This window comes from Sorex fumeus, unplaced genomic scaffold (genome assembly GCF_029834395.1).
Source record: "Sorex fumeus unplaced genomic scaffold, SorFum_2.1 ptg000098l, whole genome shotgun sequence".
NCBI lineage: Eukaryota > Metazoa > Chordata > Mammalia > Eulipotyphla > Soricidae > Sorex > Sorex fumeus.
The window spans coordinates 25,880,783-25,999,143 of NW_026606155.1; the positions used below are offsets into that span (position 1 = coordinate 25,880,783).

At 48.2% G+C, this 118,361-nt stretch overlaps 1 protein-coding gene and 1 pseudogene across 1 annotated transcript; one reads left to right on the top strand and one right to left on the bottom strand.

The window, feature by feature from the left end:
• Positions 1 to 9,130: 9,130 nt before the first annotated feature.
• On the bottom strand, positions 9,131 to 100,306 carry SUSD6 (sushi domain containing 6). The gene is made up of 6 exons (XM_056133637.1): positions 100,128 to 100,306; positions 52,521 to 52,732; positions 15,630 to 15,827; positions 14,123 to 14,261; positions 11,526 to 11,953; positions 9,131 to 9,613 (listed from the first exon to the last, which is right to left on the bottom strand). The coding sequence occupies exons 2-6, from the start codon at positions 52,639 to 52,641 to the stop codon at positions 9,588 to 9,590; spliced, it is 912 nt and encodes a 303-aa protein (XP_055989612.1). The 5' UTR covers positions 52,642 to 52,732; positions 100,128 to 100,306; the 3' UTR covers positions 9,131 to 9,587.
• Positions 68,570 to 72,065, top strand: LOC130041296 (AP-2 complex subunit sigma-like; annotated as a pseudogene).
• Positions 100,307 to 118,361: the final 18,055 nt, after the last annotated feature.

Consider the following 118,361-nt stretch of genomic DNA (forward strand, 5'->3'; position numbering starts at 1 on the left):
GCACTTGCAAAGCAAACGACCCCTCCCTTCCCCCCTCCCCCACTGTACTATAGCTCCAGTCCCTGCAAGGTCTTTAAGGACAAAGAAGGACTTGTTTGTTCCCTGCTGGACACAAGAATGACTTGGGCAAAGAATGGCTTGTCCTAGGACAACTTCCTGGCAAGCTTTGTATATCAAAGAGAAATTCTCAAAAACCCAAATATCAATAGCTTTGTAAATCACAGGGTTTTTGTTTTGTTTTGTTTTGTTTTCTTTTTTATTTTTTTTTTTACTTTTTGGTAAAAATAGCGATGCTCAGGGGTTACTCCTGGCTCTGCACTCAGCAATCATTCTTGGCAGTGCTCAGGGGACCATATGGGATGCTGGAGATTGAACCCAGGTCGACTATGTGCAAGGCAAACGCCCTACCTGAGTACTTTTGCTCTGGTCCCAATCACAGTTCTTTAAAACAAAACATTTTGAAATCCTTAGTTTGTTGAATGAATTAGTAAATGGATGAATAAACGACTGCAGAAGCCCAAGAGGCAACACACAGTGTGCGGGACACCCCTGGACGCAGCTGCTCCCAGGCCCATTCCAGCACCACAGGGCTCCCCAAGCATCACAGGACGTGGCCCTGAAGGCTCCTGAGCACAGCTGGGATGCCCCTGACCCCCAGCATCGCAGGACCTGAGCAGCACTGCCCCCATTGCCCCAGGCACTAATCTACCAGCCCAAGAATCTCCACGTGGTCAACTTGATCATTGCTGGGAGTGACCCCTGAGCACCAAACCAGAAGCACCGCCACAGGCTGTGCCTCCCCTTAACAAAAGTGTAGATGAGTAAGACAGTGCAAGGTTACAAAAAAGCATAAAATATTAGTTAAAATTATCTGTTGAGACACGAAATCAGTGGGGAGGGGACTTGCCTTGTGTGCAGCTAAATCAGGTTCAGTCTTCAATCCCCAGATGCTTCCCTGAGTCTCTCTAAGAGTGATCCCTGAGTACAGAGGCAGGAGTAAGCCCTGAACAATGCCGGCTGTGGCCCCCTTCCCAAGCCACACACATGAAAGAACGAATAAAAAGTGGGCAGTGGGTGTAGAAATAAAACAACAGTACAAACAGGAGTCGATTGCCTCGAGCAGGCTCCAGTAACTCCTCCTTTGTCCTAGCCCTGAGATTTTTTAAAAAGTGCCATATTCAAGGCTCCTTCAGAGTTAGGAGAATGAGACCCATCATTGTTACTGGTATTTGGCATATTGGGTACGCCACAGGGAGTTTGCCAGACTCTGCCGTGAGGGCAGGTTACATTCGGTAGCCTGCCAGTTTGTCCAAAGTAGGAATGAGATAATAAGATATTGTGCGGCCGCAAATGCAGCTGCGCGCTTCTAGGAGCTGGGTTTTATAGTCTCTGGGTCTTGGCCGTTGATGGGATTACATGGCGCCAGGGGGCCAGTTGATGGGTGTGACCCCCGCCTACTGGAATTTGGAGGATTTGGGTGGAGGATTCTCAGCCCCAATCGGAGTAGGCTTGGAGATCTCAGTCCCGGGACCCGCATGCCTTTGTTCCTCTGCTGGTACCTTCATGTGTGCGGAGATGGGTCTCAGCATGGTGGTGGCTGGAGTATTGATGATTTAGACAGGAGTATTGATGATTTAAATTTTCTAAGTTTCCTGGCATGTATTTTACTTTGGTCGACCTGTATAAGTTTTTTTTTTTTATCTTTTTTTTGTTCTTTTTGGGTCACACCTGGCAATGCTCAGGCGTTACTCCTGGCTCTGCACTCAGAAATTATTCCTGGCGGTGCTCAGGGGACCATATGGGATGCTGGGAACCGAACCCAGATCGCCCTGTGTGCAAAGCAAATGCCCTACCCACTGTGCCATCGCTCCAGCCCCTATAGAAGTGTTTTTAGGGGGCCCTGAGGTGACTCAGTGGCTCGGAGCACCTGCCTTGCGGTCCAGTTCCAAGCCTGCACTGCCTGAGTGTCCTCACAGCTGTTGGCGCCTTGCAGCTTGGCTGTGATCCCCAGCGCCCAAGGTTGGTGATTCCAGATGAGCACAGCTGGAAGATGTGCTAGCCCCACCCAGAAAGTGAGGGCCCCGGGTCTCTGAGGAGCATCCCTACCACTGCTACAAGCAAGGGGAGTGAAAAGGATCATTTTCCTACACCCAGCATCCCCACCCGTGCAGGAACCTGGTTGCTGTGGTCTGGAGCAGGGGGTCCTCAGGTTCCTGAAAGGGGGGGCGATCTGGGCCTGTCTGCTCCCGCCGCCCCTCTCCCCTGCAGCACTCAGCCGTAGGCTCACTGCCTTTGTCACCCCTCACCACCGTCCTGCAGCTGACCCTGTGTTGGTGTCTCCCCTCTGTTGCATTCTTTGCCCAACGGGACACGTTTCTGCTCGTTTTCCAGTGACAAAGACGTTCCTGGCAGTGAAAGAAGCCTCTTTCCTTTTCAGTCCCCGCCCCCCCAGCTGCCCCCCGGCTTATGGAGAACCAGTTTGCTGTGTTGTGAACATGAGACAGCCCAGGTTGCCTCCCGCCTTCCTCAACCACAAGGCAGGGCTGCCTCAGAACCGTGCCCCAGACAGATGCCAGAGCATGCCTGGTTTTCCCTCTATGCCCCAAGGTCCCCGGTGCACCACTCCCCTCACCCCCTCACTACTGGTTTGTAAGGGCGAAACTGATGCCATGACAGGCGTCAGAAATGAGCAAAATCAGGTAGGCCTCAGGTTCAGTTCCTAGAACTGAAACAGATTCCTTTTCCCAGCAGTAAAACAATGTGTAACTAGCCAACCTGAACCAACCTGGGAAACTTCGTAGGCTCAGCAAGTGGGTTCAATTAATGCCCCAGAAGTTGCTTTTTTTGTTAACCCTAAAGGAACAAGAAGTCTATGTAATCATAAAATTGGTACTGCTACTGGAAATTACTGTTTAATGCTGCCTAGCCATGGTTACCCTAGACACTTGCCAAAACACCTTTGGTAACTAAGATTTCTTTCTGAAACAGTAAGGCATGCACTGCTTACATAATCAAACCCTATATAAACTGTTGGGGTCGAGATCAAGAGACCACTGTGTGGGTAAGATAACTGACCTCAGTATACTGGAATAAAACTCCTACTGCTTTTGCATTATCGTGTTCACGTCTGTCCGTCTTGCCGCTTGGGAACCCAGAATCCTGGGCTTCACAGGTTGAAACTGCTCTTCTCTCTGGCAGCTCCTTTGGTCTTTGGACCCTCCTTACCTCCTCTCCTCGGGGCCAGGCTGATATTCACCCGGCTGCCACAGGGCTGCCTTCCCTCTCACATTTTTTTTTTGAGGGGGTTTGGGGTTTGGGCCACACCTGGTAGTTCTCAGGGGTCACTCCTGACAGGGTTCGGGGACCATATATGGTGCCAGGGATCAAACGGGTTGGCCACATGCAAGGCCTCAATCCTCGTAGGATCTCTCCAATCCTGAGATGAGCAACTTGTTTTTCTGAGCCACACCCAGCGATGCTCAGGGCTTACTCGTGGCTTTGCACTCAGAAATCCCTCCTGGCAGGATTTGGTGGATGATACGGGATGCTGGGGATTGAACCCTGGTACGTCGTGTACAAGATAAACACCCTACCCACTGTACTATCTCTCTGGCCCTAAGACTTACAACTTTTTTTTTTTTTTTTTGCTTTTTGGATCACACCCGGCGATGCACAGGGGTTACTCCTGGCTCTGCACTCAGGAATCACTCCTGGCGGTGCTCAGGGGACCATATGGGATGCTGGGAATCGAACTTGGGTTGGCCGTGTGCAAGGCAAACACCCCATCCGCTGTGCTATCGCTCCAGCCCCCAACTTACAACTTCTTACATGGTCCACAGTTACAGTAAATTTTATGGTCCTAAATTCATTCTTCCTGAGATGGGAAGCCAAAATGTAAGCATACAAAATCATTGTCGCCTAGAACTGTGAGGACAGCCCTCTCCCTGCCCTCCTCAGCTCTGCAGGGCGAGGTGCCCGTTTGCTGCTGTTACTACCCACACACTGTGTTCTGTCCTTTAGCCTCCATGGCACTGGTCCTTGATCTGTGACTAAAAAGGATGAACGGATGAAGGATCAAGGACTTTGTATGTCAGCACAGGTGTTGTTTCCTCACCACATCTTATGCTTCCCAGTCAAAACCATCACAGTTACTGTTGGAATAATCCACCTGCCCAGCACAATAGTAAAAGACACAGCAAGCAGCTCCCCCAACACAACTCTGCCTGGCTGAATCTGAACTTCACACAGAATCTTAAGAGAAGCCCTAATCGTGCGGGATGGGAGGAGTGTGTCAACAGTAGACCGAGGACCAAACATGGTGGCCTCTTAGGATCTGTATTGCAAATCATAGTGCCCCAAATTAGAGAGTAAGGAGGATTGTACCTGCCACGGAGGCAAGGAGTGGGATGGGGTGAGGGTGGCGAGTGGGACACTGGAAACAATGGTGGTGGGAAATGTGCACTGGTGGAGGGATGGGTGCTTGAGCATTGTACAACTGAAAATAACCATGCAAGTTTGTAACTGTATCTCACGGTGTTCCAATAAAATTTATTGAAAAAAGGGATTGGAGCGATAGCACAGTGGGTAGGGCATTTGCCTTACACGTGGCTGTTCTGTCACTGTCCTCCCGTTGTTCATCAATTTGCTCGAGCGTTCCCAGTAACATCTCCATTGGGAGACTTTGTTGTTACTGTGTTTGGCATATCGAATACGTCACGGGGAGCTTGCCAGGCTCTGCCGTGCGGGCGAGATACTCTCGGTAGCTTGCCGGGCTCTCCGAGAGGGGCAGAGGAATAGAACTCGGGTCGGCCATGTTGGCTGCGTGCAAGGCAAACGCCCTACCACTGTGCTATCGCTCCAATCCCTTTTTTCAATAAATTTTATTGGAACACCGTGAGATACAGTTACAAACTTGCATGATTATTGCCTTGCACAGGGCTGACCTAGGTTCAATTCCCAGCATCCCATATGGTCTCCCCTGAATACCGCCAGGAGTAACCCCTGAGCATCGCTGGGTGTGGCCCAAAAAGCAAAAAAAAAAAAAAAAAAAAAAAAAAGCCCTAGTACATAGTACAGTGGTGCTTGCCTTGCACAGTTCTGTCCCTGGCACCCTATATGGTACCTCCAGCCTGAATGCAGAACGAGGAAGCCCTGAGCACAGCCAGGTGTTGTCCCAAAACCAAGGAGGGGGTTGCGAAGGGGGGATGGGGGTGGCAGGTTGGTTGTCAGCGTTTTAGAGGAAAAACTATGATAAAGTTTAAGGGTTTTTTTTTTTAATCTTTTTGTGTTACTTTTGTTTCTGATCAAGGAACTAATTAATCCAGTCTTAGTTCAAAGAGTCGCTGGTCCATTTTAATACCAAAAGCTGTAGTTGGTGCATGTTACGAAGCTGCTAATAAAGTCATTTAAAAAAAGAGGCAGCTCAGGATGGGTTAGCACCCAAGTGTTGGTCCTGAAAGCACAAAATCTCAGGCTTAACCCCTGATGTGAACCACCCACTGACGGGGTCTGTCCCTGGGACTCTGTGTCCCCCTGCCAGCAAGGTCAGGTGTGTGGACACCATGGCCAGGAGGCAATCTCCGGCAGGATGTGGGGTGCGAACACTGCCGCCGCCAGGGTGCGTGCCCCCACCGAACACCAGGATCCAGGGTGTGTGCAAGTCCCGGTCAGCAGAGCAGAGGGAGAGAAGCTGGCAGGTCCACTGTGGCCGGCGAGTCCACTGTGGAGCGCTCACCCGCCTGCACCGCAGCACACCTCCTGTCCTGCAGGCACCCCTCTCCCCGGAACAAGGGTTTCACCCACCCCTTCCTAGTTCGTGTTTTGGGGTCACACCTTGGCCAGTGCTGGGGAGTCCCTCTTGGTGACATGACGCTTTGGGGGCCCTGTGGCACCCAGGGTGGAACTGGGGCCCACTGAGCTTTCCCCCCCAGCACCTCTTCCACACCCGCTCATGAAGGGCATCTGCAGAGACCTTATGGTACAATCACGTATTATTTACTGCCTTTGTAAGAATTTTTTTTTATTATTTAGAAATGCAGTTATATACATAGAACAATTAAAATTAAATTAAACTTTGTACAAATATTAAAATACTATCTTCACACCCACTGCAATGTACAGGATACCAAAAAAAAATACATATATAAAATAAAATAAAGCAAACCCAAACTGATCGAGTGACATCCTGCACAGTCGAGGCCGCATGTGTCGTTTCCATGACGCGAGTACCATTCCGCCAAGGATTCCAAGGTGGCGGGGAAGCAGCCAGGGCAGGGTGGGGCGCACTGCCACGGAAAACCTCGTCCATCGCTCCCTCCTCCCTCCTCGGCAAGCTTTGCCACTGCATCCCCTCCAGCAGCTGTTGCTGCCTGGAGGGAGGGGGTGGGGGGCGACCTTGGCATTTCCCTTTACGTTCTGACTTGGTTTTCAACTGGACATGTAGAGCAAAGCCAAGCCTGCTGCCATTCTCTGGGAAACCAGCGGCTGTCCTGTCCACCTGAACCTCTGTCCACCCCACCAAGCAAAACCCCTCTCTCAGCTCTCCCCACCCCCCGGCCCCCCCAACTTCCCGGCACCGGGTACCAGCTACTCTGCCGAGGGCCAGGAGCCCCAGCAGGCAGCTCTCAGCCTCAGCATCCCAGCATCTTCACATCTGCTGGAACCAAGCCGCAAGGCCGGTCCGTGTAACCACTCCCCTTCTGCCCCCGTCGTTCTTTCTGAGGAGGAAATCAAAGGCAAGGATGGAGACGTATCTGCAGCATTTTCCATTCTCTTGGTAAGGACATTCCCTGGGAATGGAAGTGGCATGGTTATGTGGGAAGCAAGTGGTCTGAGAGCGCAGCTGGGTGTGGTTGGGAGGGCAAGAGCGGAGGGTTATCCGTCCGCGACTAATGAAGCAGGAAGAGTATACCTTTGTCTTGCCACTGGCTTTGCCACAGAACTGTAAAGCTGGGGCTGGGAGAGAGGGGAAGGGCGCGAGGTACGGGGGAAGACATTAGTTTTCAGTCGGCTGCAAATGGAGTGTTAAGTAGGACGCGAGCTTGAAATGCCTTATAAAACTGAGAGGACTCTAAGTGCCAGCACTCGGTCCATTTCACGGTTCACACCCGGTGAAATGGGAATGTAACACACAATTCGAGAGGGAGCAAAAGCGAGAGCCTAAACAAAGTAAGGCATTGGGAGGGATGGAGATTCCAAGTGATTTTCACCATAGGCTGGCCCTTGGAAGCTGCTGGAATGGGACTCCAAGGGGCCAGGGTAGAACACGTCGCCGAGTCGGCTCCTGTGTGCAAATACCTTGCCAGTCCTTTGGTGCCGACCAGGATGAGCTGACTGCTGGGCTGTGCAGTGAGCCTGGCCCCACCTGCCACCACACTGTCCCTCCACCAGGCCGGACCTCAAGGCGGCTGTGTGGCTCCTAATCCCCTGCCAGGGAAGCCAGAAGCCCTAGAAACAGTAGCACATGGCCGATGGCTAAGAAACTGCCTCAGAGCAAAGGGCCGTAAGAGCCAGCGAGCCGCCAACCATCACAGGAGGCTGGGGGGTGGGGGTGGGGGGCAGGGACCTCATCAAAGCCAGTGAAGGGGTGGGGTTTGGAGGCTCTTCCCTTCCTTCCAAGCAGGCGAGCTGGGCCTGTGCCCCAGGGGGCTGGGGGACTGGTGGGAGGGAGGGATGGCTTCCGAAGGAAGATTTTTTTAAAAAAATTTTTTAAAATTTCTTCCCGGGCCAAGCCTATGTGGCTGAGGGAGCCCAAAGCAAAAAGTGCAATCTCTTCAGGGGGAAAAAAAATAAACAAAACAAACCCAAACCAAACTAACAACAAAATCCAGAGTAGTGAAGGGAAATAAAGGCAAGCGCTTCCCGAATGAAAAGTACTCTAGAATGGAGCCGGGACTCAGAAGGTCAGAAGCCGAAAGCCGTAGGGGGTTGGTGGTGGGACACGCTGGACTGCCCTCTCCCGGGCTTTTGTCCCCGCTTTCTTGGTTCAGAAAAACCAACCAGGGTCCCCGCGGGGGGGAACGGGAGCTCATGTCCGGGGGTCAGCGACTGCAGGGACGTCTCAGAAAAGGGCCTCCCCTGGGTCAAGGGCAGGGCCCCCTCCTGGCTGGGGCACGGTGCCCCTCTCGGCAGGGCCTCCACTGACCTGATCCCTGTGGAAGTACACTGCTCTGGTCTTTGGGCACAGCACGTGAGGGCCCCTGGGGGCACCGGCCCTACTTACCCTGAGAGGAAGACCAACGCGCATGACAGCAAGAGGCCTGGGGACAGCGGGGATTAAAGTGCGAGAGTCAGGGCAGGGAGCGGAGGGGGAAGCTGCCCTCGCCCGGGGCCCCACACTCCGGCACGCCCCATCCTTGGGAGATCCTGGCTGGGTGCCCCTCAGTCCCGGGGAGCCCTCTGCTGGGGCAGGAGCCTTGGGGGCGCCAAGTCTGCTCCTCCACCCCCTGCTGCTCGGGGGTGGGCAGGGAGACTCGGGAGTCATGTGACTGGCAGTAGCGCCATGCACAGCGGGCGGGCGGGGCGAGCAGAAATGGTGGTGGTGGCGGCGGCGGCAGCAGCAGCTGGGCAAGCAGGCGCCTCCTGGGCACAGGGACTAAGGCACAGACTGTGAGCGGGGGCCCTCGTGGGGGGCTGGAGCTGCCTGCAGCTGTCTGTCGTGGGCCTCGGGATGTACCTCTCGGGTCCCCACCCTCCCCGACCATCCCTCTTGCTGTGATCGCCAGGGCACCCCGGGCATTCTGTGGCATCTCAGCAGCTCCCCCGACCCCACGGGCAGCCTTCTGCAGAGACACCCCCCCCACCCCCCCGTGTTGCAGGGAAGCGGAAAATAACCCAGGCTGGAAGAAGTGAGGAAGACAGTCATGGTCAGCATCCGCCGCGGGGCCACCTGCGCCCCCTCCCTCAGGAGTTTCTATTTGTCTCGGAAATTGAACAGAGCCGGGAGCCAGCATCCCTGAGCCGGGGAGCGGGTGCCTGCGGGGCTCCAACGGAACCTTTCACAGATGCCCCCTCGGCCGAGGCGGGACCCCAGGCCGAGGACCCTGGTGCGGGACCCAGGCGTGTGGACCCTGGTGCCGGACATTCCTGGACCTGCTCCTGCCGCCTGGCAGGTGCCAGATCGCCACAGAACATGGCCCGACTGACAGAGGGGGCAGGGGGCAGAGAGGCAGCCACAAGCCTGCGTGACGGGGACGTGGGGCGGGGCTGGGGGGAAAGGCACAAGTAAACACAGCGGCTCTCAGGCCCGCGTGGGCTGGGGGGCGGGGGGCGCTGCCGAGAGCTGGCCGGAGGGGACCCGGAGGGTGCGGGGACAGGGAGGCTTCAATCCAGCACGTTCAGGCGTATCCCCAACACAGACGGGAAGGCTGGGCCAGGCAGAGCGCCACCTCCTCCAGCTGTCCGGCGGGCGGATGGCGAGAATCTTCCTTGAGTTTCCAGCGAGGCGGGCCTGCAGGCCCTCTGCGATACACAGATAGACAGATACGGAGGCGGCAGCTCAGGTATCCAGAGAAGGTGGCCAGAGGTCGGGGCGCTCAGCCCCGCAGGGAGAGGGAGGAGGGGCGGAGCGGAGGGGCCCGCCACCACCCTCACGCTTCTTTCAACAGCGGGATGTCTGCAGAGGAAGAAAGAAAGCACCGCTGTTAGGTCCGGGGGGCGGGGGGGGGGGGGCACTGGCCAACGCCAACAACGCCCCACTCTGACTCGTCTTCATGTCTACACAGTCTCGTGTTGAGCTTCTCTGCGAATGCCTTCCTGGTCCCTCTCAGCTCCAATCCCAGAGTTCAGTCTGAGAACCCAACGCCTCCCGGTCCAGGCAACCCACACCAGCCTCTCTGCCCTGATTCAGTGGGTCTGCTGGCTCTCTCTCCAGGATTCCTGCCACCCGACACAGCTGCGGGAGCTGCCAAGTCCTGCATACACTCTCTCCTCCTGACAGCCACCCTCACGCTGGGGGTTCACTTCCCCCTCTAGGTCAGAGTCTCCTGGAGTGTCGGTGGGGGTAAACTGAAGCGTGCAAGGTTTTGAACTCTACTGCCACGCCAGAGAGCTCAGGCATGGCCGGCAACACACCTACTGACCTGTGTCATAGCTGGAACCCCTGTTCTGACATGGACCCTGCAACTGGACATGCATCAGTGTGTGTGTGTGGACAGTACTCGACTACTGGCACCAACCACACTGGAAACTGCGTTAACCACTGAGTGCCTCCTTCCAGTTCTATTTCCCACCAAGAAAGAAGTCAGTGTGAGGCTGGCAATCAGAAAACTCCTTGAGCAGCATCCAAATCAAGGATTCAAACCTGAAGGCATTCACTACTCCTGGGCTTCTCAGGAAGCAATTTGCTGGAAGATTCCTTTAGGGGGTAGGTTAACTGAGTGAAGCCCTCCCTACCTAAAATGAAACACTGAGGTTCCATTTGCAACCTGAACCACCCTGGCATTTCATATGATCTTAAAGTTATTTTGGGGGCAACATCTGACAATATTTAAGAATTATTCCCACCTCCCCTCCATGCTTGGGGGAGGGTGTCACTCCCTGGCGGTGCTCGGGGGACCGTGACAAAGGGGTGTGTGCTTTGGCTTTTGGGGCCAGATCCAGAGGTGCTCAGGGCTACTCCTAGCTCAGTGCTTGGGGAGCACGTGGAGCCAGGGATTGAACCCTGGCCCCAAACATGCCAAGCCTGGAAACTGGCCCTAAAGACATTTTTTTTCTTTTTGGGTTACACCCAGCCATGCACAAGGGTTACTCCTGGCTCTGCACTCAGGAATTACTCCTGGCAGTGCTCAGGGGACCATACGGGATGCTGGGAATCGAACCCGGGTCAGCCACTTGCAAGGCAAATGCCCTACCCCATATGGTATCGCTCCAGCCCCCTAAAGACTTTTTTTTTTTTAGTGAGCGCCTCTGACCCAACCTTCACCTTCCTGGGCTCTGGCAAAGGTAGGAGTCAGGGGATGTGAGATTCATTCTGATTTTTTTTTTTTTTTGCCACAAAGACCGACAGTGCCCAGGGAGGCTGCATGGCCCTGGTGCTGGAGTCAGTCCCAGCTCAGCTGCTTACAGAGGGCATGCATTAACACCGACCTCGGGGGCCTGAGACGGGGCAAGAAAACCAACGGGAACAGGGACTGGCCTCCCTCTGAATGCGCAGCAAGAGAAACAGTTCTCCCTGCTCTGTGACATGGTCCCGTGACCCTCCGGTCCCTCCTGTCCCTTACAGAACACAGGGACTGTGGTGAGAGGGCAAGCCCAACTCTACCTACTCTCTGAGAAGCCCCCCCCAACCCCCCCCCCTCCCCCCCCCCCGCCTGAGACTGAATGAGGAAGAGTCTCCCAGTAACACAGGCCACACGGCCCAGTTGTGAAGCCTGAATGGGAAATCTCCCTTTACAAGCTAGTCGCCCTGGGACCCTCCCCCACTCCTACCCCCCCACCCCAACACAGCCCTCGTTAGGGAGGTCCACCCACCTTCCTCCCTCCCTCCCAGAGCTGCTCGTGATTCACGATCAGCCCAGACCACCTACCATCTGTGTAGTCCTCTGACGTGAGGGATAAAAGGCTTTGTATGTCGCTATTCTCTGAATCTGGGACTTCTTTGTGTGCCGGTCGGCTGTTCCCTGAGCCGGCCACCCAAGAAGAGGTGGCCGCCTGGTGCACCATCACAGTCTCTGAGCCCCGCGAGCCCCAGGCTTCACAGAGTCCGGACTGGCCCGGGGCCTCCTCTTCGCCGCCCACTGAGGAACAGGCCCCCGGCTCCTGCAGCGGCTGCTCCCGGGGCACATGCCTCCCGCTGGGCCCGGACCCTTCCGACAGCACAATCTGCACGCGAGGGTCAGCGGGCGGCACGCAGTGGCCCGAGCTGCCGTACACGGCTTCCTCGTAGGACGGCAGTGCGACCTGGACTCCATCCACCATGATTGAGACCTGGTCCCCGGACACTCCCTGGTCACGCCTGGGTTGGGGGGAGGAAAACCAGAGAAGCGTTCAAGAGAGATGAGCAAATACTGTTGCATCAACAAGCTGCTGTTTTTGACCAGAGCACCCAGAGCTTTAGACACTTGACCCCACTGACTCCCCTGTCACCTGAACCTTCTCACATCCTGATGAACCAGAACTAGGGACGAGACTCAGAGAAGCCAAGTGACTGGTCTGGACATACAGTTGCAGGAAGCGGAGGCTGGGCATGAACGCAGCCCTGCCTGCTCCCAGCGATTCTGGAAGGCTATCACTGCCCTCTGGGAACACGGGAGCCTAAGCCCTCAGCCTTCTGCAGGAAAGAGGAACTGAGAGCCTTGGAAATAAAGCAGCGAGAGGATGATGGTTGCACTCAGCAGTCAATGAGCTATGATCACTGACGGAACATTTTAGGGAAGTATACTGTAAGGTGTGTGGACTGGAGTTCTAGAAAGCTGCTTAACAAGAAGGCGAAGGGGGGACGGAGCGACAGAACAGTGGCTTGGGCATTTGTCTTGTGCCTGGTCGAACCAGATTCTATCCCTGGCATCCCATATGGTCCCTCGAGCACCTCCAGGCATGATCCCGGAGTGCAGAGCCAGGAGTAAGTCCTGAGCATCACTGGGTGTGCCCCCACCCCTACCGCCCAGCCAAAGAAGGTGAGGAGCTGGAGAGATGGCCTGGCAGGTAAGGCTCTTGCCTTGCAACTGCCCAACTTGGCCTCAATTCCTGGCGCCACATAAGGTAGTCCAAACTCTGCTAGGAGTAGGCCCTGTGCACAGAGCCAGGAGTAAGCCCTGAGCACTGCCAGGCGTGGCCCCCAAACCATAAACATTAAAATAAGAACACTAAAAGAAGGTGAGGGGGAAAAGCAGCACTACAGTGTTGTAACTGGTAGAAGGAGCAAAAAGAATTTGCGATTTCTAGGTAGCCACAAGGGGAGAAAACTCCCTAATTCAGAACAAATTTCTAATACGTAGCGTGGCGCTACGTGAAAACAGCTGTTCGCTATCAATCTATTATTTTTATTGTGCTCACACCTGAGGGTACTCCGGAGCTTGGTGCTCTAGGTTCACTGGTGGCAGGAGCTCAGAGGAGCATGTGTAAATAGTCCCCTCCCCCTCCTTTCAAATCCTTTTTATTCAACTAAGTATTTAACCATCTGAAAAATGCTGCTACCCTCTCCTTCAAACAAAATGAGAAGGGAAAATCACATATGATACAGTGTGATTAAATGTGGCCAGATCCTTATAAATTCCAAGTCAGGGAGACTGTTTCATTAGTTCTTTTGTGTCTATGAAAACAGTGATGATGAAGGGTCGTGGGTAAACTTTTATCCTCAAAGCTAGTAAGACAACCTGGTCAGCTGTAGAAACCAGGAGAGACAGCCTGGAGAGAACATTCTGGGGAGCCTCTCAGGGCCCTACGAGGCTGAAACATGCCTCCCTTCTCCTCCCCCACTTCACCCACCGAGTCTGAGATGAACTGTTGTTGTTTTGTTCTAAAGAGATGATCTGTTATTACTGCACTCGGCTGGAAAGAGGAAAGCGAACCACGGGCGTCTCTGGTGTGGTGCGGAGAGTCCCGTGGCTGCCAAGCCTGGCTGCACATGAGAGGCATCTGGGGAGCTTTGCCTCCAACACCAACGCCAGGGTCCCACTTCAAAGCAAAGACACCAGAATGTCTCGGGATGAAGGGCCAAGTGCTGCTATTTAATGTTCCACAGATGCCTGACTTGCAGCTGGCACACGAGGCAGCAGAGCCCACACCTGAATCTGTATTAGAATCACCTGGCGGGCTCAGAACAGCCAAATCACGGGGCCTCAGCCCAGAGTCTCTCTCCAGTGGGTGGGGAATGCGACCGGGGATCCCCAGGTGGTGTGGCTACCGCTGCTGGAACTATACTCCGAGAACCACCCAGCAGGGGAAATGACAGGCCTAACGTGGGGCAGAGTTAGTCGACTCTCAGCGCTATGTCATCATCTTGTGAGATTCCCTTGAAGGATGTAACTTCTCTGAGCTTCTGCTTTCTGCAACTATTAAGATAAAGTAGACAAAGCAACAAGGAAGAAGTGCCAGGTATGAGAGCGGAAGCATGACAAGTGCCAGGGGGCGCCTCGTTCCCTTGGGCCCTCGGCGAGAGTCCAGCCCCCCTCACTGGACTCACCTGCTGTGATGAAAGGACTTCAGCTTGGGCTGCAGCAGCACGAAGAGCACCACGAGCAGGAGGATGAGCGCCACGGAGCTTGCGGTGGAAGCCACAATGGACAGTGTGGGGACCCCGAGAGACGTGTGCGCATCTTTGGCTGCAGGACAAGTCATCACCAGAAGGGTTTGTGCGCCCAGACCCGCTGAAACACGAACCCCACCGCAGGTTCTGTCCAAGGTCCCCTGCCTGCGGCCACAGTGAGCACATGGTGGTGGCCTGGACCCTTCCGGGAGTGACTATGCAGGAGTGACTGTGGTTGTTAGGCAGAGCCAAGAGTCATTTCCTGTTCTTGCTCCTGAACCAACATCCCCTCCCCCACTTTTGCTGAGGGTCTTTTTTTTTTTTTTTTTTTTTGCTTTTTGGGTCACACCCAGCGATGCACAGGGGTCACTCCTGGCTCTACACTCAGGAGTTACTCCCGGCAGTGCTCAGGGGACCATATGGGATGCTGGGAATCGAACCTGGGTCGGCCGCGTGCAAGGCAAACGCCCTACCCGCTGTGCTATTTCTCCAGCCCCAGCTGAGGGTCTTACAAGACCATCGGGCGTCTATACTGGAGATCTTACCTTTCTAAACCCCTCCTGACCCTGTCCTTAGTAACAGGCTGGGGAGACAGTAACCATTTAAATGAACACACCATTCTTCCACCATCTCTAGTCCCACTCATGTTTTTCCCATGTGGCAGGGAAAAAAAAATTGAAGGTAGAGTTGGGGGAGGCATGGCCAGTGGTACTCAGGGCTTACTCTTGGCTCTGTGCTCAGGAATCACTCCTGATGGGCTTGGGGCACTGTATGGGGTTGGTCACATGCATGGCAAGTACCCTACCTGCTGTGCAATGGCTCCCCCGGTGGGAGGAAAATTTATAAGAACAGGACTAGCCCCAGTTGCTTTGATGGGAAACCTCAAGCTAGTCCCCACACTCATCTGGGGGGTCATGCGTAAAGCTCTAGTGCGTGGCACAAAGATGGTTTTCGTGCGACACATATGTTCCTGTAGGCAGCTGGTTTTTCCTATCATATGTGACAAAAAAAGGAGGTCTGAGGGGGAGATGCAGCGCTGGCTGGACTCTAGCTCCTTAACAGAGGGTGTCCACTTAAGGAGAAATAGCAGAGCTACTAGGGAAGGTGTTGGCATTGTTCTCCTATGTTAGGAGAACAACATCAAAGGTCAATAGCATCTGCCAACGCAGAGCACAGACCCCCAGCATCAAAGGGACGTTACACAACAGAACAGATGCCTAAGTGAAGCCTCCCAGCCCCTTGTGGCTCTGGACACAGAGGGACATGCATCAGGACCCTTGAATGTCATTCACAAAAATGTGACATCCTGAAGAAAGAGAGGTTTCAGGGCAATCATAGGGGCTAGAGTGTCCCCACCAGGGGTGGGGAGAGGCTGGCCCCATGAGTTCAAAGTTAGCGGAACCCCACCAGCGCCCCACCCCCCTTTCTCCTCTGCCAGACTGACCCTCATTGAGACGGCAGCTGATCTCCATGGCCGGTTTCCATTCACCATTCTTACAGGTCAGGTACTTGTAATCGCCCTTCAACATGTAGCCTTCAGCACACAGGTACTCGATGACGCTGCCCGAGTTCAGGGGGTCTCGGCACGGCCGGGGGTGGCAGATGTACCCGCCATTCTCCGGCTCCGGGGGCAGGGAACACACTGCGAAGACAGAAACAGGGGAGGGAGGTGAGGGTTTGCAGTAGGAGTCCTTTCAGCGACACACAGGACCGGGCTGGAGGCCTCAACAGGAAATGTGGATGAGCCAGGCCCCGGGAAAGGCTGCTGGCCAAACCTGGGGAACTCAGGTTGTCACTGACAGAAGGGGAAGCGGGCCGTTGAGAGCAGAAGTGTGATGCTTGTGACATTTTCCCTTTCCCTTCCTGAGGAACCTGAGGAGAACTCCATCTACAATTGAGCAGAAGCCTCTGACAAACTCCCAACTACACAAAGGCCATCTCACATATAAAAGTGCCTTAATGAAACCGACGGAAGCACACCATGAGTCAGAGCGAAAGGCAGAAGGAGGCGATCAGTCTGTAATGTGATTAGGGGCGATGCCAGCCTCCGTTCCCGAATCAACAACAAAAAGGACGACATCCATGACGACGGCGAACCACCTGGGCCTCCGGCTTTCTGCTGTGTTTTCTGGAGGCCTCTTGCGACCCTGTGCAGCTGGTATGCCCTAAAGCAGTGAGAGAAGAGGGGAGCCCTGTATTTTTCAGGCAGGTACAACTATCTAGGTTGTTTGTTCATTCAAGGCCACACCCAGTGATGCTCAGGGGTTACTCCTGGCTCTTCACTCAGGGACCACTCCTAGCGCTGCCCAGGGTGCTGGGGATCGAACCCGGGTCAGAAGCGTGCAAGTCAAGTGTCCTGCCCGTGGTACAGTCTCTCTCGCCCCATGACTACCTTGTCTGGAAATATTTTCTCACCAAGCTGGCGGCAGCCCTGCAAGCAGAGTCAGGCCTTTTGATTCTAAGCCCGTCCTCCTGCCGCAGCAGCCCCGGCTTCTCCTCCAGTGGCGGGCCGAGACAGAGTCTGAGCTACCCTGGCTTTTTCACTTCCCCTAACAATGTGGAATGCCTGGGAGTCCGACCAAAGTTCTGACTGCCAAGGAGAGGATGCTGTCCTGCGCGTGAGAGAACCACCTTGCTCTCACGCAGACGCGCCTCGCACCTAATACAAACACTGCCCCGATCAACCTCTAACGGCCTGCTAGGGTGCTGGGTGGAGACCAGATCTAAAAAAAGAGGTGATGGTCCCTGCCCTCCTGCTGGACGTGGTCTCTGAGTCTAATAAATGGGCGAGAAGGTAGCATTTTCAAAGGGCCTTAGTGAAACCAGGCTGGAGCAGGTGCCACCATGATCCAGAAGGCTGGGCAGCTCTGCTGAAACCAGCAGGATGAGCTCCGCAGTGCCCTCAGAGACACATCTCCTCTACACTGCCTCCAAGCCCCCACCAGGCTAAGGATTTGAACCGGGGGTGGGGGGAGCACAACACAAACACTTCTGAGCTCTTGCTTTGGTTTGCAAGAAACAAAGTGCTTCCGCCCTGACACTCTGTTCTGTTTGGGGGAGCAAGCGCGTAAGGACAGACCCCTTGGGCTCCAGGACCTGGTTCTTTCCCTCAGTGTAAATCATGCAGAAGCCAGGGCTGGAGTGATAACACAGCGGGTAGGGCGTTTGCCTTGCACGCGGCCGACCCGGGTTCGATTCCCAGCATCCCATATAGTTCCCTGAACACCGCCAGGAGTAATTCCTGAGTGCAGCACCAGGAGTAAGCCCTGTGCATCACTGGGTGTGACCCAAAAGGAAAAAAGAAAGAAAGAAAGAAAGAAAGAAAGAAAGAAAGAAAGAAAGAAAGGTGAACCCTTAAGGCAGGAACAACGTAGGAATCAGGGGGCTGCATCTGCTCACAGGGACAAAAACACATCAAAAGATGGTCTCGGGGTGGGGGGGGGAGAGCTGCTAATTCTAAAACTACTCCATGTTTTGTCTGTGAATTTCTGCTCAGGAAGCCTATCTCTTCTTTGCGGAAGCAGGGGACCAGCACCCAATTCATATGTGAGAAATGCTGAGGCCTGCCAAGATCCGATACTACCCCAGAGCCCAATGACGATGAGTATCCGGATAAACAAGTATGGTGCCTCCATATAGTGGAGAAGTATTCACCTCTAAGAAATGAAATCTTGGGGGCTGGAGCAATAGCACAGCGGATAGGGTGTTTGCCTTGTACGCGGCCAACCCAGGTTCGAATCCCAGCATCCCACAAGGCCCTCTAAGCACCGCCAGGAGTAATTCCTGAGTGCAGAGCCAGGAGTAACCCTTGTGCATCGCCAGGTGTGACCCAAAAAGCAAAGAAAGAAAGGAAGGAAGGAAGGAAGGAAGGAAGGAAGGAAGGAAGGAAGGAAATCTTGCCTTTTGCTACAGCGTGGTACAACTAGAGAATGTCAAGTAAATGAAGTCAGTCAGAAGGAAAAGGACAAATGTTGGGTGATCTTATTTGCAGTATAAAAAGAAATAAGATGAACAAGGACCAGGAGGATTGGTCCATGGTTGGAAGCCTGCCTCAGGAGCTGGGGGAGAAGGCAGATGGGATAGAGAAGGGATCACTATGGCAAAGACAGTTGGAAATGATCACTCTGCGTAAGAACTGTGAGCTGAAAGTAGGTAAAGGAACTAACATGATAACCTCTCAGTACCTGTACTGCAAACCATAGTGCTGGGAGGGAGGAGGGAGGAGGGAGGAGGGAGGAGAGGGAAAGAGAGAGAGAGAGAGAGAGAGAGAGAGAGAGAGAGAGAGAGAGAGAGAGAGAACGAGCGAGCAAGCACACCATAGAGACAGGCTGTGGGTGGGGGGGAAGACTGGAGGAAACTGGGGTCGGTGGTGGTGGGAAATGTAACACTGGTGGAAAGACAGGTGTTGGAACATTGTATGACTGAAAGCCCATCACTAACGGCTTTGTAACTGTGCATCTCATGGTGATTCAATTTGAAAGAAGAAAGAGGAAGGAACAGTGGCCAATGTAAAGAAATTCTTGGGCTCTGACAGCAGAAAGGAGACACAAAGGGGCTTGGCGGCCCCGGGAAGAGGCTATGACATTAAATTCCAAGTGGACACCACCAAAACTCAACAGATGTGTCACCTTATCACCTTATTGTGACTTAATACACTTTTTTTTTATTAAGGAGTTTTTGGGGGACACACCCAGCTGCACTCCGTGCTCAAGGATCACTCCTGACAGGCTCAGGTTACCATACGGGGTGCTGGGCATTGAACCTGGGCTGGCCCCGTGCAAGGCAAGCGCCCTACCTGCTATACTAGGGCTCTTAACACATATAATTCAAAAGATGTTTCCTTATGTATTCTAAGGACATTCCCTTATGACTCAGCAGTTACAAATATACTCTTCAATGTTTTCCTCTACTTTTTCACAGAGAGAATAACACTTTTACAGGGAAAAACAGCCCTGAGAAATAAAAAAAACACTGCATAAGGTTAAGAGCGGTACATAGTGACAAGCCCTTCTCCCAACTCCTGGTCACTAAGTTCCTCCTCTCAATGGTACAGTACCATCCTGTTTTCTTCCAAAGACAGTCTACACTCGTGTCAATGCTAACACATGTGATCAAGTGTCAAGGTGGCCTGAGAGAGAGAGAGAGCTCAAGGCAGGAGAGACTGGGTGCTATATGGCGAGATTCAACTCATAGCAGGCCCTGAATACAAGAAGTACTTCTTCAGAGAGGGGGTGGGGGCTCTTAAGTGATGCTTAGGCAGCCCAGGGGCAACTCAGAGGTTCCTGGCCAAGCAGGCAGGCGGTTCACTGTGAAAAATCCAAGGATACTATGCAGCCTGGGTCTAGGAGAGCCAGGAATCAGCCAGTCATGCTGACAGTGCTAGGGGCCTGAAAAGCTACCCCAGTGATGCTGAAGCACCACGGGAAACCAGGGATGCAACTGGGGCAGGTACCCGCAAGGCAAGTGCCTAAATTCTTCTACCACCTCTCCATTCCCAGGGGCACTTACAGCATCTTCAAAATGGGGAGGGGGTAGCACAGAGAAGCAGTCCAAGGGTTAAGGCACTCACCTCACATACAACCCACCACTGTTCAATCTCCACCACCACATCTGGTCCCCAGAACACCACCAGGAGCAACCCCTGAGCACAAGCCAGCAGCAGCCCCTGAGCTCCCCTCAGGGTGTGAGGTGTGGCCCCAAAGCAAGCAAACACACCCATCTATATTCAAAGGAACAAAGGAGTCTTCAAGGGTATTTTCAAGGGCAGCTTCTGAAAAAAGAGAGAGAGGTAGAGAGCCTTTGGGGCCTAGCTTCCTTTCCTGGTGTGTGGGGGCCAAGAGGGGCAGGTGAAGGCATACACTGGCTGTGCCCGGGGATCACTTCTGGTGGTGCCTGGGGGGTAATCCCATATGGGGTGCCAGGGACCAAATCTGGGTGGGCTGTGTGCAAGGCCATGTCCCACTTGCTGTATTATCTCTCAGGCCCAGTCTGGCTTCTCCAACCGTGGTTTTCAAGTCCAGGTGGAGTCACTTAAAAGAACAGGGGGGGGGGGGGCGCGAGGGTCATAAAAATGTTGTTTTTTAAATTCTAAAGAGGGGTCACTAATAGAAACGTTTAAGAAGCCCTGCATTAAGAATATGTCAAAATATTCGGCTTTGGAGGTTCACTCCATGGCTTGGAGGCCACCCGCACATGCTAGGGGGAAAGGCAGCTCAGATAGAGAAGGGAGCACCAAATAAAGGGTGTTGGGAGGATCCTCCCAGGATGGGAGAAGCATGCTGAAAGTAGACTAGAGACCAAACATGATTGCCACTCAATGCCTGTCTTGCAAACCACAGCACCCAAAAGGAGAGAGAGAACAAAAGGGAATGCTGTGCCACAGAGGCAGGGTGGGATGGGAGGGATGGGGGGTGGGAGGGATACTGGGATCCGTGGTGGTGGGAAATGGGCACTGGTGGAGGGATGGGTATTTGGTCATTGTATAAACTGAAACCCAAGCACAAAAACTTGTAAGTCTACAACTGTACCTCATGGTGTTTCACTAATAAAAATAAAAAAAATAAATTCTGTTTTGGAGCCCGAGAGTGTACAGGGGGCACCACATCTATGGTCCCCCAAAGCCCTGTCCAGAGTAAGCCCCAAGAACCACTGGGTGTGGTTCCAAAATAAAATGAATCTAAACAAAATACAGAACAAGTTATCTGAGACTTGCTCAGCGGGCCAGCAGAGCGCCTGCTTTCCAGCGTGGGAGTCCTGGGCTTAATCTCCAGCACAGGGCCTCCCCATCCCCACACCACTGCAACAACCCTCCAGCAGAGACTTGGGAATAGCCCCCGGGGACCAGTCGGGTGTGGCTCAGAAACCAGCAAAAAATATAGCACCCCCACTGTAGTGACATAAGCTGCACAAAAGCGCTTTTATCTCTAGCCAGGAAGGTCACACAAAGGAAACAAGCTGGAGAACACTGGTGTAACATAGCAATGAGACAGCTCCAGGTCCTAAGAAGGAAGTAAGGCCGAGGAGACCAGGGGAGGGGAGGGAAGAGGAGGGGAGAGGGGGAGAGAGAGAAAGTGGAGAGGAGGAAAGGGAGGGGATAAGGGAAAGGGGCAAAGGAAGGGGGGGTGTGGTTCACTTTTAAAGACTAAGAGCATTAGAATCAAGTGCAGCCCTCCTGCCCCAGGGGCAGCCTCTTGGCAAAGGGCAGGGACCCTCTTGGTGACACCTCAGAGTAACAGGAAAGGGAAGCACGTCAGGAAAGGCTAATAAATTATTCAGGGTCTTCCTGAAGCCACTGTTCCGGGCAAGAGGCTGCCTGATGTGCTTCAGGCTCTGACAACCCCAGGTCCGCAGAGGGAGTTTCAAGCTCTGTTCTTAACCCCTAGAAGACAATGAACTCATCTGATTTGGCAAAGCTGCTTAATTTTTTTTTTAAGACAAAAACCAGAAGATAGAAATTTCACAGAAAAAAAAAAATTAACTCTCTGGCATTTCTTTCTCTGCTTTCCATGATCTCTCTCAGCCAATTAGGTGTCGGAGAGCACAGGAAGCAGAGAGGCCATTCTGCAGGGGGAGGCAGAGGCGGGCACACCCTGTCACTTAGTGAAAGGTCAGCACGCAGCTGGGGAGGGTGCGGGGAGAGGAAAAAGCCCCTGGACCTGGCAGCTCCACCTTCGAGTCAGGACATAGCGGGGACACTCCACTGCAGACCCTGTCCTGCTGTGGCCACAGAGGGCAGCTGCTCGTGCAGAGCTGCGACTAGTTCCAGGGCACTGCTTCTGAACCCTGATCTCTGGGAGAGGCTGAGATCTAGTCCCCGGAAGGCATGCCTCCTGAGGCCTCTTCTGACAGCTGCAAATGCCTTTGGAGCAGGCTGGGGGCGGGCCTCACAGCCTCCACAGTCCAGGGCCCTGGGGTCGAACTGAGCCCAGGGTGTGCAATCCTGTGGGTGTAGCTTCTACAGAGGTTGGGAGGTAGGGGTGGGGAGCTGACACCTGCTGGGTGTGTGGTGGGTATGTGGGGTGGGGTGGGATGGAGTGGGGGGAACGGCAGGGCGAGTTTGATTACTCAAGAGAGAACCTAAAGGCTGCTTTCCATGCATGGCTTCCCAGACTTTCTGCCAATAACCAAAAAAAAAAAAAAAAAACCCTTTCGGGGAGGCTGCAGGGAAAGGGAAGAGATACTTTCTCATGCCATTCGCAACCTTCCTCTCTGCTAAGAGAACCTTCCCCACAGTCAGACAGGAAGCCCATTGTCCAGGCAGGATCCCTTTTCTCATGAGAACTTCCCACACATTGGAGGAGGGCCAGGCTGCAGCAGCTCAGGCCTTTCCCAGGGTGTGGCCCTGGAGGAGGGCTGGAGCGGGGAGCAGGCCCCCTGGGCTTGGGCTTTCCCCTACGGCTCATCTCAGCTGCTACCCACCCGGGGCCACAGTCCCCAGGAGCCGAAAGAAGCACCACTGTGCAGGTGGCTCTGGCTTCAGAACCTGATGGGCTTGTTTTCAGGTCTGAGTAGCTCCCTCCCTTCACTCCGAGCGAGCGGTCTCGGAGTCAACTATAAATGTATTCTCTACTGCGCCCTTCCCAGATGTGAAAACTCCAGCCACTGGAAGAAGCCAACCCAGTTCTTAGTCATTCACAAAGAAGAACTGCGGTTTCCCTTGTCTGCCTGGAAACCCTGGCCTGAAAGCACCAGTGGTTAGTGGGAACCCCACCCGTCTTTCAAGACACATTCCCAAGCTTGTCCACTCCAGGAAAAGGGCCAGGGGCAGTTGTCGGAGGAAATGAGGCCGCAATGGCTTGCCTAGTGAGGGGCTTAAAGTCTGACCCACAGGTGGGTTTGGAGTGATCTTCCTATTCCCTAGTTTCCTTCATTGATGTAGGATTCATAGGGCCGTGGTGCAGAAAAATGACAATTGGGTAGGTAAAGTACCTAGTCACAGTAGCTTTGTAAGTCCTCTGTGTTCTCATTGCGTTGGCACCCTTCCCTCCCTCCTGCTGGCTCTGAGATTGCTGTTTCACAGATCAGTCCTTCCCCAATCTCCACTCAAGTCAGCCACCCCGTAACCCCCAATGCCCCACTCACTCAAGTTGCTGGGCAAACATTGGTCCTGTTCACTTTTGTATTCTAGTTCTTGGCTTGCAACCTGGCAGACAGTAGGCACTTTGTTGAAAACCGACTACAAAAATTCACCTGTATTCCAAGGCACCGTCTTGCAAAGAAAGGGTCAGGGGCTGGAGCGTTAGTACAGTGGGTTCAATCCCCACCATCCCAGATGGTCCCCAGAGCACTGCCAGGAGGAATTCCTGAGTGCAGCGCCAGAATTAAGACCTGAGCATTGCTATATGTGGCCCAAAACCCAAAATAAATAGAAATCAGTAGATAAAATTGCAAAAGGTCACACGGTTTCCGATTTCGGCCGAGCCAAGAACAGATATTCCTCCGTGTTCTCAAAACTGGTATCTAATTATGGAAGTATAATGGGAGGAGTCTGAGTTGGGCCCAGGGGTCTGCTCTGCAACCCTGCTCACTGCCTGACCCCCTGTACGTCCTGCTCCTTTACAGCCACACCCTCTTCCACGGTGTCTGAGAGGGCAAAGGCTGCTGAGTCAAAGGTGCCTTGCATCATTCCTGGCACAGGTCAGGCACGGAGAAACTCCTCACATAGCAAACTACACCCTTACTCTGGTTTTTGGAATGGGCCATGGCAAATTACCTCATTGACAGGTCTGGGAAGTAAAGAAAATAAACTATTTCAGAAATGTCCAGGTATCTGGAGCGGGACTCAGGTAGATAACTAAGAGAGCAAGTACTAGGGGAGATCTTGCCCAGGTTCAGAAGCACGCCACCCCTTCCCCGTCACAGAACAGCATGAGCTATTCTGGGTCGACAAATGGCCTCCGTATGTTCTGTTACCCTTTCACTTCCTCTTGTTCCACTCAGAACCCCAGGACAGCAGACTGCTGGTGCCTCCTTCTGCCCCCGCTCCCCACATACTGTTATGTCTACTAAAACAAGGGCGGGCAGGAGGACCCAGTTTACCACATCCTACCGCTTCAGTTCTGAGCTACTGAATCCCAAGGTGCCCTCCACCCAGTGCACTGACCGACAGCACTAGGCAGCCAGGCTATTCCATGCCCCGTAATACATACTAGCTAATGTTACAGGAATATGACTCAAGTGGTGGAGCATAGGCCTGGCATGTGTGAGCCCCAGAGTTGCATTCCTGTGCCAGAGTCCCCAGCCGCACCTGGTGTGGAAATGGTGGCCCCCAAGCACCACCACATGTCCTGTAGAAAACAAACAGGAGCCCTGAGATGGCTTGTTGGCCTCAAGTGCATGCCTGGTGGCTGCTTCAAACCACAACACCACGGGTAAAAAAGGAAGCAAACCAGACAGCTCCGCAGTGCGGGGTGGTATTATTTGTATGCCTGCTTGCTTGCTTGTTTGGGTTTGGTTTGGGGGCCGCACCTGGTGGTGCTTAGAGCTTACTCCTGGCTCTTACGCTCAGGGATCACTCTGAGCCAAGAGGGCTCGGGGAACCACAGGGATACCAGGGATTGAACACACGTTGGCCCCCTACCCGCTGTACCCTCTCCGCTGTACTATCACAGCCCCAGCTCTGCAGTTTGGAATCCCCAATGCGAAAGAACTCAGAGGAGGGTGCAGGTGAGGGCAAGGCCATGAGGTAAATCCCTGGTGCTGTGTGAATCTGAGGAGATCCATACAGAAGACAGACAGACAGACACATACACACGCGCGCGCGCACACACACACACACACACACACGCACACACACACACACACACACACACAAGTTAGAAGGCTGAAGAGTTAAAAAATGTTTACTTTTTCCCATCTCAGCTATTGCTACATCTTGGTCTCATGTCCCCCACCCTATCCACCAAGTAGGGCACACGTGGGTTTTTTCTTCACCCCACTCCAGAATTTCCCAGTTTAAGCAGGACGCAGGCTGGTCCTCTGGAGGAAGGCCCCAGTGCAACCTCAGCAGGGTAATAATTAACACAGAAGTCTGACTTGAAAGTCTGAAACAGGGTTAGACTGTTGGGTACAAAGGTCAGAGCTGTACCTCAATTCCAACTAGACTGTCTAACGATAAGGCCTAATGCCAAGTCTAGTGCCATGCAAACAATAAACCTTCAAGAAACACAGAAAACAAATTAACGATCTCTGTTGTCCAAAGGGCTTAAGTGAAAAAGAGAATTAACATGAATTATCAGGTACCACAGGGACACAAAACACTGTCTTCCTATTGAGTGCTCTTGCCACTATGAGGTAGGTTGCAAACTATAGTTTGTTCAGATGAAAGAACCCGAGTTCTGAAAATTTCTAGTATAGCCTGTGGTGACACAGCTAGTAAAGACACTGAGTTGCATTCAAGCGCTAGCTTGCCCTATTTTAGGGAAGTTCTTTGATTATAGATGTCACTGGAAAAATTTGCCCTAAAAACAAAACAGAAAAAAGGGTAACATGGGGTGGGGGTTATATCTGGACAAAAGCTGCAGTAATTCCAGTTTGGAGAAGAATGTGGACTGGTGAGTTTATTTGTGCCTGAGGATTCAGCTCCTATCTCAAGTGGGGCCACATTTTTTCCAGAGAAGTGGGGGAAAAGGCAAGACAGAAAGTTTCCTTCACTAATCTTAGAACGCTATAAACAATGGGGCTATTTAAGAATCAGAGACACCACTTCTGCAAGCAGGAGAAAGTAAGGGGGTAAAGTGTGTGTGTGTGTGTGTGTGTTTTCAGCTAAGAAGCCAGGTCTTCCAAGACAGTGATGTGAAAGGGAGACCACCGCGAGATACAGAACGGGGCTGAGGTCTTCGCTGAGCTGAGCCCTTCTTCGTGTTGTCCAGACAGACAGGGAATAACAGGGCTGAGAATGAACCAGCTCTGCCAGCAACCGCCCTAGGGTGCTGCAGACTCTTTTCTGGATGCTCTGGGGGTTACAGCCACTCATCAAGGTATGCAAAACCATGAAGACCACAAGAAAGGGGGCTGGCAGAGATCTCGCACAGTGGGTAGGGCACTTGCCTTGCGCGGAGCCAACCTGGGTTCGATCCCCAGCACCACAGATGGTCCCACCGAGCCCTGTCTGGAGCGATCCCTGAGTAGAGGAGAGCCCCTCACCTCCAGGAGCCCTGCCTACCTACAGGCGTCTCGCGAGGACACCAACTTAAGGCTTGTTAGGGATATTTATTTATTTGTGGAACAAGATAGCTTTTTATTGAAAACTTACTTAGAAAGATGAGATGGGGGAGAAAGAGAGGAAACACACTCAAGCGAGAACAGGGAATTCTCCAGAGTGGAAATAAGCAGCAGGCAAAGGAAAACGGAAGCAAGCAAGGGAGATCCGTGTTCTGAAAGAGCAAGCCTATTGAGGGACATTTCAAAAGCACTCAGAACCTACTCTCTCAGAACCTGCTGGGAGGTCCAAAGAAAGACATCAGGCCCTCAGGGTACTTCGCCACACATCTGGGACACATCATTCCTTTCTGGCCTATCTATGGACCAGCCTGGTTTGAACCCAGGGTCTTCACATATGCAAAGCCAACATCTACCACCGAGCCACATTCCTGGCCCCTCACTGTCCCTTTGACTATTAAACAATACACAGATTCATGAGGCTTGACCTGGACGGGTCAGGATGCCGGGAAGACACTCAAGCATGCTTTAGTTTACCTCTGCTCCTGCTGTCTCCCCAGGCTGTTCTTGGTCTTCTGATCTTTGACTCTGAGAAGACTTTTTGCTGACCAGAGTCTGACATTCCTGTTGCAGCCTCACTCTGTGGGTTACTAGATAACCTTGTCCAAATATCACAAGTGTAAACAAAAAACGCCCTTTAATCTATCTCAAAGACTGGATTTATTTCTTCATTTTTCTGGGTCTCCTTTTCCTTTTTCTCTTCCCCGCTTTTTTTGGGTGGTGATGGTGTATGTGTGTGGGGAGGGGATTGGGCCACATCTGGCAATGCTTGGGGTCACTCCTGCCTCTGCACTCAGGAATTACTCCTGGCAGTGCTCGGGGACTGAATGGGATGCTGGGATTCTGATCTGGGTCTGCCTTTTGCAAGGCAAGCACTTGACCCACTGTACAATCTCCCCAGCCCTGGGATTCTCAAATTTTGTAATCCAGGGCAAAGGGCTTTTATCACTTGATCTGACCTATCCCCTTGTATTGCCTCTCTACATACCACAAATGAGTGGGATCATCCGGTATTTGTCCTTCTCGCTCTGATTTTTTTTATCATTTATGTAAATAAAAAATGATTTTTTGGGACTGGAGTAATAGCACAGCAGGTAGGGCGCTTGCCTTGCACGCGGCCGACCCGGGTTCTATTCCCAGCATCCCATATGGTCCCCTGAGCACCACCAGGGGTAATTCCTGAGTGCAGAGCCAGGAGTAACCCCTGTGCATCACCAGGTGTGACCCAAAAAGAATAAATAAATAAATAAATAAATAAAATAAATTAAAGGAGGGGTCCAAGGATTTAAAAAAAAAAGATTTTTTAATTATTTACTTAAAATGATACACTCTAATTTCAGCCAAGTTGCAGCAAACTGCAAGATGCTATCTTTCCTTATGGCTGCATAGTATTCCTTTGGGTGCATATACCACAACTTCTTTAACCAGTCATCTGTCTTGGACATTTGAGCTATTTCCATATCCTGGTTAGTATACAAATGCAAATTTGGGGGCATTATATAAGTATAATAGAAAAGAAGTTATACTGTTGCTTCTTATTTTTATCCTGTATAACCTCTACTTTTATGCTTAAGGAAGTCATTTCAACACTGGGATGTCTGACTTCAGGAAAGTAATGAACACAACTGGATACTTGTGTTTCTTTCTTATTTATGAAAAGAGGGAGCTTTCCTACAACCTAGAGCAATGAACCATTATCAACTGTGCTTTCCAATGTGTGTCTGTTTTCTGTATAGAAAGTCTCTGTCACTGCATCAGTCTCGAGTCTGTCTTTAGTGAGAACGATATAGTAATGCTAGCAATCCATGAATAATCCATGATTCTGAAATAGCAATACCACATCCATGTGACCTGACACTGAAAAGAATCTAGTAAAGAACTTGTTTCCTACTACTGTTCTATCTGATTTTAAGAGAAATGCGTTTTTGAGACACACCTGGCGATACTCAGGGGTTACTTCTGGCTCTGCATGCAAGTTACTCCTTGCCGTGCCTGGGGGAACCATATGGGATGCTGGGATTGAACATGGGTTTGCCTTGTGCAAAGGCAAGTGCCCTACCCACTATACTATCACTCTGACATCAAAGAGAAGAAAATTTTAATTTAACTTAAACACAAACTTAACCCTATTCTACATCTTTTGTTTGTTTGGGATACACCTGGTGGTGCCCAGGGATTACTCCTGGCACCATATGGGATGCTGGAGATTGAACCTGGGTTCACTGCGTATAGGCAAGTCCGCTACCCACTGTACTGTCTCTCCAGCCCCAGTAGCCTGTGTCAGAAAAGCAACAAATATTTCCAGGTTTAGCAGGAGATAGTAAAAAAAAAAAAAAAAGAAAGAAAGAAAAGAAAAACCAGGCTGGTTATCAGAATAAGGGGGCCCCTGAATACAAAGAACGAGAACACTTGGCATCCTCTTCCATAAACTGGGATTTTACGGGATTCTCCCAGCCATAAAATGAAAAACCGGGTTATTCATGACAAAACAAACACTGCTCTCTAATACTCATTCAGTTAAAGAAGCGAGCTACAAAAAGATCTGCCTGCCTACTCTGGAAACTATTTTGCAGTGGAACTGGGTGTGCTGATGTGGCGGAAGGACAAGGGGGGGGGGGAGAGGGAAGAGCCATGCACATTTTCCAGAGCACACACACTGGTCATACTCCGTAAGGCTGCCTGGACAAAAGACCCAAGAAAGCACCGGAAAGACTGGGACAGAGAAGAGGTATACAAAGCGATGGGCGTGTGCGTGTGTGTGTGTGTGTGTGTGAGAGAGAGAGAGAGAGAGAGAGAGAGAGAGAGAGAGAGAGAGAGAGAAAGAGAGAGAATTTCTTTCACAGAGCTGTCTCATATGGCAGCAGATGGCCTGGCCCCGGAGGACCGGGTCTCAAGAGAACAGCTGCTCCAGGTTCTGTTCTTACAGCCAGGGTCACAGGACCTTTCTGCACAAGCCGAGTGCCAGAAATCAATGGATTCCATTGTGCCTGCATGTGTGAGCCTCATGTCCAGGCTCACACTCCCTGCCAGGAAAGGACAGACTGAGGGGAAAAAAAAATAGTATCTCGCATTTTTTAAGACTGTACTTGCAAATTGCTGCAGAGACACACTATGATACAGTGCAATTTTATTTAAATGACCTTGACTCGGGTTAAGAAACAATTGTGAAGTTAATTATTTGCAAGATAAAATAGAGTGAAGCGGGGAAGGGGGCTCAGGGGTAGATTAAGAAGCCCAGGAAAATCGTTGCCTCTGGTGCGACGCTTCCTGCCCAATGCCTGGAGGAGTCTGGCTCCATCACAGTATCTGGAAAGCTGCAGAACTGTTTCGTGTATCAGAAAAAGGGGCTAAAAACCCATAAAACGATGTGTGTGTACACAGAAGAGTTTAAGTGTATGATTACATAATTAGGCACATTAAAGTATTTATACTGCTGAGACTAAAAGCCCCTACTCAAAGGCATTCCACCAAAGTTGAAAGGGGGAAAAGAAAATAGAAAATAAAGCATCTAATTGCAATCTTTCACAAAGCCAGACGTCCCCAGCTGGTGCCACAGCTGAATTCTCATAATTAACATGCTGTAATGGCAAGTATGAGAGACACTTTATGCTTAACTCCGGGCCGTGTCCAGCCAGGCATGGGAGAAGCCTGCAACGCTGCTATAATTAGAGGTTTATCTCTATTATCATGGTACCCTATTGTGGGAGGCTGGTTATTTTTTTTTCTTATAAATTCATAGCTTAAAGTACATACACAGAAAAATTCCTAACCCATAAAAAAGAACCAAGATTGGGAAATAGGAAAAAGTTCAGTGTAAAAGTGTTTGAGTTCTTGTTTGTCTTGGGGTCATGCATGACAGTGCTCAGGAGATCATATGGAGTGCTGGGGATCAAACACAGGACTGCCACGTGCAAGGCAAGTGTCCTGCCCACTGTACTATCTCCCCAGGCCGTTATCTATTTTTTGGTGATTATTTTTCTCTGACTTCCCCAAACTTTACCAGTTACAAAAAGCTAGTGATGCGCCCAGAGTCCCTGGCAGCAGCTTGCTCCCGCGATCCAGAATTGACACTATGTCCCGGCCGGACTCCACCATTTCGGGATGGACCTCACCAAGATAATCTTACGCTGCTGGAAATTCAGGTGTGCGGGTTTTTTGATTGAAATCTCCAGGCTCTGTGGGGGTTGGGATGGGCTACCTCACGCCCCCCCCCTCCCTGCACCTCCAGAAGTCCTGGAAGTCACATTGGCAACCCAAAGCTGCCATCCAGTTGCAAACTATAATGCACAAAAAGGAGAGAGAGACAGAGAGAGACAGAGAGAGAGAGAGAGAGAGAGAGAGAAGGTGCCAGAGTATTTAATAGACACTAATGATTCCCCATTTCTTCTACATGTACTGAATTTCAAAATATTTTCCTCAATGATGGCAACTTCAGAAGAACTATCCTTCTTTTATTGCTATCAGTATTGTAATTTTTAATTTTCAACCCATCCTTACAAAATGCAGCTCAAGAAATTCCTGTTACTAAGGCCTGAGGAGAGACAGTACAGGAATAAATGTGCTGGCCTTGTACGCTGCTAACCCTGGTCTGATCCTGGCAATGCATGGTCCCCTGAGCCCCACCGGGAGTGGCCCCCAATAGAGCCAGGAGGGAGAAGTCCCTGGGATACTCTCGGTATGACCAATTTTCCCTCAACAAGAGGAGGAAGGGGAGGAAAAAAAGAGGAAAAGAAAGATATTCAAGTTACTGCTACAGTTTCTGGTCATATAGTTGTAGCCAGCAATGCGACCCCAGACTGGCTGCAGGCTGGTGGCAGCTACACATCACAACCATTTACCACACAAAAGTCCAAGGCCTTTGGCGTGCTGATTCACACTTTGCCAGACATGGGTTGCTCCTGAGACAAACGCTTAGAATCTGACCACTAGGCCCTGCTTCAGAACTACCTCACAACACAAGGCAGTGAATTTGCATTCTTCTTGCTAGCTCCAAAGGCCCACAATTACCTGGCAAACCCAGAGAGAAATACAGTCTTAGCTGGGTCCAGATACAAATAAGGAACACGGCCAGGACCAAGGATCCCTGGCACCCGGCACCAGACACACACCTGCATTTTGCAAAGAAGTCAGGCCTGCAGCCAGAGTGCAGGTATCTGCACTGTTCAGAGAGTGAAACCAGTTGGCACCTGCCACCGGCCTGTTACTCAGGATGACAAGTCATTCTGGGTTTCCCCAGCCTCTAAGCTGTATGGATGGAAAAGGTTCGTCTCTCACACACACACTCAGGATCAAGCATTCGCAGAGGTCTGGTCAGCCCTTATAGTGGAATCATGCTAATCGTTCCCTCCCCAGTCAGGAAACTGAATCAGAGTGTCCCATGCACTTTGCTCAGGTGGACAGTGTCAGCTGGAGTTAAGTCCATTTGTACATGAGGCCCTTCTGCAAAGCTAGATGAAACCACAAACCTCGGAAACTAAAGAAGGAACTGATTGTGAGCTCAGGCCTACTGCTTTCTCTCCAAACCGGCCCCTGGATCTTCCCCTGGACCTTCCCATCCAGGCTCCGCTCCCCAGGGGCTGAGCCACTGCAAAGGGAGCTCCGCTCCGCGCACCATCCTATCACTCAACTAGAACAATGTATATTGCACAGAACAGTTTTAGAAGCTTAGTTAGCAGCATTCTCGATCAGAGTTATCTGGGGCCTCAGAGCTTTCCAGAAATAGGCAAGAAAGCTTTGTTACCTAAAGGCAGTAACATCAATCAAAAGCTAAGGGCTCCAAGCTCCAAGCATTGGTGCTCCCTCTTGCACCTCTCCTGCAGCCTTCACACCACATCCCTCTGTGATCAGGCATGGTGGGTGATGGAACATCTGCTGGGCCTACGCCCCCTCCGGCATCACAAGGAGAAGCTGCTCACTTCTCAAGCCTGCAAATCCCACCTTTCCACTCTCCTTATGTCTTGGGACTGTGCCAGGGAGCTTGGGATAGGTCAACTGAGAGTGGCAGACTAGTCAAAACACAGCAGCTGCTATTAAAATTGTCACTCCGGGGCTGGAGAGAGCACACCACTTGTCGTGCACATGGCTGACCCTGATTCGATAAATATGGTGCCCCAAGCTCCACCAGGAGTCACCCCTGAGCACTGCTGTGTTCAACCCTCCCGTAATCTGCCCCCCCATCTCCCAAAAAGGAATTGTCATTCATTTTCTGGCTTCAGAGAACTGTGAATCTTACTTAATCATTTAGTTTTCCCTCCTCCTGAAAACTGATGGCACCTGTAATAGGCATAACTTGTTTATGCCTGTTTTCACTGACAAAAATATCAACAAGTTTATCTTAAGAGAATCTGTTATGAGTTGGAGACATAGTAGAGAGGTGAAGGCACTTGCCTTGCATGTGGCTGTGGTAGCGATAATGGTTCAAATTCCGGCGCTGCTTAAGCTCCCTCAACAAAGCCACGGCATGGCTCCTGTCCACAGAGCCAGGAGAGGCCCAGCATGGAGCCAGACGTCGCCCCCAAACAGCCCCCAAGAAGTGAAAGAGAGAGAGAATCTATAAAGAGCAGTTGTTGGCGGGTTCTCCTTAATTTTATTTATGATACAAAGTTCTCTTCGTATAGACCTGCTAAAGGGGTACCGTGCAAGGTAAGATCACTGGGAACTGACAGGAGTTTGGTACATAGCCATCTGTTACTGATGATCTGGCAAGAGCAGGATGGTGTCTCTTGGCTCCACGCAGTACTCCATGGCCATTCACATTCAGAAATACCCAACCAGAGGAGGTCTCATGCCACACATGAGGCAGGACGCCCCGCCAGGGCCACCTGGGGAGCTCATCTCCAGAGAGCAAGTCCTGCAGCTGCTTGATGGCCCCAGCTGCTGTGTCAGGCTGCAGGAGGCCACGGACACAGGCACCACGAACCCACACTCCCACAGACAGAAGCAGCCTTCTTCTCTTCACTCCCCATACATACAGCACGACTTTCTCCCAAGAATATGGACGAACGTGGGGCCCCTCTTCTTACTGACCTCAAGGCCTATGTCCTATTTACTCTGGTGAGCTAATCTCCCCACCAAGTCATCCCCCACTTTCCCTAAAGATATGCTCTCTTAAGAATTTTCAAAAGGACTGCCAGTATCTTTCAGCAAGTTTGTTTCTGCTGAGCATGCTAGACTCCACAAATTGGCTTCTCCCATTTCTCCAACATCAAATCCCACTGGCCTTCCTCAGTCACAATCGTGGCCTCAGAACTGGCCCCATAACTCTTCTGACTTCCCCTTTCCTTAACCCTTCACTTCCTCCCTTAACTCAAACCCAACTCCTAATGCACAGCCAGGGTGGACAATCCTCCTGTACACAGTGACATACTTTTTCCTACTCCCCCATCCTCCATGTGAGCAGCTGCATGAGCTCAAGTGGGAACGCCACCTTTTGGACAGGGAATGTCACATTTGTGACAGGAGCCCCATTTGAGTCACTGGACTCAGGCTTTGGAGCCTGTCTCTGAAGGGCTAACACTCCTCACAACGTGGACCGACTAGAGGCCTAAACAGATCCCAGTTCTGGCTTCCCGGAGAATCTCTCTTCCCTCCTACACGCTCCCACCCCCTGAATCCAGTCCTGGCAAACTCAGACTTCTGCCTGGAGACAGAGAACATTTCAGCTTGCATCAAAGCACGAAGGGAAGGATTTCACAATACCCACACCCCTCCTTCAGGCTCCGAAGCCCTTCAAGGGCACTCTGTTTAAACAAGAGATGTGTATTTTTGGGAAATGATGAAGCAACTTCCCATAAAAGAAAAGTAAAAAATCCCCCCAGTACAGAAAGGCTTCTTGGAAAACAAAGCTGCTTCCCTGCCAGGGCAGAAAAGATTTAACATCCCGACTCTTCACTCTTGGCGAAGGAGCCGGCAGAGTGGGACGAGGAGGCCAGCGCTGCGGGGGGAGGAACATGTTACCGCATGGTCAGATTAGAACTCTGTGTTTTGCAGAGATGGAGCTCCCACCACATGCTTCATTCTGCACTGCCCAAGTGCTGCTTGGCACCCCATAGCCCTTCTCTTATACGCCCTAAACCAGCAGCTTTTCACCCCATCTTCTGCCTGCAAGCCGGCACCAGTTCATATACTGGTCTGAGAACTGGTAGTTGAAGCACACTGCCTTAAACAACAGATGTGATCCTAAAAAAGCCGAGCCGAGAATGTGCTCGTATTTCACATATACCAGCAACAGATACAACACATATATTGTGCTATTTAAAAATAAGTGCACAAAGCAACTCCATTAGGAATGTTAAAAAAAAACACTTATGCAAAACTGACCCCGAAATATTGGTGGTGGCAATGATTCTGTATTCCTACATTTGGTTTGGAATTCTTTACCTCGGATACTCCAGAGTTCTGAGTTTCAGAGGAGAGACTATGTAGACAAACTGAGGTAGGAAGAAAATTCCTATCATTTGGTTCATCTGCAAGATTTCTTTTTACTTTTTCATTAAAAAAAAAACTACTAATTAAATATTATGGCAACATCAGTTGTATTCTCAAAGTAAAATAAGAAAGTATTATACATAGAAAGAAATCCCTCCTATCCATGAACATCAGGTTTGATGCTTTCACAGAGAGTATCAATGGCACTGATCAATGTCCAATCTTACTTCACTCTGGCCTAAGGCTCTTCTCCTGAATGAGAGTATTTGTTTGCCCTTGACAGTTTACACAAATTGGGATGAAGATCTGCAACAGATCTCCAACAACAATCCTAGTTTTGCCCACACCTGTGACAGGAGCTTCTTCCCCCTTACTTTTCCCCCCCAGTTTCTGGACCACACTCAGGGATCATCAGAGGTCACTCCCAACTCTGCACCCAGGGAATTATTCCTGGAGGTGCTCTGGAGACCATCTGTGGTGCCAGGGATTAATCCTGGGTCAGCTGTGTGCAAGGCAAGTACCCTAACTGGCCGAACTACAGCTCTGGCCCCCAGAGCTTCTTCCCTTTCTGCTGTTTTACTCTTTTTTCCCCACCTCTGCCTTCTGGTGACCATTCTCAAGATCTAGTAAAAAGGATATAAACCAGCTGCCAAAGAAAATGAACTCTTGCTTGGGCGGGAGCAACAGCAGCGGAGGGAGGGCGCTTGCTTTATATGCAGACAATCCTAGCACTCCATATGGTACCCTGAGCCCTGCCAGGAGTGACCCCTAAGAAGGAGGGAGGCAGGAGGGGAAGGAGGGAGGTAGGAAGAGAGGGAGGGAAAAACAGGGAAGAATAGGAAGAGGGAGGGAGGGAGGGAGGGAGGGAGGGAACACTAAGCTAGAGCATGATATGCAGAATGTCCCTGGCTCTCACTTCCATGGCCTCCCCCCATCAGCTCCCTACCCCAGCTCTTACTGCACCACTCAGTGGACCATTTTACAAGCAGGAGGCCTTCTCCTCAGCACCTATTTGAGTTCCTGATAATATAATTCTTTCCGGGGGGGGGGGGGGGGAATTAATCTGCTTACGGAGCAATAGCACAGCGGTAGGGCGTTTGCCTTGCACGCAGCAAACATGGCCGACCCGAGCTTGATTCCTCCGCCCCTCTCGGAGAGCCCGGCAAGCTACCGAGAGTATCTCGCCCGCACGGCAGAGCCTGGCAAGCTCCCCGTGACACATTCGATATGCCAAACACAGTAACAACAAAGTCTCCGATGGAGACGTTACTGGGCCCACTCGAGCAAATCAACGAACAACGGGAGGGCCTTTACTTTACCTCTCTTAACAGACTCCTCTATTTCTTATATTTTTTAGGCCACAGGAGGGGAGGGCAGGAGAGAATGACTAAATGGGAGAAATAGCCCCATCCGCCAGGCAGAATTCTCAGCCCAAGTCAGACCTTACTGCTGGAAGCACTGACGTGTAAATGTAATTCATGCCCACTATTAAAATGCGTCAATTAAAACTAAATGTCAATTTATTGTTTTTCAAAGTGAGCAATAAATGGATTGGTGGTAGGGAAATGAATGAGTAGGTTTTTCCATCTGTCGGTTCAGCGTATTCCTTCTGTAGGGAAGGTATGAAGACAATTTGTTACGGTGTTCACATCAATCCTTAAAGGCAAAAAACCTCAAATATCCTCTTTTTTGGAACTACTAAAGAACTAGCTGTAACACCACAGAGGCCAATCCTGTAAATACACTTTATGAGGGAGGATCCTGTGGCCAAAGGGTGGAGACGCAGCAGCTGTCCCTGAAAACCACAAGTAGAACAAAGACTAGTAGAAATGAATGCTGAGTCCTCACTTTTCATTTTTGTCGGCCACACCCATCAGTGCTCAGGGCTGACTCCTGACTCTGTTCAGGGCTCACTCCTGGCAGGCTCAGGGGACCAGATGGGGTCAGCGGCGTGCAAGCCAAGTGCCCTGCCTGCTGTACTAGTCACTCCAGCACAGCCATCACTCTGGGAAGGTTGAGGAGAGTAAAAGCCTCCTCTTAGAATTCATACTTGAGTTCCATGGGGGTTGAGAATAAACACATTTTCCAACAAATGAAGAACAACATTTGAGATGGAAAGCGCAGCATAAGCAAGGCCTGGAAAAGCTATTAGAAGGACAGATGTGGAAAATATTCCATTCAGGCTATATATATGTTTGGCTGGGCTTTTTTTTTTTTTTTTTTGAGGAGAGCGGAGGATATGGCTACACTTAATAGTACTCAGAGTTTACTACGGAGCTTCAGGGGACCAAAAGCAGTTCTGGGATCAAACCAGAATCAGCAATATGCAAGGTAAGCCACTTAACCCCTGTACTATCTCTCCAGTCTCTAAATACATGTTTTTTTAGAAGGAATAAAATTTGGAAAAATGATTTCTAATGGCTCAAATGGTCTGGAAATTGAAACCTACAGAAATACATTTGAAAACTTCTAGAAGGAAATATAAATGCCCATTTTATATAAATATAAATGCCAGAAGACAGTTCAAGGGCTACTGTACATGTTTCACATGTCGTGGGCCTTGGTTCAATCCCCAGAACCGCCTGGTCCCCAAGCGGGGGGGGTGGGGGGGACCATAAATACCAAATCAGAAGTAGCTCCAAACTCTTAGAAACAAACAAAACACCTATTTTTCCTAAGTTTACCCAGGAAAGAATTTAAGAAAAATAAAACTTCTTTCAGAAAGAAAAAGCTTGATGAACGTGATATCAGAAAATAGCAGTGGTTATTACTGTTTTTATTTGCAGGAGCAAATTTACTAATCTACATCTTGCATCAGTATTTACCAGTGTTGGCTTGGAAAAGATAACACAGCAGTTAAGGTACTTGGCCTTGCACACAGCTTTCCTGGGTTTGATCCCCAGTACCCCAAATGGTCCCCACCCCATTCCACACCCCGCCAGGAGCGATCACTGAGCACAGAGGCAGGAGTAAGCCCTGAGCACAGTCAGATGTGACCCAAGTTTCCCAAAATGGGTGTCATTCAACTGCCCTTGTCCACACCCAGCACCAAACAAGGCCAGAGGTGGCAGTAGCCTCAGGTCTAACTTTGTTTCTGGTTGTTCCATTAAAGAAGATAATTCCCAGGAAACACAGTGATTCTTATTTTTTCTTCCTGACAAGGGGAGTGAGCCAAATGAATCTGGGGACTCTGTTTTCAAGGAACTCAGGCACAAGAGTCCCATCACTGGTCTTCATCAAGGTACTCACCAGTCTTCATCAAGGTACTGCCAGAACGAACTACCTGCGATCCATCAACATTCACTGTGAGCAATTGCTCCTCCCATTCCTCTCCAGTTTCTCCTAAACACTAAATAACTGCACAGGACAGGGGCCTCTGGTGGCCCTGGGGTCAAGTGGTTCCTTGCAAAACTGAAGGACCAAACTTCTCTACAGTCAGAGAGTTTCTCAAAGTGTGGGTGGCCAGCACCTGCGGGAGGTGAGGGTCCCTGAAAGAAAACACCTGAAACCGCTTCCCTTGTTCTCGCGTTCCTTGTTCCCCTGTTCTCTTTGGGAAGGAGAACAAACTTTTAAAGAATGCAGATTTTGGGACTGTACCCCAGGCTGACTGAATGGGTCTTTGTGGGCCCAGGATATATGAAGCTCATTTTAAGAGCTCGGCAAAGGTGGGGCAGCATCACCCCACAAGAGGCTGCCTTCTGAGTCTCAAGAAGGAACCAGACCTCACCACACCTTCTGTCTACTCCTAGAGTTGCAGGCCAATAGTAAATACTGACCCAAAAGTCCCTTTCCAACTCTCCCTTGACTGGGATTCGGCCCAGTGTAAAACTGCCACTTTATCCCAAGCGTCAGCTCCTCTGGAAGCCTTCCTGGATGATATCGGGATTGATTATCTTCTAAGAGCATTCAGAATCGAACCACTCAAAGAGAACAAAGATGTCCTCTGTCTTTTTTTTTTACCCCAAACAGACTACGAGGACCCCAGCATGTGGCAGAGGGCCCAGTGCATACATAAGTCAGGAGTTCACACACACACATACATACACACACACACACACACGGGGGGGGAGGGGCCCTCTGGAGAGACAGTACAGTGGGCAGGGCACAGCACTGCAGGTGGCTGACCTGGGCTGGATACCTGGCATCCCATATAGTCTTGCACTGCTACGAGTAATTCCTGAGTGTAGAGCTAGGAGTAAGCCCCAAGCATCAAGGGGTGTAGCCAAAACAAACAAACAAACAAAACAAAAATAACACACAAACAGCCTCAGTTTCTGAAAGCACTGTCAAAGTGTCATTAAAATCTCCTTCAATAAGCACTTCCAATAAAGGAAAAAGAATACAATATTCAGTCACTTCAGACTGAAACCAGGTAGTGTCAGGGGAGGAGGAGGAGGAGGAAGAGAAACTGTAAGGATTTCCAATTATTGCTAAGAGGAGGATGTTCAGAAGGGAGGAAATTAATAAAATCATCAAAAAGTCTGGTGATTTCACTTGAAAGTGAATTTTATCAAACTTAATCTTTCCCTGTTTCAGTGAACACCTTAGGCTAGCCTGTGCTTAAGCTGCCTGACAGCAGCCCCGGCAGGATGAGAGGGGATAAGTAACAATTAACCGGGCAGGGAAATCTTCTGTTGGCCCCTCCAGACAGGTTGGAGACAAGGCCAGACATAGGTTCTGAGGCAGGAAGTGCTAAGGCAGAACTTGCTAATTCTCTCCAAGCCAGGAGATCTTGTGCCTGCCAATATAAACAGCAGGAAATAAAAGATGAAAACAGGGTCATATTCAATCTGAAGAACAGCAAACTCCTCTACATCAGTGAAAACATTCTGTAACTCATAGTTACTCTAAACAAAGTGGGAAGAAGAGGAAAAAGACTGAAGAGCTCCCACACAGATTCACTAGGGTCTTTTCAAAACCATCTTCCGGCAAATCCTGTGGCTGGCCCAGAGACATCGGGAGCTGAATTCAATATGAGAAAACAGAAAACCTGCCTGCTGGCCAGGGATGGTTGGAAATGTGGTGAATGGTTCCGTTATCGTGTCCTAAAGGAGCTGAGGCCAGAAACCTTCATTAGAAGCCTCAGTCTGCAGTCACACAGGAAGTGGGCTCCAGGGAATCCGCCCTGAATGAATTTATTGATCATCGTGGCGCCCGCCAGCTTGTAACCCACCCTTCTGTCAAGTGTGCTTCCCTGGTCTCTCTCTCCATAAAACTTATTGAGCCAAGAAGAAGAGATGGTTACTTTGAGGACAAGAGTCTGCCATCTACAAACCTGTCAGCTGATGGTGCTTTCTCACGTGTTCTCTCTCTCTCTCTCTCTGTCTTAGACACACACGCAGAAGGCAAGAGGTGAACCAACCAACACCTGCCTTTTAACCTTTTCCATCTTCTCAAATTACACTGGAGCAGTCTATTTCTGCAGGATCCTGTTTCTGCATTAACTCTCTCCCCACTGTTGAGTTACAAAATTTGCCCTGGAAAGGGTGTGATGGGCTTATTCACACCAAAGTGTGCGGCCCCCACTCCAGCAACTTAAACTCTTAAAAGGAAAGCAAATTCTCAGCCCTCACGTTAGATCTCCCAGACCACAAGCTCTGGATCTTGTGATGGGGCCGTGCCATCTGTTTCACGAATCCCCCTAGAGGAGTCTTCCACACGTTCAAATATGAAGCCCAGCAGAGCACAAAACCAAAAGAAGGTTCAGCCTGTTAGTTCTCCCCACAAGTATGTGACTCTTAACTAGCACTCCTGAATGCCTTCAAAACTTTCAAGCCAGGGGGCCCACACAAATGCTACTCAGGGGAAGGGGATCTTCCTAACTTTGGACATCCTTCTTCTGAGCCCAGGGAAAACCTAGTGCAAAGCGGGACACAGTGAGGATGGCACTATCCGGGAACCAGCCCAGAGACTTTGGGAGCCTCGATTGAAAGTCCACCTCGCTGGGGACAGACACAATGGAAGTTCCTGAAGCCCACTCCCTGCTTCTGTCCCCTCAGCCCCACCAGCTCTGAAATGCAACAAAGAACCTAGACAGCTCCCTCCCTCTCTGCTTCTCTGTGCTCCAAACCTCCAACTGGCCTTCTGCTTCTCTCGCTAACGCCAAGCCCTCATCCCCAAGGGAAACTCTGCAGCTGCTCACAGGAAAATGCACACCAGATTTCTAGGTCTCAAAATCCTGATCTGTCCAATGTGGCCATGATCTGTGGGGGGTAATTCTCTTGACGCCCCGTCTCTTTCTCTTGGCACCTTCTTCAGTGTCAGGAATGCGGCGATCTGACACTAGGAAATCCAAGCTCTAGATTTAGGTTCCACAGATTTACACTTAATCAAGATCTGGGGGCCTGGTGGGAACTCTGGTTTTATCTTGTATACAAAGGGGGCCACTGAATGCCAGTCTCCTGCCCAGGGATGAAGTAAGTTCTGATCAAGTGCTTGAACAAAAGAGAAGAGATGCTGACTTTTTTTTTTAAAGGAGGCACTTCATAGCAATACTATCCACTGAAACACTTCTGTGCTTACCCACTACTTGGACATGTATCACCTCACTGAATCCACTCACCATCTTCCTCCCCCACCCCCACTCCGATCCCTGTCCCTATTTTTGGACCACAGCCAGCTGTGCTTGGAAATCACTCATGGCGATGTTCAGGGGACTCTAACTGGTGCCAGGGAGCAAACCCGGGCTGGCGGTGAGCAAGGCAAGAACCCTGCCTGCTTAATTCCTGAGAGGCCACGCTCAGTCACTACTGGAGACTGAATTTCTGAATGTCACGGAGAGGCACCACCAAGTTTCCAAGCGGCCTCACAAAGCACTAAGAGCAAGAGGGAGAGGTCTGGACTCCTCTGCTGAAAGCCGCTCTAGAGAAAACCGAGCCAGTCCCTGCTGGAAGTGCACCCCCACACCAACCACAGCTCCCACCCCAACAGCTCCAAACCCCACCTCACTCCCCCAGGACCCAAGGCAGCCAAGCCAAGTCCTGGAATTCAGTCACAGGCCTGAATGCCAATAGTTCCTTCAGGCCCTCCCTTCCCCAACTAAAGAGGAGAAGCCTCCCACCGCCCCCTCTCCAGCCTCCCCATGCCAAGTGTGGGAGGCCTAAGAGCCACGGCGGGATGGGGGGGAGGGGGAAAGGGCGAGGCAGACTGGCGGTGACAAGGACGCCTTGTCAGAAGTTCTCGGGAAGGCTGAGGCAAGGATGAAGGGCACGAAGAGAGGATTCTGGGAGCCTGTCCTCAGTGACCCTCTTCTCAAGCCTCGGGGGTGGATATCACCTGTTCCCACTGCCATTCTTCTCTCACAACACCCTCCCACCAGCATCTCCAAGTCCCTTATTCCAGTAACTGGGGGCTTCAGCCATGCCCCCTCCTCCCGTTCTGACAAGCCAGCAAAGAAAGGCACCTAGCTCCACCGGCAGCCCCTCATCCCCGACTCTAGTGACTCCCCAGCTAACAGTGCTTTGGAGATGTTCAGCTAGAGCTGCTGAAGTCTCAGCTAAGGCAAGCCTTCAAACTTAACTTTTCTTTTCTGCATCTATTTTTAATTGAATCACCATGAGATACATAGTTGCAAAGCTGTTCATGATTGAATTTCAGTCATACAATGTGGTTTTGTTTTGCTTTTTGGGTCACACCCAGAGATGCTCAGGGGTTACTCCTGCCTCTGCACTCAGGAATTACTCCTGGCGGTGCTGGGGGGAATATATGGGATGCCGGGGATTGAACCGGGGTCTGCCACGTGCAAGGCAAACACCCTACCCACTGTGCTATTGCTCTGGCCCCAACTTTTCTTTTTGAGCCCCATTCCCGCCTCCAGTTGCAAACATTATGTGGCACCAGGGTAAGATGGCAAGCCAATGTGGCAGACTCAGTATCCCGGAGTCCTCAAGTTTCAACAGAAGCAACAAGATGCACAGCAAAGGCAGGAAGTACCAGAGTGAGCAGAGAAGCCTCGTGGCTCCCTTTCCTTCCCGAGGCTGCCCTCTGTGTGATGCGCATATGCACAGTAACCACCATGGTGGCACCACAATCCTGCATGTCATCACCCCAGTGTCACTTATGTGAGAACTGCTTAAAAGCATACAACCTGGAAGACTCCCATCAGCCAACCGGTTGTCTGGCCAACTAGAATTCTTTTATGTATTATTTATTGGGGGAGGGGGGCTGGTTGGACCACACCCGACAGTGCTCAGGGCATACTCCTCACTCTGTGCTCAGGGATCACTCCTGGAGAAGCTCAGGGGACCGTATGGGATGCCAGGGATCGAGCCTCGGTGGACAGCATGCAAGGCCATGTGCCCTGCCTGCTGTACGATGACTCCGGCCTGAAACAGACTTCATTCTCCACCTGCCTGTGCCATCTGATCCCCAGTGCTTGCGAGCTCCTACTTGCTGTAGACATCTCTGCCTCTGAGAAGCCTTCCATGATAAGCCCCCCTGAATCAGAAGCCCGTGCAAAGGGAATTCCAGCAGAGAGTTATGGCTTCCTGAGGCACAGCATGTTTTCATAACACAATTAATGTATTTCAGTTGCTGGCACGGACTTGGCATTCGGCTAGAATCACACACACACACACACACACACATACTTACACAATAAATCAGAGTTCTAGGCCAGTGGCTCTGCATTTCTCCTGGCCTATAACACTGCCCATGGCTGCAGCCACCCTCCTCTCTCAGGCTCTCAGGCTTGACATGAGGATCAAAGTACGTGTAGTGATCCCCACCAGGATCCAGGATCCTATACCTGGTCTCAGAAAGCCCTGGAAGGCTCTGCACAAGCATTATCTTCAGCTGCTCTCTACGCCCAACTAATATCAACATATACTCGCTAAATAAGTTAGTGCCACTAGTGGAAACATTAAACCCAATCTCTCCTTAGAGCAAGTATATTGGATTGTGTGTCATGATCTGCAGAACAAAGGGTTCAGCTTCTCCTCTGCTGCAATTCCCAAAGTCTTAATGAGTTAACCAATCTCTTCACATCAAAGACAAGACTTTTAGGAATCGAAATCCTGCTCACAGGAAAACTTTTCTGACAGTCTCCAAAGAGAACAGGATTAACACTGGGAGCGCCTGCCAACTGCATTCAAGAAATAACACACAAAGCCTCCTCCTTCAGTCAATATTAAATCCATGGCCAGGGGATGGGCTCTATCCTACAGAGGAGACATCTATGAAATGGGCTCTTGAAGGATTAGAGAAGTACAGGGGGCAGGATTCCAGTCACAGAAACAGGAAGTTGAGAAAAGGCTTGACAAAGGCGTCCTCTTAAGAGACAGAGAGAGCGGGAGCTGTGGCGACAAAGCTAGTGGGAAAGCAAGAGAAATCAAACCCATCTGGGCGCCCTGCCCCACCTCCGCTCTCACTCACTATGGTTTTATGGTTTTCACATGCATTTTCCCGTATCACTGTCAATCAGGTCATTCTTCCCCTCCTCATCACCTAAGGAAATACTGAGAGTGGTCCAAGATCCTCAGTAGGTTGAGTGTTGGCATGACTCTGCCGAAAACATTTAACCATCTGCTCAGTCTGTTCCCCCGCAAAAAAAGGCCTACCGGGGGCCTCAGCAACAGCACAGTAGGCAAGGCGGTTTGCCTTGCACGCTGCCGACCCGGGTTCAATCTCTGGCTTCCCATATAGGATCCCCAAGCCTGCCAGGAGGGATTCCTGAGTGCAGAACCAAGGGTAACCCCTGATCATCACCAGCTGTGGCCCTAAACCCTTGAACAAACAAGCCCTATCAGCTGTCTCTGAAGCAGGAAGACACTTTTACATAATTCTCAATTCCCTTGAACACTGGGGCTGGGGTTCCATCCCCAGCATTGCACAGTATCTGAGCACTGAGCTTGGTGTAGTCCCTGAACACCATCAGATAGAGCTGGCTCCAAAACCAAAACCCACAAACTGTAAAGCAGCAGGGGGGCTTCACGGGACTGAGGTCTACAGAACTGACCATATCCCTACACAATATTCTCCCATCCCTCAAAATGCCCCTTTCCCAGGATGTGCTCCTCGGGGCCACCTGGGACGATGATGGCTGGCCTGCTTAGAGCAAAGCATAAAAAAGGACTTTATTACTGTTCCAAGGAAAGTCTGTGCAAATTATCAATGAAATCAAGAATGAAAACTGACAGACATGTGGATAGGAGATCTCAAAGATTGGAGGCTGAAGTCTATTGTAGGAGGGTATAAAGCAGAGAACCACACAGTCCAAAAAGTCAGCCCAGGGGCACTGATCAGCAACTGTGAGCAATCACACAAATGACCAGGCACTTCAGTGAGGATGCACTGGTTCAAGGCAGTCCTGGGTCCTTTACAGTTGGTCTTTCATTAAGATTATGGGCTGGAGAAATAGTATAGAGGGTGGGACCAATGTGAGTTGCCTTGCACATGCCCACCTGGCTCTGACCCCCAGCACCCCCAAGGCCTCTTGAGTCCTGCTAAGAGGGATTTTTGGGAGAGGAGGCAGAAATAAGCCCCGAGCATTGCCAGTGTGGACCCTGAACAAAAATTATTATTATTATTTTTTAAAGAAGATCAAGTGGGGCTGGAGAGAGAATACAGCAGGTAGGGCACTTGTCTTGCATTCAGCTAACCTGCGTTCAATCTCCGGGATTCCACAAGGTCCCCTGAACCCTCAAGGAGTGATTTCTGAGTGCAAAGCAGGAGTAACCCCTCTGAGCATGGCCAGGTGTGGTCCAAAAACCAAAACCAAACTAAACCAAAACCCACCAAAAAGGAGAGATCAACTGAGGAAATAGAAACATCCAAAGCATCCCCACACCTCCCTCTGCCAAGACCAGTGCTTAGCAAACAATGACAGGCAGTTCCTTGTACTCCCTCTGTTCTTCCCTGGTATGTGACAATCTCACTGCCATTCTCTTATGCACCTAAAAGAAAGTGCCAGTGTCAACAAGGCTGAACTCAGGACTAGAGCCAGTGACAACAAACACTGGTCACTTCGACTTCCTCTTCCCAGAGGACATGTTTGGTACTCATGAAGACATGTTTGTCTCTATCCTACAGAAGGACTGAAACCAGGCCTCCTCCATGAAGAACTCTGTATTTCATCCACTGTCTCTTACTACTCATAAAACGTAGACTATGGATTTTTTAAAAATACCTACTTGCATTTGGTCATACTGCTGAAACACATTTCCCCTTTTGGCCTGAGACATCTGAAATACTTTTGTAAATTTACTTTTGATGGGAGAGGGGTCTCCCCGTGGTGGCTCAGGAGACTCAGGGCCTCTCTCAGAAATTCTTGGTCAACCATGGTGATGGTAAAATGCAAGGGCCTGAGAAGTGGTGCCACTTGGGTCCTGCGTAAGTGCCAGGTATCACCTGACTCAAACGGGGTCCACACCCAGCAGTGCTTAGGGACCTCCAGAGCTATATACAGTGAAGCCTGGGGACCAGGTGGTGCTGGGGACAGAATCAGGGTCTGCCACATGCAAACCAAGCCCTTTAATCCCTATATATACCATTCTCTCTGGCTCCAATTTGCAAATTAAAAAAAAAAAGGTAAGTGATGTAAATAAAATGCCTTCAAGAGAATCTGTTTCTTTCCCTGCATTACATCTCAAATTTTTTAATTGTTCAACAGTTGTACTCTAAAAGATCTGTAACCAGGGAAAAGCTAAAAAGTCAAAGAAGTTAAACAACAGGAAAACTATCTCTGGGGAAGCAAATGAATACGCAGGAAAAGGTGCTTGAAAGAAAACACACTATATTAAAAAAAAACAGCTTAGAATAGGAGGGAAAAAAAGGATTACTATGGTGCTAAAAAAATGAAAAGAAGGTAGGAGATTGAAAGAAGTGACTGGAGAATAGGATAGCAGGTAAGATGCTGGCTTTAAAGGCACAAACCACATATGGTCCCCTGAGCCCTGCAAGGAGTGATCCATGAGCACAGAGCCAGGAGTAAGCTCAGAGCATTGCTGGGTATGGTCCAGAAACAAATAATGAGGAAAAAGAAAGAAAAAGAAAAAGAAAACAAAGAAATAACGTCTTTTAAACAACATACCTTTGGCATCCTCAGTTTTTATGTCTTTGGACCACCTCCAGCTCAGTGCCCAGGGGTTGTTCCCAAGTGCTCAGGGCACCATGCAGTGCTGGGAACTGAAACCAGGCCTCCTACATGCAAAACCTGTGCTCCAATCTGTCCAGTTCTCTCTCTGGCCCTTTATACTGTCAAAGTTCCAAAAATGACTCCAAAATTTCCTAACGTATTAGTAGCTTTGAGGAACCCCAGCTCTGAAATGCCAACAGATGGCCTCAGTGAAGGGAATGGTTTCCTGTGAGATTACCTCAGCACCACTACTGCAGAGGGCTATTACTGCTCTTTTCTACTCGTCTTCCTAAGTGGGATACCAACATGTGCTACCGAAGAATTGGGCACTTCATCAATATCTCATGAATATCAAGACTCTAATTTAGGGGCAACAGTACATCAGGTAGGGCATATGCTCTGCACGCAGCCTGACCCGGGTTTGATACCTGAGCCAGGAATAAGCCCTGAGCACTGCCAGGTATGGCTCCCCCCAACAAAACAAAACAAAACAAAACAAAACAAAACCGAACCTCATTCATTTCAATATGCATGAACTGAATGCAAGAACCAGAGTACAATCCAATACCAAGTCTCTCTGAACTAGTTCGCTTCAGCCTCGGCAGCACCACAACCAGCACCTTTCTTGTTCACTACGTACCACTGGAAGGCGGTCATTAAATGCCACTGTCCTTTTGGGCCCAATCAACATGCCACAGGCCAAAGTGACTCCTGACCCAGTCACAGTGCAGGTAAGCAGCTCAGGTCTTCCTGAATAGAGGCAGCTGACTGGCTATGCAGACATATGCGGGAGTGATACAGGGAAAAGGAATCTCCAGAGGTCGGGGGTGATGGGAAGAGATGTTCTGCAAACCTACCGAGAATAACTAAGGACTCCCGAGTCTTTGTTTTTATTAGCACCCTGTGACCCCCTTGTGTAGAAAGAGTCGGGTGGGCAGAAAGGATAATCTCCAAGCTTGAGGGTTGGGGCAGGGCAGTGAGCAACTTTGCTCAGCAGATTAAACCTACATTTTGGTGAAAGCTTTAACCTGGTTAAGACCTATCTAAGTGTCCGGTTTGATAAACTTTGATTTCTTCGGTTCAAAAGTTTCAGAGGAAGGTTCGTACTATATGCTTGCAATGTTCTAAATATGACACAATTACCCCACAGGAGGTAATTTCTCAATGTCTTTTCATGACACGAGGGTTTGACAAGCCCTATAATGACCCATCCAACCTCCTACCACAATCCCCAAGTCTTTTTATAGTCGCAGGTAATTACACCACAGAGAGATGACATCACTTCATCAGCAGGGCTTGCAGCTGACAGGAAGATGCTCTGCGGATGTTTTGGGAACTACATCCTCATTCAGCAAACAATTTGCTGTGGTCCCTATTGTTCCTTTCCAAGAATAGAACTGTCTTGGCAAACCTACAAACCTTGGCAAACCTTGCCTACACTGGGAACTCAACAACCAAGAGCTATTGTAGAGGAGAACAGAAACAACCAGAGGAAAACATGGTAACCCAGAGATGACTTGGGAATCTTTAATGCAGGGTAACCAACACAGATGGGAGTCTTTCTGCCTCTGTCAAAATAATCCTCTGAAGGTTGGTCTGAGAGCACTAGTAGAGCAACACAAGAAAAATACCTTTGTGAAGCCCGTCACTAGGCCTAGGGTCACTCGGCCTAGGTAGCACAGCTTCAGCAGACACCAACATCAAACTGAGACAGAGACTGGACACAAATCTCCGCCAGCCTCGCCACTTATGACTACATGTCTCTGAGCAAATTACGCGTCTTTCTCAGCCTCAGTTTCTCATTTGTAAAGTAAGAAGCCACTAACATGACCTCCTAGCTCACGGGTGAGAGGATGGACCAGGTGGTGTGGAGCCTGGCCCATCAACAATGATGCTCTCTCTATGCAGGTCTCCTGCCCATCTGCTCCTCCCAGCTCAGGGCTATAATCTGCTGCCAGGTCCCTTCAGAGCTGATTAGGTGGTCCAGGTCACCCGCCAGCATCTTCTCTAGCAGCAATGATAAGGTTAGAGCCACAACCACCTGCCTTGTTTCTCAACATTTTCTACCATCAATATTAACTACCTGGCCTTCTGTCTCATTGAAATGCATGAGACTGCTTTCCCTGCTACTTTCAAGTTGCTTTCGGTGCTAGTGGGATATTTAGCATGGTGGAAAGTGCTATGGCAATATTTGAAGAAGAAGAATTTTAATAAGCAAAAATTACTGCATTTTTTTCAATAAATATATTCAGAAGCTTTGTATATGAGTCAGCAAATCAGTTGGGCTGAGACTGCCAAACTATGTAATTATCAGACTATATAAGCTTTCTGGAAGGCAAAAAGAATTCCTCAAAAACCAATGTTCCCTCAACTAATGAAGTGTGATAACTCCTCCCAATCCCTTCTTCCCAAACCCAGAAAGTATGACTCTTCAGTTTTTGTTTTTGAGGGTAGGCTATACCTAGCATTGCTAAAGAGTTACTTGTAGGCTGGCACTTAGGGAATCACTTCTGGTAGTGCTCAGGAGACCATGCTGGGCCAGGGGACAACCCAGATCTCTCGCATGCAGTCTGTACAAAGTCTGAGCTATAACCCTATCTCAATTTTTGTTTTTGTTTTTGATTCTGGTTTACGGAACCAAACCTGGCAGTGCTACTCTCGTTGCAGTGCTCAGAGGTTGTACCTGGTGGTGCTTGGGGGACCATGTGGTATACCTCAGTCTCTGACATGCAAAGTATCAGCTCCAGTCCTTGGAGTCATCTCCCTGGCCCTCAGTTTTGTTTTTCAAAGACGGCAAGGTGTATCATCCACGTAAAATCTGTCCAACATGACTCAAAGGTAGGTCACATACCAACTCTGTTGTTATTATTTGGGCCTTGCAACATTCATTTTATATGTCAAGTGCCTACCAATCATTTTTATAAGTCTACACAACACTGGCCTAACATTCTTAAGGATCTTGTTTCTGTTTTACAGGAGACACAATGAGGTCAAGTGATTTACCTGAGGTCACATGGCGAGTGTCTGAGATCACAGGGAAAGGGAAGGAAGGGGCTGACTGCAATCCTAACCCTTCTGGAGTCAAGAGAAATGCAAGTTGGGTGGTACGAGAATAGCTTAAGTTCTGATATCCCCATTGCAAGCTGTGACCTGGTGTGAAGAATATGAGATGCTTCTTTTTTTGCCACTCCTAAAAAGAAAATATTTAATGAGGTTTCCCATCTCTGCTGAAGAAATGACCAAGAAAGGGGGGGAACAGGGGGAGAGTGCTGGCCCCACTGCCTCTTTAACACCGTCTCCAACTCAAATTCTGACCTGTAGAAATCGCCCCGAAAGAAAACTGCACCCCAAATATGATATAAGTCTACTGCCAACTCCTCTTCATATCTGTAGACCTGTTTCTCTTCTAAACTCGACTGATCATGACCAAGACAAAGACTGACCATGTTCCTTGTGAGCAGTGCCATGATGCTACAGATGAAGTGCCCCCAGAAGTGGCCTACTTACAGCATCCAGGGAGAGTCTCCAGTCATGAAGTTGCATGGACACACAAACTTAATCTGGGCTAGCAGAACTCATGCAGTCCCCTGAGCACTGCCACGAGTGTTCCTGAGCACAAAGTCATAAATAAGGCCAAAGCACCAGCAAGTGTGGTCCAAAGCCAAAAACAAACAGAATGTTGTGCGTCTCACCAGTTCTTCATCGGTAAATGCCTCTCAAATGAGCGTCCAGAGCAGTAATGAGAGAAAGCAACAATGTACAGGAAGAAGGTACTCTGTCTGGGAGCATATGTACCCCAACTCTGGGGAGCAAAAGAGGGGCTCCTGTACTTTAGAGTGCTGTGCCCACAGGTTGCCTGTGCCCTCCGCTGTGGCACAATTTCTCTTTGTAATTTCTCTCTCATCGCTTGGCCCCTTTCCTCCACTTCTTCGCCACTCTCGCTCTCTTCTCTATACCATGTGATCCCTTCAGAATTAATATCCTACCTCAAAAAAAAAAAGGCTATTTTACTTAAAAAAGAAAAAAGCCATAGGAGGGGAAAATGCAGGAGATAAAAAAAAAAGCATCTTTCTTCAAGCTCAGAAGATCTGAGTCTTGGGTTCTCGGCTGGCTTGTGTGGCATGACTGCTCACAGCAAGAATGGCCACACAGGGGTGCTCTGGGTTTAGGCCCCAGAGTGCTGCCTCCTTCCTCCATGAACCACTCCTGGGTGGGAAGAATACTGTCAGCAACCTGCTGCACTGGATGGATGCAACGGTGAAACCCCTTTCCCTGCCCACACGTATTTAATGGGGACCAGAACAGAGTTGGGGAATGGGGATAGCAGAGGAGGGAGAATTTTCTGCACACATGGGAGGGAAAGAAAAAAAAAACCAAAAAAACACCAAGTCAATGCTCCCACCCTGGTCTGAGTCCACACTACAGTCACACATTTTCCACAGTGAAGAAGAATAATAATGATGCCTCTATCCAGAGGGCCTGGAACCATCAGTCCTTGATAATTGGCTGCAGACTGTGGATGGAAAGTTGGAATGGTGTGGGCAGCTGGAAAATGGGGTGGGGAGTGGTAGGAGGAAGGGGCGGAACCCTTCAGAGGAGAGTGGGGGGAGGTAGCAAGGCTTAGTGGAGCTAACACACCCGGGCTTCTGACACGGAAAGCAGTTGCTCTGCCACTCCATCTGCCTGGTCACATGCAGGGGCAATCTCTCCAGTGTAGTACCAGAAGCCGGTCGTGGCAGAGCAGAGGCACTGGGGTAGGTCCTGGCCCTATGGCTAGCGGTCTCTAGCCTCTAGGCAAGCGCACAGCCTCTCGAGTTGTAGCTCTCACCAGCCCTCCATCCTCACTGCAATGACAGTCATTCCCCTCATGTGCAGACCAAGTCCCCACTTCTTCAGGAGAATGGCAAACTTGTCTACAGAGATCAAATGTTTCAAAGTCTAAATAGCTTAGGCCGGGGGGGGGGGGGGGGGCTATACATTCTGTATTACAACCGCTCTACTCCGCCGTGATAGCACAAAAGCAACAGCAGACGTATATATGTGTGTAGTATGTTTATAAAACATATATATAAACACCAACAAATGCTGCTATACTCCATGAAGACTTTATTTTCTTTTCATACTGAAACATGTTTTGTATAATTCTTTTGATCTTTCCCAAACACTAAAAAACCTAAAACCAGCCCGAGTTTGCAGTCAATGTAAAAATCTAGACATTTGGTAGGGACCAGTCCGTGGACCACACAATTAGTTAACCTCTGCTTGAGAAGACAGTGCCGGCCAAGACAGGCTGCTACACTTTATGATTTTCCTCCAACACTTTTAGAAGCCTCATCTGGCTCTGCAGTGGCCCTGCTTCATTTTCTTTCCTATTGTTATTGTTCTGTTTTGTTTTCCTTTGAAATCTCATAGAATCATGATGTCCTCACTCTGGGGTTCCAACCATTCGCAGCTGTGCCAAGGAGCCTAGGAAATCATAGGCACATGGGAAAGGCCCACCCCGACACTCTGTTCTCCTTGCAACTGCGGCGAGTACTGTGGGATAATCCCACGTCTCTGTCCGGGAGGAACCACACACACACACACACACACACACAGGCAGAGGCACTCACTCACCTGACGCATGTCCAACTCCAAGGAGGGTGCTGAGGATCACCAGTGGGAAGAACAATCCATATCCCATACAAGACACTGCAGATGCTGAGGTGCTCTTTGGTGCTATCCTGCCATGGCACATCTTTTATCCGTCCAGGTTATTTTAAAAAGAAAAAAAAAAAATCTAAAAACCCAGTAGTAAGAATTCTGAAGTCAGCCAGGGGTAGATTCACCTATTAAAACAAACAAACAAAAAAAAAGTATTTAAGTGAACATTTCAGCCATCAAATCAGTTAGAACTTTAGTAAGGAAGCCATAATCACATCTAGAGTCAAAATGTTTCTAGCGACGGAACTCCTAGGAGAGAAGAGTCACTGTAAGTGGCTCTGCAGCTCCTACTTGGAGAAAGGCCGTGCACGGCCTGCAGCGGGGACCCAGGTCCTAAGCACAGGACAAGGAGAGGCCCCGCTCACCAAGCAAGCGGTCAGAAGCTGCCCGGGCTCTGCTAGCCTGCTCTGAGGCCCCAGCAGAGAGGAAGAGAGGCAGCTGTTGACACAGAGCTGCTACACCCAAGTCAGGCTTTGTCTCTGCCACTTGGACGCTAAGCAAGTTTAACTAACTGAAAAAAAAAGGGGGGGGGGGTGTGGGGGTAGAAATAGAGAACATGTGTCTTAAAGGGAGAAGCACACCAACTCCACCGCCTCCAGAAGGAATGCAGCGGCAGCAGCCAAGGACTGCCGGCAAGGACTGCTCCTAAGTGCCAGAAGCTGGATGAGCCCCCAAGGATCTGGCTCTGATTCCACAGTCATGAATCTCAAAAGGGCCTCATTAATCAAGGCTCCCCACAAACACCTGTGATTCCAGATCCTCCCTCTTGATGGCTGCCCTTGACAGTCAAAGGGGGGTTTGAGGTGGGGGTGGGGGGAAATAGGCACAGCCCCCCCACATACACACACTGCTTTCAAACACTTCAGAAGAACGATCTTAATCAGTATCTTTTTAATTTTTTTGGTTTTGGGGCTATACCTGGCAGTGCTCAGGGCTTACTCCTGTCTCTGTATTCTGTATGGCTTGGGGGATCATATGGAGTATTAGGGAACTGAACCCAGGCAAGCACCCTACTCTGTTGTACTCTCTCTTAGGCCCCTAATCAGTATCTAAAAAAAAAAAATTAGGTCAAGACTTTTAGGGAGGGGCTGGAGAGACAGCACAGTGGGTAGGGCGTTTGCCTTACACGTGGCTAACCCAGGTTTGATTCCGAGCATCCCATATGGTCCCTCAAGCACTGCCAGGAGTAATTCCTGAGTGCAGAGCCAGGAGTAACCCGAGCATCGCTGGATGTGATCCAAAAAGATAAAAAAAAAAAAAAAAGACTTTCAGGGAATTTTTCCCTATATGCCTTCAGGGAAGCCGCTGGCATAATGTTATTAATTTTAGTTCATTTTTATTTCGTTTATTCTAGTTTGTAACAGATATTCCTCAAAATAAGATTATAATTCTTTTTTAATTCCTACACGTCCCCTTTCCCTAACAAATCTTTATGGAGCTGGAAAAACGAGAGAATCAGGGAATCTACCACCTACAAGCCCTTATTTATCAGGTCCGCTCCTGAGGTTCTGCCAGGCAGAGTAACTAAATGGGACTCTTCATCCATGTCTGAAATCTTGAGTTAGGTCGATGCTCTAAAGAGGGTTACTCATAAACAGAACAGAGTTGTCTCCGTCCAAAGAAAAGATGGCTATGAGGGTCTTCAATGAGTGTTAAGTCAGGGATTCAAAACAGCATTAGAAAACGCTGGAAATTTTGAAAGAAAAAAAAAGATAGGATACTGGTGTTGGGGCTGGACTGAGCCATCAGGGTGAGCCTCTGACTGAACGAACATTCACACAACACACTGGATCCTCACTCACGACCCCCAAATAGTCGCCTCTGTACCAAGTAGCCTTCTGTTCACAATTCTGCCAGTACTCCTTGAGTCCTTAAAGCTGTAGAACAGGAACGGCTGGTTCATGGACAGGTCTAGGGGTGGAGTCTGAAAGTCACCCCAAACAGTAATCAAACTCTGTGTGTGTGTAAGTAAACATACGGACGCATACGCCTTGATGTGGCTAAGAAAGGTAAAGTCAGAATGTCAGATTCCAGATATGCTTCTCCTATTATGATCTTTAACCCCTGGTTCGCCTTTGTTTCCTCAATGGTAGAAAGAGGACATTGGCCATATGGTCTCTGGAGAGCTCATGTAAGGTTTAGGGTCAGACAGACAGAGCACTTGGCACAGAGCTGGACACTCTAAGACATCTGCAAACCGAGAGCAGGGCAATTATTAGGAAGACCTGAGCCTCAGAGGTCTTGCAGACTGGCTATCAAAATCTACCTTGTCACTTAATAAAGGCCAGAGGAAGGTCTGAAGAAGCTCAGGGATATGCTCAGGGCTACCAGCAATGGGCCCTGTGGCATTGCTATTAGATGCAGCTAGTGCGAACAACTCTCCCGACAGTCATTATCCCCTCAAGGCAACAACTACCCAGGGACCAAAGAATGACACCTGCTCAGGTACATCACGGCACAAGCAGACATATTTCCGCAGTGAATAGACAAGGTCAGATCAGGGTGGTGCAGAGGGGTGTGCAGAGGAGGAGCACTCAGGAAAGATGACCCAAGTGAAAGACACTAGGCTGACTGCTAAAGGCGGTGCCTAGTTTTGCTGTGTGGTGTTTGTTTGTTGACAGAAGGAAAAGGAGACCCCAGATTTAAGAGGGATTAGAGCAATGGGAACATAAGGACTCCTGGAAGAGATTAGAGTAGGGGCAGGCTAAGGAGTTTAAGCTTTACCTTAAAAAAACAAACAAACAAACAAACAAAAAAAAACTATGTGGTGATTCTTTTCACAATAGACATAACATGGAAACAGCCAAGTGTCCAACAACAGATGACTGGGAAAAGAAACAGATACAGAGTGAAAGACTACTCAGTTGTAAGACAAGACATAATCTGCGGCTGCATGGAAGGATTTGGAGAGTGCCATGCTGAGTGGAGTTGGTCAGAAGGAGAGGGCGGGCACAGAATGCTCGCTCTCATATGTGGGATATCAAAAAACATAGGAGAGGCAGAACAAACACTCAAGGCACATGCCTTGCCTGCAGCCAACCCCAGTTTGATCCTTGGCACTACGTGGTCACCTGAGCATATTCCAGGTGCAGTCTCAGGGGTCCCCCAAAGCACTGCCAGGGTGACCCAAGTAATCCCAAGCGCCAGGGAATGAAGAGATTGACTGGATGGCGACGGATAGAAGCTAGACTTGGTGGCAATTTTAATGGAACAAACAAACACAAATCGAACTAAAACGGTACCTAAAGCTGAAACCTATGTACAGTTGCAACCAATGGTCAATAATAAAATTAAAAGAGGAAAACTCACTTTTCACTACGCACATTTCTTTTTAATCTCCTTCCATATTCTATCTTGTATATGCACAACTAACCAGATAAAAACAATTAAAATTAATGTACCAACTGACTGACATTAAAATAAACCTGCTCATTCTCTCTACCAGAAAGTCACTTTCAGGATTACGCACAAGGGTATTCTCTGGAAGATTTCTTTCTGACACTTTTACGCTATATCCGTCCTCAGTAAAATTAATCCCCTCCTCTGCACCTCCCAAACATAGTCCTCTGATATGATTGCATTTCTAAAAAGACTATTAAATCTATTTGTTTATCTGTCTCCCTTAACTGGATTCAAAGTTTCTTGAAAGTAGGAACTACAGATGACTCAACCCGGAATTTCCAACAGTCTGAGCTGGGCCTGGCACCTGGCAGCAAATGTTTGCTAAACCTCTGACTCCTTCGGGGACGTGCCAGTATAAAATGAGGAAGACGATATATGCATAAATGCTCTTGTTCTGTTTTAAAGAAATAGGTGGCTTGGGCTAGAGAGATAAGACAGTATATAGGGTGCTTGCCTTACACATACCCGACCTAGGTTGGATACCTGGCACCCCCTTATAGTTCCTCCAAGCCAGGCCAGGAGGGATCCCCGAGTGCATCCCATAAGATCCCTGCCCCAGCACGTCCAGAAGTAACTCCTGAGTGCAGAGCTGGGATGTAACCATCCCTGAGCACTGGGAATAACCATCCCTGAGCGCCACCAGTAATGTCCCTCCCCCCATTATTACACCCCGCCTCCAAAAGAAAAGAGCTACAAAGATGGATGGCTGCAAAACATAGTGAAGGTTATTTAAACCCCTTGCTCTATGTACTTTGGTAATATAAGAGAACGGTATAGCTACATACCCACAGCACAGACTCAACAACACTGAAAACATGAGATCCAAACCACAACTACCAAACTAAAAAATGTGCCTGTCAAGGCAGGTGGGGAACAGGAAGGAACATGGGGACACTGGTGGAGACATGATGACACTAGTGATGGGATTGGTGCTAGAACATCATCAGCCTAAAACTCATCAATAACTTTGTAAATCACAGTTCTTTAATCCGGAAAAAAAATGTTTTTAAATATTTGGGGTTGAAGAGATGGTACAGTGGGTAAGAACTTGCCTTGCACACGGCCAACTCAAGTTCGATTCCCAGCACCCTACACAGTCTCCTGAGCAGCACCAGGAGTAATCCCTGAGCTCAGCCCAGTGTGGCCCTAAAATCAAACAACAAAGGAAGTGTTTAAGACACTCGATCTTATTTTGTATATTTAACACAATTTAAAAAGTTGGGAAACTTTTGATTAAAGAGGCCACATTTTCCAAGTTAGCACTCATACTCATTAGGTATATACCATGTACACCTACGAAGAAGAGATGTGAGGACTTGAAACTGAGTTAGCCGGACCTCTGCCATCAACTACCTACCTTGGGGTGCTGAGGGCTAACTTGTTTGCACAACAATGATTCTAAGATCTCTCTGCTTCAGAATTCTCAAGTGTCCAAGCTTCTCATTCCTTATGTAACTCATCTTTTCGGATTGAGCAGGAATCAGGGGAAATCTAGATCATTTACCCTTCTGTTTTTCTCAGGATTGGAGATGCTGCACCAACAGCATCTGGCCAATTTGAGTCTCTAAGAGCTAATTACTCAAGGGCAGGGTCTGACCTTTACCTCTGTAAACCCTGATCATCAAAAGCTGGGTGAGCTTAGCCTTCTACCAAATTCCTCCTCAGCTAGGAATTTCTCTTCTACTCTCCAATAAACTCTTCTATTTCTGAAGGAAAAAAGAAAAATCAAAACCACTGGGTGACTATACTCTGCTGAATGTGATGTCATGAATAGCTATTTCCAAAAAGAACACTGCTCTTACATAATTCATGGTTTTGATCATGGGGAAGATACTTGCCTCATCTCTGCTTCCCCCCGCCCATCTGTGAAATGGGACTATTGCTAGCTTTAACTATTTTCATTAGTCTCCAGTGAGGTTCAAAAGGGACAAAAATATGAGAGAATGTTCTAGAAACTGGAAAGGCTTCTATTGCAGTCATTTGGGAGGAGAAGGGGGAAGGGAGGAACAGCTGGCTTAGGAATCACTCCTGGAAGGCCTGGGGGATCACATGGCATGACAGGGATCCAACCGGGTTGGCCACATGCAGATCAAATGGCAGCAGTAGAACTCTCTTAGAAACTGCTCGTAAATGATGAGAATGAGCAGAGGAGGCTGTGGATAGTAAGGACAATATGAGGCCAAAGTTCACATGGCCTACTTGCTTTCTGATGCCACAAATGCTTCTATCTAAGATCCCACTGATTTAAGGTGTCCTGGGAGTCACCTTCAAAAATGGTCACAGGGAAGCAGTTGTAGTAGGTTAGCCAGCCAGGAAAAGCCAAGGACCCTAACCTAGATATCCCAAAGGCTCAGATCTCCTCATCTAACCGCTGCATCAGCTTGCCTTGGGGTTTACCCCAACTGTGAATGTTAAAACTTTTTGGAAAGGCTGCTATTAAGCCTGGCTCTCAGGTGCTAGGAGGGTTTCTCTAAAATTCTGAGATCTAACTCAGTTTACATGTAAATTTCCACCCAGTTATTTTTTTCCAAACCACGCCCCACCTCTCCTTAAGTTAGGAGATAGAACTGGATAGGAAAAACCAATATACATCTCTCTCTTGCCTCAGTCTGCAAACAGGATGGTGGTGGCAAAAGTCTGGACAAAAAGAGTTTGTTCCTTTTTTTGTTTTGCTTGGTGGGGAGCCACCCCCAGCCAAGTTGCTCAAGGTTTACTCCTGACTCTAGGGCATCGCTCCAGGGGTTTTTTGGGGGAACCACAGGGGTAACCAGGGTCTTGTGCATGCAAAGCAAGTGCCCCTACAAGTTAGTTTCTTTGGTTAACCATCGTCAGCACCCAATACTGCCAAATGATGGGGGAGGACAACAGTTCACAGGACTGTGACCTAGGTCAGATGGCTACAAGGGCTGGAGTGCTTGTCCGGCACAGGTAGCAACTCTGGATTCACCCACCCCCACCCCCAAGAAGTGTGATTTTTTTTCTTTTTGGGTCACACCCAGCGATGCACAGGGGTCACTCCTGGCTCATGCACTCAGGAATTACTCCTGGCCATGCTCAGGGGACCACATGGGATGCTGGGATTCGAACCCACCTTGGGCTGCATGTAAGGCAAACGCCCTACCCACTGTGCTATCACTGCAGCCCCAAGAAGTGAGATCTTAATTAAAGTTAATTGCCATCTCAAAATGCAGTAAGTTAGGACTCCTTGAAGTCCAAAGTTCCCCAGAGGGATTAATAACAAAGTAACAAGGAGGTCCTTCCCTCCCTTCCCTTTCCCAATTCCCTTTCATTGTCTCCTTTCTTCACTCCCACTCATCCTGAAATGACTGGGCCACCCAGCCCCAAACCTCTTAGTCTTAATGTCCCCCCACCAAAGTCCTCATTAAGACTTCTCACTTTGTAGACAAATGGCTCCTTCCAATCTTCCTGACCTCTGTATGGACCCCCTTCTTTTGTGCCCTAACACCTAACATGTGAATGCTCCTATAGGAATAGAGTCTATCAGACTTTGAGATTCTTGAAAGTAGAATGTCATCGTATCCATTTCTTTTTAAATCTCCAGCGCCAAACCTCTAAAGACATAATTATCAAATTCTTACTAAAATTTATCTCCTACAAATCACAGGAATAAGATTTGGTTTTCCTCAAGTTTTCCTACGTTGGGGCTAGGTGTAAGAGCTGTCTTGAATTACTCTGCTCTCTTACCCCTTACATCCTTGTCTTACTCCCCTTGAACTTCTCGCCAGTTCTGGTTGTCAGACTTTCCCCGTAGTCCACAGTTCAGGTTTCAGACAATGGGATCATCAGCAGACACACTACCTACTGCTCCCTTACGCCTGCTCTTCTCCAGAATGTCTCTTCTAGAACCTAACAGCATGAAAATCACAAAATAAACCTGCGTGTGAGAGACAACCTAGCACCAAGAAACAACAGTGGTTAGTTTCCAGTCCAGTCAGTCTTTCTTCCTGGTGGTCAGGGGTGGGCCTGGATGATCCTCAAATGCCCTTTGAGTTCTAAGGAATCTGGAATGTCTTCTGGGGAACAGGAGGAGCCCAGAAGCATTTCCTCCAGAGGGAAAAAAAAAACCCGAAAACATAAATTAACAGAAGTTCTGCCTGGAAGGAAGAAATGTTAAATCCATCCTCTTAGTTCTGCATAAGCAGTCCTTTCCCCTTAAATCTTCCTAGAGCCATCCTGGCATTGAACTCCCTCTGTGTCCAGCAAACCCAAGAGACTCCATTTTCCATTTAGAATTTAATCAAACCATCAGCACTTTTGTATAGGCATTAGTACACAGTGTTCCTAAAGTACTTTCCAAAAATAACAAATGTCTAAACAAACAAACAAAAAACCCCAACCTCCACATACACAAGAATCGCAGTAGTCCTAAAAGGAATCAGAGAATGAAAGATGAGAAAGAGAACAGAAGTCAAGACAGAATGAAGACAGGACAGAAAAACAAGGAAAAGAAAGCAGCGTGCCAGTAAGTGAAAACATGGCTCAGGCCATACCTTCCCGACCCGAAAGGTTGAAAAACACTGATTCTCCAGCAACAGCTTCACCAGTGTTTGAGAGGCTAAACTATAAGAGCTCCATTTCATTTCCCTATGTCCGTTTCCTCATCAGTGAAAAGAATCAGCTCAGCACAATCTCTCTCAGGGAGACGAGAGTCATGGAGAGATTCAGGTAGCAGAGGTCAGAAACTCTGGTCTGTTTAAACAGTATTAGGTGGTCTCAGACAAGCTATTTCCAATTCTCCATCTACAAATGGGATAAACCAGGGGTTTTCAATCTTTCTATGTGTGGACCAATGATTAGTCCGTGAGCATGGAAGGGTTGGAAAAATAAAACAAAACACTGCAATAATTAAAAAAAATAGCCATCCCATTTTTTGCTCTCAGATAGAAAATAAATGTGAAGGACAAAGATGGTAAGAGAATATGGACACTACTGTTGGCTACAGGTTTAGCTAAGAGACCACTTTGCTCTAACAGGCTGTGTCTGAGCCCCCAGAAGATTCGCAAAGTGCTTGATTTTTAGCTGGATTGGAAACCCTGAGAAAAGGATCGAAACTCAAAGTCAGCTTACACAAAAGAACCAGTCAACGGGTTAGCAAACAAGTGAGCTCAAAGGTTCAGTGCCAGGAAGGTCTAAAAGTATTTTTTAGGGGTTGGAGAGAGAGTACAGCAGGTAGTACTGTGCTTGCCTTGCTCTTGCCTTGCACAGGGCCCACCCCAAGTTTGATCTCCAGTATTTCATATGATCGCCTGGTCACAGCCAGGAATGACCAGAGTGCAGAGTTAGAAGTTAGTCTTGAGCAGAGTCAGGTGTGGGCCAAAAATCAATTAACATCTTCCCTTATTAAATAACTAAAGAAATATTCTGTCCAGAAGTACCAAGGTCTTTTAGCCTAAATATGTATAGAGAAGGTTGAGAGCACACAGACACATTTATATAGATATTTATAAACATATTTGTATATAATTTCTATATACCACACGTAGTGCATAAACTCATATTATATGTCACTAATGTACACAATCAAAACCATTATCTCATTAAGTACAAATACCCCACATTTAATGGACTCTAGGGAAGCCATTCCTCCAGTAAAGGGCTTCTGAACGCCCCTCCCCCCCACCACCCAAATATAAGACAGAATTTAGTTGCCTCTCTTCTGAAAAATCTCCCTAATTTAGAATGTAAGGAAGGCTCTTCTTGAACTCACAACATGACTGCTGGACCAAAATGGGACAAGCAATCATATCTCTCCCAGAGTCCACTCACACAAGAAAATTTAAGTGCATGCTATAATTACTGCAGGTAGTAAATTCCTGCAAAGACCACCAACTCTGCCTCTCTTTTGTGTACCCCAGTTGAGTTTTTCACTGAAGAAGAAAAGATAAAAAGAGAAATCAAGGCATAAGCAGGCATAAAACAGAAGTGGGGATCAAAGAAATTGTGGCCAGGTAACAAGGCTAATGCTTACAGAAATATCTAGTATTGGTTCTTTGATCCCAGGACAGATCTTACCTAGTTTATTAGACCCCTCTGCTGGGTTTCCATCAGAGCCGATTAGAGTAGGCTTTAATACCTATTTGACAAATAAGATTTGCTAAATATTACTTCTTAGGGCTCTGTGTTTGCAGGGACTACACTGCAATCCAGCAAATATTTACTGGCTCTCTTAACACAAGGCTCTAAGTGCAAGGCTCTGCAGATCAGAGACAAAGTGGGGCATAGTTCTTAGTCCTAAGAAATTCAAAATAGGTCTGGAGAGATAGTACAGCAGGTAAGGCTCTTGCCAAGAAAGGAAAGAAAACAAATTCATTCACAATCTACATGAGAGGAAATATATATATCACGGTCACGGTCCCGGTCCTCCCGCTGTTCATCGATTTGCTCGAGCGGGCCCAGTAACGTCTCCATCATGAGACTTGTTGTTACTGTGTTTTGGCATATCAAATATGTCACGGGTAGCTTGCCAGGCTCTGCCATGTGGGCGAGATACTCTCGGTAGCTTGCCGGGCTCTCGGAGAGGGGCGGAGGAATCGAACTCAGGTCGGCCATGTTGGCGGCTTGTAAGGCAAACGCCCTACGGCTGTGCTATCGCTCCTATATCACTGTCACTGTCCTCCAGTTGTTCACTGATTTGCTTGAGTGGGACCAGTAACGTCTCCACTGTGACACTTGTTACTGTGTTCAGCATATCGAATGTGTCACGGGTAGCTTGCCAGGCTTTGCTGTGTGGGCGGGATATTATTGGTAGCTTGCCAGACTCTCCGAGAGGGGCAGAGGAATCGAACCTCGGTCAGCCAGGTCGTCAGCCAAGGCAAACGCCCTACCCGTTGTGCTATCGCTGCAGCACACAGCAATATAAATATAAATATATAAGCGGCCGACCCAGGTTCGATTCCTCCACCCCTCTCAGAGAGCCCAGCAAGCTACCAAGTGTATCCGGCCCGCACAGCAAAGCCTGTCAAGCTACCCGTGATACATTCGATATGCCAAACACAGTAACAACAAGTCTCACAATTTGTTGAGATGTTACTGGTGCCTGCTCAAGCAAATCGATGAATAACAGGAGGACAGTGCTAGGACAGGATAGTGCTAGGATATATATATATTTACAAGCCAAGAAAGGATATATATATCCTTGCCAAGAAAGGAAAGAAAACAAATTTTATATATATATATATATATATATATATATTACAGTGTAATATATATATATTACACTGTGCTTTGGACCCGGAAGCAGAGATTCTCTGCCTGCTTCCCCCAGTCTCTGGTGATTCAGGAGTCACACCCATAAGCCACACCCTGCTGGCACCAGATAATCTCCTCATTGACCACCCTCCATCACTCACGGCTGTTCCTCCCAGACAGGAGTATAAAAGGAGGCCCCCAAAACCATGCCACCAGACTCTGCGCCAGGCTGTTTTTACTCGGGGCACCCCAGAGGGGGGTGGGCGAGAACCCTCCCCGCCTCAAGAAACCCGGTCCTGGCAGCTGACCTCCACTACCCAAGTGCCGCCAAGCTTCAGGTCGCTTTCCGGACGGTGCGGAGGGTCCCATCATGGGACACTTCCTACCCATTGTCCATAATTACCACACCATGTTTGATGGAGTTCAGACAGTAGGCAACAGATCATAGAGAGAAATATAAATATATATACTGCCTCTAGGAGTGCTGGGCAAGCTACCAAGAGTATCCCGCCCGCATGGACAGAGCCTGGCAAGCTACCCATGTTGTAATCGATATGCCAAAACCAGTAACTATAATGGGTCTCATTCTCCTGACCCTGAAAGAGCCTCCAATTGTTGGGAAAGACGAGTAAGGAGAGAGGCTGCTAAAATCCCAAGGCTGAGACGAATAGAGATGTTACTGGCGCCCACTCGAGTAACAGGATGACAGTGATAGTGATACAGTACACTGTGCATTGTTCCTAAGGCCCAATAAAAAGTTTGGGATTTTAGTCCATTACTGTGCGACTGCAGAGATCAGGAACAGAAACTTCTAATTAAGGGAGACATGAAAACAAACTTTAAACTGAATTTTCACGATCGAGCACATGATTTTGCCCAATTCTGAGCTCTCAGAATGGTCTGCATACATAGTGCTAATTATAAAGGAAAATAAAAGTATAATTCACCAGAAATATGGCAGAGTGAGGGGAGAATGGTGATAATTTTGTCCATCTGGTAATAAGAAGTATGTATCTATCAATATACCTCATTCAGTGTGCTGTTTCGGAGCTTGGTTTTGGTTTTTACAAATATTCAGAGAAGTGCAGGAAACACCTCCTCTGGGGTCAAAAATAGCCCACCGATGGGGTTATGCTTACTTTTTACCGCTCTGTGGAGTACTTTCCAAAGGCCTCAAAGTAGGATGGGATAAACAGGTCTGTGTCACTTCCTGGTTCTCAAGCCTTTTGCTACATTCCCAGTCAGTCTGGGAAGCCTGCCTATTTAAAAATAAACACTAGAAATTCACTCAAAACCTAAACCCTAACCCACCCTTTCCTCTATTTCATCCAACTTCACTAAAATTGAAAAGGGGAGTGAGCAAAAAGAGGGGGTGAGCAAAAAAAAAAAAAACAACCAAACCCAAGACAAAAATGATCACAAAGAATGATCTGGTTAATTTATAAATACATCTCACTGGGTTCAAGGTCATGAGATTTTTATTCTACTCAGGATCTTCCTCTAACTAGAATATTTGACCTTGAACAAATCAGACACTTCATCTCAGTAGAACGACTGCTTTAGATTTCTCTTAACCCCAAATGCAGTTATCCAAACTTTCTGGATTCAGTTTCCTTATTAGTGCTTATCAAACTGCACTAGTAAAAACTATCACACAGAGATATTTTAAGTATTGCATGGGGAAATGCATGTAAATGTAAAACATAAGAGAACAAAGCGCCCAGCACTGTTGTCAAATCTAGATGTGCTGTCAAATTTGACATTCACTAAATTTATCATTATTATTTATCTTTATTTTTGTCAGCATCAGAAAATTAGTTGAGCTGGACATTTTAAATCATTTTTCATTTTAAATCATTTAAATCATTACAACCACTATTGGACATTTTTAATCATTTCTCCCCACTCCCTTTTTAAAAGGGACTAGACAGAAAAAAAAAGATAAATTTTGCAAAGCATTATAGGTGCAAACATATCCTCTGTCTTAAATGTTTGAAAGACTAGGATAAAATCAGGAAATTCATCAGAGAGTGAAAGAAGACCTATTACTCTCCCCTGCCTATGTAAATGTAAAATTTTTCTTATTCTTTCTATTAAATCCGTATCATGTAAGCCAGAGGAGATACTGGTCAAAGGCATGTGGGAAAGCCTAAGTTTGATCTCCAGCACATAGTCCTCCATGCAATTCACTCGGTGCAACAACCTGAACTCCCTCCCTACCCTGTAAAAGCTGGGTGTGACCCCCAAACAAAAATCTATTAAAAAATCCATACCATACCACAACTTACTTTACTCCCATAAATGCCTTCCTGGACCATCATAATCTGACTTCATCCACCTCATCTTTAATAACATAACTTCCTGAGTAGCTTCTTAGAACCTTACAAGCTAGCATTAGTGATCGATCTACCATCTGGACTATTAAGCAATCCTTTTCCTGTCTGCAGAAGATTCTCTCCTTAATGTAGTTGAGGATGGCCAAGAATCAAAGACTCCACTGATAAAATCCCAACCAACAACTCCCCAAGACTTCAATTTCATGTCACAAGGTAGGGAAAAAAAAAAAGGCCGACAAGCTCAAAACTGGGGCAGGAGCGTATACAGGGTTTACAGGGTTTAAAGTCCTCGTCTTGCAGTAGCCAAATACTGGTTCCATCACCCGCACCACATATCAGGGGTCAGTGCCAGGAGTGACCCCTGAGCTCAGAGCCAAGTGGCAGCCCTGAGGACTGCTGAGCATGGTTCGCAATCCCAAAAAAATCAATAGAAGCTCAACAATGTAAGTGAGTTGAGGAGGCAAAAGCTAGTCATTTGCGGAGGCCAAAATGGCTAGACTTGAAGGAACAGCAAGGAGACAAAGTTCGAAATCTTTTTTTTTTTTTGCTTTTGTGGGTCACACCTGGCGATGTACAGGGGTTACTCCTGGCTCTGCACTCAGGAGTTACTTCTGGCAGTGCACAGGGGACCATATGGGATGCTGGGAATTGAACCCGGGTTGGCCGCGTGCAAGGCAAACGCCCTACCCGCTGTGCTATCTCTCAAGCTCCCAAAGCTCGAAATCTTATAGAGTGATTCTCCTATCTCTCTGGCAAAATACTCATCTTGCAGGTATGTGAGGAAACTAGCCAAGCTGGGGCAGAAGCAATACAAATACGTAGTGGTATAACACCCAGATTACAGAGAATCAAAAATAACTCAAGTCCTTACCAGCCAAAATGGAGGGAAAAAATCTTTTTCTTTTTTTTTTTTTTTTTAATACAGGACACTGGATAGAAGTTTCTGAAGGGTCTCAGTCGAACCTTCCAAGTCCTAGACTAAAGGCGGTTTTAAACGTGTCCAAACATAACTAAAAACCAAGCCTCGAAAGAATCAAACCAATTCCAAATGATTGATTTGCTTCTGAGAACAAAGCTCAAAGTGTTTAAAGAAATACAAAAAGTTCCACGCAGAACATGGAACTATGGAGAGGCAGTCGGGAGGGTAAGGCAAGCGAGCAGCTGTACCATCATTAATTTGCACTTGTCAAGAATGTTTTCTGCTGTGGCATCTAAATTTCTATTAATCCCTTCTTGTATGTTTTGTGTTTTTACCTCTAGAAAGCCATTTTCACCTTCCATTTCTATTATTATGCTCATTCCTACTTCGCTCTTGAGCACATGGAAAATATTTATAATAGATATTTTAATATTTTTGCCCACTACTGAATGAGTGTAGTTAAAAGTCCTTGCATATTTTTCTGTGTCTTTGCATGTCTGTTTTTTTGTGGGCTTTTATTTTTTTTTCTTAGTTGTTTGTTTTGGGCCTACATCAGCAGTGCTCGAGAATACTCCTGGCTCTGCATTCAGGGATAAATTCCAGTGGCGCTTGAGGGACCATATGGACTGCCAGAGATGGAACCCTGATCCACAATGTGCTACCTCCTGGTCCTTCCAGGTAGTCACTTTTCCATTTGATAGTGGAGTGTTAAAAAGCAAGGAGAGTCGTTTACCAGAAGCTTGGCAATCGCAAGCACAAACTGCCACTGGCTCTATATAATCTCATTAGAGGCCATGATCCAGACACTCAGAAATAAAGCTCCTGAAAGTGACAAAGAATGAAACGCCAGAGATGCCTTCAGACTGAGCCATGCTGTCTTATACCCAGCAACTCGAGAGGGGGGCAGGTGAGTTTTCCTCCCTGCCCCAACAGCCAAAAAACTCCAGAACTCAATTACCGCCATGCTCATGGTCACTCTCCACAGGCTCTCATGAGCCTCATCCATAAGTGTATAATCGTATTTTAAATTTTAGAATTCCTGGAGCATACAGCTGCATTTGAGGCCACGTGACGTCTCATACTGTACACCACTGATGTACCAGGAGTAGCACACCACATATGGTGGGGTTCAAAGTAGAAGGTAACCAATTTTATGGGGAAATATAAATATATATACATATATATGTATGTATAAGCACACAGGCTAACCCTTTAACAAACATGTTAGTAATGTTTTATCACTGTCACTGTCCTCCCGTTGTTCATTGATTTGCTCAAGCAGGCCCAGTAACATCTCCATCGTTGAGACGTTGTTACTGTGTTTGGCATATTGAATACGTCACAGGGAGCTTGCCAGGCTTTGCCATGTGGACAAGATACTCTCGGTAGCTTGCCAGGCTTTCTGAGAGGGGCGGAGGAATAGAATCCGGCTTGGCCAGCCTGGCTGCGTGCAAGGCAAACGCCCTACCTGCTGTGCTATTGCTCCAGCCCCAGTAATGTTTTATACAAGGGCATAATGGCTCCAAGATGAAATACAACAATCTCACACGCTTTCCTCTAAAAAAAATTTATTGGACTGTTTTTAGATTATTCATAAAAAGCAATACAAAATTAATTTCTTCAGTTTTGCTTTGGGGGCCATGGTTTGGGACTTGGGCTGGAGCGATAGCACAGCGGGTAGGGCGTTCGCCTTACAAGCGGCCAACATGGCCGACCCGAGTTTGATTCCTCCGCCTCTCTCGGAGAGCCCGGCAAGCTACCGAGAGTATTCGATATGCCAGACACAGTAACAACAAAGTCTCCAATGGAGACATTACTGGGCCCGCTCGAGCAAATCGACGATCAACGGGAGGGCCTTTACCTTTACCTTTACCTGGGGTGGAAGCATTTGAAATATGGTGGTGGGAAGGTGCAATGGTGGTGGGATTGGTGTTCGAATATTAAATGTAATGAATTATTATATTTATAAATGTAATTTTTAATTTATAAAAATAAAATTTAAAAAAAGAAAAAAGTGCTAGAGCCAACTACAGCCTGAGCCAGAGCCACCCAGAAGCCATGGGACCTGGGCCGCCGGGGTTCGGACAGGGGTCGCCATGATCTGATTCATCCTCATCCAGACACACCTGGCCAAGTGGTACATGCAATTCAATGACGACAACGAGAAGCAGAAGCTCATCAAGGAGGTGCACGCAGTGGTCACTGTCCAGGACGCCAAACACACCAACTTTGTGGAGTTCAGAAACTTCAAGATCATTTACCGTCACTACGCCAGCCTCTACTTCTGCATCCACATGGACGTCAATGACAACAATCTGGCCTACCTGGAAGCCATCCACAATTTCGTTGAGGTCCTCAATGAGTATTTCCACAATGTCTGTAAACTGGACCTGGTCCTCAACTTCTACAATGTCTACACGGTCATGAACGAGATCCGCAAGACGAACCAAAGTAGGGTGCTGAAGCAGCTGCTGATGCTGCAAGTCATTGGAATGACCCCGCCGGGACCCCCCACCTCTGCCCCTGCCTGGACTTGCCTGCCTGCTTCCCCCTCCCTCAGCTGCCCCGGGAGAGGGATCCCAGCTGGGCCTGGGTCACACGGGGGCAGTCGGGGTCCCTCCGCCCCGTGTGGGCCAAGGCTGCCCTGTCTATGCCAAGTCGCTGTGCCTATGTGGTATGATGCCGTGATGAGCTGCATGGAGCCCCCAATAAACCTGTGGTCATGCCTGGTCTCAAAAAGAAAAAAAAAAAAGGAAAAAGCAAGGCAAGGAGAGGGCCTTGCTGTTCAAAGCATAGTTCACTGTCTGGGAGCTAAATCCCAACACTTGCTTTGCATGTGGCTGACCCCAGCTCAAACACCAGCACCACGAGGGCCCCTCCCACACTCACCCCAGCACAGAGCCAAAAGTACCCCCCAGCACTGCCATAGGTGGCCCCTCCAAAAACAGAAAAAAGAAAACCACTAAAACATCTCAATCTTTTCCTTTTATCTAACAAGCCAGAGACTTTATTTTCACTGTAAGTTCACTGGTGAACTATACACATTCAAGCCTTTTTACAACCCTGCATAAAACTATGGTTTAGCATATGTGCTGCCCTTAATAGTCGCTGCCTAGCCACTTTTTTTTTGGGGGGTGGGGGGGTGTCACACCTGGTGGTGCTCAGGAATCATTCCTGGCAGTGCTCAAGGGGACCATATGGGATGCTGGGAATCAAATCCGGGTCAGCCACGTGCAAGGCAAATGCCCTACCTGCTGTGCTATCACTCCAGCCCCTGCTTAGCCACTTTTAACTTGGTAAAGATGACTTTTTAAGACTGTCCACATATTCCCCTAATTCTATCTCTTGCATCTCCTTGCATGCGGCTTTGAACATATGTTGTGCACCCACATGTATTTCAAAACCTTTAAATCAGAGCCAGAGAGAGAGAGAGAGAGAGAGAGAGTGAGTACTAAGGTAGGACACTTGCTTTGCACAAGGCCAATTTGGGTTTGCTCCCCAGCACCCCATATAGCCCCCTGAGCCCCACCAGAAGTGATCCCTGACAGCAGAGCCAGGAGTAACCTGAGTATCAATGGATGTGGTGGCCCTGCTAGGGCAGAACCATGTAGCCCCTGGCCCCCAGTCCAAGCCCCTCTTTAAACAAAAAAGCCCCCGAACCCAGAGTCACCAAGAGTAATTAAAGATTAGGGAACTTTCTCCCTACATCTTTTCTATGATTTACAAGGCCTGAAAGAGACAAGGCGTCATTGAAGCACAATTAAAAATTAACCTTTTTTTTTTAAATTTATGTCCCCTCCACAGGTCAAAGACTTTTCAGTAGTAAAGTTAGAAAAAAGGGTGGTGAATCCAAAGGTACAGACTCTAATGACAAGAAACTGGTTATTTGCATCTGAACAGGAATTAGGTCCAACAGATGTCCAAAGCTTCATTTCTAAAGTTGTTTTTTTTCCCTTCCTGCTGTCTTATTGCATAAATATTCTTGAAAGCAAGGGCAACACACAAAGTAAACAAAAACACAGCAAGGGTTTTCCTAGCAGAATGTATGTATGCGGGGTAGGGATGGGGGGGGGGGGGCAGCAACAAGATCTTACTGAGGAATGGTAAGGAAAGGCCTGACAGAGCACTGCACAGAGGACAGAGCGGGGAGGAGGGCCACACCCGACTTACAATCTGTGCAGTGAGGGAGAATACAGCAGTTGATCCCTCACCCCACCTGCCCCACAGGAGCAGATGGCCAGACCTCAGGCAGCTGGTGGGGCCAGCAAAGAGCAGGTGACTGCAGGCCACTCCTCCAGGGCAGGAGATGGCAAGGGGAGGGCAAAGTCCAGGCTCATTTGAGGGGGGTGGGAGTGTGCGTGAGTGTGGTGTGTGTGTGTGGCTGTATGGGTCCCTGCACTAGGCCTCATGCTTTGAGATGGTCATAGCATTGTGGTTCAGCGAGATGAACTTTGACCTCTAAAACAACTCACAGCACCATCTAATTCTCATCTTTGGGTCATCAGAAAGAATGGCTTAGGGAGGTTGGGGTGGGGAAGGCCCACACTGCTCCCAGAGTACACTGAGGCATGCTGATCCACAAGGTCATTTGACTGGTCAGCATTTTCTGGGTCCAGGCAGCTCACCAACAACTGCAAAGACACAGTGGTGACCGAGGCCATCTCTGCCCTCGGGAATCTCAGGATAGGGTCAGGAAGAAAATGAAAGAGAGAAAATAATTCCAGGGGGTAGAGCTGAGCAGGGGGTAAGATGGTAGCAGGGAGGAAGCCCACTCCTACCAAAATGGGGCAAGTTGCAGTCTAAGCAGAAGCTGTGACTCAGACAGAGCAGAAAGCTGAGTAAAAAGGAGAGGGCAACCCAAGGAATACAGGGAGGAAAAAAAAAAAAAAACGGAAACAAAAACACCTGGAAACTGTCCGTTTTTCAGTACAAGCCTTTGCTGGCCCTGGCCACCTTCATCAGGAGTAGACTCATGGGTCTGCTACGGAATCCTAATGCACTGTCAATAGGACTGACTGGCTTTGATCCCTAACACGGCACGGTCTCTCAGCACCACCAGGAGAGGCAGAATCCAACAAAAATTAGTAAATGAAACTTTAAAAAGAAAACTTGTCACCTTAGGAAGTTCAGTCAATCCATTTTAAGGTGGGGAGATGGGGTGGGGGGATAAGGCTTGAGATCTTACGCTGGACTCACAGACAACAGCCCTCTCTGAGTTCAACACCCATGCCGTTCTCCACTGTCCTCTGACAACCCAAGGCAAGGCTCATGCCCAGGCCTCGCCATCTCAGGAAGCCAGCAGCACTAGGCTCCAGGAATCCTGGCCCTGTGGGAGTAGTTAAGGAGAAAACAAGAGTGGACACCCTGCTTCTTCCATCAAGGGGGCATCAGGTGCACACCTGGCAACACTCAGGAGAGTGATGGTCAGAGGGAAGGGTGAAGGCCCAAACAGACGCCCCTGGAAACAATGAAGGGCCCATGAAGCCGACTGGACTCATCGGCCAGTTCAGAAACTGGAGGTGGGTCAGTTTCTGCCGAATCAGGCAGGCCCCTTAACGAGACTCTGCCCCTTTCAACAGGAAACCCACCTAGCCCCTCCTCGGGCCAATCACGCTAACACGCTAACACGGGGGTGGGAAACAGTTATATCAGGTAAGCTGAAGGTCTCCCATTGTGCTAACATTGGGGAACCAGCCTGCAGTCAGAGGTCATGCCACTGGAGGGTCAGGACCCAGCTGCACTTACTGTCCCCCCCCCCCCAAGCTCTCCCTTCAATAGCATTTGCTCAGTGACGGTCCCACCTGCCCACCTCCCCCCCGCTAAACTACTATCGACTTTGGATCAGTGTAGGTAGAAGAGAGCACTTGTGAGGTGTTTGAGTACAACCCTCAATAAAATCTGGATAGATAGAAAACAGCTATTTAACTGCAAGGCAAAATTTCACCTCTTTTCATAATAAAGCAGCTAAGGGATCTGTCACTGTCCTCCCATTGTTCATCGATTTGTTCGAGCGGGCCCAGTTAACGTCTCCATTGTGACAATTGTTGCTGAGTTTGGCATATCGAATACGTCACAGGTAGCTTGCCAGGCCTTGCCGTGCGAGAGGGGTGGAGGAATCGAACCCAGCTCGGCCGGGCTGGCTGCGTGCAAGGCAAAAGCCTTACCCGCTGTGCTATTGCTCCAGCCCAGCTAAGGGATACCCGAGTCAAACCCATTTACCAATCTCATCTAGATACATGGCAAACTTCAGCTCCAAGGTTTGAAGTGTCTGTAAAAAGGGGGAAAATCTACTGCTCTTTCCAAAACGCCCTCACATGCTCCCACCTCTGACCCCACAGTCAGGTGAAATCACATAGGCTGCTCCTGGCTAACACCAACCACGACAAGAATCCTAGACTTGGATATGCTACTCCTGGCTAACACCAACCATGACCAGAATCCTAGGCTTGGATATTCAGGGCAATAAGTGGCAAGCCGGAAAAATAGACTTAATACTCAGAGACTGAAAAACAATGCTTGAGCTAGAACAAAGGGCCATACTAGGCACCGTGTGTCGTAAATTCCTTCATATGTGCATGCATGAAGAACCTGTAGGTGGAGGATGGACGGGTGGTGATGATGGTGGAAATAGTGATGGGATGGATGCATTTGGAGAGAAGGTGGGATAGAGCTGTCAGAATCCCATCAGACAACAGTCCTTACTCCCTGCCCTCCTGTAAGGAGAACAAAATTCTGATTTCCAAACCTGCTTGAGTTTGTTTTCTCTCTCTCCCATAGAAACATAGGAATGTCTCCCTAGGGAAAAAGCAGTTGTGAATACAAGAGAGGGAGATGAGGGAGTTCTAGAGGAACCATCTACTGTTGCATAAAGCATTATCTAAAGAAGAAATCCCAGAAGCAGACCCATCCCAAACAGAAAATCCAGTTTTGTTCAAAGTGCTTCTCTAACATGTATCCTTTGGGCAGCTGCAACAGTCTCATGTAAAATACTTACTGAGATTCTTCCATACTGCCTCCAAAAGAAATCCAGACACCTTACCTGCTACTGAGTATCTACCACCACCATCATCAACACCACGATAAACTTTATTATCCAAATGTTGCAAGCATTTAAACAAATGTTAATTATCAAACTTTTAGGCCAACTGAGTCTAAAATTCTGACCTCCTCAGGATAGCATGGGAAGAGAAGGTAAATCTCAGACAGGCAGCCTTGGCTTCTGCACTAACTTTCCTAAAGGAACAGCATTTTTCAAAGGTTCAGAAATCTGGAGAAGTGCCAACTGGCTCATTCAACCTCTCAACAGTAATGAGACTACCATCCTGAAACCCATTTGCCAAAAACAAAAGACCTGAAGATGTGTTTCAGAAAGTTGGTGAGACAAAACTCAAGAGGCCGGAGCAACACAGCACACCAGTAGGGTGTTTGCCTTGCACATGGTCGACCCTGGTTTGATCCCTGGCATCCCATACAGACCCCCAAGCACGACCAGGAGTAATTCCTTAGTGCAGAACTTGGAATTCATGAGTGCACAGTTTTAAGCATTGCCCTGCGTGGCCCAAAATTCAGAGGATAAAAAGAAAAAAGAAAACTCAAGTTGGTTTAATTTCCACACCAGCTCAATTAAATGGCTCTGCTTTTGCAACCATACTTCCCACCTAAAGTCCCAGTAAATTTAGATATGTCGCACAGATTTAAACTCATTTACAGGGAATTTAGCTGGCTAAAACTGGTCCCAGCCCAAAGATATAACTAAACTGTTTAACAGTCCTTGGAAGATCTGAGTAATGGAAGGGGAATGGGAGGGGAAATCGGAACGATGCTCAAAATTCTGAGTGTGAAGAGGAGGCATTGCTTTAAATTAAGAATCTATTTTTGAGCCCGAGAGAAGATTCAACATCTCAGTACATGCTTTGAATGCAGAGGCCCAGGTTTGATTTCCAGCACAGCATGGTTCCCCAAGCACCGTCAGAAGGGCACAGAGTCAGAAGTAACTCCTGAGCTCCACAGGAGGTGGCCAGAAACCAAGGAGGAAAACTGTAACACAAGCCTATAAGCCCCGTCAATGACAAACCTAAATTTAAAAGGTATTTATTTGCTGTACATACATTCAAAACCCAAAATTTCACAAAGGAATCAATACAAATAAATCAATTACTTATGACTATTACCATAAAGTGTCTATTCCCATAAACAGTAAACCTTCTTCTCTCATGGCACCTTTTATGTAAGTCTTTAGGAAGAATCTCCACAACCAGCATCAGGCCTCACCATGATGCCACACATTTTCCACATGAACACACTTTTCACATGCACCAATGTTTCAAGGAAATCTTAGAACAAGACAAAACTCTTGGGGGACAAGCTTTATTCCTTTTGCCAGTTACATTTTCTCTCTGGTCTTGGATTTCTAGATTCATCAAGAGTCTTGACTCGTCTTCCAGACTCTGCTTTGCTCCAGTTCACTCCAAACCCTTGCAAACACACACCCAAATACACTCATCTCCAACAGTTTGTCTTTGTTCACCTTGGTCCACCCCATCTACTGTGACAGAGTCCTCAGCATACTGCTTGTAAAATGCACAGAAGGCGCAAGCCCCAGCCCACCAGAGCCTTTCCACCGAGCTGGGAGGCTGCATGCCCAGCCAGCAATCAAGGCACACAATAAGGAAGACGTGTCTATTTCAGTACTCTATGTGGGTGCAATAAAATGTGAAATCATGAGTTATGAATAATTGGAAAATAAGGAAGAACAAGCAGTAGCTACTTGAGAGGTATGTACAAAATAAGGAAAGGGTTGTGGGGGGAACAGACAGGAAAGGATCTCAACCAAGATACTCAAAGAGGAACTAGTAAGAGATCTGACCTTAACAGCCTTGAAGAGCTGTGCTTAAGGGGAAGAAAGAGGGGAATTCCTGGGGCTGAAGCGATAGCACAGCAGGTAGGGCGTTTGCCTTGCATGCGGCCGACCGGGTTTGAATCCCAGCATTCCAGTGTGACCCAAAAAGCAAAAAAAAAAAAAAAAAAAAGTGGAATTTCTGGGGTTTGAGGTGTAAAATAAACACAAGAACTTGGAAGTGGGAGCAGGGGTCAGTTAATGAGAAGAGGGGGAAATAGGAGGGGAAGAGAAACCAAAGATGAAAATAGCTGGGGAAAAAAAATTAACTTCTGGGAAAGGAGTATTCTTACAATTTCCCCTAGCATCTTTCATATATCAAACTGACCATTCCACAAAGTATTCAACCAAATATAGTCAGGCAGTTTACAGTAATTTAAATAAATAAATAAATAAATAAATAAAAAGTCAGAAAGAAAATTCTGCTTCTGAACAGTAGTAGGCAATGGGAAGCTAATGAATGCAAACAGGACACATAACCTAATCTGACTCAACAAATAGCCACTAATGATGACTCTGTGTGGGGCAACAGAATGCTGGGTCCTTACCCTCAAGGGCCATCCCCCCACCCTGAGAAGGAAAGGGAATTCCATCTCGGGCATGCAAAGGGCCGCATTCTCTTACTCCATCTCACTGGAGCTAAATGGGCACTGGTGGAGGGATGGGTATCTGATCATTGTATAATTGAAACCAAAGCACAAAAAATTGTAAATCTACAACTTTAAAAAAAATAAAATAAAATAAAGGGGAAAAAAAAAAAAAAAACATCATTTATAGAAGAAGAAGCTGATAATAAAGACCAAAAGCAGCCTGGGAAGCCAGAGGGATGATAAGGTCTGGTCAAAACGTGGTGACAGACACCTAGAGAATAAACACCTGACTGGATAGGAAGTATCTGAAGAGGGAGATCTTGACACACAAGTCAGGGAGCAGGGAGACTCGAATTTCAGTACCCAGGTGGTATCATAATCTTCAGGCAACACCTTGGCTCTCTGAACACCAAACAATTCTCTGTCCATCAGCTGGCCAGTCTGCCTGTTTCTGGGAATGGGGGTTACCCATTCCATTCTTCCCAGCTGCCCATGTTTTTTTATGCTAGTTGTGATTTCCTGTAATTCCCATTTGCAAGGGAGTAAAGGGGATCGATGAGATGAGAAGACTGTACGAGTTGACAATTCCTTTGCCCATCATAGTGCTTAAATACATCTCAATTGTCCTACTAAAGTTATACTGGCAGCAGCAATAACAAGAAGAGAAAGGGGGTTGGAAGTATTACATTTAAAAGGCTTTAGGCCATGTTCTTTGCAAAAAGTAGTCCTTCTGGGCAGAGCCTCCCCGTGTGCAGTTACTGAAGGAGAAGTCAGACTCATTCCCTAGAGAAAAGAGGGCCTAGATCTGTCACGACCTGGTTATATGAAAAATGAACAGAAATCTGGCAGAGTAGAATCATGATGAACCGGGGGTAGGCAGGGGGGGGTGGGGAAGGAAGAATTGCTTATAAAATCAGCAGCCTTACTGAAAACCAGTCAGCATCTTCCAGTAAGCCTTCAGGACTTTGCTCTGGAGAAGCAGGGGTACTTGTGGGTGGGCAAGGGAGCTGCCAAGGACTTGTTCCAAAGTAGGGTAGGTGGTCTTACCCTATGTGAAGCTCAGGGTGATAGCAGGCTCAGCCTGGCTCTTGGTGATGTGGCCCTTACATCAGTTCCATCAGTCACAGAGTCATCCTCGACCATATTAGAACACACAGACACACCAAAATTACAACTGGATCAACAGTGATCACTGGAAGGGATTCATTCATGACTTCCTCTCCTGATCCAGGTTAGTAACCTGCACTCCCCCCAAATTTTCTGCAAAAAACAAGTATTAACATCTGACTTCCCCATTTTCCTAAAAGGGGAAATGAATTTGAGATGCACCTTTTTCAAAAGGAATGCAAATTTTGTCCTCTTTCCCAACCATTTAATAAGGGGGAGAAAAGCACCACGGCGGAATAAAACACAAACAGTTGTTGGTTTAAAACAACTTGAATTCTCTGACATTTCTAAATAAGTACTTCCCTCCCACCTGTGACAGATTTTGACTGAGAACAGGCACACCAAACCCTTCCACACAGAAGACTCAGAGAACTGACGCTCGGGTATGGCCTGTGCTGCAGTAGAGAGCATCTGTCGTGAAAAGGCAAGTTTCCAAAGCTGTTAGGGCTTCTTGTGCACAGCAGTCAATCACAGACCTGTGAGCATGGTCACGCCGGGGAGGAAAGGTATGTTTCAGCATCCTACAAGACTGAGTTCCATAGCCAGGAGGTCATATTCCCAGAAACATGAAACATTAGGACAGTAACAATAATTTGCAGCGCAGTTAACTGGCAGGTCACTGTCTGTTCATTGTGCTTGAACCTAAGCATTCTCTATCTAACATCTGATTCAATTCTCCCAACTACCTTACAAGGTGGGCACTATTTCCTTCTCCAGTCCTGGGCAAGGAACAGAAATATTAAACTAACTTGCCCAGGGCGTGCCCTGTTCCCAGTGCCTGAGCTCAGGGGCACAGTGCCTGCCTTGCAGGCTGTGTTCTAGCCCCCAGCACTGCAGGGCAATCTCAGTGGCTGTGCGGTTTGTGGATCCCCTACCAAGAAAGTGTGTGATCTTTGTTGCACCGTGACCAAGTAAGTACAGATGACAGCTCAAATAGGCCACTAATGCACCAGCAACGAAAGGAAGGGGCAAGGTGTATGAATACAAATTAAATTACTCGCCCGGGGTTCACAGAGACAGCAACTCAAAAATTAAGGACTCGGGTCTCAGAACACACAATCTTGGTAGAGTCACATTTATTCTGTTAAGATACCAACACTCGTTTTATTTTATTTCTTCTTTACTAGAGGCGAGCATAATGCTCCACTAGCCACCATGATGCAGCTGAAAAATCTCTGGGACCAACACTCTCCTGATCACGGTCTCTCCCCTGCTAGGTAAGTATGTGTAGTTCAACTGCTATGTGTTACTGCTTTTCTGGTTTTTGTTTGTGGTTTGGGGTCCTATCAGCAGTGCTCAGAGTCTACTCTACTCCCAATTCAGTGCTTAGTAAGAAGCCATGCATTGCTGGCAAATCAAAACTGGGCCCCCAACATCAAAGCCTGAATTCTAGTCTCTCTGAGTTATCTCCCCAGCCCCACTAGCACATTTTAAGTATTGAAATTATCCTATGTGGGCCAAACAGAGAGCTCAAAGGGTTGTAATGCATGCCTGGTATGTGAGAGACCAGGTTTGATTCCTGACATAGCAGAAGCAATACCTGAGCATTGCCTAGTATGGCTCCCAACATCCCCGCCCCAAATAATAATCACCGTATCACTGTATCACTATCATCCCGCTGATCTTCGATTTACTCGAGAAGGTGCCTGTAACATCTCCATTCCTCCCAGCCCTGAGATTTTAGCAGCCTTGTCTTTCCCCAAAAATTGAAGGTTTTCAGGGTCAGGGGAATGAGACCAATTGTCATTACTGTATTTGGCATATCAAATACCCACAGGCATATTTGGCATATCGAATACCTACTGTATTTGGCATATCGAATGCCAGGCTCTGCCCATGCAGGCGGGATACTCTCAGTAGCTTGCCGGACTCTGAGAGCATAAATGGATAGGAAGTGTCTTATAATGTGTCGTGTGGCCAGAAAGCAGCCTGGAGCATGGCAGTGGTTGGGTAGTGGAGGTCGGCTGCCGAGGCTGGGTCCCTTGGGGTGGGAAGGGCTTTCACCCACCACACAGCCTGGCATGGAGTCCAGTGGAATTGTTCAGTGCAAGAGATGCAAGATCCTCCGCCCCTCTCAGAGAGCCCGGCAAGCTACCGAGAGTATTCGATATGCCAGACACAGTAACAACAAAGTCTCCAATGGAGACGTTACTGGGCCCGCTCGAGCAAATCGATGATCAACGGGAAGGCCTTTACTTTACTACTTATCATGGATGTATTATGTCACAGCATGCAAAATTCCTGCTGTTGTTTCTTGCAATGCTCTACTTCATACGGTGTGTGTGAAGGGGAGAGGGGTTATACCTGACTCCCCAGATGTGCACCACAATGCCGCAGAGAGAAAAGTGTTAAATGTGTAGTTGCTGAGAGGCCACTCAGAAGGAAACTGAGTCACAAGGAGAAGGGTGGGTCAAGGAATTCTAAATCATACTTTGAGAAACACTGCTTTGGGCATTCTAAGGAACTTCTGAAGCCAAAGCAAGGCTTGAGAACTGCTGTATTAGATGCTGATGGCTTATACCCCAGAACTGTTGAGAGAAAAATCACCTGCAGTTCTCGGTTTGTTTTTAAAAGCTGTTGACAGAATGAAGGGGAGTAAAGCAGTAATTCAGAATGCTCTCTGCAGACATACACCTAGTGACAGGGCTGCCTTCTCTGTGATCTGCTTGTGTTTGCCCATTCTTCATATCCAAAATACCTTGGCTACAGGGAACCTCAAAACTGAGCTTGATCTCTCTGAAAAAAAAAAAAAAAAACACTGCCAAAGGGGGATCACTGCATAATGATGATCAAAGGTGGACACACCTAACAGAAACCTGAACATAAAAAAGACAGAGAGATGGGGTTTTTTTCTTCACTGTGTGTTCTTTACAAGTTCCAAAATAAAACACATTATCTGGGCTATCATACTCATGTGCAAACTGAATAAAAATGCAAACTAGCTTTAAGATTTTTCTTCTGTGTTTTGTATTCAGTCAGTCTGTGTCATTATCTATCCACATACGTGAGTTCACCTTGTCCTTCCTCCTATGCTTAAATTTGCTCTTCTAATTAACCGAGAAAAATGGCTCCAAGCTCAGACATAGTTTGGGTGATTTAATTAGATTGTGCAGAAAAGCTGGAGCTTTCCTGGACACCAGTCTGACCTTTCCCTGCTCCTTTCTGGTCTGAGGGCAAGTCCTGGCTGTGGTTCCCCTGCAGGTGGGGCTCTGTATTCCCTGACTTACAAAGGGCTGTTACACAGAGGCCACACAGTAGGTGGCCAAGAGTTGTGGCTGCCTGGCTTTAATATTTATCAGCCGTGCCATCCAACACAGATTGTCTCTCTGTCCGTCCGTCCGTCCTTCCTTCCTTCCTTCCTTCCTTCCTTCCTCCCTCCCTTCCTTCCTCCCTTCCTTCCATTCTCACAACTGTAAAATGGGTGTGAGATGAGCAACCTGATTCAAGAATACTCAGATGAGACTGAGAAATATAGGGCTTGTATTGAAAGATATACATATCTGAGTCAATCTCAGTTCACTACTACACTCAGTCCTGACAACCAATTAAGTCAAACAAGACCAAAGGTTCCTATGCACTCTCTGCTATAAGCAAAGGGAACACACCACAACCAAATCAATGTGCAACACCACCCCTGCCCCCAAACAAGAAGTATAAGGAGGGCTGAAGCGATAGTACAGCAGGTAGGGCATTTGCCTTGCATGCAGCCGAACCAGGTTCGATTCCCAGCATCCCATATGGTCCCCCAAGCACCGCCAGGAGTAATTCCTGAGTGCATGAACCAGAAGTAACCCCTGTGTATCACCGGGTGTGACCTCAAAAGGAAAAAAAAGTATAAGGAAAAGGAACTCGTCTGACTGCAGAAATTGCTCACTCATCAGTCTGCCCGAACTAGCGCTGTGCAGAGACCCGTCTCAACCATCTCTATAAACCACCCACCACACACAGATGTCAATCAGTGCTGACTGCAGGTCTGGCCCTTCTGGAAACCCAGCGACCCCCACCTCAGAGAAGGAGCTGGGGGACAAACCACCATCATCCTTCCCGGGCACCGTGAACAGAGACCAGAGAGCTGCTTTCCTGACTCGTCCCTGGGAAGGAAAGGACCGACCGTCTGCAGAGGGAGCAGCCAGAGGTCACTTGGAGGGAAATGGCAAAGCTGTCCCTGCACAACCTCTGAGGCAGCAGGGAACCGGGGATAATGTAACGGGCATTACTCAGCCCCTCCTGCTGGGCCAAATGGGGATCCATAAATGCGGTGTTTCAAAGGCCATAATGCTGCCTTTGCTAACTGAAATGGGAGTTGCCTTTCAGTAAAGTACAGGCCAGTCTATAAATACCAGGGATTAAAAGGCTTCCTGTGAGGCCTGACTGCCACCTGCCAAAATACAGAGGCTATCTGGTCCTCCAGCTCCAAACCTGCCCCCTGGAGCTTCCCACGGGGAAGGGGTCCCGTTACCTGGCAGCACAATCCCCTCCAAGGGACAACCCAACCTTTTTTCTCCTCCTTTTGCCATTTTGGTTTATTTATTTATTTATTTATTTTTGCAAAAAGCCGTTTTCCTTTGCACGTGCCCACCTTCACTGCCCTCTTCTCTCCAGGCATTTGCTGTCTCCCTCACCTCCTCACCTTCCACCCTAACTCCTCAATCCATATATATTTTATCTGCCATGGAAAAATCATGCTGGCATCACTCCAACCTTGGTTCTAGCCCTACCTAGAAGAACAAATGACAGTATGACATTTCAGAAGTTGGCTCTCCGATCTGTAAAGTGGAAATAAGCCCTGCTAGGTACAGGATAAACTATTTAGTCCTATCGGCAACTTCAAATTACACTAAAGAGATGATGTGGCGCGGATGAGAGTGAACACAGCCAACCTGGTCTGCTCTTTACACTGCATATGGTGTGACCCTCAGTGGGCACCCCAGCCAAGTGTGATTCCACAGAGTGATTCCCTGAGCGGAGACCCAGGAGGAAGTCCTGACCACCACCTGGTGTGGCCCAAACACTTTAAAAAAAAAGAGAGAGAGAGAGAATATTGGAAGAGTGGTTAGTGACCTGATTCCTCCTCTCCTTTCAAAATGACACAATTGGGGGCGGGAGAAGTGGTTCACATGCTCTGCATGCAGCAGGCCCAGGTCTGACCTTAAGCACCTCATGGTCCCCTGAGCGCTGTTAGGAGGGAACTGAGCGCAGGGGCGGGAACAGCCCCTGACCACTGCCAGGAATTCAATCCCTGGCACTGCCACCCGCACCAAGCACAGCAGTGGCGGCTCTGCTCCCTGTTGATACACAAAACACAAGCAATTCCCAGCCGCACTCAGGTTTGGGGATGTGTGCTCACCCCAATGGAAGAGGTGCCGCTCCCAGGGGGCACGACCCCTGAAAGATGCCTGACACCCCTGAGGAAGTGTTGCCACTCACAAGCGCATGTCTGAGCACCACAGCCACCCTCAGGGAGCACTGCCTACTCAAGAGAAGGTCGTGACAAGCAGATTCACAAGCCCCTGAATGAGGGTGACCCTCACTGTGTCAGCACCACACTCGGACAGGCAACTCCCAGTGGTCATCACTCCCGAGAATGGAACACAACTATGGCGGGGGGGGGGGGGGGGGGTGAGAATCCCACTCACTGCCAACAGTCACACTGAGAGAAGGGGGGCCAGGTGGGGGGATGGAAAATAAACAGATAAAGACAAAAGGGGAAAAAAGACTCATTTGGGAAATGAAAGTTGCCAGAGAGGGTGGAAGATAGAGGTGGCAATTTTGTTGCCCTCAAGCAAAGGACAGGGGTCCTCATTAGGATAAAGGCAGCATTTCCACATGGAAATAAAACCCCAAAGTGGTGCCAGGAATGTAGCTCAGTGGCAGAGCCTGCTTGTCACGTGTGAGGTCCTGGGTTAGATCCCTCGCACCACCACCCAAAAAAGGGGAGAAAAAAAAAATTACCATCATTCACACATTTCACTTACACGTTTAAAAATAAAAAAAAAGGGAGTGGAGCCACTCCCAACGAGACTCAGCCTGGCTGTGTGGGCCTGAAGATGCCAGGCTCGGCCCAGCAGTGTTTGCTGCCTGAGCCTACCAGGATCACCAGGATCACAACCGCAGTGGTTGGGGGACCAGACAGCACAAACGCTGAGGCGATGCATGCACTCTAATACTCAAGCTATCTTCCTGGCCGCAGTACAACATTTTTAATTTTGAGAGCAAAAATATCTGCCAGTTTTTACTAGAAGCACCACACCTGGTTCACCTCAGAAGGCCCTGTCATGACTCCCCCCCAGCCAGGGACTGCCTACAATCTAGCGCCCCAAAGATGGCATGCTAGACGATGGTTCACAGACAGCATGCCATTCTCCCGGGTACCCCGAAGCCATTCCTACAAGTTCATGATTAGGTGTGACATAAACCCAGAGCTTGGATCTGTCATTACTGCATATCCTCCATAACTTCCAGCCACCACCTTAAAACCAGAATTATCTAAACTCCTAGAGCTGGGGCCGGTGAGATAGTACAGCGGGAAAGGTGCTTGCCTTGCACAGAGCCTGGGTTTGACCCCGAGTAGCCAGGAGTAAGCCCTATGCACTGATGGCTTGCCCTCCCTCAGTCCCCCCCCCCAAAAATAAACCACTAGAGTCAACATTACTGTAAGCACGGAACCCAACTACAATAATTTAACTTAAAAATATAACTGTCAGGAAGACAGTGTGGGAGGGGAACTGGGGGACAGGGTGAAAGGGTGTGGACACCGGTGGTGGGTCTGGAATTGGAACACTGCACGCCTGAAACTCTACTGTCAACAACTTGGTAAATCACAGTGGTTTACCAAAAAAGAAAGAAAAAATTAAAGGCTTTCTTCAAAAACTCCAAAAAAAAAAAAAAAGTACAGAAATATGATAAACAGCCCAAATAACTTGGGCTTTAGAGGGGTGTATGACGGGGAGCTTTTTCGCTTAAAAAAAAAAAAGAAGTATTTTGCAATAGCTAACATTGTAGGGTCCTCTTAGGACCTTCCCTCCGCCAAGTAATAGGAAATATTTCACTGCCTGAGCTGGAGGACTCTGGCCTGCCACGAACAGGAAAAGGGAATGAGGAGCCGGGTGACGTGACTGGGCTGAGACAAAGTACTGGAGAGCTGACCTGCATAAGCAAGTCTCTCAGATTCCTTAGACCCTGTGGGGAACTGAAAAAGATGGCAGCTCCAGGACCCACAGTGACGACATGTTTCCAAGAAAAATGAACTAGATGGGAGCCAAAGCGATAGTACAGTGGGATGGGGATTGCTTGCTGTTGAATGGGGTTCGACCCCCCTTCCTATATGGTCACACTGAGTCCCACCAGGAATGACTCCTGAGTGCAGAGCCACGAGAAACCTCCCCTGAGCACTGCTAAAAAAACCAAAACCAAAAAAAGAGGTTTGCCAGCAATGACTTACAAATTGGAAAAGGGGTCTAAGCTGGAAAGTCAAAGAATTAAAAAAAAACTGTATTTAGCAGCCCTCCAGTCCAAGCTGAGCAAAAACTGACATTGGTTAAAACTTAACACTGTGTTGCAACATTTTTGTCACAAACAGCAAAGATGTCAGGATTCCCGTGAAAAAGGGAGTAAGGGAAATGTGATCATGACTGAGAGAAAACTGAGAATCACAAGGTCAAGGAGGAGGAGAAGAAAGAATAAGTAAATTGTGCAGCAAAAAAAGGGACTAATCCGCCAAGGCCCCTGCAAGAGAGTCTTTCCTCTGGAAGCAACACTGGGTATAAATCACCCAATGTTTTTCCCTCTCAAAATAAGCCGGGGAGATAGCTCAAAGGGCAGGAGTGCATGCTTTATATATGGAAAGCCCATGTTTGATCCCCAGGACCACATGGTTGCCCGAGCACCCCATCAGGGAGCAAGTCCTAAGCACTACGCGGGGTGTGGCCCTAAAAACAAAAACAAGGGTGTTAGGAGCTGGGGGTGGAATAATACACTGAAGAGGAGCCCACAGCCAAGTTCAAAATGTATTTGCCACCAGGCCTGACTTCAACTTAACCATTCAGTCCCAGAGTCAGAGAGCACTAAGGAAGACGCAGGAAGTTATGGACGATACCCAAGTGGTGTGGAGAGAGACCTCCCAAGAGAGAAGCTCCTCAAGGCCTCTGAGAGGAAAGAAGGAGAGGAGCGGACACGTGGCTGGGAGGGCTTTGGTATATACCACAGAAGCAGGGCAGTTTAACAGAGGAAAAGGCAGACCGGAATATTCTGGAAACTAACGATTTCAGAGGGCGGAAGCCACGTGTGGGCAGTGGTAAGGAGTCTACCATCTGCTGAGCCAGAAGGCTATAAGGAGAAAAGGAAGGGCACAGACCCCTCCCCGTCCAACGTTCTGAATTGGATCCATCTGCCTCAGAGAGTGGAGGCAGGACATGGTCCTAAGCTGACACACACACAGCTGAGCCCTGATAATCCCTCTGCCCAGACCGGCAGCGCGTTCCACAGGCAGAGCCCTGGCCAGTACTCTGTGTCCATCCACCCACGAACCTCTGTGGTTTTCTGCATGAGCTGACACAGCCAAATCCAGAGATGCAGAGAGACAGTGGCAGACACTAGCCCCACTTCCGCTGGTAACTCAGCATCCGCCCTAAAGTAAGTCGCCACCTTGCTCTGTAACTGTCAAGGGAGCCTGACCCCCACCACCTCTTCCAGCACAAATCCTATTTAGTGAGTGTGTACCATACACTGACTGCTTTACGCCCCTCCTCCAAGCCCCCTAGATGCAGTGGTTACTAGTGCTTCCAGCTGAAGAAGTTGGAACTTTAAAAAGATGCCGAAAGCCACAGAGCCAGACAGAAAAAACTAGCACAACAAAAGGGTGATACTAATTCACCTCGCTTCTTCACCAAGGAAACTGCTATCTGAGTCTCCCAACTATAAGGTTCTATATCCAGTGTTTTACAGATCTGATTTGGTTTTTTCTTTTTTCACAGCAATACTATGAGGGGATATTTTCCAAATACTTGGATAAATCACTTGTTTTACATGCCAATAGTGAAAATTAAAAAATAAAATAAAAGTTTGAAAAAGTCTCCTCCTCCTACTTTTCGTCTGTCCTATTCGTTGGGAAATTTGAAACTGGATTTTATTAGCTCTCTAATCCAAACTGCAGCAGAGTAAAGTATTCTTTACTTTCTCGTTTTCCTTTACTTAGCGCTCTCTGATGGCGCAACCCAACGGTTAAGTTGAAGTCAGACTTTGGGGCAAAAGCAGTAGGAAACTGGCAGTATGAAATTCACCCTACCCCGAATGCCCATTCATATCTAGTAGCTCCCCTTCCAGTAATAACATAAACTGCCACTTTACAGATGGACATGAGGTGAAGACCAGGGCAGTGAAAAGGGTCCGAGGCCACAGTGCTGGTACGCAGCCATGCTGAGAATGAAAGCAGGTCAATGTGACACCCAGTATACCAGGCTTCATTGCAGCCTCCTGGGACAATCGACTATCCTTACTCACCACAGCAAAGGGGGGAACGATGCCTGGCCCACAGCCAGTCTGATTCCTCCACCCTCCCCAAGGAAGTGGGGAAAACAGTGCTGCCCCGGCACCCGCTGCCAGCGACACTAGCACTGCGCTGCCTCTTCGAGCCTAGAGCTGGCACGGGTGGGGGACCCTTCACATCCCTTTCGCACGGGCACCAATGGCTCCTCCTCAGCCCCTGAAAACAGCAGGACAGCAGGGGAGAAGGGACAGTGCTGGGCTGCTTCAGCAGTGCTCTGCAGTAATGAGGCAAACAGAGCCCCCTTCCAAAACAGTGCAGTGCCTCACTGGACCCACCCTTGCCTTAAGTCAGAAATAGCTTGAAGAAAGGCAGAAGACTGCAACAATGTCTGAGGCCTAATAAACATACAAGGCCACTCAAAACCCTGATCAGCTTTTAGAACACAAGAACTCACATCTTCCGTTCTGACCTACCCCAGACTGGACTCCCTAGTAATTCTGAAACTGCAAGGATGTCTACGTATCCTGTGGCTCTCCTCTCCAATAAATAATTTAATTTCCCTCTGACTATATGGGAAAGCCTTATCCTTAGTGAGGAGATAAAAGCTGCCCTTTCCAATTACGTACTTTCACTTATTTGTCCAACAGTACACAAAACAAGGCTGGAGAGATGGTTACGGGGTAAGGCGCTTGCATGTTGCTGAACTAAGTCTGGTCCCAGACATCATAGATTATCCCTGAGCACAGAGCCAGGAATAAGTTGTGCAGCCATGCTCTCCCCAAAACAAAAATGAAGAACAACACAAAAAATGTAAACAAAACATACTGACCTTGAGTACCTGTGCTGAGATTTGGAAGCAGGACCAGAAGGAAGACTTAGGGAACAGGTAGTTTCCAATGGTAAGTTAAAATGTATCAAGTCTTGACAGAGAGATACTCTTCAGTGTCTGGAGAGATGGCACAGTCAGGAAGGCACTTGCCTACCCACGTTCAATACCTGGCACCACAATGGAAGTTTCCCTGGGCCTCACCACGAGTGAGAGCAAGTCCTAACACTGCCGAGTTGGGGTGTGTACCCTTCCCACCACCCAAAAAAAAGTATCAAGTGTCTAATTCCTGAAGGACAAGAGAGGTAGATCAAAGGGCTCAAACACAAGCTCTGCATACAGCAGACCCAGGCTCCATAACTAGCACCACAAGGTCCCCAAACATTGCGCTGGGAATAGCCCCTAACACTATCAGGGTGTAGCCCCCGCAAAACAAAATAAAACCAGGTATGCCAGGAAAAGAGATCATCACAAACCAACATTTACATTTACAACTGAGGTCTAGAGAAGAGGGGAGGAAAACTCCCTGTGACGTTCATGCCATAGTTCCTACTTTCCTTCTCTCAATTTCTTATTGTTGAATCCACAACTACCTTTTTTTCTCTAAAAAAAAATGTTTTACAAAATGGTATGCCCTGCCACAGAGGCAGGGTGGGATGGGGGGGTTGGGGGCTAGAGGGATACTGGGATCCGTGGTGGTGGGAAATGGGCACTGGTGGAGGGATGGGTATTTGATTATTGTATAACTGAAACCCAAGCACAAAAATTTGTAAGTCTACAACTGTACCTCATGGTGTCTCACTAATAAAAATTTTTAAAAAAATTTAAAAAAAAGTTTTTAATTCCAGACGGGAGGGGCCCAAGTGATAGTACATGGGCAGGCGCTTGCCTTGAATATGGTTTGACCCCCCTCCCCCCACACAAATCCCATATGTCCCCTGAGTACCGCCAGGAGTGATTCTTGAGTGCAGAGCCAGGAATCTGAAACCCCTAAGCAGAAGAGCCCCCGCCCCTCTCCCCTCCAAAAAAAAAAGGAAGTCCACAGGGGCTGGAGAGATGGCAGTTAGTGACGAAGGCACTTGCTGTGCAAGTGGCTGACCTGGGTTCAATCCCCATCACTGCCAGGAGTAATCTCTGAATGCAAAGTGGAGAGTAAGCCCTGAGCATAGGTCCTGGTCATATGACCCCAACACCAAAATAAATTAAAAAATATATTCCACATCACAACTGATTGTGTACATGCAGCCCAGTGAGAATGACAACCAGATTGTGTGCACAGCTAAGGAGCTCAGCCCCTAGGAGCACTTTGCTAGTGCCATAAAGGGGGGTACCCCTGGCGAACAACACAGCCAAGTGTGCAAGTGAACATAAGCATGGGTGCGACCCCCATCACTGCAACGACACAGCGTTGAAAATAAGAGAAGAAAAACATTATTCTGGGCATTTTTCAAAATCAATGGTTAAAATTTTATGCACTGTCAAAGCACTGTCCTCCCGTTGTTCATTGATTTGCTCGAGAGGGAAAAATTTTATGAATAAAACCAAAAACTGGGAATCCTTTCTCTCTCTCTCCACACCAAACTCCTCAACCCAACTCTGTAGGAAAAGGGTATCAGCTGTGCCGTGAGGAGACCATGAGGAACTGTCTAAAGAAACCTTGCCCTTCCTCCTCCCTCCCTTCCAGGTGATGGCTGGGATGAAACACTGAAGTCACCAAAAAGGCTGTGGCCAGTCCAAATCCACTTACGTGACAGGTTCCTCTCCTACTATTACCAAGTGAACAAGTTCGTGAGAGGCATGGCTGTTCCCACCAGACTGCTAATTCCTAGATTTACTCCTGGGAGCCCATCTCCCCACCGCCCCCCCAGTCCGATGTCACTGCCCAGGCAGGTTATCAACTCACAAATCATTATCCCTTTAAGATACTTGTAAAGGGACATGTAAAACAAGAAAAAAGGACTAACGAACTTGTGCAAAACCAGAGCCTGTTTTTCTTGCCAACCTGCTATTGAACAAGCAAAATCCCCTCAAGAGTGGAATGAGGAGGCAGATGGCCCTCCCATGGCAGAGTTTCTACCTGGAGGTGGACAGGAATCAAGGATTGATAAAGGCGTGCCCCACCCTACATGCGATTGGTTAATCCTCTAGAAATGTTTGCGCATGCCAATTGAAAGAGTAGCACCCACTGAATACAAAACTGCTTGCTGCATTTCCAGGATGGGTAATACTGGCATACGTGACCTCGCCTCAGGTCATCTGTGTTCTTCCTGGCTGGGTAGAGGCACAGAAATGTGTGCTCACGCTGCATTTGGATGGGGGGGGCTTGATCACACACAAAATAAACCTGAGGAAATCAGAATCGTGTTTATGAAGAATTTTGATCTTCTGATTGGAGCAGACCTACGAGTTAAGGAAGGAAACAAACGGTCCAGTCCTCCCAAGTTCCCAGTCATTTGCTGGTCTGCTACATCTAGATTACTTCCAGCAGCTGCTATTACCAGGGCATGGGGGACCACAGAAAGGTAAAAGGTAAAGGCCCTCCCGTTGATCGTCGATTTGCTCGAGCGGGCCCAGTAACGTCTCCATTGGAGACTTTGTTGTTACTGTGTCTGGCATATCGAATACTCTCGGTAGCTTGCCGGGCTCTCCGAGAGGGGCGGAGGAATCGAACTTGGGTCGGCCATGTTGGCCGCTTGTAAGGCGAACGCCCTACCCGCTGTGCTAGAAAGGAGGAAGAAATGGGTGAGAAAACACAGGCCATTTGTCTGGGGTCAGGTGATGGTTTTGAATAACAAAGAAGCACCTACAGAGGTGATAGTTAAGAAGGTCCAGTCAAGTGACTGCACTTACTTTAAGAACAGTTCTCAAGACTCTTTCCCCTTAGTAATTTCACAACTAGACCCAAAGCTTCAATCACAGACAGGGCACTTGCTTCATAACAATATGAACCACACATATTCCCTTTCCTGGGATAGGTCCAGAGAAGTGAATCAAGCATACCATGAAAGAAAAAGAATCAAAAGCCCCGGTTTCTTTCCCCTGACCTTTTACCACTCAAGAGAAATGAACTCCCACTCTTCCCTTTCTATAAAGCAGTAGGTCCAGAGGCAGTGCTATGGGCTGAGTGCATGCTTTGCATGTTGAAGGCCCAGGTTCCAACATGGTGCATTCCCCACCCATCCCCATCCCCTGCACTACTAGGAATGACTTCATAAGCACAGAGCCAGGAGTAGCTCCCAAGCAAAGCTTGGGTATGATCCAACACACACACACACACACACACACACACACACACACACACACACCATTAAAAATGAAGCGAATGGAAGGCAAGAGGTAGTCCCAAACTCCCGCCCTTCCAACTCTAGCATTTCATTAAGTATGCAGCTCTGGTCACACAGGTAGTTCACTGTACTAGGAGTTTAGTAACATTTGGATACCATAGTCAAGAACAACTGCCAGGGACAAGGGGAGAGAGCTGGAGGGCACGAACTCACACGTATTTACATAGGTGCATGTGTCTCAGGGATTTTCTGAACTGATGGATCCTTGGAAATGACCCCAGGTAAAGGAACCTAATAAAGATCAACAAAAGATAACTCAAATTCCTGGGGTTTTGGTTTCGGTTGTTAGGCAACATCCAGCACTGTTCAGGAACTACTCCCAGCTTGGTGCTTAATGTTGCTCCGGATGATGTTCAGGGGCCCAGGTGGTGCCAGGGAATTGAACCAAAGCTCCCACATGCAAAATATATACTCAGTCCTTTGAGTGTATGTTTTGCATGTTGAAGGTCCAGGGAGTTCATTTCTCTTGAGTGGTAAAAGGTCAGGGGAAAGAAACCGGGGATCTTGCCAAAGAGGCTCTTGTCAGTCATCGTCCCGGCCTTTTAGTTCCTAATTTTTGTCTGGCTTATCTGGTTAAGGTAAATGTCCTACATTTCTCTGGGGTGGAACCACCTTGACTCTGTGATAAAATTAGGAGACCTACACATACACACTTTCAAGAGAGTTCTAGGAGCAGAGAAAAATCAGACCAGCTACTGAATGCTAGCAATTGCAATTAGGACAAGGGCAAAAGGAGGAAATGCATTATTTCAGTAAGATGGCTAGTATGATGTAAAACCACCCAGTGGAAGATCCTGTAGAGGAAATGACACTCCCTGCAGTACCATCTGTTCCTCTTTGTGTCTGGCATGATCTGTATTTTTAATCTCGGGTGCAAATGAGGCTCACCAGTAAGAGCCCAGTGAGCGCCATTCTAAAGAACAGTTTCTCTCACAACCCTACAAATCAACGCTGCTCGAAGGCTCTCTGGCCACCCCTCTGGTGGAATCTGCAGAAAGCATAGCAGATGTCTTCAAGTAGGTGCACAGAACCTGGCTTGGAAATTTTCACAAGCAAAATAAAAAAAGCAAGCTTCTGAGAATTATAAATTACATTTGATAAGGAGGGCTCTGTGGGGTTCCTGGAAAAGTTCTCGCCAGAAGACTCAAGGATTCAATTTAGATCTGAGGGCTTCATGTTGAAACTCTTTATTCTTTTATTTTTAAGCAACAGTACACACATACTGAATTTAACCACTGCTGCATCTGACAACTCTTTACCATTTACAGGTGTGGGGTGTGGGGGAGAGAGAACATCGGGTAAGGTGCTTGACTTACATGTGGCTAACTCAGGGGGTGGCCCAAACTACACCTCCTCTCAAATTAATCTTAATATCTGGGGATATTTTAATCAAAGCTGACGTATATGACTGAGTATTTTAAATCCATTAAAATACTGTCATCACTGGAAATATTTTGGTATAATGTATAATTCTAGACAATAAATACAAAATTGAATGTATAAGAAATACCAACAGAAAAAGTAAGGCACAAAAAATCCTGTTTGATTTAGGATGGAAGAAATGTGATCATCCCCATCTGTCTTCTAAGTTTCCTTTAAACTGCCAATGTATGGCCCACCACTAACAAAAGCCTTTTAAGCTAGGGATGTAACTCAGTATGAGTTCATGCTTCATATATATGAGGCCCTGAGCTTCACTCTCAGCACCAAAAAACAAAACAAAACAAAAAAAAAACCCAAAGGAAAAAATGCTTTTAATCATCCCTCAAGTCAATACAACTGGACTACAGTTTAAAATGCAAAATAGGGCCAGAGAAATAGTTACAGGGGTTAAGGCACTTTGCATGAGGTATCCATCCCCACAAAAAGAAAAGAATTTTTAAATAAAAATAAACAAGTAAGAAAAATCACCTGGTTTATCTTGTTCTTTTTCACATTCATATTTACTTATTTTGATTTTGGAGGTCACACCCAGTGATGCCTATTAGGAATTACTCCTGATGGTGTGTGGGGAAACACACACGGCATTGGGGATCAGACTGGGGTTGGCTGAATGCCAGGCAAGTGCCCTCTCCCCTGGACCATCTCTCCAACCTCTCAAGCTCTCTACTTAAAACTTCTACCCAGCCAGTTAACTGGCAGCAACCAGGAACAGCCCAAAGAAGGAAGAATGGGACAAACACTCCTATCCCCATTCCCAGAAGCCAGTTTCATCGTAACAGAAGCTAAAGCCCAGTCTAAACAAAATCTCTGCAAGGAGAATCAACACCCAGGGCAAGGCCACACACTAATCTTCAACGTCTGTGGGTAAAGGCGAGTCACTGCTAGCATTAAGTTGGAAATGGAAAGACTAGCTATCGCCCCTCAAGAATGAACTGAAAGAGGCGAGGAACGAACTCCTTTTCTTTCCTCTCTCCTGAGATTTCTGTGTCCTATCTCCTAACACAGGAGAAAGGAATATAGAACCATTTAATTGTTCACCAGAGAAGATCCTATTCTGAATAACAAAGAACTGTCAGTCACAATTTCTGCCTTCTGCAAATCCACTGCGACTCTTCTTACTGTCATCGGGAAGCCCATGCTAGCTTTCCCCTCCTCACACACTGAGGCCCTGACACTCCTCTCCCCCATAAAGGAACACCACGGTAAGGGTATGGGGGGGGGGGGGGAGAGAGGACACAGCACCACTGGGGAGGCCCTCTGGAGCTACCTACACAGGCCACAGTGATCGGGATCTACATCTGTTTCTGCTGGAGAAAAATATTTCCGGAGTGCTGCAGGATTTCTTGGTATGCAGCCTTCAGGTTTCAAGAGTGGCCCTTTTTCTTTCAGAAATGGAAGAGAGAGAGAGAGAGAGAGAGAGAATACATCACTGGCAACACCATAGTCTGTGAAATCCGTTTCCATTTTCACTAGTTTTACATGTTTTGTACCCATGCAAGTACTCAGAGGTGAAACTGGCTAGCAGCCCTGAAGGGACCAGCTCAACTTTCTCAGCTCAACGGACCCAGTTTGACATCACTGCAAGACCCACCAGGAGAGTGGACGCATTCACACTCAGCTGAGCAGAAAGGGGAATGCACACTGACGAACACTGAGGGGTTGTTTTGGTTCTTGCTTTGTTTTGTTTCCTTTTGATTTCTGCTCTTGGGTCATACCTGGCAGTGCTCAGGGCTCACTCTTCACAGGACTCAGTACCATATGCAGTGCTGTGGATTGAGCCTGAGTCGGCTGCATGTAAGGCAAGTGCCCTACCTACTCTACTATCTCTTACAGCTCACACTATCAGTTTTTAGGTCAAAGGTCTAAAACAGAAAGAAAACAACCTTGTCACAAATATACAAGAAAGAAGAAATATCCACAGTACCTGACAGGCATCCAGCTAATACCCAAGCCTTAAGCCTTCCAAGAGGTACCTCTGCTTTTTCAGGTATTTTTGCACAGAGACTCTCACGAGCTTACAGATATTTATGTTCAAGAACGAGTTGGTTCATACCCTTTACAAACCCATGCAGCTGTCTTCTGGTTAGTCAAAACAACAGGTCAGACACTTGCCAAAATAATGTCTGCCTATCAAAGTTGATGACCATTAAAACTCCAGCACCACATCCACCTGAAGGGCGTTCCCTGAGAAGGGGACTGATTATGCCACTTGCATGTACACGTACTAGTTCACGACGGCCAGTTTGACCTCCTTTCCCTTATGCTCACACTTCCTGGGGGTGGTGTAAGGTTTTTATTTCCTTCTCCTAGCTCCACCCCGAAGTCTCCAAACAAGATGAAGAGGGGACTTTTTGGATGTTGTACTCACAGCACATCCATCAAGTAAGTGCTTTGCCAGCTTTGTCTGCGGATCAGAAGGAACCCCTTTACTCTGGAGCAAGGCCTTCACGTATTCTATTGTACCTGAGAGTTCAACCCCGAGAGCGCTAGTGTTCCCTTAAGGGTTTTCACAAATATCTGCATCTTGATAGTGGTTCTGCCACAGATGGCAGATGGGAAAAGAAGGCCCAATTCTATTAATTTGCATTTCATTTTGGTTTTGAGGCCACTCCCAGAAGTGCTCAGGAATCACCCCTGGTGCTGCTCAGGGATGCTATGCGGTGCTGAGGAGCAGCCTCAGGCCTCCTGCACGGAAGCATGTATGTGCTCCAGCCGGCTGCACACTCTCCAGCCAGAGACTAATAACTTTAAAGGCCATTTCACTGAATGAGATCTCATTATGCAATGAAACGTGGTTCGCCCTTATACTGAAGGCATCTTAAGGAGAAACCAAAAAAAATTTGATTATGATATAGGCACTTGTCCCAATACTTCTCTTAACCCAACGTCTAATCCTTAACACTCAGGCCTGCATAGAATTGTGTGTGTGTGTGTGTGTGTGTGTGTGTGTGTGTGTGTGTGTATGGGCTGGAGCAATAGCACAGTGGTAGGGTGTTTGCCTTACAAGCGGCCAACATGGCCAACCCGAATTCGATTCCTCCGCCCCTCTCGGAGAGCCCGGCAAGCTACCGAGAGTATCTCGCCCGCACGGCAGAGCCTGGCAAGCTCCCCGTGGCATATTCGATATGTCAAACACAGTTACAACAAGTCTCATGATGAAGACGTTATTGGGCCCACTCGAGCAAATCGATGAACAACGGAGGACAGTGACCCGTGACCCATGATATATCTATATATATATATCACAAAACAAGGAAACAGCTCTCTCCTACAGCTTGAGGTTGAAAGACTATCTTCTAAGCAAAGTTTCTTCCCTCCTGTCCAGCCAGACAGAGGGCAAATGAACCTGCACATCAGCTTCAGCAAGACTGCATGTCGATGCAGAAGCTCAGTGAAAAGCTTCGTGTGTAACCATTACACAATCCGCCCCAGCAGACCGACCGATACTCTGATGCGTGAGTGGGCATTCAAGTCCTGCTGCCGCCTCTTGATAAACTGTTCCCTGGTGAATGGAAAACTACAGGAGACAAGCAAAGGTGTGCCCTGGCCTCGCTTCTCTACTGGCCAAAAACTTAGCTGAAGATTCTCCCCTTGCTTTGACCAGAAATAAGAACTCGGTGGCCACTTGAAAAGGTATTGTAATTCTCCTAGTCCCACAGCAGTAACTACCTGATTGCCAAAGAGCGAAGGCCATGGAAAAGAGCAGAAGGGGCCAGAGATATGCCTGGGAACTTACTCGGTGCTCTGCTATGTGATGCCAGGTGTTAGACCTGGGGGTCCCACACACAAAGCCTGTACTTCAGTCCCGAGTTGTCTCCCAGTCCAAAAGGTTCTTCCTTTGAAGCAGCCAGGTGGGTATTACCTTTGGAGGCTGTGAGTGTGTGTGTGTGTGTGTGTGTGTGTGTGTGTGTGTGTGTGTAACTGTAGGAACTGCTGCCCCAGCAACAGCAAGAGGAGGAAATCCCCCACTGACAGATGCCTCCTTACAGGAGAGCACCAGCGTATGGAGCCCTGCCAGGAAGTACCTGCATCTGCCAGTGTACACCTGGAACCTGTCACTCTACCTCTCCTCCTCTTCTTTTTATCAGTCCGGATTTGGGGCTTTGAGAAGACAGGCCTCAGCAAGTCCAGTTGAACTCTGCCTTTCGACAGAAGGTTGGTTCTCGGGACCCAAACAACCTACAGCGCAGGGTAGAAGTAGAGCAGGTGCCCCTTGGAACACCCGAGATCTTTTCCCATCTCGCTGGAGGTGAGGATTTGTTTCTTATACCCAAAAAGGCACTCTGGGGGGATTGCAACTTAATTCTATCAGGGTTTATCACTGCCCCAGGTTTAACTCACTGGGTAGAGGGTACCTAAAACAGCAAATAGCCACCGCTCAAAATTAGCAACACAGGGGTCAGGGGATAGCTGAAGTGGTGGAGCAGATGCCAAGCCTGTGCTCACGATCACGATCATCCTGTTGTTCGATGACTGCCTCAAGCAGGCACCAGTAACGTCTCCTTCGTCCTAGCCCTGAGATTTTAAGAAGTGCCATATTCAAGGCTCTTTCAGGGTCAGAAGAATGAGACCCATCATTGTTACTGGTATTTGGCATACTGGGTACGCCACGGGGAGTTTGCCAGACTCTGCCATGTGGGCAGGTTACATTCGGTAGCCTGCCAGGTTGTCCAAAGCAAGAAAGAGATAATAAGCTTGTGCTAAGGCCCTGAATTCCATGATGCCTGGCACATCTTGGCCCTTCTAAGCACTGCTGAGTGCGGCCCTTCTTCATTAAAAAAGGTAAAGGTAAAGGCCCTCCCGTTGATCGTTGATTTTGCTCGAGCGGGCCCAGTAACGTCTCCATTGGAGACTTTGTTGTTACTGTGTCTGGCATATCGAATACTCTCGGTAGCTTGCCGGGCTCTCCGAGAGGGGCGGAGGAATCGAACTCGGGTCGGCCATGTTGACCGCTTGTAAGGCGAACGCCCTACCCGCTGTGCTACTGCTCCAGCCCATTACTTCATTAAAAAGTAAAACAAAATTAGCACATATTTCCAAATAAACAAAGGCCTGGGATGCAGTTCAGCCATAGGGCACATGGCTTTCACATGCCCCAGGTTCTGGATTCATCATTAAAGACAACAGATGCCATGGGGGTATGACTGGGTTTCTCTTATTCTTCTGCATTATTCCCAATATCACACATTGCCTGTTATCACAACATATTTGTGAGCACTAAATGGAAAAGAAAAAGAGTGCAAGAAAGAATGTTATGGGCTGGAGCAATAGCACAGCGGGTAGGCCATTTGCCTTGCACGCGGCCGACCTAGGTTCGATTCCCAGCATCCCATATGGCCCCCCGAGCACCGCCAGGAGTGATTCCTGAATGCAGAGCCAGGAGTAACTCCTGACCATCGCCAGCTGTGACCCCCCCCCAAAAAAAAAAGAAAAAAAAGAATGTTGTTCAAAAAGGCCTTAAAAGTGCACCTTGGAGAAAGATGTTCAAGATGTTAATGATTAAGTAAACAATCTGAAGAAATGAAGAAATACCTTTCAGAAGATTCCAGTTTCAGTTTCACCAAAAACAAGAGCAATCTACAAAGAGCATAATCTTGTATTTAAGAGTGTAGATTCTGAGGCTGGAGAGACAGTACAGTGAATAAGGTGCTTGCCTTGTACACAGCTGATGCAGGTTCAATCACCCAGCACCACATATAGTCCCCAGAGCCCTGAAAGTAGACCCAGGAGCAAGCCCTGAGCACAGCAGGGTGTGTGCGCCCCCCCCCATACCAGAGAGAGTGAGTGAGTGAGAGAGAGAGAGAGAGAGAGAGAGAGAGAATGTGCGTATTCCCAGGCAGAATGTAGCTCAGTGGTAGAGCTCCTCGTCTTGCATGTGTGAGGGCCCAGGGTTCCATCCACAGCAACTCCCCTCCCTCAAAAAATTATACAGTAAGGACTCTACCATTAGCTACCTCTGTGACCTAAGATTGCTGTCTGGCTTTAATTTCAAACGGAAAAACAGAAATAACACTGACTTCAAATGTTTATTAAATGATATCAAATAAGTAAAGTTCTTAGTACAAAGTTGGTAAACAGTCACTGTCACTGTCCTCCCGTTGTTCATCGATTTGCTGGAGCACCAGTAACGTTGTGTGTGTTACTGCTTTTGGCATATTGGATATGCCAGGGGGAGCTTGCCAGGCTTTGCCATGTGGAGGAGATACTCTCGGTAGCTTGCTGAGGGGGGTGGAGGAATAGAACCTGGGTCGGCCACGTGCAAGGCAGACGCCCTATCCGCTGTGCTATCTCTCCAGCCCTGATAAACAGTAAGTCCTCAACAGTTTAGCATGGTTACTATTATTATTCTTTTGGTTTTTAGTCCATACCCAGTAGTTCTCAGGGGCTCCCCCCAACTCTGAGCTGGGGATGGAAGGTCGGATGGCTCCTGGTGCCATCAAGAGAGTGCAGTGCACTGGAGATCAAACCCAGGTTTCTAGAGGTGAAGCATGAGCTCCAACGCACTGAGCTGTCTCCCGGCCCCTGCCCAACTCCTACTACTAATGCTGTATTAAATCTCTCCTTCACTGGGTGGAGAAGGAATAAAGGAGATTTTCCTCCTGAAAAATGTTCGTTCTTGGCTAAACAAGAAGTCTAGCTCCAACTGCGAAGCGCCCCCACCCCAGACTGCAGAACTCAGTGGCCTGACATGTCTCAACAAGCCTCCACTAGATGGTGACAATGTGGGTGCCGGAATCCCCAGAACCAGAAGGTGTGTGCGCCCCCATCCATTCCAGCCTGAAGGAATCCTGGGGGAACCGAGGGGCCTGGCCCAACTAGCCCCCGTGAAGTTTTCCATGTTAAAGAGCCGACGTGCCAGCTCTGATGCCTACACAATGGGGTGTCAGCTCCCGCACCCAGCCCCCGGGGCCAGCTCGCGCAACAAAGCCCCGCGTGCAAGAATTCCGGAGGGGCCGCTGCCCCAGCAGCCGCGGCTGCTCGCATCCATGCACCCTTCCCGGCCTCCTTGCCGCCCCCACCCCATCCCCCCCGGGAACTCCAAAGACCCCCTCCACCAAACACCTTCCCTCCCTCGTGCCGGCACGGGGTGGGGGTACAGGTTAACTTAGACTTCCGTTTCAGCACAGCCCTGGATGGGACTCCGCAGAGGCTGCTCTGAACACCAAGAGTAAAAACAAAAAAAAAAAAAGAAAAAAAAAAGAAAGTACATCAACAAACAGGAAGTGGTTTCGGGGAGTCTCAGCCCGGATGAAAAGAAAAGTTTCTCTCTCCCTTTTTTTTTTTTTTGGCTTTGGCGATCCCAATGCGCTCGGACTGCAAGGAGAGCGCGCGGGGAGCTCGCGCACACAGGGGCTGGGGGGCTAGCGTACGCCGGGGGGCCCACGCACTCGGGGTAGGGGGGTGGGGTCTCCCCCGGGCCGGAGAGGCTCAGGAAACCAGCCGGCTCGGAGCCCGACCCGCCCGACGCAGGCTCGGCTGGGGGCTCCGAGTGGGCTGCAGAGAGGAAGCGGCCGAGAAGGGAGGCGCAGAGGTCGTGGGGGGTGGCAGGGGGTGCTTCCCGCTACCCCCTCGGATCCCGCGGACCCCCGCCAGGTCGGGTCTCCCCGTCCGGAACTCCCGCGCACGGCCCTCCTCGGCGAGGCCCGGGCCGCGGCCCTGGCACACACACACACACACACACACACGCGCGCGCACAGACACACACGCACACACACACACACACGCCGCGTCTGTCGGGGAGGGGGGGTCAGAGGGGTCAGTCTCCCCGGGGCTCGCGCGCGGCGGGGTTTCCCCACCCCCGCCACCCCCCACCCCCGGCGCGTCCCTGACAGCGTCCGCGCGGGTGACACCGGCCCCGGCCCCCCGCGCCGCCCCTCGGCCGCCGGTCGCGCTTGACAACTCACCGGGGCTTCGGGCCGGCGAGCTCCGGGAAGGGGACGGTGCGCTGCCGCGGCCCGCTGGCGTCCAAGGCGAGGCCCCCGCGTGCCCTGGTCTGGCCGGCGCTGCGGGACGAGGCGGTCGCCGGCTCGGGGGAATGGAACGCAGCGACGGCAGCAAGAGCGGCGGTGGCAGCGGCGGCGGCGGCGGCAGCAGCGCCCGCGTCACTGGCCCAGCTGCACGGCGCGGCGAGCGAGGCCGCCGGACGGGGGAGGGGAAGGGGCGGGCGGAGGGGCGTGGCCAAGCGCGCACGCAACAAGCGCGGGCGCCCCGCCCACCCGCCGCCGCCCTCGGCGAGGCCCCGCCTGCAGGCGGCCGCCACCGCGCCTGCGCCGCCTCTTGGCTCCGCCTTTCCTCCCCCCCTCCCCTCCCGCCACCGCACACCCCGCTGGAGACGAGACTAGGGGGCGGAGCTATCTTAAAGAGACAGTGACGCCAACTGCGGCTAGTAGAGTGGAATTCCCTAACCCCTACCCTCTTCTCGCTACCCTTTGCAACGCGGTCTCCAACTTGTTGACGGTCATTATTTGGGGGTAGGGGGTAGGGGGTAGGGGAGCGGGGTGTTTGTTTTCAGTGTTGCTTGGATGATTAAGGCAGCAGTATTTGCGGGTCTTGGGCTTTTTCTCAGGGTCACAGGCACGTTTCTTGTATGGTGTTGCCTTATTAACGGAGGTAGCTCAATTGTTTCCTAGGAAGCAGTACTTCTCGAAAGGGGGTTGCTGAGCCTACCAGCCTAAGTCTGCCCACCCCCCGGTTGGGGGAGGGGAGGGTATGTGTCAAAGTACGGGTTCCTCCAGCCCTTCCGATTCGGTAAAGCTAGACTGGGACTCCAGGCAGTCTCAATTAATGTGCACCCTGAAAGCCAGAAAGACAGACCCCAGGGTTGAGAAAACAAGTGCAGGACTGGAAGGCCAGAGTGGCACCCCGACACACTCCTAGCGAGCATTCCTGCCCGGAGCCTGCCTTCCGTGCACCTTGCCAGCTCTCTGTTCACCCGCTGCTACGTCATTTATGACTGGGCTCGCCGGGGCCCGTGGAACTGAGCTGGCACTTGTGGCTTACAGGACTTGAGGCTCCTTGATCGCGATATTGGAGACTCTGTACCCCACTATGTGGCTTTTGCACCGTGTCAGGTACTCAGTAATCATCGCGGCTCTCCTATTTGAGAATCAGGGTCAGAGTCCGCTGTTGGACCCAAGCAGGCGCCTCCTCCTCCAAATGCCCTTTGGACAGGGATACACCCCTTCAAGGCTTCTCACCAAGCTTAGCTCTGGTAGGTTCTGAGCAAGTGCTGTGAATAACAAGGAGTTAGGTGACTGAAACCAAGCTGGCAGAGAACCTCCATCCACCCCTGCACAAAGACTCTACTCACCCACACACACACACACACACACTTTACACACTTTTTTCTTTTAATTTTATTGAATCACCGTGAGACAGTTATAAGCTTTCATGTTTGGGTTACAATCACACAATGATCAAACCCATCCCTCCACCAGTGCACATTCCCCACCACCAATATCCACAGTATACCCCCACTTTCCCACCCTCCCTCTGCCTCCATGGCACACATGATTCTCCATAATCTCTCTCTACTTTTGGGCATTATGATTTGCAATACAGACCCTGAGAGGTTATCATGTTTGGTCCTTTATCTACTTTCTGCACACATCTCCCATCCCTACCAATTTCTCCAGTCATCATTTTCTTAGTGATTCCTTCTCTATTCCAACTGCCCTCTCCCCTTTGCTCATGAGGCAGGCTTCCAGCTATGGAGCAATCTATCTGTCCCGTGTATCTACTGTCCTTGGGTGTCAGCCTCATGTCATGTTGTTTTATACTCCACAAATGAGTACAGTCCTTCTATGTCTGTCCCTCTCTTTCTGACACACACACCTTCATCTCTAAAAGAATCCTCTTTTGAGCCCTCGGGATCTATGGATCAATGGCTCTAACTGCCTACTGAGCCCCCCACCCCACCCCAATTCACTGCAGACGACAAATGTCTCCCTGGTTCACTACACACCCCCACCCTCCACTGGGGCTGCATGGCACAAACCTGAGATCTTCCCTGGGTGTGCCTGGCTCTGCTGGTGTGGGGTGTAGAGTGTCCCAGGCCCACCCAACCCAGGAATGTGGCAAGGGAAAGCAAGGAAAGCGCTGTGGAGAATTCCAGAAGAATTGTTAGAGAGAAGAAGAGGACAGAATATCCACAAAGGCAGTTTGGTGTAATGGAAGACAGGCTAGGACCATCATCAGAATCCCTCAGCAATCTAAGGTGGGTTTCTGCAGTCCCTGGAAAGCCAAGCAATTGACAGACACAGGGTGACGGGTTGAGAAAGAGCTTTCCTGGCAATAAGCCGGCAGTAAGAAGATGAGGAACTCATATTTCCAAAGTAGTCACATTGTCTGTGTGGTCACGGGAGCTGGTTTTATGGCAAAGAGACCAGGGAAGCCCACTTCCAGAATGGGCTGGTTGTGGCCCAAGGGGGGGGGGGGCGCCTGAGTGATCAATAAATGCTTTCCTGAGTTCCCAGAGGCATACTAAACTCAGGTTTTCAAGGAAGGTTTCAAACTACTATCCTTATCTGGGTTTTCTGCAGGACAGGATAAGGGCAGCTGGCTCTGTGCAGAGGCGCCTGGATTCAGCTACTACGCCCTTGGGGTTGGTTAGATGACCACTAGCCTGTCCCGAGAGCTGTAAGATGCATCCACTCTTGCATGAAGATTGTCACTACCTGGAAGCCCTCTCTGAGATCCCCATGAGAGTCACTTAACCAAATCAAACTCACCAGGTATGGTGGGCTTCACAAACTGGCATAACCCCCACATCCACCCCTGTCCCTTGAAGCCTCACTGCCCTTCCTACCTCTGCAATCCAAGTTCCCTGGAACTTTTTCTTCTGGAGCAGTCTGGATGAATCTCTTTGGCACTCGTGTTCCTCTGCCTTGAATTACCAGGATCAAGGATGTGTCTTTTCCCCCCCGGGGCACATACTGTTTCCCAGCTTCCCCTGTCCCTGACTCTTCCTCTCCTGCCTCTTTGCATTGCACTGGCCTCTACAGAACTGAGCAAAAACCCCTGGTATAGTCTGTGTGTAGGTTTAGCCTGGCCCACCTGCAAAATGAAGGTGGTCTTCCCCGGCCTAGATGCAGTGTGTTTGGTTATTCAAGAGGTAGGTCATTTCCAAGATGATAGTTAAGAACAGTTTAGACTTAGAGACTATTAACCATCAGGTATTTTTTTTTTAGTACACAGATAAGGGAATGTTAACAAATATTTTTAGGGGCTGGAGAGATAGAGCAGGGTTAAGTCACTTTGCCTTGCATGTGGCTAATTCCAGTTTGAATCCATGGCTCCACATATGGTTTCCAGAGCTTTGCCAGGGGTAATGAGCACAGTAACTCCTGAGCACTGCTGGGTATGGCTCAAAAACAGAAAAAATATTTTTTTTTAAATTTAGCACCTTGACTGAGACCACACAATTCCCATGCCATACCCTTCACAGTTTGGATGTATCATTACATATTCATAGTGTACAAGTCAGTGTTTTTTTTTTTATCTGTTTATAGAGTTGTACAACCATCACCACAAAACTGTCAATTAGTATGTGTAACATCTAGAATGACAACTATTTATTGAGCATCTGTTGTGCACCAAATACTGGTAGAGATCTTACACATGTAACCAGTAATTTTGACAATACTCAAAGTACCATTAATATTATTTTATATGTGGGGAAACAGGCTCAGAGAGATTTTTGTGACATCAAAGCCATCTCTGTTGCAAAATCAGAGTCATACTTGTTTGTTCCCAAAGTCAACCTTCTCCAAATAAACTATATGCCCCATCTCATGTAACCTAGTAAAAATAGCGAAGAATCCCCAACTGTTCTTATCTATCTCTTGACGGTTGTAAAAAGTGCTTTTTGTGCATACCAGTTTATGTTTAGCTCGTACCATTCCACAAAATGACACATTCTTACCCCCAGGTTCACCTCTAAGAATGTTGAAGGCTATATGGTATGCTGCTTCAATATCCAGTACCCTGTATGGTCTTCTGAGCCCCTCCAGAAAAGATCCCTTAGCCCCAATAGGTATGGTCCCTTAATTATTTTTTTAAAGGCCAGAGTAATAGTACAGTGAGTAGGGTGTTGGCCTTGCATCAATCCCTGGCACCCCATATAGTCCCCAAGTGCTGCCAGCAGTAATTCCTGAGTAGAGAGCCAGGAGTAATACCTGAGCACTACACACACACACACACACACACACACACACACACACTCACAAAGAAGAAAGTTGAAGCATCAGACTACTGGTTTATCTGACCTACAGCAGGAACTGGCATATGGGGTTTTCATCGTTGGGATTCAAAATTCTAAGTCCTGTGAAAGTCCATGACAAGCCTGCCTGACCTCAGGGGAGGAGGAGGTATGTCAGCCTTATCTTTAAAGACAGTGGGAGGAGCTGGAGAGATAGCACAGCAGGTAGGGCGTTTGCCTTGCACGCAGCCAACATGGCCAACACAGGTTCGATTCCCAGCATCCCATATGGTACCCCGAGCACCGCCAGGAGCAATTCCTGAGTGCATGAGGCAGGAGTAACCCCTGAGCATCGCCGGGTGTGACCCAAAAAGCAAAAAAAAAAAAAAAAAAAAAAACAGTGGGAGACCAATCTAGGGGAGCAGCTGAGCTGAGGGGCACCCCCTCTCTGGAAGACCCTGCACTTGGAAGTTTGAATACCTGAACTAGCAGATCAGGGAGGGCTTTTGTCAAGGTCAGAGGTCAGAGTAGGATTGCCCAAAACACTGCACCCACCCCCCTCATCCTGCCCCTCCTTGCTCTGGGGCACCTACATAATAAGCTCCTGGAATTTCCCTGTTGGAAACAGGGTGGGGTGGTGATCCAGCCCCTTTTGCTCTTCTGAAGCACTAACAAGTCCTGGATAACTTTTTCTTTATTTTATTTTATGCATTTTATACATCATATTTTGAACTGTGGTTTACATTAAAGTTAAGGACAGGATCGCTTGCATCAATTCAGGACCACAACCAGTGTTCCAGAGTCCCCTATCCCATCCTATTCTCCCCACCCCCGCCCCTGTAAGCTTCCTACAGAAGACCAGTTTCTGTTGCCTTTGGGCAGTTATTCCCCTACTATGTTTCTTTATCTGCTTTTTTTGGGGGGGGGGTCACACCTGGCGATGCACAGGGGTTACTCCTGGCTTTGCACTCAGGAGTTATTCCTGGCGGTGCTCAGGGGACCATATGGGATGCTGGGAATTGAACCCATGTAGGCCGCGTGCAAGGCAAGCGCCCTACCTGCTGTGCTATCTCTCCAGCCCCCCTACTATGTTTCTTTATATCCTGCATATGAGAGATCATTCGGTGTCTGTCTCTTTCCTTTTGACTAATCTCATTCCTCATGGATACTCTCCAAATATATAGCAACTAATTGCATGATTTTATCTTTACTTATGGCCAAGTAGTATTCCATTGTGAATATGTACCATAATTTCTTTATCGAGTCATCTGTTCTTGGACACTTAGGTTATTTCCAGATTTTGGCTATTGTGAAATAGTATTGCAATGAACATAGGAGTGCAGATGTCTTTTCTGAATAGCATTTTTCAGATTCTTGGGGTAGACACCAGGAAGTAGAATTGTTGGGTCAGATGGAAGTTGATTTTCCAGTTTACTCGAGAAGTGTCCATATTGTTTTCCAAGATGACTATACTATTCAGCATTCTCACCAGTAGTGAATGAGGGTCTCTTTTCCCCCCACAATGACACAAACACTAGTTGTTTTTGTCATTTGTGATGTGTGCCAGTGCCATGAGTATGAAATAACTTCTTCTTTGTGTTTTGATTTGCATTTCTCTGATCATAGGTGATGCAGAGCAGTTTTTCAAATACCACTTGGCCATCTGTATGTCTTCTTTGAGGAAGTTTCTCTTCATCTCCCTACCCCATCTTACGGTGGGGTTAAATGATTTTTTTCTTTTAATGTTCTATCAGTGCTATATCTATCTTGGATATTAAACCCTTACCACATTAGTGAAATTAGTGATGGGTTAATATCCTTTCCCAGTCTGGGGTGTCTTTCATTCTGGTCCTTTTTGTTTTGTTTTGTTTTGGAACCACACTCAGCGATGCTCAGAAGTTACACCTGGCTCTGCATTCAGGAATTACTCCTGGAAGTGCTCGGGGGACCATATTAAATGCTGGGGAGCAAATCTGGGTCAGCTGTGTACAAGGCAAGTCCCCTACTCACTGTATTATCTTTTCAGCCCCATGGTTGCTTTTTTTTTTTTTGGTAGAACAGAAGCTTCTTAGATTGATGTAGTTCCATTTGCTTATGTTGGTTTGATCATTGAAGATACCTTTGAGTCAATGTCATGAAGTACTCTACCAATATTTTCCTCAATATGATTTATGGATTCAGGTCTAATGTCAAGGTCTTTTAATTCATTTTTATTGGCTTTTGTGTTTCATAACATCTCCAAACACGCTATGGACCAAGTAAGCTAGGCAAAAGTGCTGGCCTCACTTACAACGAAGGACAAGTCAAGATAGAAAAGGTAGGTTGCACTGTTGTACCTGTGGTGCCTTCAAGTGGTGACTGCCCAGAGTCCCCTCCAGGGCCAGCAGTCTGATTATCTGCTCCCACCAGTGACCATTGCCCCACAGCTGAGTGACAACTGGACAGCAGTCAGCAGGAAATGAGGAAGGTGCTGGGGACAGACTATGGTCTGAGAACCTTCCAGACATCCCCATCTGCGAAGCCTGCTCTCACTGCCCCCAGTCTTGACTCTGCACTCCTTAATGACTTTATTATTATTTGGCAAGGAGGGTTGGGCCATATCTGGCAGTGCTCAGAGGCAACTCTGGGCTCTTTGCTCATGGGTCACTCCAGCAATGCCTGGAATCATCCTGGGATTGACTATAAGCAAGGTAACTATGCCTAACCCCCTCTGCTATCTCTCTGACCCTCTAGGGATTTTCTTAGGACTCCACTGTATTTTCAGGCAATTTCCCATTTTCAGGTGGGAAGGCAAGGCTGTGTAATGGCTTTGAATTCTCTGAGCTGTAGGTGGCTGAGGAATGGAGCAACTCTTCTTCATGCTGTCTGGGAGTCAGAGGCAGCTCAGTGGAGTCTCCTCAGTTTGCCAAGCACTATGTGGATGGACAATAAAGGCATGATCTTGGTCCTGGTGTGACTCTTCATCCCAAAGATGAGGAAACTGGGACAGAGAGTAGTGAAAGATAAAGCATTACTAAGTTGAAGTGCAGTTTGCACTGCACAAGGCAAATAGGATCTGTAAAAGAGAGCCAGGAATCATTCACCTGCAGTGGTTGTTTACTGGAAGCTGTTAACATTATTTCTCAAGAACCAACTGCAGCGGAAGGAGAGAGAGTATATATGGTCCCCTGAGCACGTAAGCTGTGACCCCTGATCATAGAGCCAGGATTAAGCACTGAGAACCATTGGGTGTGGCCCCGAACAAAAAAAAAAGGGAACCAATTGTAAACTGTCCCAGAGATCTGTGAGCTTGTTGTGAAACACAGCTTCACGAAAAATTAAGATATAATACAGGATAATACGGATAGTACAGAAGTTAAGGTGCTCAACTTGCATGTGGATAATGTTGGTTTGATCCCCTGGACCACACGTGGTCCCCTGAGCATCACCATAGTCAAGGAGCAAGCCCTGAGCACTGTTGGGGGTGACCCCCAAAACAAAAAAAAAAATTTTAATTTTTAATTAAGTTGTATATAGTAAAGTAAACTATGAAATTTAAAGTAGTGAATCCTCCAAACTTATCCTTTCTGAATAACTTTACTACCTTCTACTCAATGCTCTCAAGTTTATTTACATCTGTTATTAATGTATGGAAATACTGTACAATATGATGGTGCTTAGCATCTGTTCCTAGCCCCATGTTCGATAACTTAGATAGTTTGAAGTCATGTGTCTGCAGAAGCCACCGTGAAGGAATCATGAGCCGTCACAGATGGCTGAGTGCTAGAGAAGCCACCGACAGGGCCAGAGGGCAAGTGACGGGAGGGAGCAGGTGGGCACTGTTAAGAGATCACTTAACAGATGTCCCCCACTTAACGGGGAAAGCAAATGAAAAACATTTAATGCTCAAAGTGTGTCCATTTCCATCTGTTCCTCTAAAAGACACTAAAAGGATTTCTTTTTTAAAAATTTCCCCTCTGACTGCTAGTACGGTGGTTAAGATGATTTGCTTTGCATCCTGTTGACCCGGGTTAAATCCTCTGCACAACCCATGGTCCCCTGAACACGCCAGGGGTCAGGACTAAGCACAGAGCCAGGAGCAGCCTCTGAGCACTGCCAGGTGTGACCCAGACCTCTCCTCCCCCTCAAAAAAAATTTAAAAATTTAACTTTAAAATACTAATATCCTCCAGAAAGTAGCGAGATTGAAAGTGTGAGGGTGAGGATGCAGAAGAACAGTACAATGGGTAGGGTGTTTGTCAGCATGTGGCTGAACTGGGTTTGATGCCCAGCACTCTGTATAGACCCCAGAGCCTGCCAGGAGTGATCCCTGAGTGCAGAGCCAGGAGTAAGCCCTGAGCATCAGCAGGTGTGGCCCAAAAAACAAAAAAAGAGAGTGCCAACAAACAAAGTGTGAAAGGTGGTATTTTAGGAATATCCCTACTTTGTATGGTGTGATAACAGATTTTGAAGAGGTGTGAAATTGTACCCCCAGACATACACATGTAACAACATGTATGTTGTAAACCAACACTATCTTAAATGATACTTAAATACATACATGAAAACACTATTTCTCCCTGTAGAGTCGGATCTGCAGGTTCAGACCTGCGAGGAAGTCATCCAGGAAAGGCTACTCACTGCTGCCCTCTGGTGGCGTCAGTGGCTGCAGTCTCAATTCCTCCGCCACAGAGCAAAGCCACCGAGCTCCCAAGCACGGAGCACAGGACAGAACACAGAACATGGGCTTCAAACTAAGGAGTCTCAACCATTCCTTCAAAACCCTTTTCTGGATATCTAGTAATTTGGAATATTCCCTTACCACCCTGAAATGAAAATGAGATAACGTAATCTGCCTCCATGTGTAAATGCAAGTAGTGAATGGATGCATACGTATGTTGACCCAGAGACATCTACAAAACTCACAGAGCACCACTGTCCACAATAGGCAAAAGCGCCAGGAAACAACCCAAAAATCCACCTACACTAAAATGGATAAATATATTGTGGTATATCCATACAGTGAAATAGTTTATGGCAATGAAAATGAACAAACTTCTAACTCACATTACCACATGGATAAATCTCACAAATATGAGTGTGAAGGAATCCAGACACAATTGTGTGTGTGTGTGTGTGTGTGTGTGTCCCCATGAGAAAGGAGTGAGTCCTGATTGCAGAGCCAGGAATAACCCCTGACCTCTACTGGGTGGTCCAACATCCTCCCCTGCAAAAAAAATTTAAGAAATCTCTGTACCTCAAAGGAAATGATGTCCAGGATACAAAGGCAATCCATGGGATGAGAGAAATTATTTACCAACACTCATCTCATAAGGAATTAATATCAAATATAGATAAGGCGTTGGTAGAACTTTACAAGAAAATAAAATTGCCCAACAAAAAAATGGGGAGAGGAGATGAACAGAACTTCCCCAAAGAAAAAAATACAAATGGCCAAAAGGTACACAAAAAAATTCTTTGTGACCATTCATAATGGAAATGCAAAGAAATGCAAATAAAAACAACAATAAGATTTCATCTCATACCACAGAGACTTACACACACCAAAAAGAACAAGAACAACCAGTGCTGGTGCAGATGTGGGAAGAAAGGAATTCTTGTTCGCTGCTGGTGAGGCTGGAGCAATAGCACAGCAGGTAGGGCATTTGCCTTGCACGCGGCTGACCCAGGTTCGATTCCTCCATCCCTCTCATCCCTGCAAGCTACTGAGAGTTTCCTGCCCACACGGCAGAGCCTGGCAAGCTCCCCGTTGCATATTCGATATGCCAAAAACAGTAACAACAAGGCTCACAATGGAGACATTACTGGTGCCTGTTCGAGCAAAATTGATGAACAATAGGAGGATATGCTACAGTGCTGGTGGGAGTGCCAACTGATCCATCCTATATAGAAAATAATATGACATTACTAAAAAAAAAACAAAAAACAAAAACCAGGAATTGAGTTTCCAATTTACCCCGCAATTCCACTTTTTAAAGAATATACTCCAAGGACACAAAAACAGACCAGAGAAAAGAGAAAATCTGGAAACAACCCAAGTGTCCAAGAATAGATGACTGGAAAAAGAACCTATGGTGTATATATATATATATATATATATATATATATATATACACAATGGAATGTTACTCGGTCATAAACAAAGATAAAATCATGAAATTTGCTGCTACATGGAGGGACTAGAGAGTATCATGCTGGGTGAAGTTAGACAGAAGGAGAGAGAGACAGACGCAGAATGATCTCACTCAGATGTGGAAACATAATCGTGGAATAACAAATACCCCAAAACAATGGAAACATAGAACTGGCACTCAATAGGAAACATGACACTTGAGGGGGCTGGGGACAGGACAGCGAGGGGGCAATGTGTATGGTGGAGGGAAGCATTCAACCAGGAGGACGTGGTAAATTGTTGTGTATGAAACCCTACCAGCACCAGTTCAGTAAATCACATTGCAAAGGGGGAGGCATATTGGTGGAGAGAAGTGGACACTGGTGAAGGGATTGGTGCTAAAATATCATATGCCTGAACCCAATCATGAATAACTCTGTAATTTCATGGTACTGTAATTTCATGGTGACTAAATATTTTTAAACACTCCCCATAGGGCTACATATTCCCTGTGGAAGGGACAAAACTGCCTTCAGCTAAGACCCACTACTCTGGAATCCAGAACTTTTAAACTCTGAGTTTATATGTCTCTGGGATTTGCTAGAATCCAGAAACTCTATAAGGAATGAGGCAGAACAGACCAGACAATTTCTGGGGCTCACTGAAAAAATAAAAATTAAAAGGGTGATTTTTAATTTAATTTTCTTTTGGGGGGCACACCTGGTAGTGCTCTGGGATTACCCCTGGCTCCGCACTCAGGAATTACTCCTGGAAGAGCATGGGGGACCATATGGGCTGTCAGGGATTGAACCTGGGTCAGCATGTGCCAAGGTAAGCGCCCCATCGCTCTGGTGTTTTTGTTTAAAAGGCAGGAAAAGGACTGAGGATGCGACTCAAGTGGCAGTTACATACCTTGCAGGTGTGTGGTCCCTAAATTTGAGTCCTGCACTATCTAAGCCCAAGTACGCCTTTTTTTAAATTTATTTTTTGGCACAGCGGCAGGGCATTTGCCTTGCGTGCAGCCAGCCCAGCTGAGCCGGGTTCGATTCTTCCACCCCTCTCAGAGAGCCTGGCAAGCTACCAAGAGTAGGCTTGGCAGGCTACCCATGGCATATTCAATATGCCAAACACAGTAACAACAAGTCTCACAATGGAGATGTTACTGGGCCCGCTCGAGCAAATTGATGAACAATGAGAGGACCGTGACCGTGAACTTATTTTTTAAAAATTTTTTTACAGACTTACAAACTTTCATGATTACATTCCAGTTATACAATGTCTGAGTACCCTTCCCTCCACCCGTGCCCATTCTCCACCATCAGTGTTCCCGGTATTCCTCCCACCACACCCATCCCTTCCCATCCCCTACCTTTGTGGCAGGCACACTCCCTCTTTTTTTTTTCTTTTTGGGGTCACACCCGGCAATGCACAGGGGTTACTCCTGGCTCATGCACTCAGGAATGACTCCTGGCGGTGCTTGGGGGACCATATGGGATGCTGGGAATCAAACCTGGGTTGGCTGCATGCAAGGCAAACGCCCTCCCTGCTGTGCTATTGCTCCTGCCCCGGCATTTCATTTTTGAAGATACCTTTAGCTTCAGTGTCATGGAGGGTTTTGCCGACCTTTTCTTCGGTGTACCTTATGGATTCTGGTCTGATGTTGAGGTCTTTAATCCATTTTGATCTGACTTTTGTTCATAGTGTTAGGGAGAGGTCTGAGCCCATTTTTTTTTAATTTAATTTAATTTTTTTTTTTTTTTGCATTTTGTAGCTGTCCAGTTTTGCCACACTATTTGTTAAGGAGGCTTTGCTTGTTCCACTTTATATTTCTTGCTCCCTTATCAAAGATTGGATGATCATATATGAGGGTGTGTGTAAGGATATTTAACCCTATTCCATTGGTCTGTGGCTCTGTCTTTGTTACAATACAATGTTGTTTTAATTATTACCGCTTTGTAGTACAGTTTGAGGTTGAGGAAGGTGATGCCTCCCATCTTTTTTTCCCCAAGAATTGCTTTAGGTATTTGTGGGGGCTTGTTGTTCCATATGAATTTCAGGAGTGTTTGCTCCATTTCTTTGAAGAATGTCATGGGTATCCTTATTGGGATTGCATTGAATCTGTATAATGCTTTGGGGAATATTGCCATTTTGACAATGTTAATTCTCCCAACCCATGAAGCAGGGGGTGCGTTTCCATTTCCTCGTGTCTTATTTTATTTATTTATTTATTTATTTTTGCTATTTGGGTCACACCCGGCGATGCTCAGGGGTTACTCCTGGCTCAGGCACTCAGGAATCACTCCTGGCGGTGCTCGGGGGACCATATGGGATGCTGGGAATCGAACCTGTGTCGGCCATGTTGGCTGCGTGCAAGGCAAACGCCCTACCCACTGCGCTATCGCTCCAGCCCCTTATTTTATTTTTTGAAGTAGAGAAAGCATTTGACAAGATCCGGCACCAGTTTATGATGAAAACTCTCAGCAAAATGAGAATTGAAGGAACTTTCCTCAATACAGTCAAATCCATCTACCACAAGCCCATGGCAAGCATTATCTTCGATGGGGAGAAACTAAGAGCCTTCCCTCTAAGATCAGGGCTAAGACAAGGATGCCCACTCTCACCACTTCTGTTCAATATAGTATTGGAAGTTCTTGGCATAGCAGTTAGGCCAGAAAAAGATATTAAGGGCATCCAGATAGGAAAGGAACAAATCAAGCTCTCACTATTTGAAGATGACATGATACTATACTTAGAGAACCTTATAGCCTCTACCAAGAATCTCCTAGAAATTATAGACTTGTATAGTAAAGTAGCAGCCTATAAAATCAATACCCAAAAGTTCAAGGCAAATATGCAAATAATGAGAGAGAATAAAGTAATATGAAAAAAAAATCCTGTTCACAATCATGCCTCAGAAAATCAAGTACCTCAGAATCAGCTTACCCAAGGAGGTAAAGGACCAAGTACTTTTGAGAGTGACTAGTAGAAAAAGGGGGCAGGAAAAAGTACTCCAAAAGGTACTAGATTATAATGGTGTTGCATTTAGGCATATTTTCTTATAATTCATAATTTGAATAATAGTGCTGCATGAATAAGAACAAACACAAACCATAGAAAGTATTTTGGGATAGTATTCATACAAATAATATAATAATGCTTTATTAATGTGTTGATTAATGCCAAGAATCTTCCTGTATTATTTTCTGAAGGTTCATTTATGGGATAATTGAAATTTATGACTTTAGCAACTTTATTCTCAGTGAATATAGTTGAGTGATGTTAGTTGCTCTGGCAGATGCAGAATAGTAAATAATTCTCCATGAGTTTTCATTTGGCAAAATTTTCTGCTGATGCAGCTGTTACTGTGGCTGTTAAGAATGTTTTATGGACTGACAAAATTGGAATACATTTATGACAAATTATTTCAAAACATAAATTCTACTGCATTTAGAGCTGACAATTCTCATGGAAATTTTTTTCTAATTTGATTCCATTCTCAATAAAAGTCAATTTTATGCAAGTCTCAATTTGATTTTTAATGTAAGCTTAGGGACCCAGGAATGGCTCAGTGGCAAAATGCCTACCTCAGGCTAGAGACTTGGCTTGCGTGGGTTTGAGCCCCTGAGGGAAAAAGGGAGGGAGGGAAGGAGAGAGGGATGGAGGGAGGGAGGAAGGGAGGGAGGGAGGGAAGGAGGGAGTGAGGGAGAGGGGAGGGAGAGAGGGGAGGGAAGGGAAAGGGAGAGAGGGTGGGGAGGGTAGAGGGGCAGGGAGAGAGGGTGGAAGGAGGGAGGGAGGGAGGGAGGGAGGGAGGAAGGAAGGAAGGAAGGAAGGAAGGATGTAAGGGAGGAAGGATGGAAGGGAGGGAGGGAGGGAGGGAGGAAGGAAGGGTGGGAGGGAGGAAGGAAGGAAGAGTGGAGCGAAGGGAGGGAGAGGCAGAGAGAGGCAGGGAGAGGAGAGAGGGATGGGGAAGGGAGAGAGGGAGGGGGGAAGAAGGCAGGAAGGAAGGCAGGAAGGAAGGAAGGAAGGAAGCAAGGAAGGAAGGAAGGAAGGAAGGAGGGAAGGGAGGGAGGGAGGGAGGGAGGGAGGGGAGGGAGGGAGGGAAGGAAGGAAGGAAGGAAGGAAGGAAGGAAGGAAGGAAGGAAGGAAGGAAGGGAGATACAGTAGAGTGGGTAGAATATTTGCTTTGCATATGGCCCACCCGGGTTCAATCCCTGGCACCACATAGTAACCCATGAGCATCACCAGGAGTAATCCCTGAGTGCAGAGCCAGGAGTAAACCCTGAATACTGCTGGGTGTGGTGAAAAAAATTTAAAAATAGGGAAAAAGGAAAGGCAGGCAGGCAGGTGGGACCAGTGGCTGCCTTTCGAGCTTACATGATGAGCTGGTGTGTTCACTCCCTGGACCGCCCACTGAGCACTGAGAGGAACCCAGGCAGCTGTCCTCTGGGATCCTGGAGCCACAACAAAGTATGAGACCTCAGGCAAGTGCACCACAACCAAATACATGTTCAACCCCGTCACCATGACAACCAAAGTAGACAAGAAGGGAAATAAAAAAATCATTGCCTCTTAGCATTTCATTTGACTTTCCTAGTACATCAGAAAGTTATGTGAGAAACTGAACGTGGTTTCATCTTTTACATATGATATAAAACATCTTTTATATAATTTAAAATATCTGGAGGGTTTTTTTTAGCCTCTTAGGTCATACCCAGTAATGCTCAGGGGTTACTCCTGGCTCTGTGCTCAGGAATACCTCCTGGTAGTGCTCAGAGGATCATATGGGATGCTAGAGATCAAACCCTGGTTGGCCGCATGCAAAGCAAGCTCCCTACCTGCTATGCCACTGCTCTAGCCCCTAAAATATGTATTTATACATTACTTCAATATCTTTTCAATCACAAGGGCAAAAGTTAATTTAAACCTGTTTGAGGTCTAGAGGAAGCTCAAGGGACTGGAGTACATCTTGGCATGCAGGGGGTCCAGGTTCTAAAACTGGAACCACATGGTATCCTGAGCACTGCCAGGAGCAACCCCTCAGTACAGGACAGAGAACAGGCCCTGCGCATCACCAGATGTGATCTCGAAACCAAGTAAATAAGTAAACGAGTAAATTAAATGAATAAGTACAAGAAGCCTGTCTTGCTTTTTCATGATTGGTTTCACCAAAGCTCCATGTGAAAATGACGTTTTTTTCCGTGGAAATCCATGACCCTTAAATCTTCTCTTTGCAAGCCGGTGAATGTTTATTTTACAGCTCTGCAGGAGTGGCTTTCCAAACCGGAGATTCTAAACTTTGTGAAGAATTCTAATAATTCCCTGATAAGCAATATCTCAATGCCTCTATCACTCCTATTTTGCAATCATTTTTATGGCAAAGTTGACCGCCTGAAGGCCAACAAATCCTGTCTGGGAGCTTAGGTATCTAGACTTCTCGGTTCAGACACTGCAAGGATAGGTCCAGGGACACGCAACGACCCGTCACTGTGGCTCCTGGTGCTGCCCTAACTTTTATTTCTCTGCAGTGAGGGAATCAAAGCCAGGGCCTCACATGGGCAAGCCAATGCTGTACTGCCATCCCTGGCTCCAGAGTTCCTTTCTTCTGCAGCTGCGGTCCACTGCCTCTAGGCTGGGCTCAGAGCCGAAACCACCCCCCCACCCCAACACACACCGGAGCCCTGTGGTACCCAGACTGGCCCTGAAGTGAGCATGCCCAGGGCCCCAAGCCCATTGCTCTATGTTCCCGGTGCCGGCCCTGCTGGGCACTGTGCTTCTGGTGAGTTAACTAACTCTTGCCTCTCCACGGAACCACTGGGTTTTTACTGAAGAAAAAAAATCCCCTGTTTCTCAAGTAGAACGATCGTTTCAGGATAAAGACAAAAAAACATTAAACAAGAGCAGGGTCCCTCTGCATAGAGACACACAGGAGGGATCTTAGGGAGCTGGGCCGCCTGAGAAATGATGTTGTAGGCAGAGGCTGAGACGGACTCAGGGAGAGCAAGCTTGGGGCCTCTTAGAAGACATGGGAGTTGCTGCTACAGAATACTGGGCCACGCGTGGCACTGCTTATTTATTTCCTCACACTTGGTTTTTTTTTTTTTTTTTTGCTTTATGAGTCACACCTGGTGGTGCTCAGGGGGTTCTCCTGGCTCTGCACTCAGGAATTACTCCCGGCAATGCTCAGGGGACCATATGGGATGCTGGGAATCGAACCTGGGTTGGCCGCGTGCAAGGCAAATGCCCTACCCACTGTACTATAGCTCCAGCCCCTATTTCTTCACTTGATCACTTGATCACTTGACTTCCCATTAATCATCGATTTGCTCGAGCGGGCGCCAGTAACGTCTCCGTTCGTTCCTGTCGCGTGCGAGTGTAGTCCAATGGGTCTGTTCGTTCTAGGAATACAAAGAGCCTCAAACCGATCGTCTGACCATCTTGTAGGTGGGCGGCCACACGATCTTTTGACGTCTCATGGAATCCAGTTGGTAACAGCTCTAGTCCAGGGGTCGTCTCCAAATCTTACTACATGTCCAGCTCATCTGATTTTTGACGCCTTGGCAAATGAGACAGCGTCCCTGATTCTTGATCATCTATGGAGGTCGGAACTCCAGATTCTTTCTGTCATTTGGGTGAAGCGTGATACTCCAAGCAGAGATCTTTTGATTCCTCTTTGGGAGACCCAAATAGTGTTCTTGTCCTGTTTTCATAAGGCCCAGGTCTCTGAGGTGTATGTTAATGCAGGAAGAACAGTAGAATCAAAGAGATGTGCCCAGAGCTGGAGGTTCTTCATCCTCTTAGCTATTTCTTCGATTTGGTACTGGCATTCAATATTCCAGCACCAATCCCACCACCAGTGTCACCTTCCCTCCACCGTTGTCTCCATTTTCCCAACCCACACACCTCCCCCACCTCAAGCCTGCCCCCAGAGCAGGCCCACAATAATTTATTTTGCATTGCTTGTTAACAATAAATAGCTAACGGAATGATTAAAAAAAAATCCCCTTAGAAGAAAATTAGTGAAAACTGTTGTATCTTGTTAGAAGGACATGAAGTCCTTGTCTGAGAGATTATTAAAATGTTGTTACCAGTTAAGCCTTCTCTGTTCATGTTTTTTGTTACATCTCATCCAATCTGATGTGCTACAACTGGATTGTTAGTGTTGTATAATTTGGAGAAAATCCAGAATTTTAAACCGGGCAGTCCAGCTGGACTTAAACTTTTAACTGGGCCGTGTCGGAGAAATTTTTACAACTAGTTAACCTCCTTCAAGATTTATTTGAGTCTCTGGAACAAGGCCAGTAGATGAGATTACATGGTGGCGGAGTTGGTGGCGCTGATTTAAATATCACCAGAAGCCTTCCTTGATTTTCTCCATCGGGCCTCCTTGGGGACAGGGGACTGTGGGACAAAGCATGTGGATTGCTGGTGTCGACCATTGTGCCGTGAGAGTTTTCCAAGAAGTCTCGGACAAGCTTGTTTGCTGAACTGAAAGGCCATTATTAACCTGCAGGGTCTGCCAAGCCTGAGAGCAAGGGTCTCAGTGCAATGAACAGCCCTGAATCGGAGTCCAGCCAATGTTTTTAAACATTTTTTATTACATTCTTTTTACATTCTTTTTTTTTTCTTTTTTGTCACGCCCAACGATGCTGAGGGTTTACTCCTGGCTCTGCACTCAGGAATCACTCCTGGTGGTGCTTGGGTGACCATATGGGATGGCGGGGATTGAACCCAGGTCAAGGCAAACACCCTCCCCGCTGTGCTATCACTCTGGTCTCTCTTATTACACTCTGCCTGGCTACATCCATCAACTTTCTCATTAGCTAAAGCA

Bases quoted from the DNA above. Each gene is read 5' to 3' on its own strand.
- SUSD6 (XM_056133637.1), bottom strand. From the start codon at position 52,641: ATGTGCCATGGCAGGATAGCACCAAAGAGCACCTCAGCATCTGCAGTG. The intron at 15,828-52,520 runs GTGAGTGAGTGC...CTGTCTTCGCAG, and splicing joins TGGAGTTGGACATGCGTCAG to TGTGTTCCCTGCCCCCGGAG. The intron at 9,614-11,525 runs GTAGGTGGTCTG...CTTCCTCTGCAG, and splicing joins GTCAGAGGACTACACAGATG to ACATCCCGCTGTTGAAAGAA.